We start from the raw sequence: 137,686 nt of genomic DNA, 5'->3' as shown, positions 1-137,686 counted from the left end.
CTGTCCTGGGAGGGGGTGTGGATTTTTTCCCGGTCCCCACCGCTGGGAGAAAACAGCTGTTTTCCCCATGCATGTAAGTCTCTCCTATTAAAGCTCTTAGGAATTTAAATAAGGCTGCATGTCAGTTCTTCAGAATTGATCCTGAATTTAGAATTTTGAAGCTTTCCCCCAACAGGAGGACCCTTCTTGTCACTGTCTTTAAAATAGCAGCTTCACCCTGGCTGGTGTGGCTCACTGGGTTGGATGGCATCCTGCAAGCCAAAAGGTTATCAGTTCAATTCCTGGTGGGGTCACATGCCTGGATTGTGGGCCAGCACTCTGGGTTGGGGGGCATGCGAGAGGCAACCAATCAACATTTCTCTCCCTCTCTTTCTATCTCCCTCCTCTCTATCTAAAAGTAAATTAAATATTTTTTAAAAAAGACATTTTTAAAAAATGGCAGCTTCCAGGCAAGATCAAAAGTGGAGGCAAGGGATGGGGAGGAGAGGGTTCACCCCCTCCCCAAGGATTATGCCCATTGGCACATGACAGGTTCAAGGACAAGTATATGACCTAAGACGATCCAGTCAGAGTCAAGTTCAGGTTGGTTGTATAATGACAGTGGAAGAAGCAAGTATCCAGTCTTGTTGCTGCTGGATGCCATTTGGCTTCCATAAAGAGCAAACCAGCCCAAGGACAAGACAAGGACAAGGCCAACGTACGGAGGAGGGCAGAGCTCAGAGCATCCTGGAGAAACGGAGCCAGGAGTCCTGAATGACAGTCATCTTCCCTCTGAGCCTTTCAGTCATGTGAGACAATAAACTCTCTTTACTGCTAAGACCTCTTCCAGTAAAGTTTTCTGTTACCCACAACCAAGACTGTGCCCAGCTGAGAGAGTTCTAGAAACAAAAAGTGATCTAGGATGAGAGGAGAGGGGAGGAATGCCAGTGCGTCCCAGGACCCAGACTGTGACGGTCCGTATAGTGGCACCACCCACCAGAGGCAGACCTCCCAGCCCTGACCGCCTCACTCCAGTGGAAGGCAGAGAGGAGCTGAGAAAGGCAAGTGCAGGAGGACCCACCTCAGGACACTCTCCTGGAGGAATTCAGAAATGTGCATGAGGGATCTAGAAACCCCTGTTTTAGAGTGACACAGACCGTATTCAAACACTGACCCTCCTTTATTAGTTTATGATCCCGGTCAAGTTTGTTAATGTGTATCAAAATGTTCTTATTCATGGAGATGGGGTTAATACAACTTGCCTCATGGAGCTGTGCAAATCCCAGCTTGGTTCCAAGGCCAGAATGCCCATGGGAGGCTTAGATACTTCCTGTGGGCCTCAGTTTCCTCATCTGTAAGATAAGAATGAAAGTAGCACCTAGCTTATAGGATTAGTATGAGGATCAATGAGTTAATACACATAAAGTGCTTAGCACAGTGTCTCACTGATGTTAAATGTCTGATCACTTTTTAGCTGTCTTTATAACACAACCCCCGTGGTCCTCTCAGGGAAATACCTACCAAACACACTAAACAATGCAGACCCTGACCCTGCACTCCCACCTAATGTGAGGGAAGGAAGAAACATAGGAAGGAAGAGAGGAAGAACAAAGCTTGTTACATGATTGTTTATAACAGTAAAAATGGGTAATAATTTCAATGCCCTTCAAAAAACTTTTATACAAATTATAGTAAAGCTACACGATGAAACACTAAGCTGTATTGATCACCATATCCCAAGTGCCTAGGAGGCATCTTAGTAACTAGGGTCCAATAAAAAGCTGTTGAAAGAAAAGCGAAGGAAAGAAAGATGCATTCTATTTCTAGAGACTGGGAGACCCCCGGTGACTTGCCTTCTGTTTATTTCAGCTCCACCCTCTGGAAAATAACAGTGGAGGGAAAGTAGACTCCCTGATGGCTGTAAAAAAAAATGACTTAACAGAACATAAAACCTCTGGCTGTACTGGAAAACAACTGAGACAAAGCAAAAGAAAAGGAGAATCTAGTCCTGGTGGCCAGGGTCTGTAGTTACAAGGTCAATCCAGTAGAGAGCAGCATTATCTTTGCATCAAACCAGACAACTGGGCAGGGCAGTGAAGTAATCCAGGTGAAAATACCCTGTCCCTATGGAAGCTGGATTAGGCAGCCAACATCTTGCACCTAACACCACCCTTGAAAGTTTGCAAACCTTTTGCCCTCCCCACTTAAAATCCTTCCAGGTGAGACTTCAGCAAGTGCCAGAGTGCGAGTGCAGTTTGAGAGGAAAAGTTGAAGTTTGTCACCCCCATTTATCACTCAACCAATCCCTGGCTTCAAGCACTTAATAGTCTCGTCCCTGTGGTCATTCCCCATCCCAGCCCACAGACCCTTCCTCCAGACCAGTGTGAACCCACCCTTTTCGGTCCTCCAGCCCTCAGTCGGCTCGGGCTGCCATCACAGAACACCGTGGACTCGGTGGCTCCAACGACAGGAATCTATTCCTCGCAGTTCTGGAGGCTGACATCATGGTGTCCGGGGCCGGCCGGCGAGGCTGGGTTCTTGGCGAGGGCTCCCTGGGCTCCCAGACGGCTGCCTTCTGTGCGGCTGTGTCCTCACGTGAGTCCGAGAGAGGGACCCCGGTCTCTTCCTCTTCTCACAAGGACCACAATGCCCTCCTGCGGCTCCACCCTCCCCCCTTCATCCAAACCCAGCTGCCTCCCAGAGGCTCCACGTCCACACACCGTCCACACACAGCGTTGGGGGTCAGGGCTTCAACGCACGGATTTTGGGGAGACACGAACAGTCAGCCCGTAACGAGAGCCACATCACAGTTTGAGTGGAATCCTTCCCTTCCCATATAGCGCCCTCTCACACATTCATGAGGCCCGTTATACATTTCTCTTTAAGACTTTATTTATTTCTTAGAGAGAGGGGGAGGGAGGGAGAAAGAGAGGGAGAGAAACATCAATGTGCAAGCGAAACCCCTATTATTGGTTGCCTCTCACATGCCCCCCACTGGGGACCTGGCCCGCCACCCAGGCATGTGCCCTGGCTGGAACTGAACTGGTGACCTTCCAGTTCACAGGCCAGCACTCAACCCACTGAGCCACACCAGCCAGGACCCGTTTGTTATACATTTTAAGTGTAAAATATATATATATTTTTGAGATTTTATTTCTTTATTTTTAAATAGCAGGGAAAGGAGGGAGAAAGAGAGAGAGAGATACAGCGATGTGTGGTTGCCTCTCACATGCCCCCCACTGGGGACCTGGCCCACAACCCAGGCATATGCCCTGCCTGGGAATTGAACCAGTGACACCTTGGTTCGCAGGCCAGCACTTAATCCACTGAGCCACACCACCCAGGGCCTGTTATATGTTTTAAGTGTAAAATATAACCTTAAAATGTTAAAACCTAATAGCTTAACATGGGGTAGGAAAAACGTGGGGCTGCCAAGCACCTTCCTGGAGCTCTGGTGTCTGCAAGTAACTGCATGTCTTCTGGCTGCTCCGCGTCACCTGTCACCCAGGGAGCCAGAGGCCTGCAGCCAGCTCCAGGGAGCCTCTGGCTGGGCCCGGGGTCAGAGATCTGTCGCTCCTCTTCACTCGCTCCCCTCCAGACCTGTGGCTCCAAATCAGCTCAGCCTGGACCCCACTGGTCCTTGTCTCTTTCCTGTCACTGGTCTGTCCAGCTGCCTGCACTCAGTCCCTGCACTGCAACCCGGGGCATCCTGGCACCTCCTCGCCTCCCATGTGCTCCTCTGCCGGTATTATTTTCTACATGCAATTCCAAACAGCTCCTCAAATGTGCTCCCCCACTCTCCTAGACACCAAAGCAACATCACGCCCCGGGTTTTCACCCAGCCCTGGCAGTGAACTCCCATTGACTTGCAGTGACTATTGAAACCTGCCCTGGGAACAACCCATTTTCTTTCATTTAAAATAAAGCCCTCAATTGATACTTGACTGTATGTAGATCTAGTTTCCCGCAGAAATCACCTCTCCTCATCTCAATGCCACGATGCAATCAGACGGCAGGTAAGTTTGGCTGCACAAGACAGGTATCTTTGCTTGTTAATTTAAATTAAAATTGGTTCTCAACTTTAAAAAAAAACTTGGGTTTCTATGCCCTCTTCTAAAATTTAGAAGATCTGGCAATACTGAGCCCATGGCAAAAATCACCTAAAGTTGGTACAGAGATGAGATCCCAGAGTTAGAGCCACACTCACACCATCATTTGACTTAAAACAAAAGTGCCAAAGCAACTAAATGGGCCGGCGGGGGGGGGGGGGGAGTTTTATCAACAAAATGGTGCTAGAATAACTAAGTATGGGAAACAGACACACTTTGACACCGATAGGGTTCACATACATTATGTTGAGATGAATCATAGGCCTAAATGTAAAAGCTAAAACTGCAGCCCTGGCTGCAAAGCTCAGTTGGTTGGAGCGTTGTCCTGACACACCGAGGTGATGAGTTCGATCCCTGGTCAGGGCACGTACAGGAGTCCAGCAATGAATGCACACAAATGGCTGAAGCAACAAGCTGATGTTTCTCTCCTTTCCTCTCTCTCTAAAAAAAAAAACAAAAAAAAATTAATAAAAGCTAAAACTGTAAAGCCCTTAGAGGAAAACACGAATGAGTACCCTCATAACTTAGGGTTCAGCTAACGGTTTCTTAAGCAAATCAAAGAATGCAACAACCGTTAAAATTGTCTTTGATCAATTAGACTTCATCAAAATCAACAATTTCTGCTCATCAGAAAGACACCATTTAGGAAGGGAACAGACAGTCCTCTGCCTGGGAGCCAGCACTGACTCGTGGTGGGAAAAGCCGGGGCTGGCGAGGTCTTCCCAGGAGGGACCCTGGCGTGCGAAGGGAGGAGGCCATCGCTCCCAAACGCACTGATTGTCTCTGGTGCTTCTCACACAGATCTGCGACTTGAAGGCCTCACAGCTTCCAGCCATGTTAAATTGTAATCAAGACAATAAATTACACACATAAAGTCGGGAAGAAGACAAGCAGAAAACTAAACATTCCCTGGGTCTCTGAAACCCAGATGCATGGCCGAGCCAAGCCGCCTCCCATCTTCTGCCGTGACCCAGGGACCCAGCCGATGGGTGACATTGACAAGCCCCAGAGGAAACTCCGTCTCTTCTTGTGTTTGTTCCTTTTGTCCTCTCGCTGCTATTTAGGGAGTAAACATTTCCCCTTTAAAGAGGGGCCTCCTAAAAATACAGAGATGGCATAAGGAACGCACTCGTTGTCAGAAAAACTGGCTTTAGAGTCACGTGAAGTTGGGCAACTTAACCACTCAGCCCTTCTTTTTCCTCTTGTGCAAAGTAAAGATAATAACTGCTGTAAAGAACAGACGGGAAAACCCTCTTTAAAATGTGCCCAGAACTCTGCTCAGAGCTATAAAAAACAGAACCTCACCCGCACTAGCCCAAGTCAAAGGGGAGTCTGTGCAAATGGCACAACAGAGGATCTCGCCCGCTCCCAGGAACAGGACTTGAAGCACAGTGTGTCACGGAGGGGTTGACGCTGACAGCCCTCTGCAGTGTTCTCTGGGTCTGCCATCTCAACTTCTCCCTGCAGGCTCGCACATTCCCACGCGGCAGACACGGCTGTGGTCTGTCCACCACCCATTCCCCTTCCTTCCTCACTAAGATGGCCTGTTTAATGAGGATGGTCTAAGACAATGATGGCCATCTGTTGCCCACTCTTGTCCCCTCCGTTACACCGAGCAGTGGCCATGTATATGGTCCTGGCAAATGAAGCTTCAGAAAAAGGCTGCTGGGAACTCTGAGACAGCTCTCGCTTTTCCTGACAAAAAGCAAAGACGCTGCTTGGTGCCACCTCTTCCTTTGGTTGTGATAACCAGAGCTGCAGCAGCCCCCATGAGACCATGAGGAAAAGGCCAGAAGAATCACGGAGAGGACTCTCACCCTCGGGTGTCCTTGAGCCCTCGAACCATCATTAGTAAATATTATGTGTAAAATGACAAAGCCAAAACACCAAACAGAACAAAACCTAACCCCCATGCTTTTAGGTCACTATGACTTAGGCTTTTAAGTCACTATGACTTTGGCTTTTAGTACTTGCAGCTAGGGGCACTCTTCACTAGTAATACTATCATCTAGCTTGGGATTTTCCAAACTTCAATGATCCTCAAACCATCCGTAACATGTTTGCCATGTCTATGTAAGTTCAATGTTCTTCTTTAAATTGACTGATTTTTGTTACCTTAAATACCTCCCTTAGCCTTGTGGCTCCCATGTGTGAGGGTTTTTTTCTAATACCCATAAACATAAATATGTAACAATTAAACTTAAAACAGGTTTCCACCTTCCACCTGCCGGGAGGGCGGTGCACCCTGACTCCATCTGGAAGCCCCTGCACGCGGGGCCCTTCCAGACCTTGCCTGTGCATCTGGTTGTTATTTGTCTCCTTTATAATAAACTGATAAAGGTAAATAAAATTATAATAATAGTTTTAAATTAAATGAAAGCAGATTTACCACATGCCAACCCAGATCTTCTCGCTTTTACCTGTGGAGCACTTCGAGCAGCAAAACCAGCTCTGTCTCCATCTCCGCTTCTGTCCCCATCTCTGTCACCCGTTTTGTGTGCCCGGGGAGGGAATGTTGCTGGTCGGGGTCTTTCCCTGAGCCACATGGCACACCACGCCACACACACCTTAAGGAATGCAGGGGAGACGAAGACAGTGGGCAGGGCTACCTCCACAGCCATGCACAGAGCGATGAAGGCGGAGAAGATGATGATGCTAAAGAAAAAGGAGAACAAGAGAAAGAAATGATCTCCCGTCAAAACTAAGATTTCTGTGTACTGAGGAATTTAAAAAAAAAACAGCAACAAGGGACTATAAGTCAGTCCTTCACGCAGAGCAGACTGCAAAGCCAGGAAAGCCAACAGAATGCCAGACCAGCGAGGGCTGCAGGCGCGGCAGCAGCAGGGCGTCCCTTCGTGCGCTCCTGAGCGCTTCGCCGCGCCCACCCCCCAACACTGTCCACCTAGTGTCCGTTCAGCGGGAAGGTGACCCGCCCAATCAGGAAGGGAAAAGTGCGTGACTCAACACACAGTGTTAAGAGAGTTGGAAAACAATTGGGGGAAAATTAAATTATGCCCCTAACTCACTGTGCGTGCACACACACAGTCGGGCGGATTGAAGACTGAAGTATAGAAGGAGCAAACCGCCTTCCTGTCAAGATGGCGGCGTAGGCAGGCCTGGCTCGCCTCTTTGCACAACCACATCAAAATGACAACTGAAATACAGAACAACCGTCACTCAGAAACGTCAGAAACCCAGTTGAAGGGAAGTCTGACAACTATGGAACTCAAGAAACTGCATCCATCGAGACTGGTAGGAGGGGAGGAGACGCACAATGGGCTGGTTTCTCACCCATGTGTGTTGGATAAAAACTCAGCAGGAATATCTCAGGAGCGGGCAGACCAAGCCCCATACCAGGCCCCCCAGCCCAGGGTTCCAGTGCCAGGAAGATAAGTCCTCACAACTTCTGGCTGCAAAAACCAGTGGGGATTGAATTGGTGGAAGAAACTGCTGGAGCCACAAGCAGCTCCTCTTAAAGAACCCACACAGAGAGACTCACCTACTAAGACTCTTTACCTCTGAGCTCCAGCACCGAGGTGACAGCTCGAAGGGCACCAGTGGCCGGGAGAAGCTGACATGTCTGGCATCGGGGTGAGCAGAGGCCATTGACCCTTTTCGAGCCCTCCCTCCACAGAGCCATGGAGCTGACAGTCTGGTGCCATATTTGAGACTCCATCAACCTGGCTAACAGTTTGGCCCACCTTGGAGATCCTCAGAGACTCCGCCCCACCCAATTTATAGGCCCACCCAGGATACTTTTCCATATGAATGGCTGCTTCACAACTTCCTAAATCCTATCAAACAAGAAACAGTTGGCCTCGGTGAGGTCCAGGCCTGCACTAGCAGCAGCCCGTTTAGTTTCACAGCCTGGCTATGCCTGGGAATCTCCCAACCCGGCACAAGTAGCAGCCTTCTCAGATTGCTTTACAGCTCAGGAATGGCGGCCCTGGGCAATACACCGGAGGAAGCTGACTTCGTCCTGCACCACTGGGAAACCCAAGGGCCAGTGTACCCAGCAGACAGTTACAGACCCCTTTTGAGCACCACCACCCTGCCCCTGCACAGCTGATCCTCCAAGGAGGGTGGAGGTTAGTGGTCAGTGGTCACAGCCAGTCCTTGCAGATGACTGACCTGGGTATATCCCACCCATTGATCTGCCAACAGCAACCAAGTTTCAACTACAAGAGGAGGGTGTACTCAGCCCACACGAAGGGCACACCTCAGGTACCCAACACAGGTGATAGGGGAGGCTGTGCCACTGGACCCTACAGGACACCTACTACATTAGGCCACACTACCAAGACACAGAGTCAAAGCAGCTCTACCTCATACAAAGAAACACAGGGAGGCTGCCAAAATGAGGAGACAAAGAAACATGGTCCAAATGAAAAAACAGATCAAAACTCCAGAAACAGAGCTAGACAAAATGGAGGTAAGCAATTAATCAAATGCTGAATTCAAAACACTGGTTATAAGGATGCTCAAGGAACTTAATGAGGACCTCAACAGCATCAAAACGATCCAGTCAGAAATGAAGGATTCACTAATTAAAATAAAGAACAATTTACAGGGAAACAACAATAGAGTGGATAAAGCCCAGAATCACATCAATGATTTGGAACACAAGGAAGCAGAAAACAATAAGAACAACAGGAAGAAAAAAGAATCCCCAAAAATGAGGGTAGTATAAGTATCACATCATAGGGTGCCAGAAGGAGAAGAGAAAGAGCAAGAAATTGAAAATCTATTTGAAAAAATAGTGAAAGAAAACTTCCCTACTTTGGTGAAGGAAATAGACATACAAGTCCAGGAAGCATGGAGAGTCCCAATCAACTTGGACCCAAAGAAGACCACACTAAGACACACCGTAATTAAAATGTCAAGGATCAAAGATAAAGAGAGAATCTGTCCTGGCTGGTGTGGCTCAATGGATTCGCCAGCCTGCAAATCAAAGAGTTGCCAGTTCAATTCCCAGTCAGGATACATGCCTAGGTTTCAGGCCAGGTCCCCAGTTGGGGGTGCATGAGAGGCAACCACACATTGATGTTTCTCTCCCTCTCTTTCTCCTTCCCTTCCTCTCTGTCTAAAAATAAATAAATAAAATATTTTTTTAAAAAGATAAAGAGAGTCTTAACAGAAGCAAGAGAAAAGTGGAGAGTTACCTACAAAGGAGTTTCCATAAGACCATCAGCTGATTTCTCAAAAGAAACTTTGCAGGCAAGAAAGGACTGGCAAGAAGTATTCACAGTGATGAAAAGCAAGGACCTACAACCAAGATTATTCTGTCCAGCAAAGCTATCATTTAGAATGAGAGAGCAGATAAAGCGCTTCCCAGACAAGGTAAAGCTAAAGGAATTCATCATCACCAAGCCATTATTGCATGAAATATTAAAGGGACTTCTTTAAGAAAAAGAAGATCATAACTATGAACATTAAAATGACAACAAACTCACAACTATCAACAACTGAATCTAAAAAATAAAAACAAACTAAGCAAACAACAACAGGAACAGAATCATAGGTATGAGAATCATTGGAAGGTTATCAGCTGGGAGGGGGAAGGGGGAGAAAAGGGGAAATGGTACAGGGATCAAGAAGCATAATTGGTAGGAACAAAATAGACAGAGGGAGGTTAAGAATAGTACAGGAAATGGAGGAGCCAAAGAACTTACATGCATGACCTGTGGACATGAACTAAGGGGGGCGATTACTGGAGAGAAGGGGGACACTGGGCTGAGGGGGACAAAGGAAAAAAATTGGGACAACTGTAATAACATAATCAATAAAATATACTTAAAAATAAGAGAAACAAACCATAAATTATGGTAGACTTATATAACAAACAACAATGCAGAAGTTACAAAGAGCAGAGGTCCGTCTATAGGTACTGGGAAGGAAATATTTCACCACTGTTCAGTGACAATTCAGGTCATAAATAGCATGTATAGAATGATACCATTTGTGTTAACTAAGTATCTCCATGTGAATATATAAATGTAAATACATTAAACGAGTCCAAAAGTACAGACCTTAATCAGATAACGGTGATTACTTATAAGGAAGTGACCATAAAGTAAGCATATATTACCCATCTAATTAAAAACAGGCAGCCCTGACTGGTGTAGTTCAGTGGATTTAGCGCAGGCCTACCAAAGGCCCTGGTTGGATTCCCAGGGTCACTGGTTGGATTCCCAGTGAGGGCACATGGCTGGGTTGTAGGCCAGGTCCCCAGTAGGGGGCGTTTGAGAGGCAACCACACATTGATGTTTCTCTCCCTCTCTTTCTCCTTCCCTTCCCCTCCTCTAATAAATAAATAAATAAATAAGTAGGCAGAAAAGGGTAAAGTTTTAATGAAATATTGTTAAGCTACAAAGTAGTAGAGATAACATAGAAGAATTTTTAAAGAATTTTGGTGACCATCAGCTTTCTTAGTGCTCTTTCAAGGATAAAAACTACAAAGGAAAGGATTAAGAACTTTGACATGGAAATGTAAAATCTCCACATGGAAAAAAAAAAACCAACAGCATACCTATAAGACAAGTAACAAAATAGAAAATACATTTGCAACATGATAAAGAGTAATATTATCAAACTGTGGGTTATTTGGGAATAAATAAGGTACTTACAAGCCAAGCTCTGACCCACAACATCCCGCAAAGTGAAAGGTCACCAGTCTTATCCCTGGTCAGGGCAGGTGCCAGGGCTGCGGGCTCTGTCCCCGGTCAGGCCGATGTTTCTCTCCCTTTCTCTCTCCTTCCCTTTCCTTATAAACAAACAAACAAACAAACAAACAAATTTTTAAAAGAAAATTACAAGCCAAATAGAAAATGAGTAAAAGGCATAAAGAAACACTCTATAAAAGAAGACCTGCCAATGACCAAAATTCATATTCAAAATGTTCCACCTCAGTAATAAATACAGAGAAGCAAATTAAAACAAGATGTCGTTTTTCACTTAGATTGATGGAATTTTAAAAGTTTGCAATAGCCAGTTGTTGGCAAGAGTGTGGGGAAACAGGCACCCCTGCATTCGGTGGAGGGAAGCCGAAATTGGCACAGCCTTCTGGAGGGCAATTCAGAAATAGGTATCAGAACTTGAAGTGTGCATACATGTTGCCCTCCTCTAAGAATTTATTTTGAGAAAATAACGGCACAGGTGTGCAAAATTTTACAAGAATGGTGACTGTATTGAGAAATTAGAAACAACCCAAATGCTCATCAAAGGATCCTTTTAAAATAAATGTGTGGGATTCAGAGGGGTTATGGAGACCAGACAGGTGTTATGAAAGGTAAGAAAGATTTTTATACATTGGCGCAAAGGATATGTAGTTAAAATGAGAAAAACAGCTCACACAATTCCAGGAACAAGGTGATCCTCTTTTTTAGTATGCAACCTACTGGCAAGGTAGACACTCATCTTTACCAACTGTTATCTCTGTGGGTAGAATTCTAAGGAAGTTTTTCTACATTATTTAAATTTTTTATAAGGAGCATGTGTTACTTGTATAATAACTAAAGTCCATAAGGATATCATTTTGAAAATTAAGGAAGAAATATGCTATTTATGCTGTGCTTTAAGGACTTCTGCCCACATCCTCTATTTGACAGATATTAACGGTTTATTACGTGGAAGGTGTCTCAGGGACAGGGCTAGGCACAAAAGACCATCGGACCTGAGCTATGGGAACCTCCCTCCACTTCCTGACAACCAGCCAAGACCGCTGCTGGACCCACCCCATGCCTTCCCCCTTTGCTCCTGCCATGGTAGAGTTGCTGTCCCCTGACCGCCCCTAGAGTCCATCTCTCGATTTCTCAGAAGCCTCACACTATTAATTATCATCTTTGCTTTATCTTCAGCTTCTTGTCTCCTGCAGCCCACTTGTGGACAATGAAAACTGCTCAACTCTCTTCCATGCCAATGGGAGGAAGGAAGGGAATAAGTTCTAGACAGAATTACCTGGGAGGAGGGAGAAGGGAAGGGTCAGGAGGAGAGAAGAGAGGAGGAAAGAGACCCCTTGAACATATTAACCCATTCTTAACGTTTCAACAAGTATGGTAGCTTGACTATAATAAAACACAATAAAGAAAGCAGTGTAAAAGCAGCACCATAAGATAGGCAGAGAAGGTGCTCTCGGTCCCTCTGACCAAAAGGGCTGACTCAGTCCTGTGTGCCCCAGCGCCTGCCCTGGACGGCTCTCTCCTGATGTTCAAACCTGGATAGTGCCAATGGTGGGTGAACCATTTCTCTCCAGTTATCACCCGATCCCTCCTCCCTGACAGCCAGACTTCCACAAAGGATTGTCAGCGTGCCCTCCTTTTTCTCGCCTCCTTCTACTTCTCAGCCCATGGAGTTGGCCACTGAGCCCCACCTCTCCACCAAAACCATTCTCCCCATGGACACCCCTCAGTCCTGTCTCGGCTTCTCAACAGCATTTAGCACCACACTCTTGTGCCTGCCCTTTCACGGTATCCTTTACCAGTGTTTCCTTTCCAGCCTGACCTCTTGGTGTTGGGGCTCCCAGCACACCATCCTGAGACCCTTCTTTTCCTTCTGGTGCCCTCTTCCCTAGGACAGAGTGTTAATCACTGTACAGACACCACTGACCTTCAGGAGATATTTGCTTCATCACTATACACATGTGGGTGTGTCATAGATCTCATTCATTCATTCATTTTATTGACCACCTAAATGTGTCAGGAGATAACACCAGGTACCAGATAAAAAATGAAGAACTACAGCCCTGACTGGTGTGCCTCAGTGGGTTGGGCATTGTCTCACATACCGAACGGTTGCTAGTTCAATTTCCAGTCAAGGCCACATGCCTGGGTTGAGAGCCAGGTCCCCCGTTGGGGTTTGGGGGCATGTGAGAGGCAACCAATCAAGGTTTCTCTCACATGTCAATGTCTCTCTTCCTCTCTTTCTCCCTCCCTTCCCCCTCTCTAAAAATAAATACATAAAATATTTTTAAAAATAAAAAATGAAGAACTACACATCTGTCCGAATGAGTGTCAAAAATAAACCAGTGAAAAGCGCTGGTGAGAACGTGAAGAAAAGGGAACCCTTGTGCACTGTTGGTAGGAATGCAAATTGGTGCAGCCACTGTGGAAAGCAGTGGATGGAACTGATTTAGGACCCAGCAGTTCCACTTCTGGGTGTATAACCAAAGAAACCTGAAACGCTAATTCAAAAAAATAAATGGAGCCAAGATATGGAAGCAACCCAAGTGCCCATCAATAGAAAAGTGGATTAAAAAGTTGTGGGATACACACAAACACACACACACACACACACACACACACACACACAGGAATATTACTCAGCCATTAAAAAGAATGAAATCTTACCATTTGCAACAACAAGGATGGACCTAGAGAGTATTACACTAAGTGAAATAAGTCAGACAGAGAAAAACAAATACCATATGATTTCATTTACATGTGGAACCCAAAGAATGGAATAAACGAAGAAACAAAACAGAAACAGACTCATAGATGCAGAGAACAAACTGATGGTTGCCAGAGAGATTGGAGGCTGGGTGAAAAAACTGAAGGGGTTAAGAAGTACAAATTGGTAGTTGTGAAATACTCATGGGGATATAAAATTCAGCTTAAGGAATATAGTCGGTAATGTTATATAACTACATGTGGTGCCAGGCGGGTACTTGAAGTATTGGAGGAATCACTTTGTAAATTACGTAATTGTCTAACCAGTGTGCCATACAACTGAAACTAAGATAAATTAACATTGAATGTCAACTGTAATTAAAAATAAAGTTTTAAACAATGAAGAACCAGAACAGGCATGCTTCATGGCCTTGAGCAGCTTAACTTGAATTGTCAACTGAGTTCAAGATCTTCCCCTAATTAACATGCTCCTTCATGTTTTCCTGTCTCAGTAAAGGGCACGATGACCAGCCATTCTGCTCAAGCCAGAAATCTGAACCTTACAGCTGGCACTCTTATCCTACCTGCGGGGCCCAAGCTCTAAAGCGATTCCCCCACTTCCAATGACTCATTCCTTTGTGAAATCCCTTTCCCTTGAGGATGAACCTATGCCTGGCTTCTAATCAGAAAATGGCCAAAAAATAAATAAATAGAGAGATTATATGGCCAAAATGACAGATGTGAGTTCCTTGCTTAGGTCTTATTATAGTGCGAGGACGACTGGATGTCATCCCCTTGATTATATTATGTTATATAAAACCCTATCTTCCAGGTTGAAGTGAGAGAGACTCCTTTGCTGGCTTTAAAGAAGTGGTCATATTTGTCCAGGAACTGTGGGGGCGACAGCCAAAAAAGAGGGGTCCTCAGTGCTACAACTACAAGGAGCTGAAATCTGCCAACAACTTGAGGGACCCTGGAAGTGGACCCTTCCCCAGTCGAGCCTCTGATGAAACCACAGCTCAGCCAACATCTAGACGGAAGTCTGGGGAGACCTTGAGCAGACAACCCGGTCAAGCTATAACCCAGACTCCTGACCCACGGACACTGAGAGGTAATACGTGGGTGATATTTGAGGATGCTAAGCTAGTAGCAACCTAAAGTTCCTCAAACTCCTGAGGAATCTGTTCCTCAGTGTAAAGAACTAATACGGTACCTATTCAATCCATCACCAGGCCTTTTTTATTTCTTCACTAAATAATAATAATTTTGAAAATATCTTAAGTCTTTCTATCCCCACTACTCCACCCAAAGCAAACTGTCATCGTCTCCTACACAGGCAAATAGAATAGCCTCCTGGTCTGCCCTGCACACTTGCCCCTCCTATCAGAAATAGGCCGAGGAATGAAAGCATCCCTAGCAAGCAAATAATTTGGCATCCCTCCAAATCAATATTCATTCAGCAGAGATGAGGAGGAAGTGTCTATAATAAAAGTGGTGCCCCCCGCTCCTTTTGTGCCAAAATGAGAGGTTCAATGCATGCGATCTTCCAAATCAGTCAGACTTTTGGGACGCACATTAAACTATGCAAAATCCAAATAACAAAATCAATCACTAATTTCCTATAAGTAGCACAACCCATTGCATTAGTCATATCAGACTTTGAGCTGATCGCTGAAATGACAGCTCTTGGTTGACTCATCTCAGGATTAGAGGTACAGCTTGTGTCTATCACAAGTTTTTAATTTTTTTTTTACATATTGTTGTTCAGTTACAGTTGTCCCACCTTTTCCCCCACCTCTACCTCATCGCCCCACCCCCTCCCACAGTCAATCCCCTCCATTGTCCGTGCTCGTGAGTCCTCTACGCATGTTCCTTTGCTTGCCGCTACCCCTTCTTACCTCCCTTATCCCCTCCCCCGCCCCTCTGGTCACTGTCTGTTTGTTCTTTATTTCCATGTCTATGGTTCTATTTTGCTCCTTTGTTTTGTTGATTAGGTTCCACTTACAGGTGAGATCATATGGTATTTGTCTTTTTCCTCCTGGCTTATTTCACTTAGCACAATGCTGTCCAGGTCTGCCCATGCTATTGCAAAGGATAAGATTTCTTTCCTTTTTATGGCCAAGTAATATTTCATTGTGTAATTGTACCACAGCTTAAGGCCAGTGGAATTTTGATAAAGTGTGCATTGAATCTGTAAATGCTTTGGGGAAGATTGTCATCTTAACAATATCTGGTCTTCAAATTCATGACCATGGAATGTCTTTCCATTAATTTAGGTCTTCTTTCATTTCTTTTAGCAATCAATGTTTTGTGGGTTTTAGTGTATGAATTTTTCACCTCCTTGGTTATACTTATTCCTAGGTAATTTATTCTTTTAGATGCTATTATCAATAGAATTGTTTGCTTCATTCCTTTTCAGATTCCTAAAACTTTGCTGAATTCATTTCTTAGCTCTAACAGTTTTTTGTGAATTCTATGGGATTTTCTTTACACTGAATTATGTCATCTGGAAATAGAGATACAGGAGTTGAATTCTTGTTTTCCAATTTGGATACCTCTTATTTATTTTTATTGCCTAATTGCTCTGGCTAGGACTTCCAGCATAAGGACAAATCTGTGAAAGCAAACATCTTTGTCTTTCTGATCTGAGAAGGAAAGCTTTCAGTCCTTCACCATGGAGTATGATGTTAGTTGTGAGAGTTTTTTAAAATAAATGTGCACTACCACGTTAAGGAAATTCCCTTTTATTTCTAATTTTCTGAGTATTTTTATCATAAAAGTGTGCTGAATTTTGTCAAATGCCTTTCCACATCTACTGAGATAGGTTTTTTTCCTTCATTCAATTAATGTGACACATTACATTTATTGATTTTCTTATGTTGAACACACCTGCGTTCCTGGGATAAATCTCACTTGGTCATGGTATATAATCTTTTTTTTTTTTTTAAGAGAGAGGGGAGAGAAGGAGGGAGAAAGAGGACAGAAAGATCAATGCGAAAGAGATAGATACATCGATCTGTTGGCTCTCACACGCCCCCAGCTGGAGACCTGGCCTGCAACCCAGGCATGTGCCCTGCGTGGGAATTGAACCAGCAGCTTTTTAGTTCACAGGCCAGCACTCAATCCACTGAGGCATACCAGCCAGGGCAAATCTTTTGAATGTGCTGTTGAGTTTTGTTTGCTAATATTTTGTTGATGATTTTTGTACCTATATTCATAAAAATAAGTAATGATCTGTAGTTCACTTGCCTTGTGGTATCTTTGTCTGGCTTTGGTATCGGGATAACACTGGCTGCACAGAGAGTGTCAGGAAGCTTTCCTTCCTCTTCTGTTTCCTGGGAGAGTTTGAGTAGGGTTGGTATTACTTCTTTAAATGGTGGGTAGACTTTACCAATGAAGCCATCTGGTCCTAAGCTTTTCTTTCTTGAGAGGTTGTTGATTACTGATTCAATATCTTTATTTGTTACAGGTCTGTTGATATTTTCTACTCCTGAGTGAGTTTTGATAATGTATGTGTTTCTAGAATTCGTCACTTCAACTACATTATTTAATTTGTTGGCATACACTTGTTCGTAGTATTCTCTTATCATTCTTTTAATTTCTGTGAGGTCCCCATTTTCATTTCTGATTTTAGTTATTTGCATCTTCTCTCTCTCTTTTTTTTTTGTCTCAATCAAGCTGAAAGCTTGTCGATTTTGTAATCTCTTCAATGAAAAAAAACTTTCTTTTTATTTCATTGGTTGCCTTTATTGATTTTCCATTCTCTGTTTTATTTATCTGTGCTCTAATGTTTATAATTTCCTTCCTTTTTCCAGCTTTGGATTTAGTTTGTTCTTCTGTTTCTAGTTCATTAAAGTGTAAAGTTAGAGTTTTGACTTGAGATCTTTCTTCTTTTTAACATAGACATTTACAACTATAAATTTTCCTCTGAGCACTGCTTTCACTGCGTCCCATAAGTTCTGGTATATTGTATTTTCATTTTTATTTATCTCCAAGGACTTTCTAATTTATCTTTTTGGATGTGTTGGTTGTTTAAAAGTATGTTGTTCAATATCCATGCATTTGTAAATTTTCCAGTTTTCCTTCTGTTTTTAATCTCTAGCTTCATTCTGTAATGGTTGAAGAAAATGTTTTGTATGATTTCAATATTTTTAAATTTACTGAGTTATTTTAATGACCTGACACATGGTCTGTCATGGAGGAAGTTTCATGCACACTTGAGGAGAATGTATACCCTGCTGTGACTGGGTGTGGTGTTCTAAATATGTATGTTAGTCTTCACCAGTCTATAGTGATCTTCCAGTCTTATTTTTTCCTTATTAATTTTCTGTTTAGATGCTTAATCCATTAGTGAAAGTGGGATAGTGAAATCCAACTCCAACTATTATTATAGAACTGTGTACTTCTCCCTCTAATTCTACCAATATTTGCCCCATGCAGTCAGGGGCTCTGTTGTTTGCTTCGCATATGTTTACAATGATTACATCTTATTGATAAATTAGCCTTTTATCAGGAGATAATGGGAATGAAAAATAAGAAGACTGAAACCTAAAGTGGTTGAAAATAATGACAAGGAAATATCTCAGAAAACAAATGGAACAAAAGCAAACAGACAATGGGTACAGAATTTCAGTTTTTCAGGATAGAGAGTGCTTGAGCTTGGTTGTACAATAATGCGAATATACTTAACACTACTGAACTTTACACTTACCAATGGTTAATATCAATTTTATGTTATGTATATTTTATCACTATTAAAAATAAAAATAAAACAAACAAAAACCACCCAAAGAAACAGTAAATAGAAAATTAAAGGATCAATCCAGAAATCTAACTTCAAAATACAGATGCTCCTCAATTTACAATAGGGTTAAACCCAATCAATCCGTTGTATTGAAAATGCATGCAGCCCTGGCCAGGTGGCTAAGTTGGTTGGAGCGTCATCCCGTGCACCAAAAGGCTGTGGGTTTAATTGCCAGGAAGGGCACAGACTTAGGTCCAGGTTCAATCCCTGGTTGGGGTATATAAGGGAAGCAGCCAATCAATGTTTCTCCCTCACATCGATGTTTCTCTCTCTCTCTCTCCCTGTCTCTCTCTCTAAAATCTATATTAAAATAATATCCTCAGGTGAGGATTAAAAATAATAGAAAATTAAAAATTGCATTCAATACCACACTGTAGAGTGGTATCAGTTATTTACCCTTCGATCAGGTGGCTGACTGGGAGCTTTAGCTTGCTGCCTCTGCCAAGCATCACGAGAGAGTATCTTACTGCGTATCAATAGTCCAGGAAAAGATTAAAATCCAAAATTTGCAGTGTAATTCCTACTAAATGTGAATTGCTTTCACACCATCACGAAGGCGAAGAATTGTAAGTCGAACCATCATAAGTCAGGAACCATCTATAATAGGAATTCTGGGAAAAGAACAAAGAAAATAGAGGAGAAAAAATTATCAAGGAAATAATCAAAGAACATTTCCCCCAAAACTGAAGTACATGAGTCTCCATTTTGAATGAGTGCTCAGCACAAAAAAATTGAGAGTCACTGCAAAGTACGTCACTATCAAATCTCCAACCAATAGCCTAGAGAGAAAATCCTAATGCATCCAGACACAGAGAAGATACCACATACAAAGGAGCAAGGATATGAATAGAATTCAGACTTTTTAAGTCACAACCCTGAAAGGTAGAAGAAAATGGAATAACACTTTCAGAATTATAAGAGAAAATTTTTATTTTTCAAACTTGAATCCAGTAACCAGCCCAACTAACCAATCAAATGTTAGAATTGAATTAAGATATTATAAAATAGGCAAAGATTCTAGCAACATATCCCCTATCTCTCATCCCTAGGAAGCTACTAGAGGAGGTGCTCTAGCAAAACAAGGAAGTAAACCAAGAAAGAGAAAGACCTGGAAGGTAGGAAATGGGAAAACCCAGTCCAGAACAGTAATAAAGGAAAATCCCAGAATGACAACGATATCACAAGTCTAGAGAGCAGTCCGTCCAGACTGAAACAAGAGGAAGAAAGTTCCTGGGATGAAGGCCCTACAGGAAAGTGGAACTTGCATATTTGATTATATGGAAAATGTTACTAGACTACAGAGTCTTAGAGCACTCCTGGTGGCTGGGAGGCAGCCAACTGTAGATGTATTGAAAATTGACAAGTGAAAGAAAAAAAAAGCAATAATTAACACTAAGAAAAATGAAGGGTTGCGTAAGCAAGAAGGCATGGTTGTAGTCCACTTCTTGGCTCATTGGTAAACAATATTTGCACACATAATAATTTAAATTCTGATTATTGATTTAACCAAAAACTGTTACATAACTATGCAGGGGTTGGGGGCCAAAGTGATAGAGTTGTGCTCTTATCTGTCATGTCAGGAAGTCAACAGACAGATAATCCTTAAAACTAACAAATCAAGAATTTAGTCATCTAAGTATTTATTTAGATATGTGGATCTAATCCGAATAAATATGCATAAGAGTTGAGGATATTGTTTCTAAAGAGTTGGTCAGGGAATTGCTTTCCTCATTACAAGGCTTTAGTATATGTATATATTTTAAAAATATGTATATGCATTGTTTTAGTTGAATAAACAAGTCAAAACGTTAGCATATAGTTTGGGGGAATCTGCAACGTCTTGAAGTATACCATGGCTGTTAAGCAAGAGAATCTGTTTTAAAGGGCTGTATGGGCCTGAGGATGAGGGATAGCTTTGTTGTTGTACTTGTTGATTATTTGGATCCAAATCCCCCTTCCCACCCAACAGCATTTAGCAGAAAATAAAACAACTCAGTTCATTAAATTCTCCCTGGAGAAGGCACACAGGCAGAAGGTGCAGATGAATCAGAAAACTGAGTTCAGATTCCACCCGCAGGTGAGTCAAGAGCATGTGTGGCAGAAGTACTGGAAGGTGAGTGTTTCCAAGGCGAACATAAGCCTGTTCGAGTCCGCGGAGGCAGCTTCCCAGGCTCGGAATTGGAGGCATGACAGGAACCCAAGGAAGCCCATCCAAGTTGCCTTTTCACCAAGATGACTTCTCATTCCTTTCCTTCATTGTCCTTTAAACAATTTGTAGTTATATAATTGAGGGTTTATTTATTGTCTGTTTCCTTTACCAGACTATAAGCTAGCTCCTCTAGGGGAGGACCTTGTCTAGTTCATTCACCAGTGTATCCCCGGCAAAAGCAGGAGCCCACTAAAATAATCATTGGAGAAATATACGATGGTGACACTGGACAATCATTAGGGACCTAAAGAACACACAGACACAAGGAACACACAAAACCAAGCTGAGAGCAAAGAAGCCGGCTGGTAGATGACAAGCACAAGCTATTTGCGAGGTCTCTGAAATGACAAGACCGGAAGGGTGGAGCTGGACCTCTGAGACCAGCGGGCGGGAGGGAGAGGTGGGACAGGGTGGCGGTCCTCGGAAAACCACAGCAGGTTGCGGGACTGACAGGGGTAGAACTGGAGGGGATCTGTAGGAAACGGGAGGTGGGTGGGCGGCATCGCGCATGCGTAAGCAGAGCCTCCGTCCCCCCCCACCACACACACACACCGTGCGCGCACCTGCGCGCGCGCACAAGGGGTCGGAGCGGAAATGGCGCTGCGTGGCCGCGCGTCCGGGAGGCGAGCGGAAGTGGGTGTGAGAGCGGAAGTGGCCGGCTGGAGCCGGGGGCTGGGCGGGGACCGGTCTTGTGGGTGAGGCGGCAGCAGCGGCAGAGGCGGCGGCGGCTCGGCAGGCGGGTTCAGGCTTCTGGGGCCAGGTCGGTCTAGTGGGTGGGTGTCTCCGCAGTCAGTCCGTGCGCAAGCCACTGCGTGCGTTTTCCCCTTCCCCCCTCCCCGATCCCTCTTCCCTTCTTCCCTAACCTCTTACCCCACCCAGCCCCCCTCCTTAGGGGGCAGCAGGGCCGCTCCCTGTGTCCTTCCCTCTCTTGCCCACCCTCACCCGCCCTTGTTTCTCCTTTCCCTGCCCGGGGCAGCCGCCGCCATGATCCTGCTGGAGGTGAACAACCGCATCATCGAGGAGACGCTCGCGCTCAAGTTCGAGAACGCGGCCGCCGGGTGAGCTCGTGCCCGGGGCCGGAGGGTTGTAGAGGAGGTGGGGTTGACCCTTCCTAATCCAGAGTGTTCAGCCCCCCCACACGTGGAGGAGAGAGATGGGGGACCTGGCCGGGTGTGGGGACTGCCCCGGAGGAGTAGACGTGGGAGGCGACTGGGTGCGGTGGGGTGAGGGGCAGAGATGCGCGGGGAGAGGCTCAGAGGAGGGATGCGGAAGCAGTGAGTGGACAGGAGTGCGCGTGCTAAAGGGCAGGAGACCTGTGGAGCGTGAGCGCAGCTCGGGCCGAACTCGCACAGGAGGATCTCGTTGCCCTCTGTAGCAAGCATGGGACCACTTCCGTCCGTGTTCCGCGTCACCGTGGTGAACCCAAAGACAGCCCGTTTGGATTAGGTTGGACGGAGTTTTCAGGGATTCCCAGGGCTGGAGGGAGGAAGAAGACGCAGGCCCAGATCTCCACCAGCCTTCTCGTTCACTACCCCCAGCTCCTCATCCAAAGGAGCAGGAGGCAAGACTGAAAGCAGACCCAGTCTTGCTGCCCGAAAAACGCGATCTCTCTGGTTTCCCTTCCCTGAACCCTACTGAGGGAGATTTCTCAAGCAGAGCTAATAGCCTCCCCATCCACACCCCTTCCTTATCTCCCTTCTGAGGTTCTCCTCTTTTCCCCACCCAAAGGCTTTATCTGATTATCCTTTACGTTCCGGTACCAGCCCCCTGGTCTGTGATTTTTTTTTCCTTTGGTCTTCCTGGCACAGGTACAACTTGAAAGACACCAGAGTCTATAAAGGTCTTAGATAACCTTTTCTACCATGGGGCCTTTTCATAGGTGGGTCTAGGACAAATTTCCAAGGCTGTCGTCTTTGTCAGACACGGGAATCTGCAGAAGGCAGCCTCCTCTCCTGAAGCTGCTTTGCCTTTAAAACATGAGCCAGGGAATTTTAGCTTCTTATTTTTGGTACCCTGCGGTTAGTCCCTTTGCCTCGTTTCCCCATCTGTGAGGATGGGGTTTTACATTTTGGTTGCACAGTTGAGGAAATAAGTGCACGCTGTTTCTGGTGAGCTGGGAACTGAGTCATGGGAAAGTAGGCTCTTGGAGGTCCACAGATGGGAGAGGATTAGTGGAAGGGAAATTCTAAGTGATCGTATGAACTTGTGGCTTGGAGACATTAAAAAAAAATTCTGACCGCTGCTTAAATTGGCTATATTGTATCTCCTATCTCTTGTAAGGCCACAGATTTTATCTGTAAAACAAAGCATGACTTTCCTTAAAGTAATGCCCGCTGTAAGCCGCAGCAATTGTTTCCTGCCAGGGTGCAGTGCTTATGTTGTAGCTAACTTGCTTCTTGTCTTAAGCCTCCACTTACCAGTTCTTTTGCATTTTAAATGTTCAAATGAATCAGCTCAGTCTTATTGGGAGATTGATGTCTACTTTGTGAGTGGGTATAGCACATAAGAGGAAGTTAATTGACTTCTGCATTTTCACAGCTGATCTTAAGTGCATTGTCAAGTCCAGACTAGTAAAGAAACTAGACCTGGGTGGTTATAAGCTGATCTACAAGATAAATGCCTGTGCATTTTCGAGTAGAAGCATGCCTTGTGGTGTGGGAGTCCGTTCACATCTATTTGTGTGTTACTAACTTGTGATTACAACATGTAGCCCATTATCCAGAACTTCAGCTCAATTCTTTTTAGAGGAATTAAAGTAGTCACTCAAGCCTGAAAGGCATAAGTTGGAACTTCTAGGGCGTTTCTTACAAAGTCTGCGTTGTAGCAGTGTCAGATATTGGGGCAGGGCAGCAAGGTTTGGCTTTTATTCTAGCCCATCATCCCTTTAGAATGTGACTTCAAATAAGTGGCCTCAAAATACATTCTGCTGAAAAGCACTTTGAAATTTTTTGAAAAAGAGACCATGATAGCCAGCCTGTGAGGTAGGGCTTTCCTGGGCTTGCACATGCAACACCCAGCAGAATCCTGCTTCTAAACCCTAGTGTGAAATTCCAGTAAGTGTGGATTCCAGTAAGGTGAGGCAGCAGTGAAGTACTGGTCAAGGCTCACGCCTAGGGCAGAACTTCCAGCAAAGGATAGCTAGTGGGGTCATCATAGGAACATTTGTGGGATTCTGCCAGTGCCCGGCGCTAACAAGAACAGAAAAGGGGGGCCTTTCTGAGAGCCTTTTGGCAAAGATAGCTGAGGGGTGAGACATGCTGGGGTGAAGATCAGAGAAAGACATTAAGGAAAGGGAGCCGTAACCTGGAAGAAAAACCCTGGAGGTTTGAAAGGCTTTGCCTGTGGACCCTGCTGCAGAGGTCAGCTCCACAATGCTGTCCCCTTCTCAGAGCAGACCAATTGGGGAAATTATGGTTCAGAGCCACCCTTGCCGGAGTGAGCCTTCCAACTCTGCAGTGTCCTATGTGAGAGCCAGTAGCTACATGTGGCTAGTCAAGTTTAAATAAAAGAATTAAACTGAAGTAAAATTAAACTAAGTTCTTCACACTAGTCACAGTTCTAGTGCTCCGCTGCCCCACGTGGCGGGTAGCTGCTGTATTTGGACAGCACACATGACACGTTTCCATTATTGCAGAGTGTTCTAGTGGACGGCACTCCCGCAGCCACTGAAAATGTGAGCGTGGGATAGTCTTAAAACACTCCCGTGGCACAGACTGCAGAACACAGTTGCAGTGGCTTCCCTTTTAAGTTTGATCTTTTTTAAAATGCTGCATCTCTGATCATCCTGTTGGATCTTCTAGCCTGTGGCATCCTACTGAAAGTCTAAACTTCCTTTGGGTAAAGCAGTTTTGTCTCTCATCTCAACTGCTGAGGAATAAATACGTTTGGTCATGATAATATTTTAATTTGGAGGCAGTTCCGACAAAGCCTAAAGCTTTAAGAATCATTCCAAATTGCTTTTTGTTTTTTCCTACCACACTCCTAGGAGAGTGGCTTTGGAATGATTCATGTATCGTCACAAAATCATAATTATTGGTAAATTGTTTTCCCAGTAGCCTACAAACTAAGAAAATGTGGCTAATTAAAAAGCTACACTCAACACTGCAAATAACCTCATATGCAGGTCTTGTCAACGGCATTGCCTTTTCATTTAGGAATTCTTGCCCAGACCCCCCAGTTAAAGCCAAAGTAATCTAATTTAATTCTTTTGTTACTGTGCCAATTAATTTAGTTCTTTTGTTACTGTGTACATACCAAGAACCTTTTCAGCCTTTGTCGACTTAGCTAAGGAAGAGTCCAGAGTCCAAGATTGACAAAATGCTGTCAGATACAAATTGCTGTTGATTTGAAGTGCACGCTCACTCCTTGCCACAGCTGTGCATGTCGTGGGGCGCTTTGGTTCTGTGAGGGGGAGTGAAGCTCAGTAAGCAAGCAGTGCCATTTGGGGTGGGTGAGGACTGTGGGAGGAGAAATTTGAGAAAGGAATAAATTAAACCTTGCTGATACCTCGTTCTCATTGCCAAATATGCTGCATACGTCCTCAGAGAGACAGACTGGTTTGAAGTGACTTGGAATTAGGACATTATTTAAGCATTTAGAAGAACTGGGATGTAGTGGCTGACCGGCTAAGACAGTCTGTTTGGCCTTTCGCAGGTCATCATAGTTACACACTTTGCTGCCTGCCCTCTGGCCTCCTTGAGACTGCTCTGTGCGGGAAGCCCCAGAGCTACACTCCGCCGACTGATGACTCCTTCAGGGCAGGGTGTATCGTTTCTAGTCATCTCCCCCACGCCCCCATCCTCACTGTGTGTGTTGGGGGCGGGTGTGGATAGACAGACAGACAGATGGTCGATTCAGTAAATGTTTTCTTGAAGGAGTGGATGAAGCCAGCTAGAATGGCTCTTAGTTTATTTAGGACTTTATTGCTTTTCTAACATGAATTGCCTTTTAGCTCCTCTTCTCCATAGTTTGAATATGGCTTTAGCAGAGAGTAAGACCGCCTCTTATCTAATATGATCCATTTTTGTAGGCTTTACTCAAAAAGCATGATGGGAGCCTTATAGAGGACTTACAGAGGAAAATGATCAAAAACTTACAGTAAGACAAAGGTCTTCAGTAATTCCTCTAATTCATCTTAGGGAAAGGATAACCAGAAGAGGGACTTAAGTGCCCAAGGGGAATTGGATACATTTGGGGGTAAAAACTCAAAGGATTAGATAATACTGCTTGCCAGGGTTTTCTTAATTGACTTAGTAATGACATTCTAGAATCCTCCTTAGAAAAACAATAGAAGGAATTTTTTTCTAAAAAAAAATTCTAAGAATGGGTCTTGAAACCCAACTGAATGCATTTAATATGTTTTAGCATCCTGTGCCGTCCAGTCAGTAACCCTGAGGACTTCTCCAGCTGGCTGTTCTAGGGCTCCAGACGTGGGAAAGTCCGACACCAGTGGGGGCTCTCCTTGCATTGGGGAGCCATTGCTGATTCCGGGAATTACCACAGTCCCAAAACCTCTCCCTGCTGTGGCTTCAGAGTCTGGTCTCCTCAGACATCATCACCTTGAGGAAAAACTAATGTATGGACCACCTTCTGTGAACCAGGCACTTTGCTATAAGCTTGAACGTGGCATCATTTGATGTCAGATGTGCACTTGTGACAGATAGCAGTGTCATTTACAGTGGAGAAAACTGGAGCTCGTGGGAGGTGCGGAGAGTAGGCATATGTCCTAAGCACTGTGCAGGTGCACCCCACACTAGAGATTCCTGACCTTCTTTATGATATGTCACACGCAGAAGGGTACATTTAGGTAAGTGGCCTAGCCTTAAGGTCCTGCAGCTGGCCTGCCCTGAGGACTGTGGGGACTGCTATCTCAGCATATCTATTAACTTAGACATAAAACTGATTGGGAAACTTTGCTCTCTGCATACTATCTCGGTTAGTCTTCACAACAGCCTTGTGAATCTCCATTTTCTAGAAAAGGAGCCTGGGCTCAGCGATATTTGAGTAGCATTGCCTGCGGTGACACAGCCAGTGGGTGATAGAACTTGCATTGAACAGTCAACTCTAAGGAACTTGCTTTTTCTGTGATTAAACCCACCCCCACTATGAAACTTCAGCAGATGGTAAAACAGAAAATAACCATTAATTTTTTTCTGCCTGTTAAGGGGCACACTTTTCCCCAGACCAATTTTATACCCCTCTGCTCCACGATTTTTTAAGTCACGCAAGTAAGCAACAAACACCTGGTCTTGAATTGAGACACGACCCTGTTATGGGGTGTTTCACACTCGGTGTGGCCTCCTTGTTGGAACACAGTTCTCCGATCTCTGACTCCCAGGCGACTTCTCAGGAAGACTCTTTTGGCCTAATGCTCTCTCTGTAGCCTGTCTCCTCTGCAACCTTTTCTGCAGCCATAAATAGTGAACTAAAATATTAATGGTGGTGATCTGACAAATCCTCTCAAGTCAGGCAGCAAATCATTTAGCGCGGATCTTCTTCTCCCCCTGGAGATCTGTGCTCAGGGAACTTCGCGGACTCGGCAAACAGTAATACACCATGTTACATATTCTGTTATTTCCCAGCAACCCTGGAGGGCATCTCTGTCTTGGGTCCTTTTACAGGTGAGGGAGCAGTGAGGTCTTGAACAAGTTAGGCGAGAACAAATGTGAAAATGTGTCTATCTTGCCTACTGGCCCATAAAACAAGGTGGAATTATTTTGAGTTAATAGTAGCTAGCTGATGAAACAGTTTTCATTTTCCTACCATTGGGCTTTGAGAAGTGGGGAGAACATGTAAAGTAGCTTTTCTCTGGGGGCTATTTGACCATTATTTTTTATAACTAGGGTGTTTGTCATCCTTCTAGATAGTAACTCTGCATTGTCCAATAGAAGTCCATGTACCAGGCCAAACTGGGGAATGCACAGCAAGTGTGAGGCTGTCATTGCCTTCTGTGATAGGTTCTTGTGTGTGTGTGTGTGTGTCTTTTTTAAAAAAAATATTTTATTTCTTTTTAGAGAGAGGGGAAGGGAGGAGAAAGACAGGGAGAGAAACATCAATGTGTGGTTGACTCTAACATGCCCCCTGCTGGGGACCTGGCCCACAACCCAGGCATGTTTCTTGACTGGGAATCGAACCAGTGACCCTTCTGTTTGCTAGCTGGCACTCAGTCCGCTGAGCCACACCAGCCAGGGCTCATATCTCTTCTATTGTTTTTCTTGAGCAGTTCTGAGGTAAGTAGCAGCACTTGTGTTCTCCCATTTTACTGATGAGTAGGTCAGAAAATAAAGATGTATGGGTATTAATTTGTCTGAAAACATGGTCCTGATGAAAAAGCTGGAAAACAGGTGTTTTGATTGTTCTTAGTGGTTTTGCAACGTTGTTTTGTGCTACACTTTCTGTGGAAGTTCAGCACTGGAATTACAACACAATACTAGGATAGAACTGGTCAGAGATGGCTTCATGGAGAGCAGTGAGTACTTTGGTGATGTAAAGGGAAAGGAAAGATGTTTAAGAAGACCTACAGGTTGTCTTTGAAGTGGAATAGAACCTTCTGCTTTGTTCTATGGCCTGAAATCATCCTTTTACTTTAAATAAATTAAAAGCATTGTATATTCTGTTCAGCAATTTTCCTGCTGAATGTACTACCTCTGTCTCTACAGTCCTTTCAGGGGGACGTTGACCAAAGGATGGTATCTTGTGGTTCACATAAACAAACGTGTGTGTCCTGGTCTTAGTGAATCCTAAGTTGACGGGGAGCACCCACCACAACAGAGATTCCACATCAGCTGGAGAACAAAAGCTGTATCTGTCCTGCTTCCTTTTCTTATCCTCCACCTTAAGTAAATCCAGCAGTTCAGGTTCATGAGAACATGGGTTGTGTATTCGGATGGTCAGTAAGCGGGATACAGAGTGATCTGATCTTGAGTAAAGCTCAGGAGCCTTTGCGAGTCCCCTTGAAGGCAAGCATCAATGCAGTTATCTTAACTAAGGGACTTTTGTTTTGCAGAAACAAACCAGAAGCAGTAGAAGTAACATTTGCAGGTAAGTGTTTTTATCTCAATCCTGTAAAGCAGCAATCTTCAACCAGTGTGCCACAGGAAATTTTAAAACATGCAGTACCTGACTGTTTAGTCAGGACACTGGCCTCTTTTCCCTTAATTAGATTGTCAATTTAAAAAAAAAAAAAAAAGACAATACAATAGTAGCTGTCCAGTGTGAATGAATCAAAATTACACTTAAGTCTTCTTTATATTCTAGAGATACATTCTAAAATATTTTTGGTGCGATGTCTGGGGTTTGGTTTAGAATAAATCATCGTGGGGGGGTGTCTAAATGACACAAGATTGGCCATGTGTTGATAATTGTGGAGGCCATATCATAGGGACAGGGCTTCATTATACTGCTCTTTCTACTTTTATGCATATTTAAAGTATGTCACAATAAAAGTTTTAAAAAATTTTTCCAGCACTTAGCTGTGATTAAGGTAAGACTAGCTTTGTAATTTTAGAAAAAAGCAGAGGGGCAGGTACTTAACAGTTCTGTCCCAGTGTTTCTGCTGACTGCCCACATGGATTTAAAATAAATGCCATCTTATTTGTATGTCCCCTTTATATGGGGGACTTTCTTGTGACCTGCAGCAGATAGATGCTTTGAGATTTTATTCCCCTTAGTTAAGCAATCTTTCTTACTTTACTCACAGATTTCGATGGAGTCCTCTATCATATTTCAAACCCTAATGGAGACAAAACTAAAGTGATGGTCAGTATTTCTTTGAAATTCTACAAGGAACTTCAGGCACATGGTGCTGACGAGGTAAGTTCCACATCATTTTTCGCTGGGACTCTTGTTTCCTCCTCAGCTTTTAGCGACAGCTTCCCACTCAGAGAAGGTCCGTGGCACTGAGCCCCTGCCCCTAGACGGCTTGCTCACCCAGCCAAGGGGTCTTGACTCCCGTTTCCCAGAACGATGTAAAAAGAGTGTTTCCCAGAAAAGGTTTTTAAAGGTCTTCAAATAATTTTTCATTCTGAAAATTTAGGCACAGATCTTTCCTTTAAATTTTTAAATGTTCTTTAGAGTTGGCCTCTTTAAGTATATCTCTTCTCCCTTATGTCTGCCTTAGGAGAAATAAGAAAGGATGTCCATGCGTTGTGAAACTCTTGGTGGCCATGCCTTATGTGCTGGCTTTTTTCGATAGTTAAAGTAGCAGGTTTGGTTCCTGTTGAACTATATTTGCTCTGGGGAGAGCCATTTATGGAAGAAAGAAAATGCTATTACACCAGTGCGCGCACATTGTGGTTGGGTCTCAAAGCAGGAAGTATGACTCAGTTCCTGAATCAGTTTTCAAATATCTTTTCATTTAACAAGCTAGGTTCTCCTTAATCTGGTGAATGAAGATACTGCCATTTCTATTTTCTTTCTGATTAAGAGTAGTAGCTTTTGATTATTTAAAATTTATGTAGTGAAAAAGCTGTTTGCAAAAAACGTGATCAGAATCTGAGTAATTTGGGGGTTTAAAAACTAAAATTGGCCCTGGCTGGTGTGGTTCAGTGGATTGAGCACCAACCTGCAAACTGAAGGGTCACCAGTTTGATTCCCAGTCAGGGCACATGCCTGGGTTGCACGCCAGGTTCTCAGTTGGGGGCATGTGAGGGGCAACCAGTAGATGTTTCTCTTGCACATCAACATTTCTCTCCCTCTCTCTCTCCCTCCCTTCCCTTCTCCCTACAAATAAATAAAACCTTTACAAAAAAAAACCCAAAATTGTATGTTAACCAAACAGAATACCACGAGCCATAGGCAGTCACTTCCCTTGGTTATTCATATGCATTTGATTTGCCCCTTAAGTTCAAAGGAAGAAGAAATGTTTAGAGAATTTGTATTCACAGTTATTTTACCTAGAAAACAGAAGCTTCAGGAGAAAGATCTTCTCATATAAAGCATGTAGAGGATTATATCATATGAAAGATAGTAGCTAATTTTTCTCTTTATCAGATAAAGAGCAAGAAGAAATAGGTGGCTGTTAAGGTGGCCCTGCTTTAGATTAACTATAAAATAACTACCTGAAAAGAATTGTCAAACAATTGAACAGACAACCCAACTGTGTGATAAATCTCTGAAGGCAAACCTCTCTGTAAAGATCTAGGTGCAATACTAATTTTGGAAAGAAAAGAAAATGTTCATTGGGTTGGATTTCTTAACTTTCCTCTGCAGTCTGCTCTCCTTACAATGGAACTCCAGAACACATTGCTATTCTTACAGCTACCACAAGGGTCAAAGAACCAGCCCCACCCACTCAAGTGGGTGGAGTAAATAACACTCAGTGTTGGAGCAGGGTGCATGGTAAATGGCTCCCTGGGTTGGTTAAACAGTGACCAGCCTGTGATAACCACAGGAATCTTGTTACTTTGTCACAGGCCCTTTTCAAGGCAGAAAACCTCAGCCAGCAGGGTGGGAAGGTCTGATACGGATGATTGACAGGTTGCCTACACCCATCTCCCGGTGTCAGGTTGGAAGAGTGGGCACAAATTGAAAAGTGAATCATGGTTAAAAGTGCAAGTGAAGTAAGCAGGGGAGCGTTGGCTGGTTTGGCCAAAGGGAGAGAGCAGAGGAGTTGAACATGGTATAAATTTGGCTCTGAGAGCTGCTTAGATCTCAGAATATTAACTTAGTAACCTTGGGTTTAAACTAAATCTTAGGAGCTACAGTTTCTCCCATGTCCGATCTCCCCTTCCTCCAAACACCAGTAGTGCACACAGAACAGAATTGGTCTTCAGAAGCAGGGTGCTAGTTCAGAGTCGTAAAGGGTGTGCATGTTACTCTCCGCCCCCAGCTCTTTAGGAGAAGTGGTGTATAAGATACCTGGAGGTCAGCACTCTCTGCCACCAGTAAACTCTGACCATGAACCTCTCCCCTTCGGTTCCTCTTCCGTGCAAAAGACACCTCACAGTGGCTCAATGGTCACCAGATAGGAACTATGTGGCATTCATCTTTTGCCTCTATACAGACAGATGTGATCGCTGATTCATGTTTGGAGGTCCACTCTATTATCTGAGTTTTGCAGATTGAGAATTTCTTCTAGCCAAAGGGAAATGGTTAAATAGGTGGAATATTAAAGATACTTCAGAATGGGGGCATGGGGAACCTAACCATGTGATAATTTTCTCAAATGGGACATAAAATACATGGTTTGCTGCTGATTTTTTTTTTAGTTCCTGGAGACTATGTTGAAAACAAGGTTAGAAGGAAAACGCTGATATGCACTCCCAGCTGTGACTGTCCCGGTGTGCAGCGTGCGGCACGGAGACCGCAGCAGTGCCCGGGACGGAGTGCCCGCTCGCAGGGGGCGCCCCTCTGTGGCTGCCTGTGGTTTGCACTGGCTAATGGAATTCTTTAAAACGTGCACGTATAATTTCTGTAATTAAAACAAAACTGTGCTTTTGTTCACTTTTCATCTGTTGGGTTGCCATGGATTGAGTGCCCTTTTTTGGTGTCCCATAAAATGTGAGAGGGTCATTAGTGTGTTTGTGGTGAGACTGGAATTCAAAATCGGATGCCTAGGAACCGAAGTCTGCAGATGAAACCCCGCTGTTCTACTGAGGGGGCGGGGGTGTGGGCGGCGGCTTCACCTTCTTGTGCAGTAGTGATGGCACCTGTCCTCCCTGAGGAGGGTTCATAAGAAGCCATTTCTGTGTTTTATCTGTTCATGTACAAAAACTACAAAATACCAAAAAGGTTATTAAATTCCATTTACTTTTTTCCTGTCTCCAAATAACAGCCATTCTAGTGCTTCATGTGTCCCATAGAAATCAGAACTGTCACTTCCAAATTAAAAAACCCCATATGGTTTGTTTCTTAAACCATATCAACCTAGGAGCGGTTTCCACCAGGTGCAGCAGTCACGCCAGCACTGCCGGTGTGGTAGGAAGGAGTAAGGTTTTATCATTTACTCCAAAACTGGAAGTATTGGTTTGAGGAAAAAGACATTTTTAAGGAGTGCAGTCTTCTGTGGACCTACCAGTATAAATAGCTGGCTAGGATTCAATTATCCATGGTCTTTGCCTTTAAAAAGCTGGTGATGAGCTAAATAACTTGTAAAGCATGCACAATAAGCAGGCTGACTGGAATCAGTTCCCATTCTGGTTTTCTCTCTTCATTTACCTGGGTTAGTGGTTTGACCTGTGCTTATTTGATGACTAACATCAATACCCGCTTGGCAAGCGCCCTGCTGTGCTGAAAAGAGGCGGTGACGTGCAGCCTGCGCTCCGGAGGGGAACGGGGAGCATACGAAGAGGGTGACCAAGTCCTAAGAGAGTAAAGGTTGAGCCTTGATTGAAAAACAGGTCCTAGCCTAACCTTTTGGATTTCATCTCGGTGCTGTGCGTGACTTGCTTGGAAATTCAGGTTAATCTGCCTCCTCCTCTGTATCCAGTTTCCCATCCACTAAATGCAAGGAAGAAGGCTGGCTCGGGAGAAGCTTGGCAAGGACAGTGCTTTAAAAATAATGACATTACCATAGCCTCTGGATTAACATCCTTGTTCTTGTGTTTTCTAGTTACTAAAGAGAGTGTACGGGAGTTACATGGTAAATCCAGAATCAGGTATGTACTGATGTGCGTGACTGGAGTGACGTGGAAATAGACCTGTCCTGTTTGTACTGTGCTTTTTTTTTAGGCAGAGGATTTCATTTAACTGTTGTCTCACAAATATTTCTGCATTATCCCAGTTCCCGCTCCAACTCTATCCATAAAAATAGCTTTTAAGGCCTTTGCATTGTCCAATAATGATACATAGTATGGTGTACAGAATTGATAATGTGTTGTTAATATTTGTTTAAAGGAGCCGGTTGACTCTTCCCTAACCTCTTAGCCAGAGAGCCACCTTTGTTTGTGGTGATTAAGATGCCTTTTGAGAAGACTAAGCAATTATTGATTCCAACCCCAACCCCTAATACAGCTTTTTCTATACACTGGACATTTGAAGGAGAAAAAAAGAATATTCAAAATTGTTCTCACATTTTCAAATAACAAAAATGTCGAGAGGAATTAAAAAGCACTATGGTCATCCCTGATTAGAATGGCTGTGTTATAGTGCTTTAAAGGAAGTTTAAAGTGGGGGGAAAAAAAAAAACAATATTTTCATCCCTGTGGTTAAATGAATCTCAAATTCTGAGGCATTCAACTGGGCCCCACAGTCAGGACCAAGTAATAAGACCGTAAAAGCATGATGCTTGTTAAATATCATTGCCTAGGTGCCTTGATTAACACATTGTTTTAAGAAGGAAGATGTGTCTGTCATTTTCTTTTAATAGCGGTTACTTTTGCTTCCTTATTTCCTCCTCATTTGCAACAGTTACCTCATCACTCCCATTACAATACTTTCTCTGTCTCCTCCATGCTGCTCTGGAAACAAAATGTCAAATACAGAAAGGTGTCTTTGGAATGTAACTTGTTACTAGGAGAATTTGTGGCTGGGAGCTTGGACTATAGTCCATAAGTACTGAAATGTGTTAATCACCAAATTGATGGTATCAGTGCCTAGTAGAAGTAAAAGCCAAAAGGTAATTAACAATGTAAGAGGAATACGGAAAATTTCAGAAAGAAACAACTAACAAAAATGATGTAGGAATTCTTGGGCATGCCTGTCACTGCTCAGGTCCTGAAGTCGGTCGGAATAACCAGAGTGAGCTTACGCTTCGGTCCCTGGGCCTTTCGCCCACCTCCCACTAAAGCACACAGAGACGCTGCCAATTGCAGACCTGTGTCCACACAAGTGGAAAACGGATGGAAATACTCCCGTTCCTTCTCTTTCTGTGGGTCTGCCTGGGCAAGTTTGGGGGGCTTAGCAGGCCATACTAGATTTTTTTTACTTTTCTCTGTCCTCAGTATGTTCTTTTCATATCAGGAGCCTTACTTAAAGTCTGACTTTAGCAATAGTTTTATTTGGTTTGTTTTATTTGTCTTCTTAAAACTAGCAGACCTCGACTTTAAATTTTTTTAATCTAATCTTGTAGTCTGTTTGCTTCTTTGGTTTTTGGGTCCCTAAAATGGAATGATGCTTGATATGATTTAATATTGGAGGGCCAAAAATGTGCTGAGTACTACCTAGAACAGAGATTTAGATAGCTTGTGCCCTCAAAGAGGATAAACTCAGGAAAAAACCGCAGACCTCAGGAATGCTCTTGAGAAATAATTAAATAGTAACAACGTACTATATAAAGGTTTAAGATGTTTAGCATTGTGAAATCCATGCAGTTCTGGTAAAAGTACTCCCTTCAGTTGCCTAGAATTAATGAAATTATCCTTGATGATATACAGATATTCTTACAAAATCATCTATAGGCCTTTTGGCATGTGTTGATCATTTCATTCTATTATCAGGTGTGCCAGCCTTGTGTACTAGAATTTGTATCCACCGTGCTGTAAGGAGTCAGGGTAGTGCAGTGGTCAGCAGACTCGGAGTTTAGTCCTGTCCTGTCCCATTTGTTGGTGACTCACTGTTCTAGACGCTTTGTTTCCAAACACTTTTTAAATACTGAACTTTCTCTTAAGTCTCCCAGTACTCTTCCTCATCTCACCACCCTTTTTTTAAAAACAAGTGCAGGGCCCTGACTGGTGTGGCTCAGTGGATTGAGTGCTGGCCTATGAACCAAAGGGTCACTGGTTCGATTCCCAGTCAGGGCACATGCCTGGGTTGTGGGCCAGGTGCCCTGGTGCGGGGGTGTGCGAGAGGCAACCACACATTAATGTTTCTCTCCCTTCCCCTCTATCTAAATATATTTAGATATTTTTTAAAGATTTAATATCTAAATCTTTAAAAAATATTTTTAATTAATAAGAGAAAACAGATACAGGAATTATAGAGGTTACAGTTGTAGAGGAATTGTAGAGAATTGTCAAGGTCCCTAAAGTGGCAAGGCCGGGAGTGGGGCCCACGTCTGCTCAGTGGCCTCCGCCTCTCTGTCGGACTGCACTTATCGTGGCACGCTGCCTGCTTCCATCTCTTTCCCCCGGAGATGAGAATAAACTGTTTCTGACCTGCCTGCTTCAAAGAATTCTTATGGAAATCAAATGAAATAAAACATTTTAAAACACTGAGAATTTTACAAGTGCATATAAAGTTGCTGAGTTATATGTATAGATATATTTCTAGATTCTTCCGTATCCTGCCTCCTCCCACAAAGGATTTGTAATGGCACAGAATAGGGTATGTTTTATTATCAGAAAGCTATGCGGCTTGTTGGCACGGGGCACATTAAACCCCAGAGGAAAATGCAACTCATCACAGCTTGACAGCATGCATATGCAGCCCCCCTCATAGCTGTGTCTGGAACGCTACATATCTCATCAAAGTTCCCAGAGTGCGACTTCCTCCCATTTGATTCCATTTTTTGCATAGCATTTGCTAACAAGTGAGGTTTTATTTTATCTCATTTGTCCTAGGAGGTAGATGGGAATGGAACCACTCCGCTGGAGTTAAAAGTATGACCACTGAGACAAAATAAAAGGTCATTAGAACTTGGAAAGTTTTTTTTTAATTATATAACTTCTGTGTGTTTTTCCCTTCCAGGATACAATGTCTCTTTGCTATACGACCTTGAAGATCTGCCTGCATCCAAGGATTCCATTGTGCATCAGGCCGGCATGTTGAAACGAAATTGTTTTGCCTCTGTCTTTGAGAAATACTTCCAGTTCCAAGAAGAGGGCAAGGAAGGCGAGAACAGGGCGGTCATCCATTATAGAGATGATGAGACCATGTGAGTGTAGAATGTGGTCCTGAAGCCCGGGTGTGGCTATCATGTGCACTCAGGAAAACACATACAGCCGGGTCAAACCTTAGAGTCTGTGGTGTGAGGGCCCCCCCCCCCCCAGTGTCTTTCTCGTAACCTCTGTAAGTCAGGATGTATGATTGGGCGGGGGTGGGGGGGGCACTTGCCCTAGTCTCCAGATACTGCAAGTCGGCGAAAGATGAAGAGAATCCAGTGCTTTCCTGTGAGGCACCACTGTTCTGAGTCCCCTTCAGTAACATATAGCTTGGGTACTCGGCAGGCAGAGGTTCTGTGTTACTTGCAACTCTTGGATCATCTATGTGCTGTGAACCTCACAGTGTGTAAGGAGAGAAATTTCCAGAGTGGAGTGCAGACAGCCACTGACTCTACACCCGTTTCATACCACACAGACAAAGAGAATAACATCTACTTTTGTGGTTTTCATCTCCTGCCACTGTTAGGCCATGTGTTGGTACACAGACTTTGTCAGCCATGTCTACTTCGTCTGCCTGGCCACGCCTCATTTTATGGTTGAAGAGAGCTCACCCCCCTGCTTCACTTGCAGATCGAGTTCTTAACAAAACCCGCTCTGATTCTGTGCTCACTCTCACGGGTTGGTTCCCCTCAGGTACGTGGAGTCTAAAAAGGACAGAGTCACGGTAGTCTTCAGCACAGTGTTCAAGGACGACGACGACGTGGTCATCGGGAAGGTGTTCATGCAGGTACGGAGCAGGCGTCTCGGGGGGACCATGGCATGGAGATCCACACCTGCACCAAAGCCCACCGTAAGCATAGGAAAGAGAGCTGGTGGGAAAACAGAAGCATTGAAATAAAGAACTGACAGTAACCACAGGGGGACGGGGAGAGGGATATTGGGGGAGAGAAGGGGGGGTCCGTCAAGAACACGTATAAAGGACACGTGGACAGAGCTAAAGGGGGTAGGGTCCGAGGGTGGGAGGCCGTGCTGGGGTGAAAGCGGAGACAACTGTACTGGAACAACAATAGAGGGAGAGAGAAAGCTGGCCGTTTTGTTGATGAAGGTTTAATTAAACGGCCCCCACCAAACTCACTAAATATTTTCTTTTTCTCTGGTTTTAGCCTTTGCAGTACTGGACTAGATAGTGATTTGAGTATTAAACTTACTAACAACATGACTAAAATATTAAGCATCCTTCTTGCAATGGGGATCTTTGATTTGAAGTTTTGTTAGTGGGGTCAGGCGTCGGTATAAGGGGAGTACATGGTCATGGAAAAAATACAATAAAAAATAATGGGGTAAAGTTTGGTCACGTTTTCTGTTCTCCTGTGCTCCTCCGATTTTTGGCAAGGTCTGTTCTTGGTTTAGTCCTAAAGTCTTTTCAGAACGGAGCCTGCAGAAAATTCTGTAGTAGATAGCACGTTGGTAGGGAAGAGTTGCTGAAATGATAGTGAAGAGAATCGGCCTGGGTGGGACCCAAGTCAGCGCGGCGAGCCTGCTTCCCGGGAAGCTCGTCCACTAGGAGGGAGAAGGAGCGGTGGGGGTGCGGTGCCCCCGCTGCAGCCTTGCCATGCCGCCTGCTCACCGGGCGCGGGCTCGTGAAGTGGTGTCCAGGCTGGTTGCTGAGACAGCTCCGCATTCAAGATCTAGTACAGTGGTTAAATTTTCAAAAAAAAAAAAAAAAAACTTTTGTGTGTTCATCCTGTTCCTTGGCAGGGTGACGAGATTTAAGAATTCTGGGGCAAAGTTGTTTTTGCCAGATAGAGGTGGAAAATGGTTGTGCTTAAGAAAGGGAGGGAGGGTACTTCGTTCAGTGGCTAGGGAAGTCTTCAGAAGTGGTCTCCTCGATTTGGTCCCTCTGTCGTGGCTTTTTGTGTTTAGGCTAATGAATCAGAAACTAATTTGGGACTTCCTATGCAGAAGAATTAAACTGTTGCTACTCTCGGCCCTTCAGAGTACTGAACTTTATGACAGGGAGAGAGAGTGTGCGTGTGTGTGTGTGCGTGTGCGTGTGCATACATACCTTGGATCCAAAGTGTCAGCCTCCAGACAGGCACTTCGTGTGTTTTCGGGCAGACCTGACAGGGGAATTAAATGCAGTAGCTCACAAATTGGGGTAACTCCAATCTGAGGAACTAATTTTAAAAGCTGTGAGCTATATATTTAGGTTTGGCTGGATTTTTACCAGTCTTCCATTTTCTGCCAGGCGACATCTTAGCTTATTTTTGTACCTTAAACAGACCTTATCTTCAAGCGCGTACTGGAGATTTGTTCCCTGGGAGAAATCTGTGTGCTCTGTTTCTGTGTGTGAGTGTACACCTCCTTCAGCGCGCATGTGATGGGGGCCTTGTCCACAGGGAAGACAAGTTTCTGTGCTCTTGCGCTGGCAGGATCCCCATCAGTGACGGGCCTGGCACCGTGCGGGCACGTGATGTCTGGAATGCAACCAGGCCGTGTGCTCAGGAAGCTCAGGAAGCCGTCCTCCTGCCTCCCTCCCTCCCTCCCTCCCTCCCTCCCTCCCCGACTTCACAGACTGGGGGGAACTTTCTCGAAACGACCGTAAAAACCTAGACTGACTCTGCGTGAGTTTTTCCCAAAATAAATCATCTTGGCATTTTCCTGGGCCCAGTTATTTTATTTCTAGAAGAATGAAAAACAGTGGATGCCTAGCATAGAATGTTGTGACCTGGGACACTGTTTAAAGTCCCTCGTGGTCACTAGTCTGCTTGCTGTGGGCTTTTGTGGGCTTTCCCATGCCGGCATGCAGTTGCGGCCTGGGCAGAACGCAATTCCTGCATCTCTCATTGAGCAGACAGGCTCTGAGGGATGCTCGCGGCCTGTAGAAAAAAGACGGGGTGGGGGGGGTTTCTTTTTCCCGTCACTCAGATGGCCTGATGCTTGGCCCGGCACGTCGTCTCTGTGGGCACAGAAGCTGATGTGTGTGCCTGCAGTGAGAGTCTGGCGGATGTCATCGTTTCAGCGCTGCTTCCGTGGGAGGCAGTGGACGCAACACTTAGAGGCTGGACTAGGGTGAACCAGAATTTTCCCACATTATTCGATCTCAAAGTCTGTAACTAAGAAAAGTTAAGTGGAAACCACTGGTTTTTATATGTTCAGGGACAAGACACAGGCCGTCTGCCTCTTCAGGCAGTTGTGAAGACGTTATTTGAAGGACCCTTGCCACCTGTGTACATACGTGGTTATATCTGTAGGGTATTTCCTGACCTGGGAACAGGTCGAGGTCCGTAATTTTGGTAAATATCGCCAGGCTCTCCTGCAGAGCTTACAGCACCTTCCTCCCACGGAGAATGTGTTAACATGCCCGTTGCCCCAGAGTGTGTGGTCAAGCTTGTGGATTTCTGCCGGTCTGAGAGGTTAAAAATGGCGTCTCTGTTGTCTTATGATCAAGGTCAGAACATCTTGTCTTGTGAGATATCTATCTCTTTATGCACTTGACCCATTTTTCTATTGGGTTATTGATCTCAGTTTCTTTATATACTAGGAAAATTAGCCATTTGTCTGTGATAAGAGTTTTTTACAGTTTCGTTTTACACATAAGTCTTTTACTGTCTGTAGTTTTTCGTGTTTTATGGCATGAAAAATGGACCATCCACAGCCAGCCATAGTAGCAGTTATGTAAAAGGCCGAGTTTACACTGCTGGTTCAAGATGCTGCCTGTGTCGACATTCGAATGTATTCTGAACTTCTGTAATGAATTGTGCTGTGGTAGGAGGGAGAGATAGTGTCGTGCTGCTCAAGGCCGCACAGCCAGAGGGAGAAAACAGAGGCAGTATTGCTGGTGCATGTGTAACAGACACTAATGGGGATATTTGGGTGGGTGGGTGGGTTTGTAAATGTTGTCTAAGAGAGAACCACAGAGAAAGACATGAGACTTGCCAAAAGATAGTCCCAAATCAGAAGCGTGTAACCAAGTCTTAAAGGTATTATTTTCTGTATACAGAACTGATGAAATGGTAGTAAGTCACCTCGGATTTATAATGCCCTGTCGGGATTTGAATACCACGTGTATAAGTGAATTGCAGCCTTCTGGAAGCTTACTAAACCAGAAGATGGCTGGCGTTGTTGTCTGGTCTGTTTTCTCCCCTGGGGCTGAGGAGCAGAGTCAGTAGATGTTAGAAAACCTCCCAGCCCCTCTGCAGAATGAAAGGTGTTATCTAGAGATGGGCAGTCTCAGGAGTTTTGCTTTAGAAGTTTCCATTTTGAATGATCTTGACTTTTTCCCTGCCTCTCCAAATATTTTTCCTCTGGGGAACAAAATTCAAAAGGGAGCTAACCTAACACAGCTATGTTGGTTTGTTTTCCACCAGTCGAGGCCCCAGGCCAGGAATCAGAATTCCTCAGGTGTTATCCTTCCTTCGTGTGCCCTCGTTCACTGGGGGCTTGCTACTCAGGGTGCAGTATTCTTCCCTACACATGCAAGCGGTTGAGTAGTATTCTTACCTACAAACGGAAACAGCTTCTGCTCCTTCCTTTACAATGTAGACACCAAGTCAGTTAGGGTGGGAGTGCTTTCTTTTATTCTGCAATCCATGTGCTAGACAGCCTCTTTGAAGGACAGAGGAATAGCTAGAGAGGAATAAAGCAGAATCCTTGGCTTGAGGAACTCACAGCCTGGTAGGGAAGCCAGCTGCATTCATGAACAGTGCAGCATCAAGTAGAGGTTTGTAGAAGAGACATGGGAATTCCACAGAGAAAGCAGCCAGCTGCCCCGGGCTGCTGGAGATGGCAATATAAAAGAGGTCATATCTGAGAGCAGTAGAAGAGCGATTGTTTAAACATCCTTTTAGTGCTCATAAAACTCGGAGGCTGCCCTAGCCAGTGTGGCTCAGTGGTTTGGACGTCATCACGCAAAGCTAGGTGTTGCTTATTTTTCCTCTGTGTTGGCAGGAGTTCAAAGAAGGACGCAGAGCCAGCCACACAGCCCCACAGGTCCTCTTCAGCCACAGGGAGCCTCCTCTGGAGCTGAAAGACACCGACGCTGCCGTGGGCGACAACATTGGCTACATCACCTTCGGTAAGCAGGTGGGGCTGCCGGGCTCGTGTCCTTCGGCGTGCTCGTGTCGGAGATACTGCAGACCCCCCCCGGCGGGCAGACCTTCCTCAGAACGGGGCGGGGTGGGGTGCGGAGGCAGGCATGCCAGACTGTCCTGTTGCCGCTGCTGGGGCTGCAGGAGGGGTGTGGCAAGACACTAATTACAGGTCAGGTACAGTAGCCATCGCCCCTTTTTCCTGTTTTTCTTCAACCCTGAGGGAAAAAGGGGAGCCTCTGGTGTCAAGTGTTGGCAGTTACGCATCGCCAAGCAGCTGGGTGGCAGTTCTCTGTCATTGGGCATTTCTCGGTTTTTTGGTATTAAGCTGGGACTCCAGCTACAATTCACGTATTCCACTTTTCCACCAAAGAAGTGCCCGTCTTGTAGCTGCTTCAGCCTAGTGAGCTGGTGTGGCTCTTTGGCAGAGCTGACAGTGTGGAATAACCATGTGTGTGCACACCGTACCTGATGCCACTGACACGTCTCCTTTCGTGGAGTTTTCCTTAATTCACCTCGGTGTTAAAGGTATACCAGTTTGTTAGTGACAGATGGAGGTACCCTATTTCTTTACATCAAAGCTACACTTTTTTCCCCCACATCACTGTCTTTGAGGACGGATGCAGCTTATGGTTCATGGCCTGTCGTAGTTCCGTTGGCAGCATGTCCCCCCGTGGGGCATAGACTGCGGTAAACTCAGTGTGGTTGGCACCTTCGGTTCTTCTGGACAGTGTGGTCCCTCCTGTCCTGGTGGTCCCTGCTCCCCAGGGCACACTGGCGGCAGGCCCCCTTCTTAGGAGGCGTTCCTCTTCGTTCCAGCAACACGTCATTCCCAGCGGGTTTCACTGGTGGGGAGGCCACTGAGTCGAGTAGGCGAAGGGAATGGGATTCAAGAAGCCACAGTTGTGGGGGGGCGGGTACTGCAGGAGGGGCTTTTCTCAGCCCCCATCCAAAGCAGCTTCTGCTGCCTGTTCTCATGAAGAGAGTCCCGCTTGTATTCTGCCTGGTGTGTGGTTTTCACCACGAGAACACAGGGTCTTGTCTGGAATCTAGTTTCTCTGAAGGCCTGCTCCACTTCAGCACCAAGGACATGGGACAGGCGGGCCTAGTTTCCTAGTCCTGATTTCCGAAAGTAAAGTGTTTTCTCCAAAGCTACCAGATAGTAGTACCGCCTTTTGGAGAGATTGGTAAGCTACGGAGGCAGGAGCTAGTGGGCATGCGGCCAGCCAGGCTTTCGTGTTTTGGGAGTGCGCCGTCGCAGAATCCAGACCTGGGGTGAATGCCCAGGACCACGCCCTTCCCTTGGGGAGCTCAGTTTCCTGCCTCGACCTCCTCCTCTCCCTCAGTGCTCCTCGGTCCTCCGCCCGCACCCACTGGCACCTGCCCCGGTCGTGGTATTTATCCCTCCCTCGTCTCACGGGGGGAACCCTGACGGCCGGGGCCTGGGGAGCACGTGGGTTGTGTTGAGGCAGGAGGTGGGAGCTGACTGCGGGCTGCCGGTCCTCCTGCCCCCTGGCGTTGGCGTTGCACGCTGACTCCTTGCTTGTGCCCCCGCCCTCAGTGCTGTTCCCTCGCCACACCAACGCCAGTGCTCGGGACAACACCATCAACCTGATCCACACGTTCCGGGACTACCTGCACTACCACATCAAGTGCTCCAAGGTGAGAGGGCGCGCGGCACCCCCGCTCCACACGGCTTCCCTGCACGTCCCTGGGCCGGTCCCGGGATGCGTGTTTCCAGACGTTCCTGCAGACTTCTGATGCGAGTAAAGCTGTCTCGCTGGAGCATGGCTCTGCTTCAATACCTGTTGTGTTCGCCCTCAGGCCTATATTCACACACGGATGCGGGCAAAAACGTCTGACTTCCTCAAGGTGCTGAACCGCGCACGCCCAGATGCCGAGAAGAAGGAAATGAAAACAATCACGTGAGTAGGGCAGGCCCCCGCAAGACCACCTTCCTCCCCTGCGCTCACCGAGCAGGAAACAGTGGGTGTCGCAGCCCGGCCCTCGGCTAACTGTGCGCGAGGCCGCAGGCAGGGCCGGGCACGAGCAGGTTTTCACTTGTCAGTGGGCGGGGCCAGGCTTCCTCCTTTCCACGTGTCTGTGAGCACTAGGAATGGCAGCTAGAAAAAAACCCAGAGAGACCTTTTCACACCCAGATAAGCTGTGTTCTCTTTGGGCCTGAGTTGAGAGGTCAGTCTGGTCCTTCTCAAGGTCTTCCTGCTGGAGAAACAGAGTAAATTGCTTAAGAACATTCAGTTGAGCGAATAGCCCTGGAAGCACACACCTAGTGTTCTCGTGCCTGGTCTGCTGCTTAGCAGGCATTTTGCGTGAGGAGTCGCTGTCTCGATCGCGGCTGGAAACGGTGGGTGCAGGAGGGGCCTCCTGATCGAAAGCCTGGGGCTTAGGTCTTTGGGCAAGGGGCCAGGCCTTGGCTCCCCTCTGGTGAAGTTTTGGCAGTGCTGTTCTTGAGATAAGGTAATAGATGCTTATTTGCCATCTTTTGTGCCCATTAAATTAAAGTCTCGAGGGGAACTGAGCTCCCTGTCCCCCTCACAGCCGTGTATTTGCCAGCACCCATACCAGGTGACCAGGTAACCTTTGGCAGGTGTGGTGTGCATGAGGCTCTAAAGTCCCTCCTCTGGCGTGGGAGACCCCTTCCACCAAGTTAGTTCCTGCTGCCACTCGACAGGGTGAGAGGGGTCGTTGACTCTTACATGCCTGAGCAGAGAGTTTTCACCCTCTGAAACATCAGCGGTTAAAGTCACCCCCGACTTCTCTAAGCAGAGGCCTTAGAGACTGCCCATCCCATCAGGAAACTGATACTAAAGGCCCTTCCTACAGTAGCGCTCTGCCTATTGCCCGGAGCCTAAGGAGCAGTGTTCAGCCTGGAACTAGATCCTGTGCTTCGACAGCTGCCTGGGTACCATGGCAACAGAATGACAGCTCCATTCCTTCTGCGGCCTCATGGCCTATCCTAAAATTGGGGTGAGGGAGGGATGGTGGCGAAGCAGAAGGGGGTGTATGTGCTGAGACGCATGTCCAGAACCAGAACCTCGCCTCCACTCTGGAGTTCGCAACCTCCCCTTCCTTTCCCTGCTTGCATTCCACGAGTGCTTTCCTCACCAAGTCCCACTTTGGTGACCTTGAGTGTGAGGCAGCCGCTTTGTGCCACTTCCGGGGCGCAGTGGAGGGAAGGCAGGTAGGAGAGCCCAAGAGGTGAACAGGCAGCTCAGGGCAGCAGAAGGAAACCCGACCTGGCCAGCCTGCCACGCCCCAAATACTGGGCATCATAGATGGGTGCTCGAGGGGCCGCCTGTGTGACCTTCAGACCCATAACTGCTTGTCCATTCAGGAGACCAGCCCACTAGGCAGCCACTGCCCAGTAGCTCCCCACAGGCCTTTCCCCCCACCCTGTTACACAGCCACGGGTGTTCTCGGGGCACGGGGGCCCTGCAAAGTGAGTACGCTTGCCTGAGAGTCAGGGACAACTCCCTGTCCTGGTGGGGAGAGGGAGGGAATGGGTCCTTGAAGTGAATACAGTGCCCATCCATACCCTCCTTGGCAGGTAGAGAGGGCAGCTCTGCCTTTCTCCTTCCCATAACCTCTCTTTGGCGGAGGTGGGCCCCAGAAAGAAGGGAGAGGTAGACAACTACATCCACCCTGTAACCAGATCGTGTTATAAGGGTGGGTAGGAGTGAACTGGTTCAGCTGGGCAGGAGAAGCCAGGACACGTGCACGCCCTTGCACACACACACACACACCCCCCACACACGCGCGGCACAGCAGAGCAGGAGCAGTCTGCAGAACCATGAACGGCATGGGAGAGGGGACGGGCCTGCTGCCAGAAATGGCCCTGGGTCAGAAGCCAGCCATCAGTCAGCACCCCACAGCGCTCTGCCAGGCGTGAATGCTCAGGAACTCGTTGAGGGTGGGGGTAAAAAATATGGTCTCATTTTAGGTGGGTGAGACATTCAGGGCAGAAAACATTTAGCCTCCATATATTTGCCCCAGTTTCCTGTAGTTCTCAGCTCTTGCTTGCAGGCTGCTTTACCAAATACTCTGTCGTTGAGAACCAGCGTGCTCCCAAAGATAGACCTTCTGGGGAAGTCCTGGGTGGAACAGGACACCACAAGTCAGAAGCCTGATGTCAGGCAGTTGCTCTATAAGCCAGAGGTAGTGGAGGGCTGCTGCTTTGAGCATTCCGTTCCCGTGGCGAAAGGCTTAAAGTGGGACCTCTCTGCTGCCCAGAAAGCTGTGTGCTGTGTAGAAGGGGCCTGGAGAGTCTTCTGGGAAAAGATGTGAGCCCAGTCTGAAATGCAAGGAGACCCGGGCCGCCCAGATGATCTTCCTTCTGCTTGGTACATTTAATGCTCTCGTGTGCTTAGCACAGACATTTCCTGGTACCCAGAGTAATCCGTAGGACAAGAGGTGATAGCACCTTTCCTCCTCATGCTTGGTGTCTTTAGGGGTCTGTCTCATCCCTGATCCAGGGGTGTGGGGTGGAAGGAAAAGCGATCCCAAAACTAGCCTTCATGCTCACTCTGCTTTTGTAGGGGGAAGACGTTTTCATCCCGCTAACCCTTGGGAACCGGAGGAGGAAGCAGCTGGCAGCTGAAGGCTGGAACACTTGCTACTGGATAATCGTAGCTTGAATGTTGCACCTCTTCAGGTTCTTAAGGGAGTCTCCATTTTGGTTCCATTTTGTACACGTTTGGAAAATAATCTGCAGAAACGAGCTGTGCTTGCAAAGACTTCATAGTTCCCAAGAATTAAAAAAGAGAAAAAGAAAAATCCACTTGATCAACTTAATTCCTTTTCTTTATCGCCCCTCCCTCACTCCCCTTCCCTCCCAGCCTCCTTCCCAGCTGTTTGCTTTGCGGTATGTTACTGGTAATGAGTTGCAGGAAAATGCAGTCCTAACTTGTTTTCTCCTGATGTTTGAGTTCAAAACTCCTGTATCTAAAATACGGTTGGGGTCATTAATAAAGAGAATCTTTCTATCTTACATGAGAATTTGCTGGGTTTCTGGACTGTGAGTCTGAAAGAGACAGAAGGAGGGAAGAAGGGGAACCCGCAGGCCTAGACTGGAAAAACTTCGATTCTGGAGCCCCTCGGCCTTCCCTAGGGAGAACGGCCAGCTGGTGAGTTCTTGGTTCACACTTCTGAGTAAACTTGAGTAAGTTTGCTTCAAAGCCGGGTTACTAAGTCTGCCCGGCTGTGGCCAGGAAGCCCCAGGACGGTGACAGGAGGCCCATCAGTCAGGAGGACCCTGGCGAGTGTGGCTCGGCTGGCTGGAGTGCTGGCCCTCCACCGAAGGGCCGTGGGTTTGATCCCTGGCCCAGTCGCATACAGGAGGCAGCCAGTCGGAGCTTCTGTGTTTGCATCACTGTTTCTTTCTCTCCCTTCTCACCCTCTCTCTCTCAAAGCAATGAAAAAATGTCCTCTGGTGAGGATCTAAAACAAAAAGCTGTCAAGAATTTTAGGGGCATCTGAAGTGGTCTGAGGGCCATTCCATGGTCTCCGCCTCCTGCCCCCTTTAGTTTGTCTCCATCTGATGCTCCCACTGGTCGGAGGCTCATCAGTGAGTTGCGGCAGTTCCCAGCTGGGTTACAGCCAGCATTTGCATTTCCTGTACTATCCTGACATAGTTACAGGCTCTCACAGCCGTGAGAGGGATACAGCCAGCCTGCACACCCTTCCCCCGGTCCCCCCGGTGGTGGCGTTTTGCATAGCTCTCACAGTCAGGGCGAGGAACCGACGGGTAAAACAGGACTGGTCTCAGCCCTGGCCTTCCTGGGGTTTTACCAGGTTGTGCATGCATCCATTCGTGTGCCATGTGTTTCTGTACATTTTATCACATGTATAGCTCTGTTGCCACCTTTAAAAACAAGAGCACAGACTAGATCAGAGTAAGTACATCACACCTGTTAAGGGAAGGATTGATTCTGAAATGTGCTTTAGTTATACATGCATATGTGGGCTGGAATGTAAAAATATCTTTCCTGTGGGTCGTACACAAGAAGTTTGAAAGCCACAGGGTCACTCAGTCGTCCGGGCTTCACTTCGCTTCACTGAAAGGGCCCTTAGAAAGCTCGAGGTGTAGTTACCGAGCATCATGCTCATCCAGTCCCCTCGCCAGGCATTCCCCCGTGGAGTGCTGACCCTGCGGCCTCCAGTGAACCCGGGCAGAGGGCCCCCGCAGGGTCTTCCCGGGTTCTGGGCAGCCCCTCGCCACCTGCTTTTGTCGGGTGGCAAACCCCGCAGAGGAGACACCTTGGGTGTTGGTGACGTGTATGTACTCCGTCCCCCAGCAGCTGATAGGGGTTTTCAAGGGCAGTCTTGACTAGTCGCAGTTTTTGTTTTCCTGCTGATTTTAGAATAGAACTCAGTAAGTTGGAATCCACTGGACTCTTTTTGCCAGTAGTGGGGATCAGATTTCTGAGAATCGGAAATCTAGAGTCTGTATATAGTTAAAAAAAAAAAAACCCACCCCAGGTTGCATAGAAAATACAGAATTAGGGGGAAAAAACAAGGCATTACATATTTTTTACAGCAGTATGTCCCAGGGCATTGTCTTAATTCCAAGACTATTGTCGTTTTGAAAAAAACGTTGATAAAGGGCTCTCTCCAGACTTGTGCCTTTGTCTTCACCTGTGTCCGGGACACACTTGGTGTTACTGTGGCTCTCGGCTCAAAGGCCCACTGACTTCAGCCAAGTCCCATAGGACTGTGGGAGGAGGAGGGAGTTCTCGGGACGATCAGCACATGGAGGGTGTGGGCTGGGGAAAGTGATCTTGTCTCGGTCGCTACTAATTGGCTCACCTGCCCCAGGTCTGCATCTGGGAGGCGCAGGTGACCTTGGATATAACTGTAGAGGTGGAAAGTGAAGTTCTGAAGGCAAGTACGATGCCTGTAATTATATACCTGGTAATGTCAATAAATCTTAGTTCCATTCGTATACAGCCAAGGACTATATATATAAGCCAAGGTCATTCAGTATAAACCAAGGTCATTCATTCTGGCAGGAGTGTCCACCCTTTTGGCATCTCTGGGCCACACATTAAATACATTGCAACACACAGTAATAAAAAAAATCTCAGTATTTTAAGTAAAATTCACAGTTTTGTGTTGGGCTGCATTCACAACCATCCTGGGCTGCGTGTGGCCCATGGGTTGCAGGTGGGGCACCCCTGGCTGGGGTTTCCGTGCTCCTTTGCAAGAGAGTGGGTATTTCTCCCCATTTGGGTGGCCCGTAACCTGCAACCAGGCGTGAGGATTGTGTTGGTGGGATGCTATCTCCACCCCTGGATTAAGTGGGACCTGGGCATACTTGGCAGGAAAGGAAGTCAGACTAACAGGAAGTGGAAGGGTGGGATCAGAGAACAGGAAGTGGGAGCCAGGAAAAGGAAGTGATGCTAGCCCTGCATCTGCTGTCTCACGGGGAGGTGGTACTTAGAGTTGCAATTTCATCTTCAGTCTCATTTGAAGTTGGAATGAGGACCATTCGTCCCAGAAGCTACAGGGACCTAAGACCCAAGCCTGGGTGTACTGGGGGGTCAAGGGGGGACGCTATTTGAGTTCAAGCAATACCTGCCCCTTTGGGAATCAGTGAAAGCACTGCAGTTTCCACAGCTCCCGGGAGACCTGGAGAATCTGGCTGTTTAACCCTAACAGGACCAAGGTTTCTTCTGCCCCATCACAGTTCCCTGAAGGCAGAATCCTGGCCGGTCTCAGTCACAGGATGGTGCCCAGAACTCTTCAGAGACTCCCAACAGTGAGTGAAGAGTTGAACAGCGGCTCAGGAGGCCCACCAGGGTCCAGGAAGTCCCAGTGTCCCATTGCCTCCACTCATCCAGTTAGTATCTCCAGCCCTCGCATACCACACCCAGACCCTGAGAGTCGGGGGGGCGGGGGCGGGGGGAACATTCATCCATCCAAGAGAGTGGAATGGACAGAGGAGGCCCCGAAGGGTTCCCCACCAGACTCTGGTCTGGGTACCATGACTGGATGACTGGACCCAAGGACAGGAGAGCAGGGTGGGGCTGGGGCGCCAGAGCCTGCAGAGTTAGCTGGATGGAGCACCTGCAAGCTGCCTGCACCGGGGTCCTCCTGTGGACCAAGGACAAAAGGCAGATGAGCCGATCCCCAAAACTGATGGAGGAGCGGACAGGACCTGGATGATCCGGGAAGGAAGAAACGGCTGAGCAAGCACGGGACAGGACCCAGGCTTCCCCGCTCCCGCCGCCCCAACTGTCCCCTCTCACGTCATCCCACACACAGTGTTTAGACAGAGCAGTGGAGAAGAAACACAGACATCCTGGATTCCTCGGGGAGGAGGCCAGGGCTGGGAACAGAAGGAGATCTGTTTATTCCTGGCAGTCCAGTGTCGAGGGGCCCCACACCCACTTCTGTCCAGACTCCAGGATGAACTCTCCCAGAGCCTCTGACTTCTGCCCGACTGTGGGGCTGAGGAGCATCTGGAACCCAGCGTCCTCCACCCATCAGCTCCCTTGAGGGGAGGTCTGAGGCCGAATGCTGTCCTCTTGCCACGTTTTGGCCCAACAGAAGTCCTGCCTCTCCAGCACCCCTGGCTGCTGCACCTCCAGCCCTCCAACCCTGGCCTCGCCCAGAGGCCCCGAAGTCCCCATGCTCTGTCCACTTGTATTCTTGAGTGCAGTTTTCCCTAACGTCTCACCTCCAGCTTTCTCTCTGCAGCTTCAGTCTAGTTCCTCCCATTTCAAGTCAAGGGAGTATAACTGGCCTCTCCCTCACCTTAAAGCCCAACTTGATACAATGTAAAAATGGGAGCATACCTCTTGGCGTCCCAGCCCTGAACTTGCCCTTCTTCTCGCTGTACAGTCAGGTACTGCATAGGGACGTTCTGGTGAGTGAAGGACTGCGTGTAGAGCGGCGGTCGGTCCCATACGATTATGGAGATGTCAAATTCCTACCACCCAGTGTTGTAGCAGAACGCATTGCACAGATACTTAGCATTGTGTTACAGTTGCCTACATCTCCAGAACAGTAACATGCTGTACTGGTAGCCTAGGAGCCGTGAGGGAACACGATTTGCCACCCCAAATATGTCTCATTAGCATAAGGATTATTTTTTTTTAGGCTGGTGGATTTTAAGCAACCCTCAGACTTGGAAAACCAAGTAGAAAGGGAAATCATTTGCAAGGGTGTCTCCCTCCGTGTAGCAGGAAGAGGGGGATGACCATATCTCCAGAAAGTCTTATCAGTGTAGATGACCACACTCAAATTTGCATAACGACCTTACCCTGGTTTAAGGTGCTTTTCCTCCCACCCCCAACATCTTTTGTCTCAAGCTGCAGACGGCATTAAAGGGGATGGCTTCCCACACCGTGGCGCGTCATTCATTTTCCTGGGTCGCTCCCATGTATACATGTTACCAATTTGTTTTTCTCCTGTTCATCTGTCTCTTATTATAGACATGTCTCAGCCAAGGACCTAGAAGGTTACAGGGAAAATTATTTTTCCTCCCCTGTGGAGCTATAGGCTGCCCTAACCCTAGGTGAGGAGCAGGCTGCACCATCTGAGTTTGCATAAGTGCCTTCCCTGGCGTCCCCACAATGACGACATCGGCCAAGGACGCATTTCTCAGAAAGCACCCCTGTCGTTAAGCAGCACGTGACTGTACGTAGTTTCCTCAGTTTCCCTGTGGAGTAAAAGTGTCATTGGTCTCTTGCTTTTCATAGGCTGCTGGCCTTTCTCAAGGGGACTCTTTCTTGGAGTGGAGGGTTGGCTGGAGGGAAGGGACAAGCAGAGAAGGGCAGAAGTCCTAATAATGTTAATAACAGCTACCTTTCATCGAGTGCTTTTGTGCCGAGCACTGATCGAAGTTTTGATCACATATTACCTCATTTAGTCTCACGACAGGTGAGGACAAGAGCAGCCCCATTTTACAGGTGAGGAAACTAAGGCCAGAGAACTTGGGTTACTTGCCCAACTTCACACAGCTAAAAACAGTAGGATCTCAGCTGGAATTCTGAGATTCACACCAGGCTTTCTGACTGTAGCACTGGCTTATGCCTGTTCATCATCATGGAAGAGGAAGGAGAGGAGGCTTGTGCTGAGACGCCCCTCCCCCTGTTAAGTGTTCAGGCGCTGGGATCTGATCAGTTACATCTGTTATCCCACAGACAGGGCCTCGAACTCATTTTCACCGGGGGCCACGTCAGCCTCGCGGCTGCCTGCAAAGGGCCAAATATAACTTTAGGACTGTATAAATGGAACTACTCCTTAACAGGTAAGCGAAAGCTTGGCACTACCACCAAGTAGAAACCAGGTGCCGAGCCCGATAAAACAAGGTGGAGGGCCAGTTCCGGCTCGTGGGCCTTGTGTTTGCCGCCTGTGTCACAGCAGTTTCCACAACAGCCCTGAGAGAGTGGCCTGCTTTCTTCCCATTTTAAAGGTGGGAAAACTGAGGCCCAGAGGTAGCTAGCTTGCCCAGGGACACATCCCCAGAGCTATTTGTACCTCATAGCCCAGAACTTGACTCACAAAGTAGGGGAGAAAAATGCAGAATGATTCTAGAAGGCAAGACTGGCTTTATAAGCTGAAACGCCCATCAGGCAGTAGGATGGGGGAGGTGAAGATCCTCAGGCCGCAAAGATCCCCCCCTGCTGCCACCGCTGCGCACACACCCCTCTTCTGCAGACAGGCAGAAACAGTAGCTCTCATGTGGGGCCAAGGGAGCTCAGCATGCTGTCAACTTGCTGGCCACTCTGGAATAAGGCTCATAAAATGTAAATGTATTAGCTGGGGCGGAGAGTGGAGAAGGGCAAAAGAAATCACTCTTCATTAACTCGGATGCATTTCTCAGATGAGCTAGGCAATCGCAGGGGAGAGGTCTCCAAACTGGGTGACCTGAGAGAGAGGATCTGCCACCTAAGTGACCATCTATCGCCAGGGTCTGGAAAGGGAAGCTGGTACAGCAGGAGAGGGAGAAAGGCCTCCCAGTGGCTACAGCCAGGGTGTGCCAGGTCCCACCCTCAGAGGCGGGGCCAGGCTGAGACCGGCCGGCCGAAGGCCTCAGCTCCACCCACCCCAGAACCTAGGCAAGGGCAGAGCCTGGGCTGCCAAGAGCCCTGGGTGCTGCTGTCCTGCAAAGCGGAGGCACCATGCTGTCCCAGGCCAGGACATCGGGCATCCCCGGAAGCCCTGTGAGGCTGGCTGCGGAAGCTCCCTGACACTCAGAGGAAAGCCCAGGCTGGGTGAGCAACACCTGTCTTCCACTGCCATGTGAGTAGCTGTGCCCCTCTCCCCTCCTTGGCTACACCTGGAAACCTCAGCCCCAGACCCTGAAGGGACCGTTGCACCCAGGCCGAGCCACCAGAGCCACTGGGTGTGCCGTGTGCAGGTCACACTACCCTCGCACCACTGGGAAGTCACCGTGGGGGCTGGCTGACCCTGCCTTTCTTGCGGCTCCGGTGGAGGTGGAATAGGGAACTCACTCCAGGGAGGGCTGGAGCTCCAGCCCAGGATCCAGAGGCCAGGTCTGAAGTGAGGAACCCTGAGGTCTTGCAGGGTTTCATAGAGTTGACCACGCAGGGACCAAGGGGAACAGAACTGGAGGGGTGCTCCAGTCCTGAGAAGGAACGCTGTCCTGAGGTGGGGCAGGGCGCTGGGGAAGGTTTAGGGAGAGAAAACGAGAAGGGGAACGGGGGCAGCAGCTTGGAAGCCCCACTCGAGGGTCTTGGGAGGAATTGACTAGAAGGGGCAGCTTCTCCTGAGCTCAGGGTGGCTGTGGGCCCCCATGATCCTCCTGGGGGGCAGGGGGGTGGCGGTAGTAGGACTCCTTTCCTTTCCTTATCGGCTTTGGTCCTGGCAGTAGCAGCTGCTCCCCCCGCTGACAGAAGCAGGGGGTCCAGCAGGGCTCAGGACCCTCCCCATTGCCTGCTGTAGCAGTGGGACCAAGGGGCTGGACAACGGAGAACCCAGAGCCAAGTGAAGGGAAAGACAGGGACAGACCAGAGCCCCGAAGGGGCCAGGCCCTGTCCAGCAGCTCCTCTGCCCTCCCCTCCGGGGTTAGCTTCAGCCCTGAGTGTGTGTGTGAGCGCGTGGGGGGTGGGGGGCGGGGGAGGGGATCCACCTTGAGGCTGGCATCTCTGCATTCACTGCCTGTCCTCCCCTGCCCCACCCCGCCCCCAGCAACTCCTCTCCCTCCTCCAGTGCCCAGGAAGGGACCCGTTGCTAGTGCCGTGCGGATGAGTCAAGTTTATGGGCCGGAGGCTGCTCACTGATCTGTAACCAAACGGCTTCAAGGGCAGATGGGGGGGTGGGGTGCAAGGGGCAGGGCACCCCACTTACTGCTGCCCTTGCCCTGGACTCGTCACTCACTAATGTTCAGTGAGCCCTGTCTCTGCCTCACTCCTGCCCCCCCCACCCCACTCCACCAATCCTTAACGCTCTGGTGCCGACTGGGCCGCGGGCATCTGAAGAGAGGGACCCTCCTCCATCTCGCCACCCACTCCCAGCACCTGGCCCCAGCCCGAAGGAGGCTCTGGACCCTGGATGGCCAGAGGACCACCACACACCGGCCACACCCTATTTCCCCCCTCGGCCAATTCAGAGGCCTTACCAGGCGGAGGCAGGGATGGACAAGATGCTTTGTTGCTGGGTAGGTCCACCTTTTCATCTAAACAGGCATGCCCAGAGGTGCTCAGAGGGGACCCAGCAGGTGACACACATGGGTGAAGGGGACTGCGGGGACCTGTCTGAAGGCAGCCACCGCCACACTCCAGCTGGTTGCTACCATACAGGACATCTGTTGCCACAACTGAGTTCTTAAGAGAAGCCCAAAATAGCAAATTTTATGTAAAATGTAATTGGCCATTCATTGAAAAGAAGGTCTATATGGCAGTCCAGCGGTCAACCACCTCTAGGTCAACGCGCGTCCCCCAGGAGGACAGTGTCCTGCAGCCCCGCCTGACTTGGGCCACCCCGTTTCCCATGCAGGCATGCCGGCAGCTGCTGCAGCACTCCCCCGCCCCCAGGCCCAAGATGACACCCAACAGCACCAGGGAGGTGCCCAGCGCCGCTCCCATGGGGGCCTTTGGACTCTCCCTGGTCCTGGCTAGCCTCATCGTCCTGGCCAACCTGCTCCTGGCCCTGGGCATCGCTGGGGACCGCCGCCTGCGCAGCCGGCCCGCCGGCTGCTTCTTCCTGAGCCTGCTGCTCGCTGGGCTGCTCACGGGGCTGGCGCTGCCCGCACTGCCGGGCCTGTGGAGCCAGGGCCGCCGAGGCTACTGGTCCTGTCTCTTCCTCCACTTGGCTCCCAACTTCTCCTTCCTCTCCCTGCTCGCCAACCTGCTGCTGGTGCACGGGGAGCGCTACGTGGCCGTGCTGCGGCCCCTCCGGGCCCCCGGGAGCACTCGGCTGGCCCTGCTCCTCACCTGGGCCGGCCCCCTGCTCTTCGCCAGCCTGCCCGCTCTGGGGTGGAACCACTGGGCCCCCGGTGCCAACTGCAGCTCCCAAGCCGTCTTCCCAGCCCCCTACCTCTACCTCGAAGTCTACGGGCTGTTGCTGCCTGCCGTGGGTGCCTCGGCCTTTCTCTCCGCCCGCGTGCTGGCCACCGCCCACCGCCAGCTACGGGACATCCGCCGGCTGGAGCGGGCCGTGTGCCGTGGGGCGCCCTCGGCCCTGGCCAGGGCCCTTAGCTGGAGGCAGGCGAGGGCGCAGGCTGGAGCCACCCTGCTCTTCGGGCTCTGCTGGGGGCCCTACGTGGCCACCCTGCTCCTCTCGGTGCTGGCCTATGAGCAGCGCCCGCCGCTGGGGCCCGGAACTCTGCTGTCCCTCATTTCGCTGGGCAGTGCCAGCGCAGCGGCTGTGCCTGTGGCCATGGGACTGGGCGACCAGCGCTACACGGCTCCCTGGAGGGCGGCCGCCCAAAGGTGGCTGCGGGTGCTACGGGGAAGAGCCTCCCGGGGCAGTCCCGGCCCCAGCACTGCCTACTGCACCAGCAGCCAAAGCAGCATGGACCTGGACTTGAACTAGGGGGGGTGGGGCTCTGCTCACTCCTGCTAGCAGCATCCATCCATCTCAGCCACCAAGCCCGTCCCCACTGTCCACACACCTCTGGATCGGAGAGCCTGCTGCTCCTAGTTTCCCACACCCTGGTCAAATAAAACTCCTCTGGCCCAGTTTATTGGTAACTTATTCCATAGCGCAGAAGGGAAGAGACAGGTGGAACAGCGGCGGAAAGAACCTAGAGCCAGGCGGGCATCAAGGGAGATTCCAGCTCCACGCAGGCCAGCAACTGCAGGTGAGGCCGCACCCGCGGCGGAGAGGGTGAGCTGAGGGCCGGAGCTGCGGCCGACTGGCCGCGGGGGGAGGGGGGCCTCACCCTGACTTGCCCCCCATGGCTCTTCCTCAGGTCCGGCCACCACAAAACCAACACAGACATCGTCTCTGGGAAGTACGTTTTATTTACATTTTTAAAATCTGTAACTAATCTCTCTTCCTCCTTTCCACCCCCCGAGACTTGGGAAGGGAAAGAATGGGAACCTCAAAGACCTACTTACTCCCCACATACAAATACACACCCATGACTCACACCCACAAATGAAAAGTAAGGGAAAGAGGTCTGAACCTCCCTCTGAGGGGTCCCCCAGGTCTGGGTGAGGGGGCGAGGGGGCGAGGGACCCGAGGGGTGGGTCTTAGGAGAAGAAAGGGACGGAGGGGCAGTCAGCGCGGAGGGGTTGGAAAGCAGTCCGAGGCCCCTCTGATCCCCTTCCCTCGCACCCTCCCGCCTCTGCTGGTGAGGGGTCTCCCTTCACCTCCTCAGCGCCAGACACAAAGCAGAGGCGGCAGCCACTAGCGGTCAGGTCTCTGGACACAAAATACTTTTGCTTTGTGGTCTCCCGACGTGGTCACCACCAGGGAGGCATCTCTGCGGACAAATGCATGGGTCCGTGGAGGGGGCCTCGGGGCCAGCTCTGAGCCCACTGCCCAGGGGCCCCCGGGGGGCCTCCCCAGCACGTAATTCCAGACCCCTGGTCCCTAGCACTGGCCGCCAGACACCCACACGGAGTGCAGCCCGCACCCGGGAGGGGAGGGCGAGAGGACGCCGCGGGCAGGGGCGGCGTCCTGGCTCCACAGCCCCGGGGCTGACGGGAGACCCGGTCAGTCGCTGCCGCCCAGTGCGACTCCCTCGGGCTTCTCAGCACTCCTGCCTCCCAAGCCGGGACCGACCAGGCCTCGGGGCCCATCTTCCCTCAGGAACGCACCACCCCCCGGTCCCTGTGGCCTGGCGCCTGCTGTTCCCACCTTCCAGACACAGGCACCCTAGCCCTCGCCCAGTCCGCTTACTTGCTGAGGGCAAAGTCCAGGATCTCTGCCGTGTGGCCCCGGTAGTCAGTCAGCAGGCGGCCGGTCCGAGCGTCCCAGAGGCGCACGATGCCATCCAGGCTGCAGGTGTAAACCACAGCGGTGCCCACCTCCCACAGCAGCTGCACGATGCCCGACTGCACCAGGGTGCAACAGAGGAAAGGTGGGGCTCAGGGCAGGACAGGTGAGAGGCCCCCGCTCCCACCTCTCATGGAGGGAGGCAGGGAGGGCACATGGGCCACAGAAGGACCGAGCAGGAGCCAAGTCCAGGGCAGATGCTCCCAGGGCCCTGGGCTTCCCTATGGCCATGACCACGGCTCCAGGCTGCCTTTACCTGGTGCTGACACTGGTGCCTGAGGGTCTGTGTAGACAGGTCATAGATGGCCAAGGTCCCGTCCAGGTAGCCGACAGCCGCCAGAGGCATCCTGGGCAGAAGCAAGCACCACAAAGCTCACGGAGGGACCGGGCCCTCGTGCCCTTCACTCCTTCCTGGACCCCCGCCCCGGCCCCTCCCCACGCTCGTCCCTCTCGTCTTCCGGCTGTCTCCAGGCCAAGGTCCCGGTCCACACTCACACACTGCAGAAGCCCAAGGACTCCACGGAGTTGGACTCACTCTCCTCCCCTTCTCCCAGGTTGGGCTGGGAGGCCACAGTCTCGGGCCTGAAGACACCCACCACCTATGAGCCAGAGGAGAGGATCAGAGAAGGAAGGCGGTGGGGCAGGGAGGTCGAGTGAAGAATAAGAAAGGAAGGGAGGGGGGACGACACGGAAAGCGGAGGGCCCCACTCACCTTGCCAGTGGTGGCACTGACCAACTTGGCCTGACAGTCCACGGAGCCAGTCAGGACCAGGCTGCCATCCTGGTTGGTGGCGACACAGGTCAGAGGGCCCTGATGACCCTCAGTCCCTAGGATGGAGCAAGGGGATAAGTCACATTCACCCTGTCCCCTCTGAGTCCTGTCCCAGGTCTTAGTCGTCCCCCCCCACAAAGGCCCAGGGTGACACTCCCCCCACTTTTGACACCTTTTAGTACGTGGATGGGGTTTCCCTGCTTCAGGTCCCAAATCCTGATGGTGCCATCTTCATAGCCGACCACAGCTCTCTTCCCTAGAGGGCCGGAGGCACAGACGGAGAGAGAAAGGCAGCACACTCAGACACACCCACCAAGGGAATCCGGCGGGGGGTGCACGAGAGGGACACAAGTGAGGGGAGAGACTCTGCCCCAGGGACAAGCAGAGGGGACCCAGTGCAGGGTGGAAAAAGGGGAGCTGTCTCTCTGGGGCCTGGGAGGTCAGTGCTCCTGAGAACAGGCCTGGAGTTTGCAGGCTGGGGTCCCAGAGGGAGCCTAGGAAGCACGAGACTCCACACCCACCCTCTCGGAACTCCAGGAAGGACCCTCAAGGGAGCGTCTCTCACCATCGGGGAGGACTCGGCCACACGTGGCTGGGCAGTTGGGACCCTGGAAGGTCTTGCAGTCACCATTTGGGACCTTCCACATCCAGGTGTTGCCATCAGCCGTGCCCGCCAGGAGGACAGGTGCCCGGGGGTGCCACTCCATCCACTGGACAGAGAGGAGGGGTCAGCAGGGTGGCCTGTCACCCCACCCCAGCTAGGAACCTGCCTAATGAACCCTACCCAGCTTCTCCTGCTTTGAGCCAGCGGGGACACTCCAGGTAACAGGCATAGACGTTCCGGCTGTACCTCAAGAGTGCACTGGCTCAGAGACAGCTCGGTCTGGGAGAGGCAAGGCTGAGCCCCAAGCTCTCGCCCACTCCCCAAGGCCCCCCAGAAGTGAATCCCACTCCCATGACCTCACCTCCAGATCGCCTGCTTCAAAGGACCAGACCTCCTCCTTGGTGTCCACCTGCCACACTTTCAGGAGGCCACTCATGTCCCCTGTGGCCACTAGGGTGGAGTCATGGCTGAAACCAGCACAAGTTACAGAGTCTTTATGACCTTCAAGAAAAATGCAGAAAGAGAACATCAGGGCACCAGGAAGTGGGACATATGACCCCGGTACCTGACCTCCTAAAGGACCAGCTGGGAGAAGAAGGGCAGATCCCAGCAGAACAGGCAACCGAACTCATCGTCTGTGCAGAAATGGACACACCCAGGTCCCCCAGGGGAGGCACTGCTGGCCCCCAACTCAACCACACCGCCCAGGCCTATGTCTTACCCTCAGTCCACTCCACACCTCTGCCCGGAACCCTGACATCTGTCCCTCCTCCCACATACTCCTGTTCAGCCTGTGTCTCCTCCGCTCAAGCCTTTCCCAGACTCCCTTGCCCAGTTACTGCCTCCCTGCCCTATGTCCATGTCGGACTATGCTGCTCTTCTTTGGAGTCCCCCGGCCCATAGAGCAGGCAAAATGGGGGCAGCAAATGACTGCTGGATGCACAACCGCTGCAGGTGAGCCCCCCAAGACCTTCAAAGGGACACGACCTCGCTTGGGCACCCTCACCTGCACACTCAAAGAGCAGCTCCCCGTCGCTGAGCCTCCACACGAAGGCTTTGTCATCTTCGCCCCCTGTCACCGCCAAGGTGTTGGTCTTGGGATCCAGGCTCACACAAAACACAGATGCTGTCCCAAGAGACGTTTCACAGGTAAGGGGACGGGGCCCCCACCTGGGGTTCTCTCCCCCGGGATCTGCAGGAAGCCCACCCCTTCCACCCAAAGCAACAGGTCTTTCCTCCTGGGAAAGAAGGATGCACCCGAACTCTTCTAGGTTCCAAGCATCAGAGCACTGGAGAAATCCCTCCCCGAGCTTGCCAAGCCCCAAGCACTTCTCCAGGGCAGATGCCCCTGCGGTACTGCAGCCTTCACCACCCCACGCTGATGCCAGGGCAACGAGGAGGGTGCGTGCGCAAGGCTTTCGGTTCTCGGCATGGGGTGCCACCAGGCTGGGCACAAACGGAGGGAGGAGAACATTGTGCTACTGGTTCCTTATTAAAAGCCAGTAATTGAAGATTATATAAAATATGCTAAAAAAGGTACTATGACATCTAATTTACACTAAGGTAACTTTAAAAAAATTTTTTATTGATTCCAGAGAGAGGTGAAGGGAGGAAGAAAGAGAGAGAAATATCAATGTGAGAGAGACATCCATCAGTTGCCCCTTGCATGGGCCCCAACTGGGACTGAACCCACAGCCCAGACATGTGCCCTGACCAGGAACCGAACTCTTCACCTTCCAGTCTGGGGGCTGATGCCCAACCAACTGAGCTACACCGACCAGGGCAAAGCAACTTAATAAAAACTTTCACCACAGGTGGCTTTTAAAAAGGAAATTAAGACCCAGAGAGATTTAAAGATTATAAATTGGTAAGTAGCAGAGGTAGGATTTGAACGCAAGTTCCTCAACGGACTCCGGGAGCCAAGCTCTCCTGGGTCCCTCCTACTGCCCCCTACCTGTGAGTTCCTCCAGGGCAAGGCCTGTATTTGCCCATCTCTGCATCCCTCGTAACGCCCGGTCCACAGCGGATGTGCGAGGCTCAAATGCCTGCCGGGCCGGAGAGTACGATGGATGATGCCCAGAGACCTACCTGAGTGCAGTGCAAAGGTGACCTCGCTATCGTCTGGGCCCTCCATGCTGCCGACCACCCCTTCCTGGGGTTCCAAAACCCAGCCCTCCTCGTTGCCCTCCTCCTCCTCCTCTTCTTCTTCTTCAAAGTCCACGTCTTCCATCTCCTGGGCTAGATCATCTGCTTTGGGGAGAGGAAAACGGGCCTCAGCAGCGATCGGAGGGATGGAGACCCAAGCGAGGGGAGGCCTAGGGCTGGGGTGGGTCATGTGGCAAGAGGGTGAGGTCAGACGAACGGGATTCTGCCGGGCGGGGCGGGGAGAGGGAGAAGTGGCCGGGAGGCGGAGACGTGTGGGACGGAGGACAGGAGAGGTCCGAGCACCTGGGGTTGGCCAGAGGCTGTGTGGAGAGGGAGGACCGAGGGGATGATGGGAAGGGGGTGTGTGAGGGGAAGGGCCAGAGGAGGCATCAGGGGAACCCCCACCCCGGCCAGGCCTGAGAAGTGTGGGGGTGGGAGGGGAGGGGAAGGGCAAAGGAAGTCGGTAGGAATGACCGGTAGGGTGTAGAGGGGAGGGGGGAGAAACAGGGGTCATAGGCCAGAGGTGAGCGCCTCCTGTCCCGTGGCCTGAGGACCGGCAATTCTCACCCGGGTCCGGCGGACCGGGATCCAGCTCTACCACCTCGATAATTTCTTCATCACCATGGAAGCTTAAGGTCTCCAGCGGGGGGGTGTCAGCGGCAGCCCCGCTTTCCGATTCGGACTCCATGCGGCGCAAGCAGCCGATCCACTTCTCTGGGCCCAAACGCCTCCCAGAGTCAGCTCTCCGCGACGACGCGGAACCAGGGCCCCTCCTCCCGGGGAGGAAATAGGCATAGGCAACTCCCCGGGCTGGAAGAGCGACGGCAGCTTGGCCAATAGGGAAAGGGGTTGACTAACTTAATGACCAGTCACAGAGCAGAGTTGGTAGAAGGGGACGGGGCGTGGCAGGGAGAACCCAAACTCCGCCCAGCCTGACTCCGCCCCCGACAGGAGGGAAACAAGCGAGCGTGCGCGCCTCCGGGTCTCCTGGGAAGAGTAGTTCGGTCCCGTCCGCTCTAAGCGCTTTTGGGAGCTGTAGTTTCTGGTCCGTAGGCGGGACGGAAGGAGCGGGGGAGGCCCCTTACGCAAACTACAATTCCCGAAGGGGACCGCGGTGAAGGGGGGTGGGATCTGAACATGGCGGCGGTGGTAGCTGCTACGGCGCTGAAGGGCCGGGGGGCGAGAAATGCCCGCGTCCTCCGGGGTAAGGAGAGGGACCCCGGGGAGGGCAGAACTGCAGGAGACCCCCTTTTTTCCGCATCCCTCCCAGCGACAGCAGGAGGTCAGGGCTGTCGATTCCTGCTCGCACCCCTCTGCAAGGTCTTAAAGAGTCTGGGGGCTATAAGGTGGTCTCTAAAGGTCACCCAGCCCATCCCTCTGCCTCCGGGTTACACAACACCTTTGGGGTCTTGCTGCGCGAGGGAGTCCGAAGAAAGCCTTTTAGACTCCCGCGCTCCAGGTGGTTCACACTCACCGCAGTGCAGAGGAAAGAGCCCTGCGCTTCTGGAAGCTTGGGTTCTAGCCCCGGATAATTAGCAGTTTGACCTTGGGAGAAGAAGTTCGTCTCTTTGGGCTTCAGTTTCCTCTTCTATAAAACGAGGGGACGGAGTAGACAACCTTTAAGCTCCCTTCCAGTGCTAACATTCTGTGGTTTGCAAACATTTTCGCGGATTTCCTTCCTACGTTTCATGTGAGTCCCACTGCAGTCCTTCCCATCCTGTCTTGTGAGGAGATAAAGGACAGCCAAACTCCCTCTCCTGGCACCACGGTGATGAGCCCACAGTGACGTGGAAGTGGCTTCCAAAGGTGTCACCTCGATGGCGATTTTCCCATTTGCCTTTGGATTATCCCTGGCACTTGTTACACCATACTGCAGTCACTTCCCTTCCTCAGATACCAACCACTCCTCCTCAGACTGTCTCCTCACCCTTTTACTGACCTTCATTATCTCTATCCACAGGGATTCTCTCAGGAGCCACAGCTAACAAAGCTTCCCAGAACAGGACCCGGGCACTGCAAAGCCATGGCTCCCCAGAGGGCAAGGAGGAGCCTGAGCCCCTATCTCCTGAGCTGGAATACATTCCCAGAAAGAGGGCCAAGAACCCCATGAAAGCTGTGGGACTAGCCTGGTGAGTTTTAAACCTTTGCCCACCAATAGGGAATGGCACCAGGGGAGGGTGGGACCTAGAAACTTATCTAAGTCTTTGGTGGGAAGATGAATCTGAGATTGTGGAGCCCGACGCGCTGGGTGCAAGGACTGGGGATCTTGGAGGAATGGGGCGGGGAGGTTGCAAAGTGTGTGCAATTGGAAAGACAGCAGGTTTTCTGTGGAGTAAGCTGAGCTAATCGGATTTGAATTTGGTTCCCTGGCCTCATCATTTTGGGGAAGCTTGGGTGAGACTCAATTGAGGTTTTACCTAGAAGGTGTTCAGTACATTGTTATTCAGATTCGACTCTGACTTTAATACATGTTATTGATTGATATTAAAGGGGAGGGGAAATTAACCTTTTCTTCAGCTACTTAGGTGTTCCAGCCCTTTACAGTGTAATGTTTTAGTCTTTCTGGTAAAAATTACATCCCCATTTCACAGATGAGAGAACTGAGGCTCAGAGCTGGGATTCTTATCAGGTCTTGCGACTCCATGCCCTTTCCCCCACACCAAGGTGCTCCCAAGTAGCAGTTACTCAGAATTAGAAGGGGAGTCTGGGAAAGGGTGTGGGGCAGTTTAGGCAGAGGGAAACTTTGCCAAGACTTGAAGAGAGAAAGAGGATGGGCTGTCAGGAGGATCATGCACTGGCCATACAGCAGGACTGCAGGGTTCAGCGTTGAGAAGTGTCACTCTGGCTACAGAGTAGGCAGAGGCCCGACTACACTAGGCCTATTGTGCCATTCGTAGGCGTCTGGACTCAGCTGAGAAGTGATGGAGAGCTGTGAAGGGAGTTTATGCAGGGCAGTGGCAGGATCTGATTTGTGTGGGGCCCTCCAGCGGCCAGTGCGGAGGCCGAATAGACAAGAGATGTTGCAGTTCTCACGAAATCAGTGAAGCTGGAATGAGATTTCTCCCCAGCTCCTCTGGCTCAGGCATGGCCCCTCCCCAAACCCCATGCACGTCTCCCCACCCCTAGGGCCATCGGCTTCCCCTGTGGTATCCTCCTCTTCATCCTCACCAAGCGGGAAGTGGACAAGAACCGTTTGAAGCAGATGAAGGCTCGGCAGAACATGCGGGCATCCAACACGGGCGAGTATGAGAGGCAGAGGTTCAGGGCCTCCTCCCAACACTCCCTGTCTCCAGAAGCTGGGTCTGGGGCGCAGACCTGAGGAGCATGGCAGCCCTCCCCTAGACTGTACTGACTGTGGCCTCCAAACTGCGAAGTCCTTTGGGTTTGGCTGCAAATCTGGTCTTTGCCTCAAAGGTCCACCAGAGGGCACACGAAGCCCAGGCTGCTGTCAGCCCCCATCCTTCCTCCCTCCCCCTCACCTCCCCGAAACCAGCCAAAGGCTAATAAAGTTATTGAGTGTTAGAGTGGAAAGGAACTGGGACTGGATTTTTGAGTCCCTCGGGACGGGAGGGACCGAGGGTGGGGCTAGTTACTTCTGTGTGCTGTCTCACAAAAGCATTCAGTGTTCCCCTTAATGGTTCGGGAAACCACAGAGAATTCAGCAACAAGCCTAGGCTCAGGCCCTGGGGACCAAGCCCACAGAGCTGCTGGCCAGGAGGGTGGGGTCTCTCTCAGCTTTGAACAAATAAAAACAAAAAGTCAAAAAGGGCATTGAGGGTGTGAAAGGGAAAAAAAAACACTACTTGTGGCTGAGTCCAAATGACTGGACCTCTCTGGGCTTCAGTTTCGCTGTTTTAAGAGGTTTTGGACTAATGATCTCTAAGGCAGGTGACCTGAACCTGTGCCCGTCTCCCCCACCCCAACTGCGAAACTGTCTGCACACACACAGCTTTGTGGGAGGGAGCGCATGAGCTTTTGTGGAGGGTCCGTGATGTGAGAGGTCACAGGCTGAGCGGTGCCCCCAGCAAACAGGTGGAGCTCTCACCAGCCTTGCACGTCCATCCCCAGGAAGCACTGGGGCAAAGTGTGCTTGGCTATCTTAGAAAAGGTAGAAGATAGCAAGTGGCTCCTTTGGGCAGAGCCAGGCCGGAGGTGAAAAAAAACCAGAGTCGAGTGGGGTTTTAACTTCTAAACATAAAACTTTATTACATTTCTAGTTATGTCCTTTTACATGATACACTTAGGACCAAGGACTTAATAGAGTCCTAAGTATACCCTTGGGCTGATTTGCTTTCCACCCCACCCCATAGAGTGACCCTTGTCCTCCTCCCCCCTTCCAGCTTGAGGCACTTGGTGTCACGAAGGAAGCAGTAGCTGGCTGGGGAGATGGGGTCCAAGTGTCAAATCCCCCGTGAGAGTCAAGAACAGAGGGGAAGTGTCCTTTCCCTCAGGGCCCTCCCCAGGTTAGCAGAAGGAAAGACATCAAGCTTCCACAGGCCCCACTGCAGGCTTCCCGAGCTCTCAGACGGGCGGGGTGCCCCCAAGGCATTTTCCCTGCCCCCAGCCCCACCTCTTCATCCTGGCCACACTCACCCCTACAAACCACCCCATCTCCTGACCTTTGCCCCTCACGCCTCAGCAACAGGAAGCAAGAGATCCCTCTCACCAGAGATCTTGGAAGCACCAAGGAGCACCCTCCACCCTGCCCTGACCCCAGGCAGCTTCAGAGAATGGGGACCAGATGGCCGCAAGTGGGCCTGCGTTCTCTGCCCCCGCCGCCACGAGGAAGCCCAGGGCTGATACTGCTCTGTGTTGGCCCCTGTGCTTGACATTGCTCGCTCTCACCTTCCTCCCCTGCCCCAGCCAGGACACACAGTATGTACATGCCATCAGAAGGGGAGCTGAAGCAGGAGGACCCACAGGCACAGGTCTCGTGTACCTCCCCGAGTGGGGAAGTGCCACGGTTTGCCAGAGGAGCACAGCGTAATGGTGTAAGAGTCCCAGAGGCGGAGGACAAAGCTCTTTGTTAGGGGATGAGGGAGGAAACAGCCCCAGCTACTTAGCCCGGAAGCCTGTGGCAACGGTGGGAGGGGAAACCTCACCACCTTGAAGTCACTTCCATCTCCACATTCCCTTTTAGTTATGAAATAGGCTCTTGCCATCCCTCCCCCTCCAGCCCAGCAGTTAAGAAGAAGCTGGTGCCACACAGCGGGTACATCTTCAGCCTAGTCCCTGCCCAGAGTTAGTTCCAGTTCCTCCGGCCCCACCAGGTGGTACCCACACATCTGCAGCCAGAGAGGCCACCCACTCAGGACAGAAAGGAAACTGGGCATATTACTTGAGGGGAAGGAAAGGGGTCTGTGGCCCAGCCCCAGTCACAAGGCCCAGCCCTCTGGGGATGGGAGAGCCTTGGGTGGCGTGGAACTGGGGGTGCTCTTTAATCGCGACTCCCCACCAGCTGCAGCACGAAGGTGAAGATGTAGATGATGTCCGTGTAGATCTGCAGGGCGCCGGTGATGTAGTCCTCTGGGCTGATGGTGTGCTTCCGGTTCCCCAGGACCAGTTGCGTGTCATAAGCCAGGAACTACGGGGAGAGGCACAAGTGAGGACCCAGGGGCACAGTGCCCGAACTTGTTTCCGGTCGGCAGGTCTGTCGTCTCTGGAGCCTCTGTGCCATGCAGCAGTGTGCTTAGGGGACACATCAGTGAACGGCACAACACGCGGCCTCTACCCTCAGAGTCTGCAGGGGCAGGGAGGCGCCCTGTCTCTGCAGTGCGGCCTGCTGAGTGCCCCACAGCGGGCAGTGGGGATGAAAGCAGGCGGGAATGCCCAGAAAGTCGGTGGAACCTCTTCGAGGTGGGAGAGGGAAGGGCAAAGTCATGCTCCGTCCGCTCAGTTCCTCCACTCCCTCCCCTCAGCTCCTTGCCAGGGGACAGGTCCCTACTCACCAGGGTGAAGCAAATGGCCCCCAGAGCAGCATAGACCATATGGAGCCAGTAAACCTGGGGAGAGGGGACAGGTGGTGTCAGAAATCTTAGCAAAGTGTGGACCGGGGTGGGGGGCGCTCTCAGGACCAGCTTCCCCTGGGGTTCTGGCATCCAGGTGGGTCGGTCCAGGAAGCTACTACAGGAAAGGGCTATCTCTGCCTTCCAGATCCTGGAAGGAATTAAGAATGGTAACACATGTAGCAGGGAACACACAGCCCATCCTCCCACAGCCATGTAAAAACCAGTCTCCGAAGTGAGTTAAGGTACACAGGTGTCCGTATGTATCTGGGGAAAAGGTGGCTGATGTACAGCTCTGGGAGGGGTGGGCTCAGGCAGGCACTGGTTGGAGAGCCCTACCACACACACACACACACACACACACACACACAACCAGTCACTGTCAGCCTTCAGGAGAGCGGTTCTCGCAGTGCGGCCTAGGAGGGACAGACTAAAGAGAGAGCTGGGAGGGAAGCCCCCCACCCACCATGATGAACATCAGAATCAGAGAGTGCCCCCAGGGCGGCCCTGCCGCACAGCCCTCCAGTGCCCGTGCACAGAAGGGCAGGGCCAGCCCACGGCCAAGTGCGCAGGCAGCCCTCCTGCCCATGCGCTTCCCCTCCCAGCACTGTTCTGCCCGCTCTGCCACGAGGCTCCCCTCAGCCTCGGGTCCCCAGGCTCTCCCCTAGCGGACTGGGATCCCTAAGGTTCCCTCCACCCCGGCCCTCCCAGCCTGCCTCCTAGACCCTGGCCTCGCCGGCAGACAGCTCTCGCCCACTACTCCCCACAGGAGCTCCGTGCTGCTGTCCGAGCCGCAGGTGCTATGGCTCCCAGGGCCGTCGGTCCCTAAGGAGGGAGGAACTGTGCCCCAACCCAGAGGACGGGCCTCGGCACTGGGGCCTCTGCTAGTGGTGGAGCGGCCCGAAGCCAGAACCCACCCGGGGGCCTGCGGCACTCGTTACACAGAAAGTCCTCCCCGGGCCCTGGGCTCGCTGACCCCAGCTCTCCCAAGACACTCACATATTTGAAGGCCAGCACAATGGCAGTGACAATCCCTGTCACCATCATCACTATTCCCAGGACACAGAAGAGGCCTGTGCACGAGGTGAAGTCCACCTGCCAGGGAGGAGGAATGAGGCTCCTGTCAGACGAGTTCCACCACTAGCAGCCCAGCCAGACTGGCCCTGCCTCCCCCGACCAGGGAGTCCCAGTGCTGCCCCCTGGGGGCGTGGGACTGACCCCCACCCTCAGACAGACAGGAAGCAGCTCAAGGAAGGGGACTAGGGTCTCCAAGGGAAATCCCCAGTGTAGGGGTCTGGGCCCTCCCAGGTTTGCTCAAGTGCCATCCTCAAGGGCCAGCTCTGTACAAGAAAGGGGGCAGAGTGGCCAGCCAAGGGTCCTCCGAACCCTCACCTTGGTCTGGAAGCAGAAGATGGTGACCGAAATGGACACCACGGCAGTGATGATCATCGCAATGATGACGGCCTTGGTCTGATACATGCTGGAGGGAGGGCGGGGAGAGAGGCCAGAGGCACATGTGACTGACTTCCAAACCCCCACTTCCGGGAGGGCCCTTCCCAGGATCCCCTGTGCAGAAGACGGCCAGCCCAGGGTGCCCCACTCGCCCAGAACACACCCCTCCTCCCGGGAGCATGGTGCGCTATCCCCGACTGTACCTGGCAATGGTGCCGGTCATGAAGCCCAGGGCGAGAGTCTGAGCGGGGGAAAGAGACCAGAGTGAAACAAAGAAGAGGGGAGGCACGGCCATGGTGGGGTGTCAGTCAGAGCTGGGGGTAAATGTGACTGGAGACCCAGGCAGGGGTCAGGATATGGTGACACGGAGAACCAGAGGCATCTCCCACAGTGGCATCGCCAGCCCTTCCCGGGGACTGGCTCCCCCTCAGCCCATCTGCACCCCGCCCCTGCCCTCCCGGACTCACAAAGAGGGTCAGCAGGATGATGTTCCATGGGAAGCGGCGTCTGCAGGGAAAGAGACCGTGACTGAGTGACTTGGGGCCAGCCAGTGACCAGAGTCTTTTGGCGCAAGGAAGTTCTTGGCTCAGGGGAAGGGAGGCTGGCTCAGCCTCCGGTACCTGCTCAGGTGCTCTATGCTGGGACGACAGAGGGTGATAAGGCAGCCCTGGGCTATGGGGCCACAGAGACCTGGATTCGTTTGTAGCTCTTACACTATCTGTGCGACTGAGAAAGTTACTCAGCTTCTCTGAGCCTTCCCTTCCTTCTACTTGTTAAATGGTTAGAATGTTACAAATCTTGCAGTGTTGTTGTAAGAATGATGGCTAAGGTACTTTATTTGTTTCCCTTCCTCCCACCTCCCAAATTATAAGAGAAAGTTTAACCAGCTGCACTGCGTAGGCTCAGGGAAAAAGTTACAGAAGCAAGAGACAGGCCCTTGGACCTTAGGAGGGAGAGGCCTGGGGGGAAGACCAAGGGGGAGTTAGGGAGCTCGAAGAGCCAGGTACTTTGTACACACCAGAAAGAAGCTGCTGTCATCCTCACTGTTGCTTCTAAGTCTCCGTTCCACTGCTATAAGGATACCCCTTTCTTCCCAAAAGATTTGGTCCCACTCCTGCCCCCGCGCCATCCCTTGTCCTTGTCTAAGTCTTGGGGACTCACCTGGGTCCCTGGCAGCAGGCCAGGGTCAGGTAGGTCGCCAGGAAGACAGCACTGGGGGGAAAGAGACAGGGAGTAGTAGTGCACAGGCCTGATGGATCCGCTCCTCAGCCCTCGCAGCCCGCAGGCAGGCCAGCAGGTGGGAGCCCACCGAGCGGTTGGGAAGTCTGAGGGGAAGCTGCCCGGTCGGGGAGATGACCCGAGCCAAGGGCACCGAGAACCTCCGCAGTGGGGGCCGGGGCAGCCAGAGGAGGGCGAGGGCGGCCTCAGCAGACGGGCCGGCAGAACGTGAGGAGCACCGTGCGGGCACGTGCCGCCTCGGGCCCCAGCCCTGCTCCTGCTCCCCGGGCGGCACCCCACCCCACTGCCCAGCTCAGACGGCAGCCTGGGAGCCCCCCTCAAAAGCACCGGACCCCTGCCCTGAGAGCAGCCGGGCAGCTGCCACCCCCCTCCCCTTGCTCCGAGCACCAGGAGCGCAGACTCACTAGGACACGTAGTAGACGGCCGTGTTTCTCCTCACAAAGTCGCCGACTGGCTGCCTGTGGAGCAGGATGGGAGTCACAGTCACTTCCTCTCATCGCCCGCAGCCACTCTCCTTCCACCAGACCTGAGCGGGGGAGGGGAGGGGGGGCCCACCCCAGCCCAGCCCAGCCCAGCCCAGCCCAGCCCCTGGCGGGTGCCCCAGGGCAGGCCCCGGGCCCCAGGGCTGCTCAGAGAGGGGCGGAGGGGCCTGGAGACTCACACAAAGGTGAAGATGGCGATGATGGCCACCGTGATGAGCAGCTGGATGGAGATGATGCTGTAAACCTGGAACACAGGCGGGGTCACCTTCCACACCCTGGCCTCTCCCCAACACCAAGGTGCTCCAAAGACTCCTCCCCATCTGTTAGTGGCAGGGAGGGCCTCGCTAACCGTGAAGGATGCACTCCTTGTTTCCACTCGGGAGCCCCCCCAGCCCCCGCCCCGGCTGCAGCTAGGCGGAGAGGCCAGCTCAGTACTGCTCACACCTCAGACTGCCCCCCACCTCCAGCTGCCCCCCCGATGCTCCCCACCGCATCCGACTCCAGCCTCAGTGCACTGCGCACCTCCCCTGCCTCCCTGCACGACCGGGGCGGGGGGTCCCCACATGCACAGCAGTCCAGGCCGGCCTTCGCCAGGCACTGTCTACTCTGAGGGGTGCAGTGCCGACATGAGGAAGCGGGGAAGCGAGGGGCGGGCTGTGGTCCTTTCTGGCATCGAGTTGCTTGCAGTCCAGCAAAAGAAAGGAGTGTGGGGAGGGCAGGGCACTTTGCAGAGCCCGCTGAGATCTTCCCAGACCGAATCTGCCCCGACCCCAAAGCAAGGTCACGGAAAGAGGAGCAAAGGGTCGGGGAATAGGGGTCAGGAGAGTGCGGGGCTGGAGAGGACCAGGAAGGCAGCAGCCCTTCCCATGGGAATGACTGCCCCGGGGCTGATAGGGTGCACCCCCCCCAACTCCTCCACCACCCCCCCACCCCCACCCCCCAAGCCCCGCCACAGCCCAGGGCCCCGCCCACATCTCACCTTTCGAATGAAGGTGTGTCGGACTTTCATGTCTTCCCATTCTCCAGTCCCAAAGCTGTCACTCGCTGCTCTCTCGCCATCATAGCCTGGGCCTGGGGACAGACCACAAGTGACCAACTGGGAGCATGTGGCCTCAGTCCCAAAGCCTCCAGGACATGACCTCAAACTGAGACTCAGGTATCCCTAGCCAAAAAACAGGTGTTACAACTTGAACTCCTCGCCCAAACCAGGCACCCACTGTAGATGCCCGCAGAGAGACCCAGAGCTGGCCTGGGCACCCCACGGAGCCACGTGCCCCTGTCGCGAAGGGGCTCAGGCCAGAACCGTTCCCATGGGCATGCGTTCACCGAGGGCTCCTGGGGGCGGGTGCCCAGCCCACACCTGGGTGCTCTGGTGTATGAACGCACGCGGTCTCTGCGGCAAGAGCTCCCGAACCAGCGAGGAAGCCAGGCAGGTGCACGGCTTGGAGCGCCAGCCTGGAGAGCTGTGGGGTCAGAGCAGGGGACTCTGGGACAGGAGGAGGAGAAGGAAGGTAGGAACTCGGCACACGTGTGTGGAGGGTGGAGCAGTCCAGACTCAGAGGAAACGGACAGGTCAGAGGTGCATGGTCCCAGGATGAGGCAGGACGGGAAGCGTGCGGAGGCTGTGGTGCTGCACCAGAGCCCACAAGACAGGCCTCCGGCTGGGCTCCAGGCCTCCAGAGATGCTGAGGCCTCAAAGCATTCCTCAAATGCCGCAGATGCCTCCTCTGACCGCTTTCAAAATCCAATTCGGGTGGGGGGGCTGCTCGGAGAAGTCTCACTGCCTTCTAATCTTATCTCATTTCTGACCAACCAGAAGATTACTTGCCACGGCTGTTACCAAACATCCAAGTGACTTCTGGGTGTTTGCAAAATTCAGATGTTACCTTAAAGGGCGAAGATTTGTCATCACCAAATTAAAAAAAAAAAAAAGTGCCTCAGGTTCCACAGGGAGAGAGGAATCTGGGTGGGGTGGCAGCTGCCTAGTTGGGAATGGTGTCCCAAGGCCCTGAAGCAGTTAAGCGCTTCCCCCTGCCACTGCCTCACGTGATGCGGCTTTTGGCCCACCCGGTGGACTCAGCCGCCCCCATGAACACGGGCCAGCTGGTGGTCCGGAGGGCCAGGTGCCGAGGGAGAAGTAGAGAGGTAACAAAGACGGAAGCGGAAAGCTGAACGTCAGATTACCAGGGACCTGAAAAGGCAGGAAAGGACGGGGCCTCCCGTGCTGCGCCCCTCCTCCCACTGCCCCACCCCCACCCGCAGGGACTCACCGTAGTGCATGGGCATCGGGTGGACCGGGGGCATAGGCTGTGGGTAGCCTGCAGGGTGACCGTAGCCCGGCTGTGGGTAGGCAGGGTAGGCAGGATACCCGCCGGGCAGGACCGACGGCTGCCCGTAGCCCCCCTGGGGTGGAGGGTACAGGGGGTTTCGGTCCTCGTACGGAGGTGGGGCGCTGGGGTTGGACATGGCCGCTCAAGGGCTGAGGGGAGACCCCAGCTGCCGGGACCTGAAACGGGAGGAGAGAAGAGCGGTCACAAGCGCCCGGGCCCAGCTCACTCGGCCCAGTCCGGGGCCTCCCCGGGAGGAGACCCCGCGTTTCCCCTCCCTCCGTCATGGTGTGTCACTCTGCCCGCAGGCCATCCTCCCCTCTGCACACAGTGCCCCCGCCCCCCAGCTCAGCCCCTGCCCCTCACCCCCACACCACCTTTCCATCCACAGCCCTCCGCGCTGTGCAGCGGTCCTGCCAACAGCAGGTGGGGCTACAGAAGCCCAGAGGGGTCACTGGGCATCAGTGGGGTGAGCAAAGAGGAGCAGGGGCCTGGGACCTCCCTGTGGTCATTTAAGAAAAGCTTCTAATGACCAGGGAAGAAGCTGATGGCCCAGCAAAGCCTGGTGAATCACAGGGCCAGCTGGGACCCGCCAAAGGGGTCAGCCCAGCCCCCGCGGCAGCTGGCCGGAGTGCGGCCTGAAAGGCAGAGCTGGGAAGGAGCCAAGGCCCAGAGCTCGGGGTGGGGGAGGAGGCGGAGAACAAGCCAGCCCCAGTGCTGCAGCTACCAGGCCCAGGGCGGGAGGGCAGAGCGCCGGTGGACAGTGGCAGACTGAGTCAGGGGACGCCTGAGCCTGGGGGAGGGGGAGCACCCGAGCTGGGAGGCGGCACGAAAAGGCAGGCCTGGGACAGGACTTTCTGGTTCCTTCAACAGCAGCCTCGGTGTGTCGGGCGTGTGGCGGCCTATCTCCCGGTCTCTCCGCAGGCTTCCCAGGGAATGGGCTGTGCCGGCGGGGCCTCCAGGGCCCCTGGGAGGGCGGGACGTGCGCCTTGAACCCCGGGGTCTCTGGTGTCCGTGTGATTCCTGCGTGTCTCCCCCCCGCTCCCCCGCCCCCCGGGTACAGTGGCTAGCAGGGGAGAGGGCACTGAGCATTCGGGCCTGGGGCCGAGGCACTCCGTCAGGTGAGGGAACCATGACCCAGAACAGCGAACTAGCAGGTCAGCGGCGCCGCCAGAATCGAGGCCTCCAGGGTCCTGGGTTTCTGTCCTCTCTGTTATGCTGCGTGATTTGTGCCTCTTAAGCCAAATGAATCCCTGCTGGCCTGGTGTTCCCCTCTGAAGGGACAGAGATGGGAACTAGGGAAGAGCGAAGAAGGGGGTCCCAGGAAGGCCCCTTTGGGAACAAGCCCCGAGAGTCTGGGCCCCTTGTCAGGGCCACCACCGCCCCACAGAGCAGCTCCCAAGGGGCAGACCTTTCGGACCCCACAGGGAAGCAGCACGCAGACAGCCCCCCATCCAGGTCAGCAGACAGCCTCAGAGCCTCTGCTGGAAGGAAGGGGGAAGCAGCTTTTGAGGGCACCTGCACAGCCCGGGGCGGGGGGGCAGACAGAGGGCTGTCTCCTCTCTCCTCTCTCCTCTCTCTCGACCAGTGGGAGGGGACCAAGGGGAGGGGCAGGGCGGGGCGGGCAGAAGGGATTGCGCAACAGGCCAGTCTCTAGATGGGTTGTTTTCAGGAAAGCTGTGCTCCGTCTCCCCAGAGCACACGGGCCAGCACAGCAAGGCTGTGTCCGTGTCAGGTCAGCAGTAAGGAGGCCGTCCTTGCCAGTGAGGCTGTGACAGGGCAGCACCAGGGCACCAAGCTGGGGTTGTGGTGGCAGCCTGCACTGGGCAGGGGAGGCCCCTGAGGACAGTGGGCAGGAAGGGACAACGGGGGCTGACCACTGGAGTGTTGTGAGCTTAAGAAACTGAGATACTAGCTTTTGAAATGTTCTGTGTTTATAGAAAAGTGGGAAAATATTCATAAGTATTTATAATATGTGACTCTCCTTAACAGACTTTTTAAAAACAAAGAAAAACTGGGGTCCCCTTCCATGAGGCAAGAGGCTCCTTCTCCCCATACCCCTCTACCCACTCCCTCCAAAGACCCCCTTCTGACTCCACCAAGAGGGCAGGATGGCAGCCTGTTTGCAAGAAGAGGGACAGGCAGAGCCGGGTTATCTGCCACAACCTTTAGAGTCGGGTTATCTGCCACGATTGCCGTCATCTCGGTGGCACCCCGAACCCACCTGACGGTCACCTTCCAGGTGGTGGCACCCTGGCGAACAGGCTGGACACAGCCCGAGAGGCACTGGCAGGAAGGGCCAGAAGGGTCAGAAGCTCCAGCTGAGTCACAGGCCGTGTCGCCAGTGCCCAGTTCTGCCACCTCCTTGGGGTGCCCCTCTGTGAAAAGAGCTGAGCGGGCCAGGGGATCTCTGAGCTCGTTTCCAGCTCCCACAGACAGGCATCCTGTGACCTCCCTGAGAAGCCAGGCCGTGTGGCACCGGCCAGCTGCCCGCCCCTCCCTCCTTCCTCCTTCCTCGAAGCAAAGCCGGACAGACAGGTCCCTCCCCGGACTGAGCGGTGAGTCAGGGAGAGCAAGGCCAGCCTCAGACGGGCCACCGGGACTCCAGGGTTCGCGCAGCGGGCTGCTGACTCACAAGGACTCCCTCTATGCTCCCACCCCCCTCCGATTCTTCTGGCCTCAGAGGAATCCACCGCGGGTCTGCCAGCCGGGAACACAGCAGGTCACAGTCCAGGTCCCCGGGCCTCAGCCACCAGCCCGAGCTCACCAGAGGCCGGCACTGCCCACCTCGCCTCCCCGCGCCCCCGTTTCCCCGCCTGGGGACTGGGTCTCACACTACGAGAGTGCCCTCCATGGGGTCGTAAGAATCAAATGAGAGAGCACTCACAGGACACTGAGAATGGTGCCTGACCCCTGATCAGCAGTGAACGTTGGCTGTTAGTTATTGTTTCATTAAATCCTCAAAATAGCCCAACCCGGTAGATAATGCCGTGGCCCCTACTCACAGGCGAAGGCACAGAGACTCAGAGCACGCAGTCGGCTGCGAGGTCGCTCAGCCAGGGTGTGAGGGCGTCAGGGCTGCACACCCAGATGGGCTCTAGAGCCCATTCTCCCAGAGCCCGCGCCCCCAGAGTCTGCTCACGTCCCCCTCCGCACACCTGTCTGTCCAGACTTCTCATGGCCTCCTGCTTAAGACCCTCGCATGGGAGCGGAGGCTGACACAGCCGGTGGGCTCAGAGCCATTGAGCCCTTTCCCTGACCCCGAGTTCGCCAGCCCTGTGCCACGGCCAGGAGGAAAAGAGGCTGGTCAGAGATGGAGACTGGTACACCTAAGAGCTGAAATGAAACTCGCTCAGTTAGGGCAAGCCCGACCCTCGCTTGACCAAGCAGACAGCCGTAGTGCAGGGAGAACAGTGACCCGCTCTTGGTCAGGAAGCGGGGCCTGGGGTCGAGACTACGTCTCAGGTCTCTGGTGTAGAAGCCGGGGCACAGGGGAGGAAGAGAGGGTCCAGACCCATCAGGGGAGCGGCTGAGCTCAGCCGCACTCACCTCTGAGCAATGCCAGGTGAGCAGGAGCATTGGCAGCTTCTGACCCTGCTCCCCGGCTGCTGCCCGACCCACAGGACAGCCCGGGCCGCCTCCTCATCGAGACCTCAGCTAGGGATGAGGTCTGGGGCTGGCACTGGCCCAGGTAGTAGGGAAAGGGGGAAATGCTCAGTGTTCACTTTCACAGCTATGACTAAAGGTGGGGGCCGGAGAAGAACGCAGAGCGGGAAGAGAAGGAGGGGGAAGACGAGGGAAACAACCCAGAGACAGTGAGGATGATTCATGCCCAAAGCCCAGAAACCAGGAATCAGGTCATCTGCGCAGCCACTGAGGGGCTCGCAGTCTCCAGGGGCTTAAGAGGACTGTGGAGGTTCCCCATGGGAAGCCAGAATTTTCCTAAAACACAGTGAGCATTCAGCTTCTACTGGACACACTCCAGGGGCAGAGAGCAAGACTGTTCCACTGGCGGGAGCTTGAATCACTGGAACATTCCTCCTCACAATGCCTGTTACCAAGACATTCGGACTCTGCCCTGCCCTTGCCATGTCACAGACCTAAGTTTGCTCCCCTCTCGGGGCCCCGATCCCTCGTCAGGAAGGAGCCAGACCCTCTCCTTCCTCCTGCAGGAGCCCCGGACCTGGCCGGTCCCAGTAGCAGTAGCAGTAGCAGGTGGGTGCGAATGCAGGAAGTGCTGGCTGTCAGGGTTTCCAGGTGCAGCCTTGGGGAAGCACCTCCTCCCCGCCAGGAAGTGCGGCCACCATGCTCCTAGCCAGGTGAGGCCCAGCCCAGCCCAGCCCAGGCCCCGGCTGCCCTGGGGGGGCAGCTGAAGGGTTAAGGCTCTGGAATCTGCAGAGGCCTGTGCTACTGGGGTTACAGCAAAAGGGTGTGTATGTTTGAGGGAGGGGCCAGAAGGGAGCAGCTGACTGGTCCAGGCAGCGTGCCCTCCTCCCTGCCAGGAACGGGTGCCAGAGCCGAATGGAAAGAATAGCTCAGCATGCACATCTCAGGAAACCCCACCCAGCAGGCCCAGGAGGGCAGCCCCTGGCCCACTGTGGCCTGGTCTCTGGTAACAGTCTCCTTACTTCCCTCTTCCTTTACCTATTCCAACTCGCCCAGCTCTCCCCCCACCAAAAACAACACTTCACACTCCTCCCCCGGCACACAGCCGCCAGGGCAGACGACTACAAAGATACACCCGGTGTCTGGGCACGTCACCAGGCCCAATGCACACGGACCAAGGGGCCCGGAACCAGCTTATCCTTTTGTCCACCTGGCCCCTGGGATTAATAATAAGATGACGCCAAGCGGATCTGAAAACCTGAAACGTCAGAGCTGGACAGGACTTTAGAAATCATCTAGTCATTTGACAAAGAAACCCCAGAGCCAAGACAGTTCCTGCCTCAGCTCGTGACGAGCCCTCTGGGTCATGGGTTTTAAACTTCATTCCCAGCCCTGCCCACTGAGAACAGTCCACCCATTTCCCCAGTTCTCTGCGTCCTCCTGCACAGAAATAGACTAAGAAGTCATGATTTCCTCCCCAGCCCCCGTCTCTAGCCAGGGCAGCCTCTCTCCAGTCGGAGACGGAGAGGGGTGGCTCCAGGCGCCCACAGCTCCCCCACCGCCCTTCTCTGAGGGCCGAACTGTGCCATCAGTGTGGTCATCTCGAAGACCAGTCCGTGTCAGACCGGCCTGGGAGTGCAGATCAGGAATGAGGAAGCCATTAAGCAGGCGGGGAGGGAAGAGAATCACTTACAGCGAGCAGTAAGCACGGGGTACTTAGGCACACAGGAGCCTCGCAGTGGCCCTACGGCAGGCACACCCTTATCTCCACTCTACAGATGACCAAACTGAAATCCAGAGGAAACGGATCTAAGGTCCAGAGCAGGCGAGCAGCAGAGACGGGTCTGAACCCAGATCTGACGTCTGACTTTGCACCTGCCTGCAGCAGAGGCCTCTGAGACACCCCCACCAGCCACCTGTGTGATGAGGTCAGCACCCAGGGCGGGCAGAGGTAGAAAATGCCTTTGCTTTTGATAACGAGTCCCTTTCCCTCCGTAGGAAATCGATCCAGGCCAGAGCCCTGGCCATGACGCCACTGTGAGTCAGGACAGGCCACTTCCCACCTCTGGACTCAGTTGTCTCATCTGACAACGAGCACACTGAGAGCACCACTGAACCAAAATATCGAAGTCCATGCCAGCTCCAACAGTCTCTGATTCTGAGCAAAGAGCCTAACAAACCAGAACATGAGGCTTCAGGGCAGAATGACCTACTTCCTGAAGAATTTAGGCTAAGGTCACAACTCACGTTAGCTGGTCTGGAGGACCGTCCACAGAGGCAGAAGCATGCGGCGTGTTCTGGGTGTGGGGGTGGCCATACCCCTGTCCTCCCAGACTGCCCCTATACTGCCCCGTGGACCCTACGGCCAGCGTTTCCTAGGGGCTCACTCGCCCCAGAACCTGCCGAGAAACATAGTAGTGCTAGAAGAGAGAGGACAAGACAGAAAGCCAAGAGCCCTAGCTTCTCACTCCACCACTGACTGGCCTCCCTTTCCCCCAAACCAGCCCACACGAGGGGAAGGTGGAGAGGCCCGTCCCCCAGAGCCAGAGAGTGGAGAGCTCGAGTCACCAAGCCTGGTGTTTCCCAGCCTGCTCTACAGAGCACTGCCCCGGGGGACAGCAGTGACGAGCTCCGAAAACAGATCAGGCTGAAGAGCCACCCACACCCCCGCCCCCCCGAAGTTCCCACGGCACAAGCCCTGCACTGAGCACAGCTGTCCAACTTGGATGAACCCACTGAACCTCAAGCTTTCTCAAGCTCGAAACATTTTCACCAAAACACACCTAATTAATAATATCCTGTGGAATGCTGACCAGGCCACCTTTGATCTACAGACAGACCCAACCCTGAGAATGAGTCCTGTCCTAACTCCTATCTTTCTTTAAGCTGAGGTAGAAATGACATAACACTGTATTAAGTGTCAGGTGTACGACACAATAATTCAGTATTTGTATACACTGCAAGATGATCACCACAGGAAGTCCAGTTACCATCCGTCACCACACAGACTTACAAAATTTTTTTTCTTGTGACAAGAACTTTCAACATTTACTCAGTAACTTTCAAACATGCACATGCGCTACAGTGTTACTGACTCTCTGACTCCTCGTATCTTAAAACCCCTGTCCTTACACACAGCCCCCAACGACAGTCACACGAGGCACCAGGCAGGCCCCTCGCTCGCGCTCTGAGTCAGCTCAGTGCCTGGACCCTCTGCAGGAGTCCTTCCTCCCCCTCCCCCGCAGCAGAGCGCTCCCATGATGGCCACAGTGGGGTCTAGTGCCAAGGGCTGGGCGACATCCCTAACTAGCATCGAACCAGGAGGCTGGCACCCCCTGACATCACCTTAACATAACAGGAACAAAAGTACAACCCGTCCCACCCAAGAGGAAGGATGCACTCTTATCTTCCTCCTGGACCACTGCACTGAGTGCCCGCTAGGCACCCAGCACTGTGGCCCGTGGACTTCTGGATATCGGTTCTACTGCAAAACAAAACCCAGGTTTCGGCCTAGAATTCTTACAGGTGGAAGATTCTGTCAGGGCCGTCCCCTTCAGAGCGTTCCCAACAGAACACTCCAGAAACCCCGCATCACATGGCTGGCAGAGGGAGGCCTTCTTCCCAGAGAGCTGCACAGGTCTCCGCCCCCAGGCCCTCCCCGTGCAGCCCCCTGAAGTCACACAGGTGTGTGTCCCTTCCCCGGGGGCTTCTGCCCGGGGGTGGGGGGAGGTCGGTGGGATCCAAGTGCTCTGAGGTGGCCAGCTCCCAGCCGAGGCCCCCATGCCCGCAGCAGGAGACCGAGCCAGGCGGCTGTCAGCTCAGCCCGTGTCCTCACACTCACGGTGCAACCCATCATTACCTCTCTGACGCACCCACTTGGACAGTGAGGTCCTGAGATCATGGCGCAAGGACACAGAGGAAACCAGGCCCTTGGCGCTGCGGTCCCACCACTTTTTTCTAGGTTACACACTGGGACCCTGGGTCCTCGCGACTGGAGAGACAGGGAGGGCAAGCAGGTGAGAAGTCTGGCTGCCCGTCTGTCCAGATGCAGCAGCAGCCCCAAGGAAGCACCTAGCTCCTGCCGCCACCACCGACTGGCCGGGCCAAAGGCGCTGGCTTTGAAACCAAAGCTCACCGGTGAGATGAATATTTCAGAGCCCCAGAAAACTGGACACCCGAGGGACCTTCCACGACAGGCGGCTCTGACCCTGGTTCCCAGGCCTGCCCCCACTTAGCCCATGCCCAGGTTCCTCAGGTAGAACCCCACAGAGCTCCACAGTGGGCTGGGAGGGGGTGGGGACCCCCAGGGGGCAGGGCTGAGGCAGGGCCCACAGGCTGCGGAGCCCCCAGCCTTCTTCCTCCACTTGCCCTCGCGCTGCTGCCTGGCTGTTTCCCCGTCTGCGCTTGTTTACCCCTTTCCCGTCCTCCTGCTGGCTTTCTACTCTGACCCAGAGAGGCCAGGCAGAGAACAATACTCCCGCTGTCGTCTTCTGAGCCCAGGCTGGAGGAAGTGGCAAGAGCAGGCAAAGTAAGGCAAAGCCGCGGAGACCGAGGTGGCCGCTCCCCCACCCGAACCAAGGGCGGGGGCCGCTCACGGCTTCCACCCGGTCTCTCCCCGCACTCAGGGGAACGCTCCTTCGCCCGTCTACACCGGGGCCGGCAGCAGGCGCAACCTGAGGCCAGGGTGACGGCTGCGCCGCCTCCCGCTTCCACCAGGTGAAAGCAACGAGGGCCCACACACGGCTGCCTCCTGTGGGGCTGGCGCGGGGGACACGCCCTGCAGTGGGCACGAGCCAGAAAGGCGCGCGCGTGACGGCCTCAGACCCCGGCCCGCTCGCCGGGCTCCCAAAAGTAAACAGGCGACACTCGCCTGCCCCAGCGCAACTCCAGTGGGGAGCGACAGATCCTCGTGCGGGCGCCGGCTCCCCGCGCACTCCGACGAAGTTTGGGCACGCGGCCCAGCCCCGGCCCAGTCCCCGCCGGCCCGCGGCCCCCAGCTCCCGCCGGCCGCGACCCTCGGGCTTGCCTGGTCGACTCGGGCGGTGTGTTCGCAGCCTCGAGGCGTTGCCGAGTCCCGCACCGTCCGCTCCGGCCGGGGCTCGGATGGGCCGGGCCGGGCCGGGCAGCCCCGCCCCGCGGCGTCCGCCCGGCGGGGCGGGGTCAGTCGGCGCCGCCGAGGGGGCGCTGGGGTCCGCCCCGGGCCCGCCCGCTTCCGGCCTGGGGCCGTGACGCACGCGCCAGTATTTTCTAATTTAAAGGCGGTGAGTGCGCAATTACTGACGGAAACTTGGGAAACGCAAACATACAGGACGAAACGCGCTTCGTTCCACCCTTTCCCGACTGCCAGCCGGGAGCGCTTGCTTTTGGTGCGTTTTTTTGCCTTCAGGTATTATTATGCCCGTTTTCCTCGAGTGAGGTCATCTTGCGTAAATTTTATTTATTGTTTTTCTTTTACTTAGTATTTTATCACAAGCATGTCCTCGTCACAAAATATTATTCAAAAGCACACTTTAAGTGCCCCCAAAGTCTTCTACCACACAGCTACGCTGATTTATTAAATCGGTTTCCTACTGGACAACAAACGGTTTCCCATTTTTTCATTATTAGAGGTAGTCCGTGACGAACATCTCTGACAACTCTTTAGGCCGGATGGATGCACGGTTTAGGCTTCGAACTTCGAACATCCCAACAGAGAGGTGGCACTTAGGATCCCTGACCCCGGGGGCCAACACTGTCCCAGTTCGGAGCTGCGCCGACCGCGTCCGAGGCCCGGGCTGAGCTGTGAATGACGGACTGCTGTCGGGGCGCGACCTTGGGCGGGGGGCTTGGCACCCCGCTCTCAACCCTCGCAGGTGGAAGAAGGCACAGCAGTCCCACCTGATAGATGAGGGAATGGTGCTGGGGAGTTTTGAAACCTTGCCTGTATTTGTGTGGTTCCGAAGTCCATGTTTTTTCCATTACGCCAAGTCTGCCGCTGCTGGTAGCTGAACAGCTCTATTGAAGGTGCTTATCTCGGGCTAACAGCCGCAGATCAACACTACCACTCACTGCCTTTCACCGCCTGTTGACCCTTTTGCTTTCTGAATGGGTAAGGGTTGGCTGGACAAAACGCATCTAGAAATGAACCCAGCTAGGCGACCAAGACAGCCCGAGCGATTCCTGATTCCGAACCCATCAGTAAGCACTTTTCCTGATGCTATTATCCCCTGCGGCCAGTCCAGCTCTTCCAAGGCTTAGCGAGGAAGGGCCCAGGACTTACTGGGAGCTCATTTTCCTCGTCAGCATTAGTGGAAGCCATGTGTCCACTACCAAGCATAATAAGCAAAGTTGCCACTTAGACGGTACATTTCAGACCAATCAAAATAAAAATGTTTTTTAAATTGCCTTCTGCCCCCTCTAACGCACTGTATATTTATTTGTATAGATGGATATAACTTAATTAGGAGTTACTTAAGGGGATTGACTGGTAGATGTCATTCATGGTGGGCAAATCCCCCAGCCACCCCCACCCTCCCATGTAAATCCAGTTCTGTCAGTGTCAGAAACACGAGAATCTGTACGAACTCTTATGAGTTTATTTGGGCAAAACTGATGACTGTTGCCCGGAAGCAAAATCTCCACAGATTGAGAAAGTGCTCCAGAAAGTAGCAGTTTTGCCACTTATTTTATACATTATAATCAAAGGGGAAGATATAAGGGGGTTACAGGAAATTGATTGGTAATAGATTATGAAGGTGGGAGAAAGCAAAGCAGGGAAACCTCTGGGATTGGATACAAAGTAAAATGAATAGACACATACTTCTGTTACATAGGTGGGTACGGGACAGTTAAGTCAACAATCAACCCGATAACAAAAACAATGAGGGAATTTGTGGTCTCGTCTCTGGTGGTCACGCTTTGGGGTGGGGGAGCACTTTGTTATTCCAAAGGCATGCTATCAGGCATGTTGTTAGTTATTCCAGAAGCAAAAAGAGACAGGCTCAGTTAAGGTGAAGATTGACCTTCGTGAGGGAAAAACTCCCGTCCTGGGACAGGACTACCTGCCGTGAATCACTTTCCGCTACAAAGTTTTAATTTCAGACCGTCCTATTCAGCTTCTCTGTCTCTCTCTCTCTCTCTCTCTCTCTCTCTCCCTCTCTCTCTCTGAGTTTGTAAGGCACCCCTGCACGGTTTAGCATGTGCCCCCCGCCCCCCCGCCCCAAGCGTGCGATCACCAGCAAGAGCTCCCGGAGCTCCGCTCAGTTTCAGGCTCTGAGTTGACCGCAGCGCAGAGTCCTCGGGGAGCCGCAGAGCCCTGCGGAACCTGGCCCGGTCTCCTGATGCCCCTTCACGCTCTCTGCGCTTGGCACCTTCTCCAGAAAGCACCCTCCACTTCCTGGAGCTCCCAGCATGGAGACGTCTCCAGGGAGATTTGTTCTCCGCCAGCAATCACGCCGGCCCTGTGGGGGGGCAGGGTGTGGGGACGCACAGGGACAAGGCTCGCTGCTCGTCCGCTCTCCTGAGCCCATTTTCCGGTCACGGGATCAAGATCACAGTTCTATAAGAATGTCTGAAGCACCAGGCCCAGGGTGACAGTTTACAATAAACATTTGCTAAATGGCCTCCTTCTCTGGACCCCTGGTTCGTCCTGTGTCATCATAAGAAGCGTCCAAACCTGTAGCAAATTTTTATGAATTGGTTTGGGCCAAACTGATGACGACTGACAGGAAGCCAGATCTCTGCGGACTGAGAAAAATGCTCCGGAGAACGGCAGTTTTGCAGCTTATTTTATACGTTAGAATCCAAGGAGATGCATAAGGAGGTTCCGTGAAATCTACTGACGGTAGATTGAGAGGGAGGGAGAAAGCCAAGTGGGGAAAATGCTGGGACTGGATGGAAGGTAAAACTGAAAGGGGAGCTGCAGAGACACGTGCTTCCTTTGCGCTGGCGTGCAGACAATCGGCAGTGACCCCGCACAGCACAGACGGACGGACGGACAGAGGATGGACGGCATGCGGGAGCGAGGTGGCGGAAGCGGCTCTGTGGCCTCCGGCCCTGGCGGGAGGCAGTGCCCTGCGGGGTCTGACAAAGGACATTATCACCCTGACATTCCAAAGGTCTGTTATCATAGGTGCACGGAGACAACAGGCAGGCTTGTCTAAGACAAAAACTGACCTTTGTCAGAGAAGCCACAGGCCCAGAACACGACTGCCCTCCACGAGCCTTGCTGCGTCCCAAGCACTTGAAAACCGTGGTGCTAACACTCACTTGTTCTGTGGTCCGTCTATTCATTTCAGCTGAGCGTTGATTTATGTACTCGTTTCGTACCACTGACTCCGATTCAGGGGTTTCCTCAGAGCAAGGGCAGTGAGAGGTCAGAGGTGAGGGCTGACCCCCAGAGCCAGGGGTTCCTCCATGACTTGCTTTTGGTCACGTGTGGTCTCTGGGTCTGTAAGGCCGCCGTCCAGGCCTCCCCTGAGCGCGTCAGGTTGAGTGTGGGGCCCCTTCTTCATTCACACCTGGTATGAAAGGGGCAAAGGCCTTGCCTGTAAGACCCTGGCAGATGATTAACTGAGGCTCTGCTTCCTACCAAGCAGACAGGAGTTTCCCGTTCTGGAGATGTCTAAGGGGAAAGAGCACAGCCCCCGTCCTCAAGAAATGCACAGTCTAAGGGCATGGCGACAGGCCAGATCGTCACAGTGCTTGGGGTGTGACGAGCGTTCATTTGGTTCTGCAGGACCCCAGAGGGCAGAGCTCCTGACCCAGCGTGGGGTGGGGGTGGGGTGTTTCAGGAAAGCCTTCTTAGGGGCGGTAATACCTGATTCCAGTGCTGGTGGGTGTGTAAGAATCAACCTAGCCACTGAAGGGGCAGGGAAGAACGTTTTCCCCGGGTAGAGGCAACAGCATCTGAAGCAAAGGGCTTAGGGCCCGCGGTCCCGGCAGTCTAGGACTGGGCGGGCGGCGGAGTTGGGTGGGAGTGGGAAGAAACAGGACTGGGCAAGGAAGCAGGGGGCCGGGGATTGAGATTTTTGCCCAGAGGGCAATGAGGAGCCATGCGTCTGTCCACATCCGTCTAGAGGGAGGTTGGAAAGGTGGCGGGAGGAGTGGGACACGGCTCCCAGCTTCAGCAAATAAAGGCGAGGACGACCGTGTTGACGTAAGAAACATCCAGACCAGCAGGGAATTTTTATGACAGTCTGTTTGAGCCACACTGACGGATATGCTGAGGAACGGGATCTCAGATGCCCCAGAGAAGAAGTTTGCAGCTTCTTCTATGCATTTAAAGTTACGGTGGGGGGACGAGTGGAGAAAGCCAGGTGGGGACTGGGGTTGGACTGCAGGACAGTTAACGAGATCATGCTCTCTGGAGGGTTCGTACACACTCCGATGGGCATTCTGGCGTGTCCAAGGGGTGTTGACCTTCGCGCCGGAACAATGGGCAAGCTGGCTCGCAACCCGCCGCTGAAGCAGCTACAGGCCTGCGTCACGACTACCCACCCACCATGACCTGCCCCGCTAGGAATTTAGGATTAGATCACCCCATGAGGTTACTTTCCTTTTCCCCTCTTTACGTCCACAACCAGTTAAATTTGAACTTCAAAGAAATATATTTTTTTTTTACAAGATCGTTCCGTTGTCCCGCGCAACGCACCTGGGTGTCTCATATTTTCCTGGCCACACTGACCGGGGAGGCCAGTCAGGAAAGGGGTTGGGGGAATGAAAGGAATCAGGCTGGTGTTTATTTTAGGGATGGAGTAGGCAAAGTCCAGTGATTAATGAGCGGAGGTGGGGCGGTGGAAAGGGTGGGCCCCTGGAATGCTTCCCCAGGGCCCAGGTGGAGCTGGAGGGAGTGAGTGAGGAAACCTAGCTGGACTGGTGGGTCCAGAGAGCGTTCTCGGAGCCCAGCCCCAGGCAGCCCAGCCCCAGGGCTCCGCTAATCGGTCCACAAATTCCTCCTGCAGAGAGCCCAAGGTTACTCCACCCAGGAGAGGTCGTTTCCTTATCACTAACATTCTCAGAGAAGATGCCTCTTTTCCGAGCACTTTGTTTCTACTGAATTGAAGCATTTAACCCAGCCTGGGGTAAATATGGCTCTTTCTCCCGCTAGAGGGCAAGGACAAGGTCCCATTCATCTCCAGGCCTCAGCACAGCCCTGCTCCATCATCTGTTGAATTGAGAGAACTCCTTTTTTTTTCTTCTTTAAAGATTCTATTTATTTATTTTCAGAAAGAGGGAATGGGAAGGAGAGAGGGGGAGAAACATCTATTGGTCACCTGTCGCACGCCCCCAACCAGGGAGGTACAAATAGGACATTAGGGCTTTCCCCCCTAAAAATAAGCCTTATTATCATCCATCACCATTAGTTAGCACGTTCATAAACAAATAGAGAGGAGAAAGAACGGTGCATTGGAATGTTCCCAGGAGAGAGGACTTGTCATAGCTTTTCCGCTGAATGGCCAGAGGCCTGGGGCCCATCCCTCTGCAGCCGCGCGCTCCAGGACGCTGTTCTGGTCAAGGACCCACCACACGTACTCTGGGCCAGTAAGATTAAAATAGGGCTAAAAACTTCCCGTTGCCTAGTAACGGCGTAGCTCGCGAACACTCCCGCGTGGGCGGTGGTGCTGGCATGAGCGAACCTGTTGCGCTGCCCGCTGTGTAGACGTGTAGCACATGCACTTCCGCACAGTACACAGTGCTTGACAATGATAACAACTGACTGTGTTCCTGGTTCATGTATTTACTACACTGTTCATCGTCATTTTGGAGGGTTCTGTAAAACAGAAGGTGCTGTGACTCTGGCAGCCTCGCCCACCTCCTGCTTACTCATTTTCTCTTGTGTGTGATTTAATCTCCTGTTGTTTTGGACAGTAACAAGCTGTACAGATTTGCAGCCTGGGAGCGCTGGGCTGTACCGTGTAGCCCAGGTGAGTGAGAGGCTGCACCGTCTGGGTACACGTGAGCGCGCTCTGGGGTGTTCTCACAATGACAGAGGCACTCCACACACTTCTCAGCGCGTAGCCTGTCTTCAAGCAGCTACATGACTGTAAGTGAGCCTAATCATACTGCTCTGTCCTTTCTCCTACGCCTTGTGAAGCCTTGAATGAGATCATCTCTGTGAAAGGCTTAAAAATGGCTTGCGGGATGTTAGGGACTCTACGGGGCTGGGGAAACCTGGACGCAGGTTGGGCAGGAGCTCCTCCTACCTGAGAGAGAGCACTGCCCCCTGAGGAAGGCTGGGCCGGGAGCCAGCCTGCCCCTGGGGCTCAGGGCGATGCCTCCCCATCTCCCCTAACCATCGGAATCACCCGAAGGGCTTTCGGAAGCAGTCCCCTGGGGATTCTTTTTTTTAGACCGCAGTACTGGAGTCCTCAGGGGAGGTGAACACACATGCGCCCAGGGGAATCTGGTTATCAGCCCCCTTGGGTGCTCTGGAGACCTGGATTCTGTTGGAATCACTTTAGTGGCTGTGGGCCGTTGGGATTATTATTTACCTTCTCTGAGTCTTGGTAGCTTTGTCAGAGGGAAGGTAACAATGTAGGGTGGTGAGGATTACAAACAGCGGTTTTCAAATGCTCGGGACACGGCAAAAAGTGTCCGTAATGGTCATTGTTGGTCAGGCCTGGTGACTCAGTGATTTAACACAACCTCGGTTTGGGCAGTGCTGCTATTGCGTTTGGAGGACTAAACAGGACCTGGTTAGATGAGTTTACTGCAGCTCGGGGGGCCAGGTTCCAGCCGTGTGCCCTCACGCCCTGCCCACTGCCACCACGGGCCTTGGCCTCCCAGGTCATCTCCACCTGCTGGGGGACTCGTCCTGGGCAAGAAGCCCTTCCTCATATTTCAGATTGCACTTGTCTGAACCACTCCACTCTTTGAACAAAAAGCCAGCATCTATTTCCTCTTATCTTATTGCCCTATTGCCCAACCCAAGATAATAGCCTCCGTAGAACTTCTCCTTACCAGTAACCGCACCCCTTCCAAAATCTCGGCTTCAAGCCCCCGTCGCCCTGACTGCCACCTACCCCTCCCTCGCTGTGGCCCTCGCTCCAACAACTGCGCAACGTTCCACACCAAGACTGACGGTCTGTGCATCTTACCCCCTCTTCCTCTCCCCTGTCCCTCACTTCCCTCCTTAACCAGCTTAGACCCATCATTACAATCACTCCTCACTCCTTCGCCCCCCTCTGCCTGGGGCACGCAGCGGGCGAAACCCCAGCTCTGCACCCACTCAGCAGAAAGGGAGGAGAAAAACGTACAAGGTGCTGACTGATCTCCCTTCCGGCTCATGCAGACAGATTTTTCTCATACGTTCTATTAGCATTCCCATCCTAGGTCATTATTCCGCGCTTTTCCCAATCTCTTCCAAACTCCAGCCCCTTCTCTGCAGCCTCCCTCTCAGCCTTGACCCGCTTCCTGCCTCACTGAGCAAGGGAAAGCAAGCAGAGAACTGCCACCTGTTTCTCCACTTGGCCACCCAGTGGGAGACTGCTTCTCAAACTTTAAGGTCCAAAGAAATCACATGGGGATCTTGTTACAATGCAAATTCTGCTTTTAAATGCAGAATTAGGAAGCAGAACTCTGGTGGCATGGGGCTGAGAGTCTGCATTGCTTCAAGGTCCTGGTAATGCTGCTGCCCCGCCGCCGCTGCTGCTGCTGCTGCTGCTGCTGCTGCTGCTGCTGCTGCGTGGACCACACTCGGAGTAGTAAAGTCAAAGGCATCTCAACCTCAATGTGTCCAACACTTAACTTCTAATCCACATCACCACCCTCGCCCTGGTCTGAGTGAGGGTTCTAGCATACTCCTCCATCTCCTTCAAAGATGCGAGATGCACAGGAGGGGCAGGAAGGAGGGATATCAGAAGAACCTCCAGCCCTGTGAGTGCAGCCCAGTGGAAATACGATGCGATACATCTTTTCCCCTCTTCTTCTCTAACCAGAATACTGAAAGAACACAAGGGGAAACCCCCCAAAGATTCACTGTACTTAATAACATTGTCAAGAAATGCTTGTGAGCCACCTAAGTCATTTCAGTTTTCCAGTAGCCACATTTAAAAAGTAAAAAGGGCCCTGGCTGGTGTGGCTCAGTGGATCAAGTGTGGGCTGTGAACCAAAGTGTTGCTGGTTCAGTTCCCCGTCAGGGCACATGCCTGGGTTGTAGGCCAGGTCCCCTGTAGGGGGCACATGCAAGAGGCAGCCACACAGTGATGTTTCCCTCTCTTTCTCCCTCCCTTCCTCTCTCTCTAAAAATAAATAAATAAAATACTTTAAAAAAAATATTTTAAAGGAACAGGTGAAAATAATTTTAATAATATATTTATTCAATCCAACATATTTTAAAATGTTATTTTAAACATTGAATTAGTATAAAAATTATTAATGGGATTTTTTCATGCTAAGTCTTTAAAATGTGGTATGTAACTTAAAATTACAGCACATCATGATTTGAGTATTAGGCTTTCATCAGAAATATTGAATATTATTTATTTAAATTTTTTGTATTTTATCTCTTTTGAATGTTTAGATTCAAGATTTAGATTATTTAGATCTTATAAAATGTGTAGTTGAAAAAGGAGATTCATCTACCCAGGTTCTGTATGTGAATCAAACATATTTCAATTACTTTCCAGTAACTGAAACAAGTTTCATTCTTTTTAGTTTTAGAATATTGTTTGAATTATATTTTATTGATTATGCTATTACAGTTGTCCCAATTTTTCCCCCTTTGCCCCCTCCACCCAGCACTCCCCACTCCCCACACCGTGGGTCGTGTCCATGGGTCATGTCTATATAGGTTCTTTGGCCACTATGTTTCCTGTGCTGTACTTGACATCCCCATGGCTATTCTGTAACGACCTATTTGTACTTCTTAATCCCCTCACTTCTTCTCCCATTCCTCCACACACCCCTCCCATCTGGCAACAATCAAAATGCTCTCCAAATCCATGATTCTGTCTCTGTTCTTCTCATTTGCTTAGTTTGATTTTTAGATTCAATTGTTGATAGGTATGTATTTTTGCCATTTTATTGTTCACAGTCTTGATCTTCTTTTTCTTAAATAGGTCCCTTTAACATTTCATATAATAATGGTTTGGTGATGATGAACTCCTTTATTTTATTTTTTCTTGTCTGGGAAACTCTTTATCTGCCCTTAGATTCTAAATGATAGCTTTGCTGGATAGAGTAATCTTGGCTGTAGATCCCTGCTTTTCATGACTTTGAGTATTTCTTACCAATCCCTTCTAGGCCTGCAAAGTTTCTTTTGAGAAATCAGTTGATGGTCTTATGGGAACTACCCTGTAGGTAACTAACTCCTTTTCTTTAAACAAGTTTCATTTTTTTTAAGATTTTATTTATTTACTTTTAGAGAGGGGGGAAGAGAGGGAGAGAGAGAGGGAGAGAAACATCAATGTGTGGTTGCCTCTTGCATGCCCCCTACTGGGGACCTGGCCTGCAACCCAGGCATGTGCCCTGACTGGGAATCAAACCAGCGATTCTTTGGTTCACAAGCCAGCACTCAATCCACTGAGCCACACCAGGCAGGGCGAGTTTAAATTTTTATATTTAAATTTAAATGAATTCAAGTTAAATAATTTTAAAATTCAATTTCTCAGTCGTACTAGCTATATTGCAAGTACTACTCAATATCCATGTATGGCTAGTGGCTACCATATTGGGCAATACAGACTGTATGCCGTGCTCATCAATTCAGGGAAGACTATAGGGGCCAGAGTCCATGTCATAATTCATCTCGGACTCACCCCCCAGATGCCTGCCCTAGGCCCGCACTCAGTACTTTCTACTGAAATGTATTTATTCCCAAGTGAAAAATTATTTCCATGATGACACAATCAGTTCCCAAACATGACCACTAGAGGGCAGGGTCTGGCTATCATCACTTGGCAAGAAAAGGGGAAACCCTGACCATATTCTGGACAGGTGGAAGGGAAGGTCTTTCAGTGCAGTGTTTTTCACACTAAGTGGGTCATAGGAACATTTATAAAAATAGACTAGAAAAAATCAGAATAGAAGTGAAAGGTTTTCTTAGGCTCCGCTAGGGAATAAATACTAATCAGCCACAAAGTTATGCAGCGTAGAGCTTTATTGGGGTTTGCAAACCTGGGAAAGGTTCCCCAGTCCCCTGGGTGGGGCCGAGCAGGGATTGTGGCGGGGTTTTATCTTGGTTGGCTGTCTTCGTGGGAGCTGGGGATTGGCCCCTCCGAACAAAGCGGCAACATATCATTGGTGGTTCCCCTCGCGCCCTGGTTTGACGTCAGCCGTCTTTTCCGGGTTGTAGTTCAGCCATTATGTTTGTAGTTCAGCTGCCATTTTGTCCTACCCCGCCCATCCTGACAATAAGCACTACAGTCAGCCTTCCGTAGCCTCAGTTTCCGAAGCATTAGGGGATTCTGCCAACCCAGGCTGGAAATACACAGAAACGAAAATGTTACACTGTTGCTGATGTACACTGTGTGCAGACCTTTTCCTTGCCATTGTTCTCTAAACAACACAGTATAACAACGATTGACATTGTATTAGGTGTTACAGGTGATCTAGAGATAATTAGAGTGTATGGGAGGGTTGCACAGGTTATGTGCAAACACCACCCCTTTTTATGTAAGGGACCTGAGCATCTGCAGACCCGGGCGTTCCAGGGGGTCCTGGACCCCATCCCCCGCAGATGCCAAAGAATTCCTGCATTATTATTTCATGTGACCTTGTTTTAGTTTTATTTATATACGTATTTGGTGTGGGTCTGGATGTAAAATGCCTTTCTCATTGTGAGTCATGGTGAAAACACATGAAAGTCATCCTAATCTTCCTTATCTACAGATGAAGAAACCTAGTCTGCCAGTCGACCAGTGTTGAAGCTAGGAAATGTGTGCATGAGACACACTTCATTATCCTGTTTTCTTCTCTTTGTTTAGGTGTTTTAAATTCTCCGTGCTTCATTTAAAAAAAAGCCGAGCTCAGAGCACTAAAGGGCCAGACTCATGGGCTCACAGCAGAGGCATAGCCAGGATTCAAACCCTATCACTTATTACTAATTCAGCAAGTGTTTTGTTTTTTTTTTTTTACAATTATTTGTTTATTTTTAGAGAGAGGGGAGGGAAGGAGAAAGAGAAGGAGAGAAACATCGATGTGTGAGAGGAGAGAAACATCCACTGACTGGCTCCTGCACACCCCCAGTGGGGGACCTGGCCTGCAACCCAGGCGTGTGCCCTGACTGGGAATTGAACCAGCAACCTTTTGGTTCATAGGCTGATGCTCAATCTACTGAGCTACACCAGTCAGGGCTCAGCAAGCATTTCTGAAGGGCCGGCTCAACAATGTGCTGGGCACTGTGCTAAGCACTGGGGAGACAGGAGTGAATGAAATAAATATAGCTCTTGCCTCTCAGAGCTTGAAGTACAGGGCTCAGGGGTGGGGGGCAGCAGATACTAATGCAGGTAAGTTGCCACCGTTTTCCACTGAAGGAGCATGCTACGTGAAGGTGGTGGAGGAGGTCACTGGGAGGATTAAAGAGCTTGGGGTGTTCTGGAAACTTCAAGAAGACTCATGTGGCTGGGGACTGGACACCAGTGAATGCGGGGGTGTGGCCTAAGAGGAGATTGGGGAGGTGGGCAGGGGCCAGATCAGCAGGACTTTTGGGGGTCATTAAAAATTTTAGATGTTAGTTTTCCTATAGGGAAGCAATGAACGGTTTTGAGCAGCAGAAGGACACGATTTGGGCCATATTTTAAGAAGACCCCCGGCTCTGAGTGGAGGGCGGGCTGGTGGGGGCGTGCGCCTGAGAGCAGGGAGGGCATTTCCAGGCTGTCTGGGCTACCAGGTGAAAGGTGACGGCCGGCTCCACCTCTGAAGGGTCGGCGGCCCTGCCCACAGCCACCCAGACCCACGTATCTTCTCTAGCCTGTTTGCTGGCGGTCTGCCGTTTGCCCCCATGCCCTTCTCCGTCTTCCTCCGCTGTGCTCGGAGCTGGCCAGTGCGGACACGACAGCGGGCTCCTTGCCCACTGTCCAGCCTCAGTTGGGTTGGGCCCGGGGAGAGCTAGCTCCTCAGGAGAGAGGGGGAGGCGAGGAGCCATGGGGTCTGGGTACTTGTTCTTCGCCCTCCCTGGAGGGTCACCAAGACTGCCTCGCCCCTCAACCAGAGGCAGCAGCCGGGAGTCAGGGGCCCTGGCCACACAGCTCTGCCCTTCCAGGTTCCATCGCTGCTCCCTCCCTTCAGCTGTCAGGCTCAGAGGTGCTGGCAGAGCCCCAGTGTCACTAGCCCTGGGGAACTGCGCTGTCCCCCAGTCACCTATGCCCTGCCCAACCCTAGTAGAGTAGTCAGCCCTCACACAAAACTCTCTCCCAATTACCAGCGTGAGCTGCTATCTGTTTCCCGGCAGACTCCCTGCCCTGCCGACAGCACAGTATCAGCCGAAACAGCCCGGACTTTGGGGGCAGATAAAACCAGGACTGAGTTCTGGCTCTGTCACTTGTTAGCCCTGGTTCGGGCACAGCGGTTAGTCTCTCTGAGCCCCAGCTGTCCCTCCCTGACCTGAGGATAGCACTGCCGTCCTTGCAGAGCTGTGGGGATGGCGACACAACACTGGCCAGGGCCCGGTGCAGGCCTGGGGCACCGCGGGCCGCCGCGCACTCATGTTCCATCCTTCCTTCCCCCTCGACCCAGCACACCTGGTTCCCTCGCAAGCAGGGCACCCGGCACTGGGGTGGGCAGGCCAGGAGGCCCAGGGCCCTGCTTCCGCCCACTCTCGGGGAAGCCGCAGTCCTGTAAAGCAGATAGAGCGCCCCCCCACTCCTGCCTGGGTTCCTCCATCATTCACAGGAGAACGGAATGAGGGTTCCTTTCCAAGCCAGTTATTTCTTTTTGACAACTAAGTGGCAGACATGTTTCCAGGGTCTGGAGGTAGAGTCGTGGCCAGCATGGCAAGAGCTGCAGTGATCAAAAAGGGCTTGAAAGAGGAGATTGGACTTATTCTTAGCTTTAAAGAGGTGTCTGCGTTGGAAGGTAGGGCAGGTTAATCTCCCTGGGGACCGAACTCGCCTCCTCCCATCCTCCCCTGGGAGAGCCTGTAGAATTCCCCGGACTGGGAATCCAAGCCTTAATGAGTTCCAGCCACTCCTGGGAGTGATTTAGAGCACCTCAGGGGTGCTGGGGCAGAAGGTACCTTGAGAAATAGGCCTTAAATGATTTCCCCACGTGCAGCAGGGCAGGTGTGGCGGACAGCGACCAGTGCGGGGTGACGGGGGGGGGGGGGGGGGGGGGGGGCGCGGCCGGCAGTGGGAGCATGTGACAGAAGTGAGAGTACCGAACATTGCAAAACTGGGTTGCGGCCGCAGCGCTAAACGCAGCGCTACATCGAGCAATGAGGACTGAGCTGCGGAAACACGGGTTTTGAGGCCGGGGCTGATGTGATAAAATCCCAGGCTTTCAGAGGCTCTCACAACCCTGTGACGACATGCTCAGGGGCTGGAGGCGGCTGTAATGGACCAGGTATCAGGGCTCAAGGACCCAAATTTAAGTGATGGCACCAAGAAGGGAAAGATCACACCCTTGGCATTCACCCATAAACCGTCTGAGCATATACAAGGACCAGACGGATGGCACAAAATGCGCTCACACGGATGCACATTTAATACCTGTGATGAAGTTATTGGGCACTGCGTCCTTTCCTCGAGCAATCACAGTTAGTCCTCAACATAGCCTCGTGCAGACGATCAGCCCCTTCTGCAGAGAGACTGGGACTCTGCTACACCTGCCCCGCCACTGGAGAAAGCCAGGAAGAAGATGGGCATTGAGATTTGGGACTCAAGAGGGAAGTGAGGGCGGACGTTGGTCGCTGAAGTCAGGGGGAGCAGTGCATGTGGACCGAGAGAGGAAAGGCCAAGCCCTGAACGCCGGGGAGCTGGGCACGCGGCTGATGCAGCAGCAGGGGAAGCTGGTCGGGGCCGTGAGGAGGGAGCCAGAGAGGACTGTGACCGGGGAGGCGAAGAGAGAGGAAGGCTCTGCCCGGAGGGTACGTGACAGACGGGCTCCAGGCTGAAGGCGAGGGAGCCAGATTAGGGTGAAACGGTGGGCGCAGAAGCTCAGGTGCATGGCGTGCAGTGGGTGGGAAGTGAGACGTAGAGGCAGCAAGGAGGAATGCTTTCACTGTTCTATAAAATTATACTTTTTTATTAAAATAGTGATACATTGTTATTATAGGCCAGAACATATGTTTGAGTGAAAAAAAAAAAAGTGATGCCCCAGGAGCCCATCAAAGGTCACTTAAAATTTTTTTCTATGCATTTTTATCTTAGCAATCATATCAATTATACAAAATTTATACAAAATTTGAATCCTGTTTCCCCCCACACACACACACTTTATGTTAAAGTGTAAAATTTACCCAAGTACTAGCTTGAGTGTTTTTGGCTGCAAGTATCAAAAAAAAGAAAATCAACAACTATAAGTGGCCTACACAATAAGGACAAATTTTAAAAATGATTTTATGTATTTATTTTTAGAGAGAGGGGAAGGGGTGGAGAAGGAGAGGGAGAGGAACACCCGTCGGTTGCCCCTTGTACGCGCCCTGACCAGGGACTGAACCTGCAACCCGGGCATGTGCCCTGACCAGGAATCGAAATGGCATCCTTCCGCTTTGCAGGATGATACCCAGCCAACTGCGCCACACTGGTCAGGGCAATAGGAACAGTTTTTATCTCATGCAGTAAGAAATCCAGGGGCAGGGTAACCCAGGCTGGTTAGTGCAGGGGCTCGGTCATGTCTTCAGGGACATGGGTTCTCTGCCATTTTTGCTCTGCCTTCTTCAGTGTACTGGATTATCCTCTTATTTTTTTTTTCTTTTTTTAGAGAGGGAGAGGAAGTGAAAGGGAAACATCAATTTGTTGTTCCACTTATTTATGCATTCGTTGGTTGCTTCTTGTATGTGCCCTGACCCGGGGACCAAACCCACCACCTTTGGTGTATTGAATGATGCTCAAACTGCATTACCCAGCCAGGGCTTGCATATCCTCTTAAACTGCTCCCTCATAGACCTAAGACAGGCATGTGACGGCATTCTGGAGCAAGAAAAGAACACAATTCTATTACATCCCTTTTCAACAACCAGGAAAGCCTCCCCAGACGGCCTCCAACCTGGTTCACTCCTCATCTCCCAGCTGTGCAGCCCGGAGTAATTGTCTTGATTTCTCGGAGCCTTCATGTTGTCATCTGTGCAAAGGGAATTATAACTGTGTTTGCTTCACAGGGCTCTTGGGAGAGATGAGACTTAACCTGTGTAAAGCACTTAGAACTGCGCCTGGCACATGATTTGTTGTATATAAATATCAGCATTTGCTCTTATGATCTGGTGGCAAGAATTGGGTCACAACTAACTACCTGGCCAGGCGATGAGTGTGCCAACCGGCTGGGGACATCAGGACCACCCACCGGGGCTGGAGTGGGTCTAACCTGGAAACTATTGCAGTTCATAGGAGAGCTGGCAAAGTGGGGGGTCATCAAGGGAAAACGGGGAGTGGAGAATGTAATAAACCAGCAGGACCTGCTACACTTGTATTAAAAAATCTTTACAAACACGTAAACACAATTCTATTTGTGTGAATTCTAGGGTTTTTTAAAGATTGTATTTATTTATTTTTAGAGCGGGGGGAAGGGAAGGAGAAAGAGAGGGAGAGAAACATCAGTGTGTAGTTGCCTCTTACACACCCCCCACTGGGGACCTGGCCTGCAACCCAGGCATGTGCCCTGACTGGGAATCGAACTGGTGACCTTTCAGTTCACAGGCCAGTGCTCAGTCCACTGAACCACACCAGCCAAGGCTAAGCTCTTTTTATATTGAGCAGATTAACTCTTTTACAAATTTGAGGCAAATATTTTCCACAATTTTTTTTTTTTTTTGCTTTTCCGTGTGTGCATGTTCTAACGTATAGAACTGGGGTCCCCAACCCCCCAGGCCACAATCGGTACCAGTCCGTAGCCTGTTAGGAACCGGCCTTGAGGAATGCGGCCTGAGCTCAGCCTCCTGACCGCCCATCACCCCCAACCCCAGCCTGTGGAAAAACGTCGCTGGTGCCAAAAAGGTTGGGGACCTCTGATATAGAAGGTTTACATTTTTTAAAAATAGCCAAAAGAGTAATTCCTTTTTTTTTTTTTTAGATTTTTTGTTTATTTATTTTTAGAGAGGGAAGGGAGGGAGAAAGAGAGAAAGAGAAACATCAATGTGTGGTTGCTGGGGACCTGGCCTGCAACCCAGGCATGTACCCTGACTGGGAATCGAACCTGCGACACTTTGGTTTGCAGCCCACGCTCAATCCACTGAGCTACGCCAGCCAGGGCGAGTAATTCCTTTTTAGATCAGTTGCCTTTTGTCTGAGTTTAAGAGTAATACATGCCTATTAAAGAAAATTAGAAAAATGTTTTTATTGCTTTTAGCCAGAGAAAGCCTCCCACTGTCAGAAGGTGGACATGTATTTAATGTCCCTCTGACATCGTAAGGTTTAATTGTATGCCCTCAGCACCTGGATCCACCTGGAACTCATTCTGATGCACTCTGTGAGGCGCAGGCCCAGACTGCTCTTCTCCAAACACCGAGTCAGCTCTCCAGTCACATGTCTTCCCACCACCACTGTCTTCATAACCAACCAGTCTGCCTCCCACTGTCTTTGTCAGCTACTGTTGCAATAGCACTGTGTTACAAGCAAATGCCAAACTGGGACGCATAGAGCAATGAGCATGTATCTCTCTCTCGTGCATCTGTGGGTAGGCTGGGTTTCCGCAGATCCAGGCTGGGCTCTGCTAGGTCGGGCAGGCTTCCAAGCCGTGGGTGGGGCCCAGCCAGCTCCATGTGTCTTTCATCCTCCCTAGACTGGCAGCTACCCCAGGGATATTCTCATGGTGAAAGGTACAGGTGCAGAGGCCAAGTAACCCACAGTCACATAATCAAGACTTCTGCTTGTGTCATGTCTGCTAGCATTCCGTTGGCCAAAGCCCAGTTATGGAACCAAGCCCACCCCAGTGACGTGGGGACATTTATGTCACCTTCATGGAAATGGTGCACAGTCGCATGGTAGAGGGTATGTTTACAGGGACAGACTAAGACCTGAGAGCCGAAGTACCATCTACCACGCCCGGGGAGGCAGACTTTTAGGAAACTAGGTTATGTTGAGATAAAGGCAGAAGAGAATCTATAAAGGGACTCAAGGTCAAGGGGAGTTTTTAAGGCAGGGAGATACTCCCTCTTCACCCACAGGATGAGGAAACGTGGCCTCCAGGGGAAACACTGCTTAAAGATATGAGCAAGAGGGGCCCATGGTACTTCCTCTAAAAATTCCAATGTAAGTAGCAAAGTTTAGCGAGGGGGTGGGTGGGCATTGATATTACTTCCTCTGAGAAGGATATTGGCTGAATAGGAGCTGGGCCTGAGGTTTCCAAAAATGACCGTGGACCGTGAGAGGAGCCCTCAGTCAAGTGAGAGCACTGGCCAGCACCGGCGTGGATGGCCACAGGAAGGCCCGATCTGTAGAGGCCCTGACCCGCAGGGCACAGTGGTTTCCCGCAGCCTGTCAGTGGGGCTGGAGGAGAAACAGTGGGGTGTCGGGTTGGCACAGGCAGGTCTGGAGGCTACGGTTGGAGGGACAGGGGGCGAGGAAGCTGACAGCCGGTGAGGGTCCAAGAGATGAACCCAAGGTCTCGAGGAGACGGAAGACACGTAGGCCGCAGGGGCTGCAGGGCTGGAAGGCAACACACGGTGCGAGGGGCTAGAGGCGGAGGCCTGGGTGTGGTGGGGGGAAGGGGTCAGGGCAGGGACCCTGGGGCGTAGGGTCTCAGAGGTAGAAAGTTCCAGGGACATCCAGGGTGTGACCACGTGAGTAGGTTGTTGAATTGCACTGTGAAGGCCTTGGTGTTGAGCCCAGGAACTGAGGCCAAGGCAAAATGAGGACTCCTGGGCCCCAGCCAGACCTACCGAGTCTGACTCTCTGGGACAGGGGCCCAGGATCCTGCGCTGTACCGCGCTCCCTGTGTGGTCCCTGGACTCCCCAAAGCTGAGAACCGCTGAGCTAAATCGTTGAAGGAGCTGAGCTTGTTGGGATTACTTGGTGGCAGGAATCGGGCAGGAAGACTAAAGCCAGCGTCTAACTCCACAGAGCCTGGGCCGGGTCCATGGCTGCACTGATGCAGGGGGGTGGAGGGAAGTTTGCCAGTGAGGCAGGAGGAGCCGTGGTCCTGACCCGGACCAGCGCCTGACCAAGGCAGGATGCTGACGGTGTAAAGAGGCAGAGGGTGTCAGGGGCATTTGTTCCCAAACAAACCAGGCTTCTGGGGTGTGCAGCACAGCAGCTCGGAGGGAAGCCCACCAAGAGACGGGGAGCTCAGGGTAGGGGCAGCAGAGGAGGGGATGGGCCGATGTGCGCGGGGCTGGGCCGAGCGGAGGCCAGGTTATCCCAGCCACCACGTCTGCACTTGGCTGACCTTCCTAAACTGAACTTCTCCACCCTGGTCCAACACGATGTCTCTTGTCTCTAACATTCAACCAGTTCCAGTCATCTCATCTCCTTCATGACTGTGTCATTGCTGTCGTCATCATCGTCATCATCATCATCATCATCATCATCATCACCACCACCACGGTTTTCTGAATGCCTGCCAAGCGCCAGTCATCGAGCTGGAGCTGTGATGCAAAGATGAAGGCAGGCTCTGGAGCCTAAGGGGGGCTCCCAGGCCAGTCGGGAAGGCAGGATTCAGACTCCAGGGACGGACGAGCTGATATGGCAAGGGGATGCAGAGCAGGCTCAAGAATTCCCACCCCCATCCCAGGGACCTGGAAGGAGGCTTGTTCTCTGTGAGTTAAGCTCTAATACCACCACATCATCAGAGGCCGGAAATGCAGGACTGCCAGTCACCTGACCCAGGTTATCAGTGGGTCTCTCCCTAGGAGAGTCACAGAAGCAAGCCTTATTAGCCTTGGCAGTACCCCCTAAGCCACTCACGGGAGGAGGTCATGGGCAAAGACCTGGAGTGTATGGGTCCCCAGACGTGGCCCTCCCACACCCTTCCCCAGTGTTACGAAATGTGGGCAGCCACCAGCCTTGCTCTGACTCGCTGTTCATAAACCACCACACTGAGTCAAAGAACTGGGGGGAAAGTGCTTCAAGTGGAGGGCACGTGAGCAAAGGCCCCGAGGCAGGAATGGGTTGGCCAGCTGAGGAGTAATGGGGCTGGTTCGTGGTGACAAAGGGAAGAAAGGCGCCTGATGAGGTGGGGAAATGGACTCGGTCCCATCGGGCAGGGGCCTCAGAGTGTTTGTGAGTATTTAGTATGTGTCTGGCTTCACACCAGGCACTGGAGATTCGAAGAGGAAAGGCATTAAATCATAGCTCCTACTCTTTTTTTTTATTATTATTTTTAAAGAGAGGGGAAGGGAGGGAGAAAGAGAGGGAGAGAAACACCAGTGTGTGAGAGATACACTAATCAGTTGCCTCTCGTGCGCCCCCAGCTGGGCACCTGGCCCCACAACCCAGGCCTGTTCCCTGACTGGGAATCGAACCAGTGACCTTTCAGCTCTCATGCTGGCACTCAATCTACTGCGCCACACCAGCCAGGGCTCACAGTCCCTATTCTTAATGAAGATGATAAAATCTCCAAAACTCTAGACTCTGAGATAAACATGTAAACAAAAAAAATATATAGCATGGGGGTGTTGCATGAGTGACAGAAGCACTACTCTGTCTGTGCAGGTCCTGGACTTGGCACAGGGGCGGGGCATGCTTGCAGCGTGTCCAACCTTTTGGCACCTCCAGGTCACATGGAAGAAGAGTTGTCTCGGGCCACACATTAACTACACAAACACTAACGAAAACTGATGAGCAAAAAAAGAAGGTTTAAAGTAAATTTACAATTTTGTGTTGGGCCATAGTCACAGCCATCCTGGGCCGCATGCGGCCCGTGTACCTCAAGCTGGGCATCCCAGTTAAGCCTGTGCTGGGTGGGAATGTCAGAGAAAAGCTTTCCCGAAGAGAGCACACCTGACCTGAGTTTTGGGGAATGAAAAAGGAACAGTACTCCAGGCAGAAGGCACAGCAAGTGCAAAGTCAGGAGGGTGTGAAATGATGTAATGGGTCCAAGCAAAATACAAATCTTCAGGTGCAGCGTGCAGGAGGGACCGAATAATAAGGCATCAGTCTGGCCGGCTCGGGGAAATTCCCACGGGCGGGAGGGAGGTGAAACAAGAGCAGATTTGCAGCAGCTGTTGTCAGTCTGTCGGAACCATCCAGAGGAGGGGAGGGCTGGATTCCTGAGCCTGCAGGAGCGCCCTAACACATCCGCCCTGACCCCTTACCCCCAGCCCTGTCCCGGCTGCACGTGTTTTACAAAACGGGTCTCAGATTGTTATCTATAATCTTGTTAATGTGTGTGTGGCTTGAGATTAGAATTCAGTCTGTCTGTGGTCTCTGCTGGCTAATGCCCGAGCCTGCGTTTCCTGTTTCAGATGACACGGACTGTGTTTTAATTTCTCAATATAATGCTTGACACAGCTTTATCTGCAAAAGGGGTTCAATTCAATTCCATTTTGTTTATTGAGAGCCCTTTATGTGTCAGGCACTGGGAGGAAGGAAGCTGAATTGTAGGCAAGGAGACAGGGAGGGAGCAGGCGGGGGGCTCATGCCTCAAGATGTATCCACGTAAGAGAAACTTCACCTCTGGGGTTTGTGAATAAAACCCAGGATTATGTGTTGGGATTACAATTCAGTTTGCAGGTGATTTAACACATCTGTTGGGTTTTGGGGTCGAGGTGGGGAATGAGGCCCTCAGTTCATTGTGCATGAGGATTCTATCTTTCTATACTCTCCACACTGGAGACTCGGCCTTTAGATCCAACTGTCTAATCAGAGTCCAGAAGAGGGAGAGAGAGCATGTGTGACTTGGGGTTAGGTTATCCAGCCTCCCTCAGGCCAGAGCACAGGTCACAGGGAAGAAAACAAAAGCACCATCTCACCTGCTTCCCTCTCACCGTCTCCCCGTGGGAGAGAGAGCTAGCTTGAGTGTTTGCAGCATTTCCTTCCCTTCCCGTGCTGGCTCAGGGCTAAGGCTGGAGCCAGAGCTGGGCCACAGCTCCGGTGTGCCCAAATTTGTAGATGCCGCCACGCCTGCCTTGCATCTACTTCCACCCCACAGACCTTAACCATGGGGGTTGGGTGGGGCTAGAGATGTGAAAGTCCTACAAGGGTTAGGAGTCGGAATATTTTGGTCCTAGACCTGTCTCTGCCACCCATTGCTGCATAACCTCGGTCATGTCCCCTGAGCCTCTGTGGCCTTTTATCCTTCAGGGGATGGTTTACATGTCACCTGTTCATGTAAAGCCTTCATGGAAGGCCTCCCCCATTTAAGCCGGTCTTCCATCCTCCATATCATTGTCCCCTAATCACACACACGTATACGCATATGTATATATAACAGGTACATATACGGCTATGTGTATATAAATGTAAATGCATAAAACACATAATTATGTTTGTCAGCTTATTTGGTTTGTTTCTCTATCAGATTCTTGACTGTTGATTCCAAGAATGCAGAGACTGTGTGTCTTTGACCCGCGAATCCTCAGAGCCTAGCACAGTGCCTGGCACGTAGGAGGACGTAGAAAAGTAACTCGGTGAATGAATAAATGACTAAATGAGCGCTGACCCACATGATCTCTCAAGTTCCGTCCAGCCGAAAAAGTTCGAGTCTAAGGTTTCCAGTCAAGAGGCTTATTCCAGGAACTCCCCCAGAGTTCCTCTAGCGGGAAGGTGCAAGTCGTGCGGAGAGCTGGCTGGAAGCCTAGGCCCCCTCGCCGGACTCGGGCGGGCGAAAGAGGACTGCGGTTAGCGCAGGTCCAGGGCCCGCTCGGGCCCCGCCTCCTAGCCGGCCGGCGGGGGCGGGGCCAGGCCACCTTCGCCCGGCGGCTTTCAAGCTGTTCGCCGGACGGAGCGAGGGTGGCTTAAAGGCGCGTTCAAACTCGAATCAATGGGGGGGCGGGGCCAGAAAGCTCTCCACAACCCCCAGCCTGCGGGCGCAGGGGGCGGGGCCCCAACCCCCTAGGTTTCCCGTATGGGGGCTTGAGCCCTGCCGTTGCCTAGCAACGCCCCGCCCCGCCCCGCCCCCCGCCCCCCCCGCGGCGGGCGCCTGCCCCCAGCATGGCCTGGCAAGCCTGGCCTGCGCCGTGTCTGTGGCTCGCCAGCTGCGGACTGCTGCTGCTCGTCCTCGCTCTGCTCCTGAGCCCCCGCAGCTGCCGAGCGCGGCGGACTCTCCGCGGCCTGTTCATGGCGCGCAGCAAGCGGCTGCTCTTCCGTATCGGGTTAGTGCAGGGCTTCGGGCGGGATGCGGAGCTCGGGCAAGCGGCGTCGCTGGGAAAGGGGGCTGACTGGCGGCGGGTGCGGGGCGGGGGGGTGGGGGGGCTTGGGGTGAGTACGGGGCAAGGGCTGGGGGGTCCGGGTTCAGAGAGGAGCGATCGGAGAGGCGGGCTAGAGAAAGCATTGATATGGGGGGGAAGAGAAGTTAGGGGTTTGGAAGACTGGTATGGGTTGGGAAAGGAGGAGTGGAGGGGCAGGCCAGGGTGGCCAGAAATGGGGTGTGAGGGGACATCTGGAGGAAAGAGACAGGTGAGGAGCCGGAGACAAGGGAGTTGGAAAAGGACGGTGGGTGCTGTATCCCGCGACGGGAAGGCCCCGGTGGGCGGCAGGTGCAGGGTAGATGGAATGCTGCGAACCATCCAAGTGTCATTTGAAACCGCCAGCTCCTTCCACGTGTCTCTGTCCCTCTCCCAATCACCCAACTGCCCACCGCACAATATAAGTAAGCCCTTCTGTCCCAAGCGAGAGTCACAGTTCTGTAGGTCTGTCCCATCCCCCTACCCACGTGGGAAGCCCCAGGCTGTGAAATTCGACCCTACTTACTCTGCCTAAGGTTTACTGACCTCCAGTGACTTTTTACTGTACGACCCCTCCCCCAAGTCTCCCCTCTTTCCCACCCCCCTACTTCCACCTCCCACCCCGTTTTCACTCTTCCCTCCCTCCTACTTCTGCCCCTTCCTGGGCCAGTCAAGGGTGGCTAACCAGCTCTGTTACCCACAGAGTCACGGAGAGGCAGGGAAGGAACCCCAAGAAGAAGGCTTCCTAGGGTCCCGTCCCCTTCCCGCTACTCGCAGGGCCAGGGGGCAGGGCCTCAGGCCCCAGTTTAAGGACAGTGATGTTGGGGGTGGGACATGTGGGAGCATTGCCACATGCCAGTTTCAGGGGAGGACGGGTGCTTGGGAAATTCCTGAGCTTGGAGAAGACATTGCACAATTCTCTCCTCCTCCCGAGACCACCCCAGACATCCCAAAAACTTCAGCCCGAGGATTCTCCTCACACTTGGTCTAAGAAATAGGTGGAAGGGCCTGGTTGGGGGAAACTGGAAAAATATGGCGGGGTCGGGTTGGCACGGGTGGGGGGGGAGGGGCGGTGCGCGGAGTTTTGTGTGCGCCTTCTGGGGCATTCATGTTTCCAGTATCCCAGACGTTGGTCGCATTCTCCGACCAAGTCACCATTGCTCTGCTAATAGCATTCAATTCATGAGATTTATAAATATTTAAATGTTTTTGTATGTGGAGTTAAAAAAAAAAACCAACACATTTCTCCCCACAAGATTTTTTGGAAATTGTACAATTCCATTTGGGGAGGGATTTTTTAAACTACTTCTGACTTTCAGAATCGGTGATGCTGAAGTCACTGTTCAGACGGCCAGAGGAAGTAGAAAATAGAAGTTTCCACAAGGAACTGGAATCAGAAATACTGAGTTGAGAACTTCCCAAGGTCGCCTTACTCAGAGTCCTGGGTATTCCAAGAATTTTGGATCTGGGAGTTTCCCAGTCCCCATACTCAGGACTCTGTGGAGAGGTTCTTTGGTAGTCAGTGTTCCTGGGGGTTTCCCGTACTTGCACTTCAAGGTAGCCTTGGAGTGCTCTCCCTGAATTTGCAGAGCAGAAGGGCGTGCCTGGAGTCCGAGTTCCAGATCCTGCCCCTCCGGGGTCTGGGAAACAATCGGGCCAGTCCCCTGGGGGAGAGGCAGCCCGCTGCTGGGAGGGGCAGGGGGTGTGGGCAGGAAACAGGCTGAGGGAAAAGAGCAGGTGTTGCTCTGTGGGGGCGCTTCCAGGAAGGATGGAGAGGGAGGGGTGGGAAGGGACAGGACGTGATGGGAAGGGGCAGAGCGCACGGGCCCACTGCGCCCTGAGCTAGTGACTGAGAGGACCACAAACAGAGGAGTCTGCTGGGGGCTTGCTGGAGGCTGGAACGCAGCAATGGAAATGCTAAGTTATGCCTGGAGGAGGAAAGATGGTTCATGTTGTCATAACCGACAATAATCGCTGGCGTTTGACAATCTTATCAAGGGCTTTCCTCAGACACAACCACGGCTGTGTTGGGATGGAGATAACCGGGCACAGTGGAGGGCGCAGCTGGGCTGCCCTGTGGGGGGCACCCGCGTCCGGGATTCTGCAGGGTCTGGGAGACGGGCGTGTGGAGTAATTAGGCGCATAGCATGTGGGGTTGGGCAAATCTGCTTTTGAATCCTAGCTTTGTGGCTTAGTAACCAGGTGACCTTGGACAAAGCCTCAGCCCAGTGACCTTAGCCTCACTGTGCCTCAGTTGTTTGCCTCTGTAAAAGGAGCACAGTGATAGCACCTACCTCCCGGAGCTCCCGTGAGGATCAAATGAAACTGCGCATACATGCACAGGGCCTGACTCGTGGCACTCACTCAGGAAGTGTTAGCAATTGCTCTTTCTGTAGCAGGGGGGGCAGGTGGGGTGGGAGGGCACCTGGTGCTAGGCAGGCTCCTCGTAGCTTCCTTCATAGTTCTGCTCCTGTCTTCCAAGCCTGTCCTGCCATCTACCAATCAGGAAACCCCTCGTCCCTTCCGCCCTGAGTGGGGATTGTGGGATCACAGATGTGAGCAATCTGGGAGTTGCTCTCAAGGAGTAGGGGGAGGAGCCTGTGAACAGAGACCCAAACTGTGGCAGGAATCAGGGCCTGACAAGTTCCCCAGGAGTGGCAGGGTATGCTTAAAGAGGTTGGGGTTAAGAGTGTGGGCTCTCGCCCTGGCTGATGTGGCTCAGTTGGTTGGAGCATCGACCCCTAGCCAAAGGGTTGCCGGTTGGGCTGCTGGTTTGATTCCCGGTCAGGGCGCATACCTGGGTGAGGGGTCCAATCCCTGGCCCGGGTGTGTGCAGAAGGCAACCGATTGATATAAGTGTCCTCGGGTGTGGATAAAAAAGAGTGTGCACTCTCCCGTGTGTGTTCCCCGCTTCATGCCCCAGCTTCCTTCTTGCCCCTTGGCCTTCTCAGTGTTGTGGTGGGAGGTGGGGATCGTCCCCATCCAAAGGCTGGATGGGGAACAAGTTTCAAAGGGCGACAGAATTCTTTGCAGCACATCGTCCTGAGCAGAGCCTCTGCCTGCAGAGCAGGGCTGGATGGGGAACAAGTCTCGGCCTGCGCAGGGCTGGAATGTCTGCAGAGCTGAGGGAGCGGATGGGGGCCAGCTGTCCAGCCTTCGGAGCTGGGCAGTCCTAGCCGACAGAGCCCTTGCTCCCTCCCTGACCAAGCCCCCTTTTCACACCTGGGTGAAGATCTTTTCTTTTCTTTTCTTTTCTTTCTTTCTTTCCACCTTTCTACCTTTCTATTTTATATATTTATTTTTAGAGAGCGGGGGAAGGGAGGGAGAACAAGAAACATCAACTGGCTGCCTCCCATACACGCCCCAACCAGGACCAAACCCACAACTCAGACATGAGCCTTGACTAGGGATCGAACTGGTGACCTTCTGCTTTTGCGGGACGCCCAGCTGACTGAGCCACACCAGTCAGGGCGAACATCTCTCTCGACCTTCCTCATCCAAGTAAAACCAGGTGTCCCAGGACAAACCTTGCTTGCTCCGGTTCTATGAGAGGAAGCCCCTTCTCTGAGGCTTGGGAGGCCCACTGGCCTGGTTTCAAAGGGCGACAAGAATCCCACCGAGCTGAGGGCCTTGGGTGAACGGCCCACGGCTGAGTTAAGGCCTGGTAGAGGCAGCGGGCTGGGCATCCACAGCACAGTCTGCAGAAGGGGAGCAGCGGCCTTTTCCTTCCTGTGGCCCTTTGGGGCCTTGGTGAGCTGCGGCCCCAGCATCCGTGGCAGCCCCTTGGGCCCCCCTACCCAGCTTCCCCTCTGCTGCTGCGTCAGTCTGCAAACCCCGGCTCTGAGCTCGTGGCCCGTTCCCCAAGTCACACTGCCCGCAAGATGGGGTCCACACCCTCACTCAGGTCTCTGGGGCTCTCTGACGCCCCCTCCAAATCCGCCCAATTCCACCCTCCGCAGGCCATGACCTCTCACCTCACTTCCATCCGAGGGCCTGTCAGACCTCCCTTCCTCCCTACGCCTCTACCCGTCAAATTCTGTCGCATCCTCAAAACTCACCTTCAAAATATATCCAAACTCTGAGCACTGATCCCTACCTCCACTGCTCCTGCCCTGGGCTGACCCCTGGTTCGTCCTCCCCTGGCCTCCTAAATGGACCACTTCCTTCCGCCTTTGTACCTCCCACCAGAATGAAGCAGTTCACATTTAATTTAGAAACAAGTTGCTTCTCTGCCCAGATGGTGTCAGAATGGCCCCAAGGCCCCGTGTGGCCTTCCCGTCTACCATCTCACCTTTCCTGCTCTGCTCTGTGCTCATCCCGCCTGGGTCACCCAGGGCTCTTCGCTGCCCCTCCACCATTCCCAGGTCGTCTCAGCTTGGAGCCCTGTCGTGGCTCCCCCGAGATGGCCAGGTGGCCACATGGCTTGCTGCCCCACCCCTCCTTCAGGCCTCTGCTCAACTTTCATCCAATTACAGAGGGTCCCCTAAGCGCTCCACACAAAAGTAGCAGCACCCCCACTCCTGCACCCTCTAATACCTCCATCTGACTATGCTGTTTTCTCTGACATCCTTGACTAATTGCCTTGTCTGCTGGTTTATTGATTTCCTCCCCCAACCAGAACATGAGCCACGTGAGGGAAGACACTGTTCACTACAGTGTCCCAGCTTCAGAAAGAACGGTTCTTGGCTAAGAGTGGGCCCTCGCTAGATGTCTCTTCAATGAGTAAGTGAAAAGCTTGGCCCAGGGGACAGGACTAGATGGAGAGGGCCCGAGCCCTGACCCGGGTGGCTCTGTTGGGCGTTGTCCCTGAAAGCGAAGGGTCCCCAGTTCAGTTCCCAGTCAGAGCACACGCCTGGGTTTCAGGTTCAGTCATCAGACAGGGTAACCTCTCACATTGTTTCTCTCTCACATTAATCTTTCTCTTTCTCTTTCTCCCTCCTTCTCCTCACTCTAAAAGTAAATAGGATCTTAAAGATGAAAGAAAGAGAAAGAAAGAGGAAAGAGGGACTGAGGTTGGTGGGGAAGGAGCCAAAACAAACAGACCAAAATAAAAACCAAACAAAACCAAGGGGCCTCGGCGGGCAGGAGGCCTGGAATTGTGGGCAAGGAGACAGAATTAGCCCAGGCCTCCCAGCCAGGACCGGGGCAGCACTCACAGGTGGCTAGCAACGTCTGTGCGTCCGATCCTCCCCGAGAGCCTCAGCAACAGCCCCTCCTCCCTCTGGGGCAGACGGGTGAGGTCTGGAGAGGGCGTGGGAATCTGTGGAAGACCGTTCCCGGGGTGGGCATGGAGACGGCGGACACGGGCCCTGTGATCTCCTGGGCAGGCCTGTGTTCTGGCCGCTCGCCAGCACTGCCCATCTCCTGGGTGTGGGGAAGTCGCCTCCTCCCCGCCAGGCCCGCTGGTGCCCTTGGGAAACTCTCACCCTAGTCTAGGGCCCTCCAGCTGTCTCATTATCTTCACTAGTTGCCCCGGGTTTGAGAGCGTGCCCAGCATTGGGCTGCTCTGTTTGCCCCTCCCAGGCCCTTGCTCCCGCAGAACTGTGTGTCCTCGTGGCCTTGCAAGCCCCTCGGCCCTCAGATAGCCATTTCTGGGTTCGGTTTCATAAAGAACACCCTGTGGCCAGTCAGATGCAACGCCCTCATTGTGCATTCTTGGTTCTTCCTGCATTAGGTTTTCGAAGGCCTGAAACCCCCCCCCCCACTGGCCCCCACAGGCCTAGCCCAGGAAGCAGGACTGGAGCAAGATGGCCTGGGATTGGAACAAAGGGGAGTAGTGGGGGAGTGGGGAGGGGTGGGAAGCTGAAAGAAACAAACCAAAACCAAACAAAACCCAGGGCCTGGGGTCGGGGGGGCCCTGAGAGGAGAATGCCAGATATGCCCCCCGGCCAGAGGCCTCACCACCCTGGCTTGCCCGTTGGGTCCTGATGTTCTCTGGGGCCTCACCAGGACTGGGGGGGGGTATGTAGGGAGTACCAGAGGGAGGGAGGGGTCAAAATAGGTGACCCTGGCAATAGGGGCTTTCCAGGTCATTCTGTTGGATGCAGAACCCCCCTTTATGCTGCTTCCCTCCTGCGCTGGGCCGTCCTGAGGCTGGAGCCCGGGGTCCAGCTGGGGCAGACACTTGAACGCTCTCAGGCCTGCCTCGGGGCTGCCCGGGATGGGGAGACTGCCCTTTAGGGAGGGAGGAGGGGAAGAAGAAGAGCTTCACTGTGTGTGCGCCACTCTGAGCCACAGGGAGGAGGTTAGGGGGCAGGGCTGCGTCTCACTGTCCTTGGCTGTCCCACCAGCCTCCCATGGGGCTGGAGGCTCAGACTCAGATACCCGAGGGGCCGCGGGGCCGCAGAGCTGCAGTCCGTCCAGATCAGTGGGCCTGTGACCCTGCTCTGGGGTGGCTGGTGCCGCATCCGCAGCCCTAACCCCGGGTGCGGGGGCCCTAGGACAGCTGCAGGGCTCGCCCCAGACGGTTGCCCCCACCCCCAGCCCTGCTCTGCAGAGTGGTTTTTCTGTCTCCCACCTGGGTCCCAGGGGACCAATTAGGAGACTTGATTTTCTTTCTGGTGAGCTGACCATGGGTAGTTCCGGGCCCCAAAAATGCTGAAACAGAATCTAGGAAGGGGGCCAGCGGAGGAGAAGATCAAAACCTTTCTGTTTAACCAGCCCCCGGGTCATTCTAGATCCCAGCTTTCCGACCGTGCCTGGGGACCCCATGGCAGGGAGTTTGAATCCCACACCATCTGGCTCTGGGATGTCAGTGTCATTGTGCAAGTCGCGGTGAGCGTGCTGGGCTCTGCGTCTTGCCTCCAGCTCCAGCAGCAGAAAGGAAGCTGTAGGGCCCGTTCGGTGGGCAGTGACGTCCCAGTCAGGCGGCAGGCCGGGAGACGGAAGGACGGGTCCTTCCCAGTGTCTCCTTCATCTTTCACATTCTCCCATGTCCATCGGGCTCACGGCGGTCCCCAAGGAGCCACCAGCCCAGCCCTCAGTCTGGGACCAGGAACCACCGAGCGCAGATTTGAACGGGCTTCTTTGATTCTGGGTGTCTTCCCCTGAGGTTCAAGGGGTCTCTGACCCCCTGCACTTGTGGCAAAGTGCTGCACGTGTGAGGACTTGGTCCCGGGATGTGCTTCACAGTGTCACAGGGGTCTGTACCTCGAAGAGCCCGAGCTGGGGTCCCAGGCGCCCCAGAGGGCCAGCTTGTGCTCTGCATGTCTGGCCACGTGCCTGGTCAGTGTAACCGCCCCGCTGTACCCTTCCTCTCGGCAAAGGTTCTCAAAGGAGCTGGGCGCCCCAAATAGTCCGGACCCACTCATCTCCTCCTAGCCCCTCACTGGGGGCTCGGGAGGGTTTCAGCAGTTAGGAGTGTGGACTCCAGGGTCAGGCTGCGGCAGTGAGTCTCTGCCCACGGCCCTGTGCCCCTAAGCAGATTTCTCCCCACCTCTGTGGGCTTCACTGTCCTCACCTGGGAGGTGGAGGGAACGACAGGACCTGCTCGGGTGGTTCGGAGGTTGACAGGAGATGACAGGAGGCCCAGAGCTCAGGGCTGTGGCAGGAGGGGTCAAGGAAAGCTGTGGGAAAGGTCCCTGTTACTAGGGACGAGTCAGTGAGCGCGAGAGCAGCGCCCTAACCTGGGCGGGCAGGGCCAGGACTGTGGGCCTGTCTGCAGACCCCCTTCTGGTACCCCTCTAGCTCCCCCACCCAGGGACCTGTGTCCAGACCCCAGGGCAGGGGAAGTTGGCGTTGTATGCTCCAGTGACAGAGCCGCACCCATGCCCTTGGGTCTAGGTGACCTGCTTCGCAGAGCACCCTGCTTGACCAGTTGTGTGAGTGTGGCAGGGAGAGGGGTGGGACTTGGAAGCAGGAGGGTGGGGAGGGGAGGGGAGAGCAGCGGCAGAGGTGGCTCTACCTTGGGCCCCAGACACCCCTCTGGGCTTCACAGGGGCCACGGCCCGGCATGGGGCCAGCTGCACAGGGCGCCGAGGAGACCGTCGATTTTAGTGCCTGGTCACTTGGATAGTGAGTGTGTGCCCAGCCCTCCCTGACTTTTGGGTCACTAAGCATTTTGTGAGTGCTAGTTCTGGGCTGTGCTCATGCTGGGGGTGCCCGGGGGGGCAGGAACAGGAGCCACGAGGAGCAGGCTGGGTCTCCCGTTATGTCTGCCTGCCCACCGCGTGGTCCCGATTAGGGTGCTGGTAGAAGCTGATAAGGCCCTGGGGTCCCACTCCTCCTCGTGGAGGGTCGGGGGGAGGGTGGGTGCTGCAGGTGGAGCTGGGGGGGAAGGCTTCCCACTGGGGTAGTCAGGAGCTGCAGGGTCTGGGCTGGTCCCTGAAGAAAGCCGAGGAGTCTAGTAAAGAGAGAAGGGCGTGGGAAGGGTGTTCCAGGCCAGAGACCTGCAGGAGGATGGGAGGTTTGACATTTTAATGAGTTATTTCAGGAATTCAAAGGAAGATAGATTAGAGTCTGTCCACCACCCAGCTCAAGAAAAGATTGCAGGCCCCATGATGCCCCTGTGCCCACCCCCTCCCTGCCCCCCGGGGGGAGGGGCCTGCATGGGGCCCCTTCCCTCGGCTGCTTGATTCTTTGCTGAGTGCGTCAGTATCCCTGACTGAGGTAGGTGATGGTTCTGTGTGCTTTGACGTTTTTATTTATTTATTTATTTTAAAGATGTATTTAATTTATTTATTTTTAGACAGAGGGGAAAGGAGGGAGAAAGAGAAACATCAATGTGTGGCTGCCTCTCACTCGCCCACCCCCCACAATGGGAACCTGGCCCACACCCCAGGCACATGCCCTGACTGGGAATCGAACCAGCGACTCTTTGGTTTGCAGGCCGGGGCTCAATTCACTGAGCCACGCCAGCCAGGGCTGCTTTGGCATTTTTAATCAATATTGTCAGGTGGTTTTCTCTGCAGTATGCCTCTCAGCACAACATTACGTTGCGTTGACCTTAGTGCGTGCCGAGACCTGGTGTTCTCTCGATCCTCTGTTGTCCTGGCTGTGCGTCTCTCAGGGTCTGGCGGCGTCACCACTTACTTATCCACGTGCTGCCCGTGGATGTGTGCAGGTTTCTGCTTGTTCACTCTTGAGCACAGGGTCTTCCCTGGGCCGCACGGCGGTGGGGGGGGGGGGCGGCTGGAGGCAGCGAGTCGTTTCCCTGCCGATCCAAAGGGCCTGCCTGACGGGGGGCGGAGCACTGTCCCGTCAGCAGTGGGGAGCCACTGAAGGCATTTGAGCAGGAGCAAGACTCAGTCAGTGACGGTGCTTTTTTTTTTTTTTTTTTTTTGCCAGTGCCTAGCAGTTTGGACTGCAGGCAGAGCTGTGTAAAGGAAGCTTTCATAAGGGTCAAATTAAGAGCTTCTAGGGGCTGCTCCTGGGTGAGCCCATGGGGTGGGGGGTAGAAGGTGAACGTGAGAGAGACTCTGTCTTGGTCACATGTGCCAGGGAGAGGGTTAAGTCAGGGCTGAAGCTGTGCAACTGGGTCAGTGACAGGGCCTTTCCCAGAAAGACAGGCAGCAGGAGGAAGAGCTGACGAGCGTGGTTTTGGACTCTGGCGATGGTGACACAGCCAGTGTGTAGGCAGACGAAGGAGGCGCCAGAGGCACGGGGAGTCATCCTCAGGTCCGGAAGGCTCTAGGCCCAGTGGCTTGGGGTTCTAGGTCCTGGGGTCTCCCCCCCCGCCCGCCCCTGCTCTGCACAGTGACCCAGACTTAAATCCTGCAAGGGCAACCTGTCCCTCCCGCCACAGCTTGTGGGGCACACACCTCAGGCCTGGCATCCATCTCCGCCTTTCCGCACCTCCAGCACCCCTCTAGTCCAGGCCCTCCTCGCATTCTCTCCCAAGTGGTGACTCAGTTTCCCCTCCACTCTCCTCCCTTTCCCTGCGCCCTCCACGCAGCAGCCTGGGGAGCTTTTAGAAAGGGAAGTCAGAGTACATGCTTCCCTGCTTTACAAGCCGCCAGCAGTTTTCCTCCGCTCCTCCACCACCCGGCCCCTGCTCACCTCGCTGACCTCTGCTCTGGGGCGCTCTGCCCCTCTGGCCCTGTCTGGGCCTCCTGGAAACTCCCAGAACTCGCCCCACTCCCGCCTGCCCCGAGACCTTGGCGCTACACTGCCCAGGCTGTGCGTATTGCTGGCGCCCCGTTATCTTTCCATTCCCAGCTCAAAGGTTGCCCTCAGAGGAGAGGCCTTCCCTGACCACCCCGTCCACAGCGCGACCTCTCCCTTCCCTCCCCTCTCCTCCATCGCCAGCTATACTTAACTGCTTCTTTGTTGATTGGTTTTCCGGTCTGGTCTGTGGGCCCCTCCACTCACCCAGCTGCCGAGTTCTCTCTGCCGTTTGTACCCAGCCCAGCATGTGCAGTAAATATTTGCTGAATAAAGCAAATGGAAGAGAGGGGCCTTGTTGACCACAGCTTCTTAATGCACAGCCCCTGCCCTCGTGGACCTTGACCTTCCTTGGGGAACAAAGCACTCATAACGAGCACCCAAAAATGGAAGACAGGCAGCATTCAGCAGCCCCCCAACCCCCACCCTCAGATGTGGGCAGCCAGCGCCAGCAGCTGTGAGGGGCGCCTGGCAGAACGGGGGAAGGAAACAATGGTTGCTCAACACTTTCCACAGCCAGGCCCTAAGTGTTACCATGTGTTACCTTGTTTTATGTCGCTTCATCTTCACAGTCCTGCAGGGTCAGTCCTGCTAGCGCCATTTTTGGGCTGAAGAACTTGAGCTGTGAGACCGAAGAAGACTCAAGACTCGTCAGAGCTCTCAGGGCTGGGGGTGGGGGGCCGAGCCGTGCCTAGAACCCAGCTCTCTCCGTTGCCAGGGGCCCTGGACCTTCCAGGAGCCTGACTGAGCAGGAAGAAGTGAAGCCAGGAGTGGGACTGCAGGCCTGGCTGTGAGGTGGTGTTGGGCCCAGAGCAAACGTATTTATTTACCCTTTTTTAACTCGGTATTTTGAAATGATTTCAGACTTGCAAAATTATCCCACACAATTCCCGTACGCCCCTCCCCCAACTTCCCTGAACTTGACCTCTTTCACAACCTCGGCACTGCTATCAGCACTAAGAAACTAACATCCATACAGACTATTCAGTACGCTCCAGACCTTACTCAGATTTCACCAGCGGGCCCGCTAGTGCTCTTTCTCTGGTCCAGAATCCAGTCCACGATAATTAGCTTATTCCAACCAATGCCCGCAGGTGGGGCATCTCTCTCGGGCCAACTCTTTGTCCTCACTGACACACCCACGAGAATTGGAGGGTCCCCCCAGCTTGTTCCCCCCTCCCTCCCTCGGGGCGTCTGCGCTCTCCCGTCCAGTTCTTTGTGCGTTTTCCCGAGATTCTCACACCACCTGCTCCCTTACTTCTTGGAAAGTTGCCCGCAGAGAGGCCTTCCTTGACTTCAGTACCTAATGTGGCAGCTCCCATCCTCACCCTCCACCCTTTCGCCCCATTTTGTTTCGCCGTCTTCACTTGACAGTGTGTTCATTGTCCGGCCCGCCCCACCGGAACAGAAGCTGCAGGGGGCGCCGGCTCCCCCGCCCACGGTGTGCCCAGAGCAGGCGAATAGCAAGGCCTCAGCAAACACTGCCCGCGTGAGTGAAAGTACAAGAGGCTGACACTGATTTTAACACAGAAGGACAGACTGGTAGTTACAAAATAGCCACGGGGACATAAAGTACAGCCTAGGGAACGTAGCCAATAGTATTCTAGTGACTATGTACGGTGCCAGTTGAGTTCTGGAAATATTGGGGGGAATACTTTGTAAGTTACATAAATGTCTAATCACTATACTGTTCACCTCAAATTAATACAAAGTAATGTTGAATGTAAATTGTAATTGAAAAAAAATTAAAATTATTAAAAACTAAAAAATAAAAGAGAAAGAGGGCCTATGAAAAATGGACACAAAGACACAAAGGCCATGGCTGGTGTGGCTCAGTGGATTGAGTGCCGGCCTGCAAACCAAAGGGTCACTGGTTTGATTCCCAGCCAGGGCACATGCCTGGGTTGTGGGCCAGGTGCCCAGGAGGGAACGTGCGAAAAGCAACCACACATTGATGTTTCTCTCCCTCTCTTTCTCCCTCCCTTCCCCTCTCCCTAGAAATAAATAAATAAATAACATCTTTATTAAAAAAGACACAAAGGGTGATACCCCCCCCCAGTGCATCAGAACCCCATCAACATCAGTGCACGGGTGCACAGACCAGGGCTGCAGTGACCCCTACGTCATTTCTCCCAGGCTGTCATGGAGACCGACCTGGTTTGCATGGAAATCAGCCATGTCTTCAGGAAGGGCCTGAAGAGCAGTGCCCCCCCCACCGCACCCCTCCCCCACACCCCCTCCCCCCCACAACACAGGCACTGTAAATCCCTGTGGACATCTGCGGCCTGTCATCTGCCTTCCACCCAACTTGTCTGTGTCGGGTTTAATCTGCCACAGTCCCTCCCCCTTTCTGACTGACTCGCTGCCTAACCCTAAGCATTGACTGCCCCACCCCCAGCCCAGCCTCAGTTTCCCTTCTGAGATGCCAGGGCCTGAGACGGCTCCTTTCCGTAGCAGCAGGGCTGCCTACGTACTTTGTAGGCTCCGTGTAAAAGGAGATTCTGAGCCTCTTGTTCAAAAAGCAGGAAAAGAGCGCCACACGAGGAACTAAGACACAAAGCTCTTCCTTTCTTCTGCCATCTCTTGACTTGCCACAGTGTTTTTAAGTTGCTATTTAGTGTCATTCTAAGTAAAGGAAAACCAGTCATCTAAATTATCGGCCTGAATTTTTTTCATGTATTTTTGCATTGTACGGGACCAGTCTTAAAAGCAAATGGGAGGACATTTACCTTACACGTGGAATCACTGAGACCACACAATTCACCACATTTCCTAGCTTGTGCGGGGCGTGCGCTTTGTTCTGGCCGGAACGCCGGAAGGCTGCGCCAGACTAACCCAGCCGTTTCCATTTCGCCTCTTGCCACTCTCACGCTCCACCTTCAGCTCGTGGGGTCAGCTCCCTGAGAGCAAGGAAGGCCTGCTGGGAGGAAGATCGCTTCCCCACTTCCCCTTTCCCTCTGAAGCGCCGTTGGCAGCACAGGTGGTTGAATCATACGGGGCCGGGACACAAATGAGCAAGGAAGGATGGGCCAGAGCTCTTTGGTGGTCATTTCTGTCTCTTAGAACTCCACCGCGCTCTTTATGCCCTTGATGCAAATTCTGGCGTGAGCTAGTGTGTTGCCCCTCGGGCCAGTCAGTGCCTCCCTCACCCCGCCGCAGCTGTCCCCCCACCGTGGTTCACTTTGAGTCTCGTTGGATTCCCACCCCCAGTAGGTCCGCCAGAATTCTGACCTCAGGGGGCATGGCAAACATGGTGTGTGTACAGGGCTCCAGGCAACGAGACACACACGTGTTCTGTGTGCCACCACCTCGGCTTGTGCGCAGGTTCCGCTGTCCCACCAGACTCCCGCAAGGTCCCAGGTGAAATCGTGAGGGGTTTCAAGGTGACAGCAGTGGAGCATTAAACCAAGCAGTCACACACCAGGGCAGCTGGCCCTGCCTTAATGCACTCCGGATGGGGAGGACTCTGTCACTCACAAGTCCCCGCATTCTTCCTGCAGCCTTTTCACCGTGCAGCCCGGGATGGCCTGGAGCAGCAGCCAGAGGAGGGAGAAAGTATGGTCAACCCATCCTACCGCACCTCTCCCTGCTTCCTCCACCAAACAGCCAAAGGGAACTTTCTAGCTTCCCCAAATAGGCCTGCTGTCTGCTATTATAGTTTCCTCTACCCCAGTGGTTCTCGAAGTTGTGGTCCCTGGGCCAGCAGCATCGGCCTCACCTGGAGCTGTTAGAAAAATGCCAATTCCGGGCTGCTCCGCAGACCTGCTTCTTCAGGTGGGGCTGGGAGTCGGTGCCTCAGTCCCTGGCGTTGCTGTGATGCACCCGCCGCTCTGGCTGAAATGTTTCTCACCTGTTTCTAACTCCTAACTTCCTAACTCCTCCACCCCCTTCCCTGAAGAAACCCCCTCCTACTCCAGGAGTCTCTCTGAATTCTCCACTTCTCACTGATGTGCTGCAAACTGAGGGCGTGTCTGTCTCGTTCCCCTCTTGCCCTGAGGACTGAGCAGGGCGAGCAGTGGGCGCGCAGTAGGTGACGGCGGAGTTGCACTGACTCAGGGTGGCCGGCAGAGTGGCAGAGTGGAGGCAAGGCACCTGGGCATCGCGGAGGGTGGGGGATGCGGGGGCTGAGCACAGACCTCCTGCCCGCAGGTACAGCCTGTACACCCGCACCTGGCTTGGGTACCTCTTCTACCGACAGCAGCTGCGCAGAGCTCGGAATCGCTACCCCAAAGGCCACTCCAGGACCCAGCCCCGCCTCTTCAACGGTGAGCTCTGGCTGCCCTGGGCCGGCATCGCCCCCAGCTGTGCCCACCCGCCCGCCCTGCCTGCCTGCCTGCCCCCTGCCACATACCCCAGACCACTCCCTGCCCTTCGCCCCACCCTCAGCCCTTCTCTGTCCCCCCAGGAGTGAAGGTGCTTCCCATCCCCGTCCTCTCGGACAACTACAGCTACCTCATCATTGACACCCAGGCCCGGCTGGCTGTGGCTGTGGACCCTTCAGACCCTCAGGCCGTGCAGGTGAGGGGCAGGGGACCTGGGGTACCCTCAGGGACTGGCAGCTTCCCCTCACTAGAGAGGAGCTGATGCTGGTCCCCCTGCCAATGGGAGGTGCCCCCCTGCGCATGCACTCACACACAGAGACCCCCATGACCACAGCCCGGGGGAGGGTCGGTGTCCAGAGTGGCTGGACCAGCGGGGGAGGGCAGCAGTGAGGGCGCCGGAGCCAGAGGGAGAGTGATGCCGACCCGAGACTGTGGGTCTGGTGGGTTTCCTCCATCTCCTACTCTCTTTGGCCCCTTTCTGGCCCTCTCTCTTCTCTCCTCACCGCTGTCGGCGTCTGGGCCTCTCCACCTTTCCCTCCCACTTCTTGTTCCCGTGTGTGCATATATACACCCATGTGCCTGCCCCTCCACGGGTCTCTCTCCCCTCCCCTCTCCCCAACCTCCCCACCCTCTCCCATGAGCCTGTGCTGGGTCTCAGCTGCCTGCCCCCAACCCTGTCCTCCCACCCCTTCCCATTCTTGAGCCTCACCCCCTCCCTCCCCCTTGCCCCTCCCACTGCCCCTCCCCCTCCCTCCCCTGCACCCAGCACTCACTCTCCCATCTCTCTCCACCTCCAGTCTCCCTCTGTGTCCTCTTCCTCAGTCTGAATAACTCTCCTCTCCTCCAGGCTTCCATTGAGAAGGAGGGTGTCACCTTGGTCGCCATTCTCTGCACTCACAAGCACTGGTAAGGGGCTGTCACGGGGGGGCTGGGTGCAGATGATCTCCCCTGGCTGACTCTTGCCCCAGCTGAGCTCGCCAGGTCTGAGCCCCATAAGGTCAGGCTGGGCTGGGGGTCAGGAGGTCAGGGTGGGGGCCGTCCCCACCTTCCTCATGAAGCGCTGGGGCACTAGCAGCGAGGGAGGGGAAGGGGTGGGTCCCCTTATTAGGCTCCACTTATTAGGCTTCTGAAGCCCCAGAGCGGGGCAGGGCGGGCATCTGTCTCAAGTCCCATGGGCATTTGTTAGATGGCTTCTGTCCCTGGACACGGGCAAACCTGTGATCTGCTCTCTCAAGAAGATTATAGTCCAATAGGGGAGAGAGCCCTGCATGGAAATGTACAACAGTGACAAACGATGACAACTGTGGCAGTTGGCTCGGGGCACAGGGGGTGGTGGTCACCAGGTGGGACATCATCAGATCCACTTGGAAGAGTCCGAGGCTGACGACCCTGGAGCTGAGAAAGTTCACGGAGATCAGTTGGCATTGGCCAGGGGAAGGGGGGCTGGTGAGCCGGGGGCACGGCGTCCTGGCCAGGGGAACAGCTTGAACAAAGGCCCAGTGGCGGGGACGGCTTGGCTGGGTCTGGAAGCCAGGGACGTGCGGGTAGGCCTGCAGACGCCACGGGGAAGCGGGAGGCGAGCAGGCCCAGCGCAGTGGCCTCTCTCAAAGCACACCCCTGCCTCCTGCAGGGACCACAGCGGGGGGAACCGCGACCTCAGCCGGCGGCACCACGACTGCAGGGTGTACGGGAGCCCTCAGGACGGCATCCCCTACCTCACCCAGTGAGTCCCCGACCCCAGGGCTGGGGTGGCACTTGCATGGGCTCACCGTGACCCTGACCTCCAGGGGAGTATTTCAGGGTACCAGCAGCTGGATCTTTCCTGACGCCCCTCCTGGCCCTCAGAGAGCAGATCACAGCCCCTGTGATCCAGCCCTCGTCCCCGAAACAGGAAGGAGGGGAGGGTTCGGGTCCGAAGTCCCGGCACTGGGGGGTCCTTCTCTCTCTGGTGTGGAAGCCTCAACTCCTGCAAATCTCCTAGAGCAGGGCAGGGCAGGGCCCGCATGGCATAAGCTCTAGTGCCTCCTCTCCCCTGTTGCCTTGCTCCTCAGTCCCCTCTGTCATCAAGACGTGGTTAGCGTGGGGCGACTTCAGATCCGGGCTCTGGCCACCCCTGGCCACACACAAGGTCATCTGGTCTACCTGCTGGATGGGGAGCCCTACGAGGGTCCTTCCTGCCTCTTCTCAGGGGACCTGCTCTTCCTCTCTGGTTGTGGTGAGTACCCCCAAAGGGAAGAGGGAGGATGAGGGGTGGGTTAGGGGGGCAGCGCAGGGCCCGAGGGCAGCCACGGTGCCGTGAGAGGCATCAAAGCCCTGGTTTCAGCGCAGATATTGCCCCAGCAGTTTCTCTGATTTGGGGTGACTGTTACCTGTGTTGCTTCAATTTTTCTTTAATATCCTCACGACTTCCCACAGGGGCTGGATAGAGTGAGACAGGACCTGTAACCGAGTACAGGGCTTGCAGGGCTTTTGTTTCCATTGCATGGAGCCAGGTTCGCTGATACAGGGACCAGGGGACCAGGTTACAAAAACTTGAGAAGCCCTGAGTGAGAGGAGGATGCTGTGGCTCAGGGGATCACGAGTCCCAGGCTGTACGGGGTCCCCCAGGGCAGCAAACGCAAAGACGGAGGTGCTCCGTGGAAAGGAGCAAGCCGGCGTGGCCGAGCTTGGGGCTGTTAGAGCCCGGCCTGAAGGCACAGCCCCCCTCCACCCACGTGCCGGCATGTGCGGTACAGGCCTTCAGAAGGGTGTGGTTGGGGGTGAACATTTGGGCCCAGCTCCCAGGGCCACCGTTGAGGGTTGGTGGCCCGAGGCGTGCACACTGGTCCCCACCCCCCTCGTGGGCCGTATAACGTACTGTGTTATCCTTGTATTTTATAACGTGCCCCTGGCCCCACCAGGACGGACCTTCGAGGGCACTGCCGAGACCATGCTGAGCTCGCTGGACACTGTGCTGGGGCTGGGGGACGACACTCTGCTGTGGCCTGGTGAGGCGCCCCCCACTCCTCCCAGCCCTTCACCCTCCTAGAGTGCCCCCGGACCCAGTTCCTGTCCCAGAGGTGACACGGCTCCTCCCCTGGTGGTTCCCAGGAGCCCACTGTAGGGGGCGCAGAGCCCCCTTCTTTCTGGAGTACTGGCTCGGTGACACCCCTGCTGAGCCAGAGCCCGGGACAGAAAATAGCCTTTGCTTGTCGGGGAGAACCCAGTCTGCCTGTGTCCATTGTACATACCCATGTCCACACGTTGTATGTCCCGGCATCCATACGGAAGTTTGTATGTACGTCGCGTGCGTGTGTCCCTACAGCCATCGCATGTCCCGTTTCTAAAACACGTTCACTGATACCTTAGTTAATCCTCAGACCAATCAGCTCATCCATTCATTCATACTTTCCTGAGCACCCAGCACGCAGTAGACCCTGTTCCGGGCACCAGAGACACACCCTTGTCCTCGTGGCATTATTTTCTCCACTGGCCAAGGAAACTGTGGCTCAGAGAGGTGACTGAGGTCACGGAGATGGGCAGAGGCAAAGGCAGGCTAGAACGCGGCCGGCCTCCTGGCTGCGGGCCTGGTGGTTTCCCCTGAGTCGCTTCTGCCTCTTCCCACGTGGCGGGCTTGTGCTGTCCCTCGGGGAAGACTGTCTCTGCTCACACACCAACCTCTCTCTGCCCTGCCTCCCGGCCCCTGTGGGCGTCCTTAGGTCACGAGTACGCGGAGGAGAACCTGGGCTTTGCAGGTGTGGTGGAGCCTGAGAACCTGGCCCGGGAGAGGAAGATGCAGTGGGTGCAGAGGCAGCGGATGGAGCGCAAGAGCACGGTGCGGGGCTGGGGGGCCGGGAGGGGCCACAAGGGCACTCCCCAGAGGGAACCCTTCCTCTGTGCTCCCCCCAGAGCTCTGACATGTTTGCCTCAAGGGCGGTCATTGAGTGAGACCTCCTGGACCCCGGGACTGGGCGGGGGCCGGGGGGCACTTCCCTTGTCGGGTTCATTTGCCAGATTCTCCCACCCGAGCCAGGTGCCTCTGGTCCCACAGTGCCCGTCCACGCTGGGAGAGGAGCGCTCCTACAACCCTTTCCTGAGGACCCACTGCCTGGTGCTGCAGGAGACCCTGGGCCCGGGCCTGGGCCCCAGCGAGGACGAGGGCTGCTCCCGGGCCCAGCTCCTGGAGAAGCTCCGCCGGCTGAAGGACCTGCACAAGAGCAAGTGACGCCCCCGGCCCACCCGCGCGGTGGGGAGGCCAGCCATGGCCCACACACCCACACCCCTCATCGCTACCATCGCCGCCTCCATCAGAGCCCAGGGTGGGCGTCATTCTCCAGTACTGGTCGTGGGGGAGGGACAAAGTGGGGGGCTTTGAGGTTAGAGAAAGGGGACTGCTCACAGGCTGGGAGGCTCCCTGGGGTGCGGCTGAGCCATCAGGGGTGACAGGAAACGAGGGCCCTGGGACATGTCCAGACCTAGCTGGGAGGGTCCGCTCCTCCCTTCCCTGTTCCCCAGGTGGGAGCGAGCGGCTCCTAGCCCCTCCCTCAGAAGGCCTCACTCTCGCTGGAGCCACGTAACCCAGGGCACGGGAGCCGCCGACAGGCTGAGTCCCCCTTCCCCTGCCCCCCATTCAGGGTGGGAAGGAAAACTCAGTCCCCCAAAGTGGCCCGAGGTGAGACGCCTTGGAGAAGCAGTCACTCAGAGGGGCGCCTGGGCTCCGGGTCCTGAGACACTGCCCCTCATCCCCCAGCCCCCCCACCCTGCCGCGCCCTGCCCCTGCGAAGGCATTTTTCAAATGAAGCCACTTCCGAGAAAGATGGAAGGGCTGGAAGTCGGGCTTCCTGGCCAGTGCCTGACTCAGTGACTTACCTCGGCCTGGAAGAGGGAGGGCCCTGGTTGCCAAGGAAACCTTGACCTCGGGCTGAGGGGACACCAGAGGCTGCTGGGATTGCAGCCCAACAGTCCTGAGGGTGGCACTGGCTCCCTGCACAGCTGACCTGGTCCTGCCTGCTGGCCTCTGCCCCTGCCCTGGGCCAACAGGGCCGCTCGCTTCCAGGGGAGAGAGAGCCATCGTCCACCACGGCCACTGCCGTTTTCTCATCACAGCCCTTATTCTTAGAACTTCTGCCTCCCTCTAACTTCCGCTTTACCCTCAGCCCCTTTCCCCTTTTAGCTATTAACAACAGTCATCTGGCCCCTTGCAGTATGCCGAGAACATGCTGTGTCATTTCTCACTCGATCCTTGGCCCCATCCTGTCTGGGGGTACGTCCGAGCGGCAGAGTCAGGCATCAGAAGTCTGGGAGTGGGCGGCAGCTTCCAGGACCCCGGGGCTGGGCTGTCCCATCTGCTCGGCCCTCCCTCAGCTCAGCTTCTCCTCTGGTCTCGGGTCCAGCTCCCTTTGGGTTCCTCCACGGTGAGGAACCCTAGGGTCCTCCAGCAGGCATCCTTTGGGTCAGCCAGGAACCTTCTCCCTTCAAAGAGAAGCCTTTCCTCAGGCTCTGCTCACCTCTGGCGAGCCTCCAAGATGCCCTCTGCCCTCGGTTTCTCCTCATCATCCGGCCTCCGCCCCCTCTCCAGCCACAGCCTCTGATACAACTCTAGCAATACTTCCAGAATAGTTAGAGTCCCTGCACCCAAAGACATGCAATTTCCTGCCTCTGTGCCTTCGCTCATGCTGTTTCTTCAGATTGGAATGCCTTTCCCCTGCTCCTCCTGCCTTGTCTGCCTGGCAAATACCTGTTCGTCATTCCAATCCCCCTCAAAGGCCCCCTCCTCCAGGAAGACAACCCCCATGCCTCTCCCCCTCCAGGCTACCTCTGCTCTTTGTAAATGCTTCTCTCCTGGCACCCACCACTGTATTTCACTTGTTTACATGTGTGTCTCCCCTCCAGACTGTGAACCCTTCAGGGCATGGACTGTATCTTATGCATCTCTATTTCCGCGCCTAGCACGGTGCCTGGCACGCAGTGGGCGCTCAATAAATGTTAAATGAATGAATGATTTAACAGAGGCTTTGTCACTGGGTGGGCTTGTCTTTATTGCTGGCTCCGTTTTTCTGTCTGGGTTACAGGTCCGCGAGCTTGGAGTCACTGTGCTTCAAGAGCTTTGGCCAGAAACAATGCTATGAATACATCCTCCTGGGCTCGTGTGCCTTTGCTCAGGGCTTACACTCACTTATCTCCGTGTTTCCCAGAGCCTGAGAGGCACAGGTGTACCCTGGCCACAAGGGAGGTGGTTCTACGTGGTGGCAGCCGCGCAGTGAAAGGCACCCCGAGCACAAGGCCCTGGCCTCTCTGTAATGTCTAATGAGGAGCCAGACGCCACTGTCTGGAGATGAATTTTAACAACATTGTTTTGTGTTTTGTGTGCATTGTATTGATCTCTCGAGTCCTGGAGTCAATATTTTGGACAAGTGACACTTTTTTTTTTAAAGATTTTATTTATTCATTTTTGGAGAGGGAAGGGAGGGAGAAAGAGAGAGAGAGAGACATCAATGTGCAGTTGCTGGGGGCCGTGGCCTGCAACCCAGGCATGTGCCCTGACTGGGAATCGAACCTGCGATGCTTTGGTTTGCAGCCTACACTCAATCCAGTGAGCTACGCCAGCCAGAGTGACACCACTTTTCAATTCATGACAGTAATTAAAGATATATTTTGAAACAGAAAATCATGAAGCAAGGGTGCCACTTGGCTATGGTAGAATTCTTGTGTTGTTGTTTTTAAATTTTTTATCTTCATCCGAGGATGCTTTTTTTTTTTCACTGCTTTTAGAGAGAGATGAAGGGAGAAACATCAATGCGAGAGAGAAGCATTGATTGGTTGCCTCCCATGTGCACCTGGATTGGGGATCGGTGCCTGGACTGGGGATCAAAAATGCAACCCAGGCGTGTGCCCTGGCTGGGGAGCTAGGCGCTGGCCCAGGCTGTCCTGGACCAGGGCTGTACCTTGGGTGGCTGTGGGAAAAGGGGCCAGGTCCTCACCTTTTTCCTTTAAAAATAAAATATTTTATTTCTTTATTTTTAGAGTAAGGGGAAGGGAGGGAGAAAGAGAGGGAGAGAAACATCAGTGTGTGGTTTACTTTCACATGGCCCCCACTGGGGACCTGGCCCACAACCCAGGCATGTGCCCTGACTGGGAATCAAACTGGTGACACTTTGCTTCACCACCTGCACTCGATCCACTGAGCTACACCAGCCAGGGCTCACCTTCCTGAAGAAGGGCAGCTGACTGTGCTCTCTGACTGTCTCTGTGTCACTGCTGTCTTGAATGGGCGAGCCCCAGGTCCAGGTCACTCTGTGTATGCCTAGCTTCAAGGGGCACTTGGTAATGGTTTTCTGAAGCTGGTGACACATTTTCCCAGGGCCTTGGGCGATCCTCCCACCAGGGCGTCTGTCAGGAATGACGGTGCGTGCTTCTCCCACAGCTGGAACTGGCCAGCAGCTACCAGGCAGCCTGCTCCTTGCTTGCAAGACAGCAGGTGTCGTTGGCTTTAGAGACCTGGGTTCTAATCCCAGCTCTGTCACTGAACATCCAAGTGACCTTGGAAAAATCACTTCTCTGACCTCAGTTTCATCAACTTCCAATGGAGACGACGAGTTTAAGTCAGAACACTTTCAGGTACAAATGACAAATACTCAACAGAAAGGAGCTTAAGCCAAAAGGGAAATTTATCAGCTATGAAATTGAGGAACGTGGGACCATGTCATGGTGAGTTCAGGCATGAAGATGAACAGCAGCAGCATCATTCAGCTCTGCTTTCTACTGTATTGCTTTGGTTCTCTGTCAGTCTTTCTTCCTGCAATAGAAAAATTGTCTCCAGAAGTTCCAGGCTACTAGTTCATCAAACCTAGCAGAACCGCCCATAGTCCTAGGGATTGAGTTTCATTGGTCCAGCTTGGGTCATGTGTCTGACCCTGAACCAATCCTAGGGGTTAGGTGTATGGACCTCTCTGAATGGTCAGATTCGGTCACATGACTATAGGGGAAGGGCAGTGTCAGACCCAGCTGAAACACAGTGCACTGAGAATGGAGAGAGAGTCCCCCAAAGGTTTAGGGGTCTGATACCAGAAAGGATGCAAGGCAGCAAAGTCATAATCCTTCACTAACAAGTCCACCTACTGTTAGGAGAGTCAGAGGAGAAAAGGCACATGAAGTCACTTTGCGAAATGCTAGCTACATCAGGTTTCTGGTGCGATAGTTGATTATAGAAAAGAGATGGAGGTAGACATCTGGCCTTCAAGGTGTTTGAGTAATACATAGTTTAAAAAATAACTAGCAGACAAACTGAACTAACAAGGAAAATGGAGACAGACTCATAGATGGAGAGCGGGATGACAGCTGGTGCGGAGGGGAAGTGAGGGAGGGGGTGGAGGGGCGAGCAAGAAGGAAAAGGTCTCAGGCACAGACGCAGTGCGGTGACTGCTGGGGGAGCGGAGTATAAGGGGACTAAATGGTAATGGGAAAATACAGTGAAAATTAAATTAAAAAACAAAACCTCAAAAAAAAAGTAACTACCAAGTAGTTTATTTTTCTTTTCTTTGGTTTTTCTGACACAAGGCTGTCTCTCTGGGGTACGAAAGGAGAAAGGGCCTGGGGGCTAAGTGGGCAGCCGTAAGCATTCCAGGGCAGAACAAAGAACAGGGGAAGTCGTGGACATGAGCACGTAGATGTCAAGAGGCCTGTGTGTGTGTGTGTGTGTGTGTGTGTTGGGGACTGGTCTTAGCCCTCCAAGGCCCTGGCCACACACGGAGACTTTGAAAGCAGGTGGAAACCTAACCCTGAAGGTCGGTAAACGCTAGGCTCCAGCGAAGCCTGGCCAGGGCGGCAGAAAGAGAAGGGACTTGGCCCTGACTGGTGTGGCTCCGTGGGCTGGGCGTTCTCCTGCAAACCAACAGGTCACGGGTACGAATCCTGGTCAGGACACAGGCCTGGGTTGCAGGCCAGGTCCCCAGCTGGGGGCATGCGAGAGGCAGCCAGTCAGTGTTTCTCTCCCTTTCTCCTTTCTTTTGCCTCTCTCTAAAAACAAATAAAATCTTCTTTAAAAAGAACAGAAAAGAAAAAGGATTTGGAGTTGGACTGGTCCTAATACTAATGCAGCCTCTCCCTCTGGTTGGCTGTGGTAACACCAGGCAGGTGGCTCACATCCCCAAGCTCCTTGTGTGGGGCCTGGGAGAACCCAGTGAGATGCCGGGGGGTGTTCAGTCAACAGCAGCCTCTCTCTCTCTTCTCGTACTGGTATTAGTGAGCGCGGGGCGAGCCCATCAGGGACCGCAGAACAAAGTGGTTGAGAACTCGGGCTCTGGAGCTGGCCCAGCGGGGTTGGAGTCCACACATTCCTGTGCCCCCATTTCTCATGTGTCCGAAGGGGGTGATGCTGCCACCACGTTAGAAGTCATTGTGTGGATTGGGTGCGTTAACACCTGCAGAGTTCGGCACATTCGGGAGCCCCTTTACGTTGGTCGTGTTGTTCAGGAGATGCCCACCCCCGTGGCCGGGAGGGCACAGGCCGTCCATGTCACAGGCTCTGAGAGGCCAACCTGCCCAACACAGCCGCACTGCTGGGATGTCAGTCCACATCAGAGCATCCTTCCACCTGCTGCACAGGCTCGGGGGCGGGGGGCGGGGGAACAGTAACAATAGTCCTTGATAGATATCTTCCAGAGGGTCAAAGAGTAGACAAGATGTCCATCCTCTGTGAGTCACTTTGCCAACTGCTTTCTCCACCAGCAGCTGGCAGGAAAGAGCCAGCACCAGGGCGAGGGTATGGGGGAGGGGGTGCGGGAGTTGAGAATGTGGGCTCCCAGGAGGGGCTAGAGGGGCCTGGAGGGGCCTGGGAGAGGGGAGTGGAGTGGACGGGGGAGAGCTCTAAGGGGAAACAGTAAAGGGAGATAGAGGACACAAGGAGGGGACAGCATGGACCCCCTTAAAGAGCATCTAGACCACAATTTGCTACTGTTGTATGATTTTATTTATTCACCTTTAGAGAGACAGGAAGGGAGGGAGAAGAGAGGGAGAGAAACATCGATGTGTGAGAGATACATCAACCAGTTGGTTGCCTCTTGCACGGAGACCTGGCCCGCAACCCAGACATGTGCCCTGACTGGGAATCAAACCGGTGACCTTTCCGTTCGCAGGCCTGCACTCAGCCCACTGAGCCACACCAGCCAGGGCTGCTCTTGTTGTTTTAAACTTCATCCTAGTAATCCAAAGGATTTTGTCAAAGTTCATGTAATTCACACATGAAAGCAATTGGGTTTGATGTTTCTACATTTTATTGAAATCTATTTTTTTAAATGAACCTTGAAATATAATTTACATAGCACAAAATTCACCCTTTTAATGTATGCGATTCGGTGGTTTTTAGTATGAGCACAGTTTTCCGCTCATCGCTGCCTTCTGACTTGAGAACACCGCCATCATCCCAGACAGACGCGCCCATCCGATGTGGCTCCCTGCCTCCATGCCCCCACCCCAGCCCTCACCAGGCAACCACCAATCTATTTTCTGTCTCCAGATTTGCCTATTCTGAATTTGTCACGTGAATAGAATTGTGCAACATGTGGTCTTGTACGACTGTTTTGTTTTGCTCAACATGTTTTCGGGGTTCATCCATGTTGTTGCGTGTATCAGAACTTTCTTCCTTCTCTGGTTCATATGATGCCACTGCGTCTCCAGCGCCGCATTTTTCTTGTCCAGGCAGCTGGCAGACAGTTGGGCTGTGTTCACTATTTGACCATCATGAATAATGGCTCTGTGAACATCTGTGCACAGTTTTTGCATAGACAGATGTTTTCAAGTCTCGAGTTTGTACCTAGGAGTGGAATTGTTTAGTCATGCAGTAACTGCACGTTTAACTTTTTGAGGAACTAATAAGCTGCTTTCCAAAGCAATTATGAATGTTGTTAATGCCACTGATGGCTCATGTGCAGAGAAAGGCTGGTTCGTAACTCACTCTGGCTTTTCAAACTAATACTCAATTTCTTAAAATCCAAATTTTAAAACAAGCATTTCAAAAACGTTTAAGTTCAACTAACCAGTCATATCATTCTAATCATAAATCTAGTGAATAGTAATAACTTCTAAGACTTTGATTACTAATTGGTCTTTTTAAAATTAAAACTACTTTAGGCAGCTTATATGGCCCTTAATCATGTTATGTATAAGTGTATTATCATATGTATCACAATAAAGCTGGAAAAAATAAAATGAAGTAAAAAGAACTCAGTTTTCTTGAAAGATCTTTTTAAAACAGAGCGATTGACTGACAAACCAACCTCCTGTGTACTTTTATTGTAATATACGAAGAAAACATGTAAAGATAGTAAATTTCAAAATATTCTAAAAAATGGCTTTACAATCCCAATAAGAATTTAACTTCAAAGAACAGGCTATATTCAACTTTCTGACTTAAATTAGAACCCCCAGGCTTACCTCTTAAGCACCCCGCCAGGCCAAATTATTTGAAAGATTTTCAAGTACTTGAAACACAAAATATGCACAATGTAACAAAAGAAACATCAACAGTTAGTTTGATTCTCTTAAGCAGTTCCATACATAATTCTAAATTTTCCTGAAGTTGATAGATAAAGACCCAGTAAAGAGCTACATGAAGATTACTGTATTTGCTGTGTATACTGTGCACCGATGTTTTTGGCCCAGACTTTCAGGAAAAAAATATTCTGTTTTAATTTTTAAATTCAATTAATTATTTATTTATATTTACAAACAAAACTGATTGTCATATTCCAGGGTATTATTTTGCATACAGATATCATCATTGCTTTCTAGAGTTACACTTTCAATGCATCAGCATAAATAAAAGAATTAAAAATAGTTATATAGATATGGAATTAGTACTATCCATGTATAATGTGCACCTTTATTTTTCCCTCAAAAATTTGGGGAAAAAGTGCTCATTATACACAGCAAAATATGGTGCCTTCCCAAGTAATATGGTGGTGGGGGTGGGGTGGGGGAAGTGAGGAAGCGATCCCCTTGTTAAGTTACAGATTTTATGTCAAGGTTTTTCTTTATTTATTTATTTTTAATTTGCAAAAGTATTTTATTTATTCATTGTTAGAGAGAGGAGAAGGGAGGGAGAACGAGAGAAACCTCGGTCAGGCGCCCAGCGGAGGCCCTGGCCTGCAGCCCGGGCGTGCCCCGCCACGAGGAATCCAGCCGCCGACTCTTAGGTTTGCAGGCCGGCGCTCCGTCCCCCTAGCCACACCGGCCAGGGCTTATTTGTTTACTTTAAAATTATAGTTGACATACAATACTAGCTTCAGGTGTACAACATAGCGATGAGGTGCTCATAAACCTGACGAAGTGACCACCACAGTAAATCTGGTAGCTGTTGTGCGGCTGGAGATCTAAGTCCGCGGCTATACCCAGTTACTACGGTATCATTGACTCTGTTCCCCAAGCTGTACGTCACCGCCCGTGGCTTATTTTATAATGGGCAGTTTGGGCTTCTTAATCCTTTCTCTCACCTTTTCCACCCATCTCCCCCTCTTCCCAAGATTTTTGTGGGGCCCTGTCAGGCTGAGCTCCGTTTTCATAGCCACGGACACAGGCTCCAGCTCTTACAAGGCGGGGATCAGCCTGCGGTTTGAGGGTCCATCAGGGTTCAGTTTTCAAGCCTCTGTCGTTAATTTCTACCCATGTTACGGCCCCACTTGCGTAGCTTCAATGCATCATCTATCTGCTGCTTTCTTTCTCTGAATTCGCTCCCACTCTAGAGCCATACTGCCTTGGGTCGAGTCCCAGCCCTGCCTATTACTAGCTGTGTGACCTTGGGACGACACTGAACCTCTTGGTGCCTCAGTTTTCTTAGCCATAAAATGGAGCAGAAAAAGAACCTGCTCGAAGGGTTTCTCTGAGGGTTGAGCCAAGGTGTGTGAGGCCCTGTGGGTCCCTGACCCAGGGCTAGCTCGGTTTATGAGTTTGCTGTGACTGTCACTGATGCACCGTCACCCTTATGTGTCAGGACCACAAAGTGTAGTGCTAGTCACACAGTGTCTAACTGGGCCCTGTGCATGTTAGGGCCTGGACTCGGGGCCACAAGTCTAAAGTCATTCTGATGACCCATGTCATCCCTTTGCCTCTTAAGTATGTCACATGCTCCCTCTGCTGGACAATACCTCAGACTTGGGTGGAGTCCCAGACCCACACGCAGTTCTTGCCTTTTCCTTCAAGGTCTGGGTGTTTATTAAAGTGGGTTGATGGCCCTTTAAGAGGTGGTAGCTAGCTCCTAGTTGCCATGGAGACAGCTGGATACACACCGGGTTAGCAAGCAGCAGGCAGCAGGCAGCATGGCCTCTAAAGTTCAGTCCAAAGGTAGGAAGAAGGGTGCTGAGGCTGGACAGGGGAGGGCCATCTTCTCCCTCACAACCTGCCTGGAGGTAGCCTTGGAGGACTCTGCTCTAGGGACCACTGCCCCGCCCCTGTTCTCTCCGAGGTCTACCACCATCTCCCCCTCTTTCCCCTCCATAGGCTCCAGAGCCAAGGAGCAGCAGCAGGCCTCAGCCCCAGAGAGTCTGCCACTCCCAAAGGCCAATGCTGAAGCCATTCACTTCCTCTCTTCCCTCGGTGAGCCTGGGCAGCGGGTGAGGGAGAGGGGGGCGCGAGTGTGGCGAGGAGGGAGCAGAGACGCCCAGACCTGGGCCCGCCTCTCTCAGCATTGATCCTCCTGAGACTCTGAAAGGGTTGATACTTGTTGAAATTTTTTAAGGGATGACCTTAGGACATGGGGGTGGCTGGGGTGTCTCTTCAGCTGCTGGCTGCTGTAGAGGTCAGAGGAGGGGAGGCAGGGGTGGATGAGGAGGGCGTGGGTGGGGACTGTGGGACACTGGTGGCCAGGGGGTCGGAGAGTTGAGGCCTAGGAGCTGGGGCTTCATCTGTCCCCACGGGACCCTCACCACGCAGGGGAGGAGGAGCTGCAGAAGCTGTTCTTCTCGGAGACCCTGGCCATGGTCTCGAACACGGGGGAGCCTCAGGGAGAGCTGACCGTCGAGGTGCAGAGAGGGAAGTTCGAAGGCAGCTTCGGCAGACTGTCTCACTGTCCCCTCGTGCACGCCGCCACCCGTGGCTTCCTGGACAAGACGCTCTGCGGGAACTCCCTCCTGGGTAGAGCCCCTGCTTCCTAATGCCCTTCAACCCCATCCTTCCTCCGCCCGCCCTCCCCGGTTCCCAGAGCCTTACTCGGGGCCCACCCTTGGACTGCACCTCAGCACGGGAATGAGGCGCAGTGGGTGTGTGGGAGGCGGGGACGTCAGGGAGGTTAGTCACAGCCACACACTCAAGACAAGAGCAACCCCTTTTGTCTAGTTTCTCCCTAAGTCTTCCAGCCCGGGGCCCCTCCTGCGATCTCCAACCTGCCTCTTGCGATGGCACTGTTCCCCGCCCTCCACCCCAGGCTATCTTTCGTGGAACTTGGAGACCCTGGAACAACACAGTCAGGAGTTCATCAAGGTACCTCCTGGGGCCCCCAACCTCGATCCCAATCCAGGCTGAGAGAGTACAGACCCTGAGAGAGGGGGGTGGAGGGGAAGGGAGCGGGGGCTCAATAGAATGTCAGCTTGCCCCAGGTGGTGTGGCTCAGTGCACTGAGTGCCAGCCTGTAAACTAAAAGGTCACTGGTTCGATTCCCAGTCTGGGCACGTGCCCAGGTTATGGACCAGCTCCTCAGTTGGGGGTGTGGGAGAGGCAGCGGATCCACACTTCTCTCCCTCCCTTCCACTCTCTCTGAAAATAAATAAAAAAAATCTTTAAAAAAAATAGAATCTCAGCCTAACTCCGCAGTTACCCCTGCAATCCCTACCACAGAAATGGGAAACAAGCCGTCCAGGGCACTGGGGTCAGCAGCGGGGTGCCCCTGATGACCTTCTAACGCACAAACACTGGCTCCAGCCCATCCTGGACCCCTCCAGCCCGAGAGCCTAGCATCTCCTAGGGCCACACGGGCTGACCTTTCCCAGAGTCTGGCCTCTCCCAAGGGCCTGTCACCACATCATCACCTCCAAATTCTCCTGCTCTGTGCCCCTCACAACCAGCGGTCGCCACTTCATTAACTTCTGGAATGTGTAACATCTGGAACGCGACCCGTTTCCACCTCGGACGCCACTCTCGCCTAAGAGCCTTCCTGCAGACACCATTCCCATCTTTTAAAACCTGCATTTGAGGCGATTTGCTTTGTAACGACCTAGTGCACCATAATATGACTCCTCTTCTTGAGCTTTCCTACGTATGGAAGGTTCTCTCTCCAAACCTCTCCCTTGGTTCTCTGGTTTATCAAGGAGAATGGACAAGAAGACGGCTGGAAGGGGCGGGGGTGGTCCCGTCTGTAGGCAATCCGGTGAGCCCCAACTCTCCCTTCCACGCTCTGGCCCGTAGTTCCACGTCCTCCCCGTGGAAAGGAGGATGAGTTTGCTGAAGCAGGAGGATCAGCTGGCCATGACCAGAAGTGTCAAGGAGGGCGAGGTGAGGTGGGAGCCATATTCCATATCCTCGGGAAACCAGAAGCCAGGCCGTGCCGGGCCAGAAGCCTGCGGGAGGGGCTCGGCGAGGACCCTATACCCGGCACCTGGCTTGCCCACCCTCCCTGTTCCCTTCTGTCTCCACATTCCTGAACCAGATTTGTCCTGAATAGGAAGTGAAGACCGAAGTGACATTTTTCCCCTGGCACTCAACGGCGGGTTTCATCTCTGAGGCTGCCAACCTGCTGCTGCTGAGGGTGATGGCCTGGAGGCAGATGGTGCCCAGTAAAGCCCGCTTCCTGGCCCTGGACACGGAGGGCAAGCTCTGCTCTTCCACTTACGTGAGGGGTCTCCCTGGTGGGGAACTTGGCCTCGGGGCAGACCAGAAGGGGCGGGAGAGTGCTGAAGGGGGAGAGAGAACCATGGAGCAGAAGAGGGGGTGGGGTGGGGATAAATCCAGGGCCAGGGGTTGGGACTTCCAAAGGCAGGAAGAAGTAAGACCGCATTTGTGAGTTCAAGTGGGGGCAGGTGGAGTGCGCAGCTGGGGTGGGGAGCGACACGTTCTCGTACAAAAGCCAGTCCAGGAAAAATAAACGTAGTGGAGGGCTGCTTTTAAAGACGTATTTTTAAAAATATTTTATCTACTTATTTTTACAGAGGGGAAGGGAGAGAGAAAGAGAGGGAGAGAAACATCAGTGTGTGGTTGCCTCTCATGTGCCCTCTACTGGGGACCTGGCCCGCGACCCAGGCATGTGCCCTGACTGGGAATCAAACCTGCAACCCTTTGGTTTGCAGGCTAGCGCTCAGTTCACTGAGCCACCCCAGCCAGGGCTAAAGACATTTTATTAACACCAGGAAATGCAATGTCTCCAAGGACACTTCAAATTCCTTATTGTGTCTCAACCCTGAAGGTCTTCCTTTTTGTTTTCGTTTCGGCTAAAATTTCATAATCAACATATCTCAGACTGACTGTAGTATGTGATCTTTAGAGCCATGCCTCTGAGCACACACTTTGGGGGCTGATCTGACCAGCTTTGTGAATGACACTCTAGTCTTCTCTATCCCGCGTGACAAACAGCAGCGTGTTTGACATGAACGGGCACGTGTCATTCACCCCCATTGTCTTGGGAACACGTGGTAGCACTTTTCCCTAAGTGCTAGCATAGACATTTACAGGGTTTGAGTCTGAGTTCTAACAGAGCACCCTGCCTGCAGCAGCGCGGGCCTGAGGGGGCCACAGGTGTCAGTCTAGTCGCACCCCCAGAGCCTCACTGCCCTCCAGTCCCCAAACAGTGCCCCCCACACACACACACTCATACCTGATTGGTTGACCTTCATCCCTGCAACAGAATCTGCCAACTAGAAACACTTGGTCACAGAGAGAGGGTGAGGAGTGGTTGGGGTGGGAGCAGGCTGAAGCTGGCTATGAGGGGACCCCCAACTTATTTCTGGGGGTACAACTCAGATCTCATGGTGCCTGAGCGTCTGGACAGCCAAGAGCTGCTTATCAGTGTTGAACAAAGAATGCAGCTGTAAGATGAAGAAAAGGGACAGGGAAAGATGTGGGGGGAGACCCAGGTAGACATCCACCTCACCTTCCCTCATTCCCGCTGCCGCCAGGAAGCTCTGGGCTCCCAGACCATCCAGGTGGACGGTCAGTCGGCGGAAGTGTTCATCGTGGAGCAGGCTGTGCACTCGGATGAGGGCATCCCCATGTCCTGCCAGTACTACATGATGTCCGACGGGTGAGCTGCCGGCGGCGGGGCCCAGGGGGCAGTGTTGAGCACGGCCTGGGTGCTCAGCCTCTACGGAGGGTGAAGGGGAGCCGGAAGACTGCTGTTTCTGGGGACACCGCCGGTAAAAGCTGCTGTTGAGATCGGAGTGTCCCTCCTTTATCCACATCGTTCGCCCTTCCTTCATTTATTCACTCACTCTCCCGATCCGCACCGTGCCTCCCAAAGCTCACGGAAGGGCTCTAGGTGGCCAAGGGCATTCACGCCGACTCCCCAGGGCCTAAGGCCTAGTTAACACGGGCGTCACAGGTGGTAGGGGTACCACGGAAAAAGCGCCAAGGTTCGAACACCACAGCCCTGGATGAGGTGCTGGGAGAAGCATTCCGGCACACGGCCAAGCCGTCGTCAGCAAAGCACAGGCTCCAGACGATGAAGAAGTCCGAGAGGGGAAGAAGAGTTTGTATCTTGAAATTTACAAAGAGGTGTTGACATAATCACTACACAAACAAACAAACAAACAGTAATCAGAACACCCTTGGCCTTCCGTAGTTCACAACTTAGCGTGTTGTTCTGGTTTTCACGCCACCTACCAGGAGGCTCATGATTCTTCCAGTGCTTACACCTCTCCAAGCCTCCAGCCCTGGCGCACCAGCACACGCCTCCAGGGGCAGGAACAGCACCCGGTTGGAAAAGCCGGGGCCGTTATCCGGGGAACTAGAAATGGAACTGGACCTGGGAACTGGAAGATAAGAGTGGGGGGCGGGGGAGGCAGCCGCGAGGGGAAGCCCCAGGGACTGCTGCCTCTGCAGGGAGCAAGCTGCTCTCGCGAGATGCCCACCTTCTCCCGTGCTGCATTCCAGGCACCTGGCCAAGAGAATCCAGGTGGGCTCCCCCGGCTGCTGTGTGGTCACCAAGATGCCCATCTTGAGGGAGGAGGGTGAGCGAAGCTTCTAGCTGGTGGGATTGTGCAGGGGAGGTGGGAAAACCCGGGGCCTTCCCCGGTGCGGGGCTGGATTGGGTGTGCCGTGGGTGGGATCAGAGCCCAGATCAGATCAGGGGAACGTTTGCCCTCCAGCCCTCGACCCCAAGGCAGTGAGGGGAGGATCATTTCGCAGGGAACCACTTCCAGCAACTCTGCCCACGTGGACAGAACCCTGGGTTTCACCTGAGCCTGCAGTTCGGGTGTTCTTGGGCATCCGTGTGCATCCGAGGAGGGTTCTGGGGTCGGGATACGCAGACTCCCCCCCCCCCCGCCCCTCCGCACCCAGATGAGACGGAGCCCCCCCTCGTGTTTGAGAAGAAGCCCCTGCCGTGGGAGGAGGACATGGCGCTCCACTCGAAGTTCCTGGAACGGAAGGTGAGCAGAGGCTGCAGCGGGCCTGGGGTCCCCTTGTCCCTCCCCCCACCTTCACACCCCCTCCCCGCATAAACTCCACCATCGCCGATCTCCCTTCGCGGCTGGTGGCCTTGCACACCCCGGGGGAAGGGGGGGCGGGAGGCCCCGGCGTCCCCAAGTCCTCCTCGGAGGGAAGTAGGGAGCGCGCGGCCCTGGCTCCGGCTCAGGCTCGGCCCCCGCCAGGAGCAGCTGCGCCTCAGCCACACCAGGTACCTGCAGCAGCACCCGGACGCCGAAGCGCTCGTCTCCGACTTCCTGCTCTTCCTGCTGCTGCGCCAGCCCGACGACGCGGTCACCTTCGCCGCCGAGTTCTTCGGTCCCTTCGCGGCGCGCTACCCGCGCATCTCCCCCTTGCGCTCCTCCAACCGGCCCAGCCCCTTCCGCTCGCTGGAGCCCTAGCTCCGCGGGGCCGCCAGCGGCCCCTGGGCTGGAAGCCCGGACTCCCGGCCGCGGCGCGCGCGGGCAGCACGCACCCCGGAGACGCGCTTCAGCGGCTGCGGCTTTGATGGAAATCCACGGGGCGCTCCCGCCCGTGCGACCCGACCCGGCACCTTTCGCGGCCAGTCTTGGGTCTTGGAACCATTAACACCGTTTACCGAGCGAATTTCAGCCTTTCTTCCTAAATGGTGTTTTCATCATTATCCTCATTTTACAGATGAGAGATTAGAGGCACAGAGGGGTTAAGTAACTCTTGTCAGAGTTAACGCGCGGGAAGCAGCATTCAGACCTGGAGGTTAAATTCCTAAAACCCACACTCCTCTTCATTAGGTTAGCAGGGGTGGAGGGGCGGGGCTTCTCGGCCTCAGAAACCGCCCGCTGCCTGACCGCCGCCCGAAGAAAAGAGCAGATGACGTGGGCCGTGGGCGGAGGGGCGGGAAGGGCTGCGGACCGCCACTGGCCTTGCTCGTCTCCTCCGACGCCTCCCAAACACCCGAGGCCAGGCCGGCGCTCTCCCTTCTCCCACACACGCGGGAACCCCGAAACCGCGTGCCCGCGGCCCCCATTCACCTGCTCCCGGATAAGAATGCATGGACAGGTGGTCATCTTGCTTCATGTCAGTCTGCCCAGGGGTTTGTTTCCGTCCAGGGCTGGTGCTGCTCAGTAACACGTATTAGGCAAGCTCCCCCAAGGCGGCGGACACAGGGGGTGCCCTCCACCAGCTCATTCATGGAAGGACTTTTGCAGGGGGAGGGACTCTGAGCAGTTTGCTGTCTAGGGAACAGAACAAGCCAGTTATCTGCAAGGCGGGGGGGGTGGCGGCTCGTTGGTGACCCAGGAATCAGGGAAGGAAGGCTTCGTGGAGAACTGTCACCTGAGCCTTAAAGAAATCTTAGTATTTTATCGTCCCCTTCCCCTACTGTGGAAGAAACACGTGTTCGTTAGCCGGGGGACTTCATTTTAACAGAAGGTGAAATCGTGCAGTCACTGATGCTCAGCAACTGATAACTGCATACTTACTGCATTCCTGAAAAGTTTCAAATGTTAGAAAACTCGCAGATAAAGCTGGAATCTCCCTAGATTCCCGCCCCGATCTCCTCGTGTTTTGTGACTTGTTTCACATGTCGCAAAGGCTCTGTTTCATCGAACAACACATGCACGTTCTGCAACTCTTTCCCTGTCACTGCACGGCCTTCTATTTCTGGTGGCTCTACCACCACGCGGCCAATCTCTGCCCCCCAAGCCTTTTTGTTTTTATTTTTATTTTTTTTATTTTTGCTATCATAAGCAGTGCTGCATTGAACACTCTTGTGGCTAAACCTTTGCCTATATAAACAATTATTTCCTTAAGGATACATTCCGAGAAGTGTAATTGTTGCACTGATATTAATAATGCTTTTGTGTATTTTAACATATTGCCAAATTTTTGGATTTTTTAAGGGTCTGATAAAGTATTCCCCCGGAGAAAATGACACGTGTAAACGTAAGAAAGTGTCATCTACGAGCATGGCCCA

General features: G+C 52.7%; 6 protein-coding genes across 15 annotated transcripts; 4 read left to right on the top strand and 2 right to left on the bottom strand.

The window, feature by feature from the left end:
- The first annotated feature begins 21,094 nt into the window (after positions 1 to 21,094).
- ARPC2 (actin related protein 2/3 complex subunit 2) lies at positions 21,095 to 46,280 on the top strand. Of its 2 annotated transcripts, none has more exons than XM_045853935.1 (11): positions 21,095 to 21,244; positions 21,461 to 21,542; positions 28,490 to 28,524; positions 29,183 to 29,295; positions 33,035 to 33,080; positions 36,049 to 36,235; positions 36,876 to 36,969; positions 41,133 to 41,259; positions 42,834 to 42,934; positions 43,097 to 43,197; positions 45,829 to 46,280. In XM_045853935.1, exons 2-11 carry the CDS (start codon positions 21,469 to 21,471, stop codon positions 45,851 to 45,853), a joined length of 903 nt encoding a protein of 300 aa, XP_045709891.1. In that variant the 5' UTR covers positions 21,095 to 21,244; positions 21,461 to 21,468; the 3' UTR covers positions 45,854 to 46,280. The 2 variants fall into 2 exon arrangements, with proteins under 2 accessions (XP_045709891.1, XP_045709901.1); XM_045853945.1 differs by having other exon boundaries at positions 21,156 to 21,257.
- Positions 46,281 to 52,382: 6,102 nt separating this feature from the next.
- Positions 52,383 to 55,432, top strand: GPBAR1 (G protein-coupled bile acid receptor 1). 3 transcript variants are annotated; one of them, XM_045853569.1, is made up of 3 exons: positions 52,383 to 52,540; positions 53,776 to 53,918; positions 54,257 to 55,432. In XM_045853569.1, the coding sequence occupies exons 2-3, from the start codon at positions 53,895 to 53,897 to the stop codon at positions 55,292 to 55,294; spliced, it is 1,062 nt and encodes a 353-aa protein (XP_045709525.1). In that variant the 5' UTR covers positions 52,383 to 52,540; positions 53,776 to 53,894; the 3' UTR covers positions 55,295 to 55,432. The 3 variants fall into 3 exon arrangements, with proteins under 3 accessions (XP_045709525.1, XP_045709532.1, XP_045709538.1); XM_045853576.1 differs by having other exon boundaries at positions 53,740 to 53,918; XM_045853582.1 differs by lacking the exon at positions 53,776 to 53,918.
- Positions 55,433 to 55,707: 275 nt separating this feature from the next.
- On the bottom strand, positions 55,708 to 60,998 carry LOC123828487 (angio associated migratory cell protein). 2 transcript variants are annotated; one of them, XM_045853520.1, is made up of 11 exons: positions 60,793 to 60,998; positions 60,169 to 60,330; positions 59,087 to 59,206; positions 58,442 to 58,581; positions 58,042 to 58,186; positions 57,649 to 57,732; positions 57,417 to 57,532; positions 57,200 to 57,303; positions 56,961 to 57,051; positions 56,609 to 56,763; positions 55,708 to 56,189 (listed from the first exon to the last, which is right to left on the bottom strand). In XM_045853520.1, exons 1-11 carry the CDS (start codon positions 60,911 to 60,913, stop codon positions 56,114 to 56,116), a joined length of 1,314 nt encoding a protein of 437 aa, XP_045709476.1. In that variant the 5' UTR covers positions 60,914 to 60,998; the 3' UTR covers positions 55,708 to 56,113. The 2 variants fall into 2 exon arrangements, with proteins under 2 accessions (XP_045709476.1, XP_045709484.1); XM_045853528.1 differs by having other exon boundaries at positions 60,169 to 60,327; positions 60,793 to 60,997.
- A 277-nt stretch (positions 60,999 to 61,275) lies between these two features.
- On the top strand, positions 61,276 to 123,143 carry PNKD (PNKD metallo-beta-lactamase domain containing). 3 transcript variants are annotated; one of them, XM_045853540.1, is made up of 10 exons: positions 61,276 to 61,429; positions 62,186 to 62,354; positions 116,981 to 117,096; positions 117,237 to 117,349; positions 118,001 to 118,059; positions 118,784 to 118,876; positions 119,205 to 119,368; positions 120,054 to 120,140; positions 120,852 to 120,967; positions 121,184 to 123,143. In XM_045853540.1, exons 1-10 carry the CDS (start codon positions 61,363 to 61,365, stop codon positions 121,355 to 121,357), a joined length of 1,158 nt encoding a protein of 385 aa, XP_045709496.1. In that variant the 5' UTR covers positions 61,276 to 61,362; the 3' UTR covers positions 121,358 to 123,143. The 3 variants fall into 3 exon arrangements, with proteins under 3 accessions (XP_045709496.1, XP_045709512.1, XP_045709505.1); XM_045853549.1 differs by lacking the exons at positions 61,276 to 61,429; positions 62,186 to 62,354 and adding an exon at positions 102,482 to 102,658; XM_045853556.1 differs by lacking the exons at positions 116,981 to 117,096; positions 117,237 to 117,349; positions 118,001 to 118,059; ... (3 more) ...; positions 120,852 to 120,967; positions 121,184 to 123,143 and adding an exon at positions 63,352 to 63,760.
- TMBIM1 (transmembrane BAX inhibitor motif containing 1) lies at positions 64,405 to 80,512 on the bottom strand. Of its 3 annotated transcripts, none has more exons than XM_045853587.1 (12): positions 80,363 to 80,512; positions 71,674 to 71,909; positions 70,383 to 70,474; positions 69,583 to 69,647; positions 69,326 to 69,379; positions 68,844 to 68,894; positions 68,150 to 68,189; positions 67,886 to 67,923; positions 67,623 to 67,710; positions 67,230 to 67,325; positions 66,174 to 66,227; positions 64,405 to 65,809 (listed from the first exon to the last, which is right to left on the bottom strand). In XM_045853587.1, exons 2-12 carry the CDS (start codon positions 71,867 to 71,869, stop codon positions 65,663 to 65,665), a joined length of 921 nt encoding a protein of 306 aa, XP_045709543.1. In that variant the 5' UTR covers positions 71,870 to 71,909; positions 80,363 to 80,512; the 3' UTR covers positions 64,405 to 65,662. The 3 variants fall into 3 exon arrangements, with proteins under 3 accessions (XP_045709543.1, XP_045709549.1, XP_045709556.1); XM_045853593.1 differs by lacking the exon at positions 80,363 to 80,512 and adding an exon at positions 80,207 to 80,356; XM_045853600.1 differs by lacking the exon at positions 80,363 to 80,512 and adding an exon at positions 79,749 to 79,831.
- Positions 123,144 to 129,104: 5,961 nt separating the features above from the next.
- LOC123829774 (ciliogenesis associated TTC17 interacting protein) lies at positions 129,105 to 137,391 on the top strand. 2 transcript variants are annotated; one of them, XM_045855692.1, is made up of 10 exons: positions 129,105 to 130,467; positions 130,624 to 130,719; positions 131,056 to 131,256; positions 131,546 to 131,601; positions 132,523 to 132,609; positions 132,779 to 132,946; positions 134,226 to 134,350; positions 135,199 to 135,275; positions 135,607 to 135,695; positions 135,918 to 137,391. In XM_045855692.1, exons 1-10 carry the CDS (start codon positions 130,443 to 130,445, stop codon positions 136,131 to 136,133), a joined length of 1,140 nt encoding a protein of 379 aa, XP_045711648.1. In that variant the 5' UTR covers positions 129,105 to 130,442; the 3' UTR covers positions 136,134 to 137,391. The 2 variants fall into 2 exon arrangements, with proteins under 2 accessions (XP_045711648.1, XP_045711641.1); XM_045855685.1 differs by having other exon boundaries at positions 129,105 to 130,719.
- Positions 137,392 to 137,686: the final 295 nt, after the last annotated feature.

Source organism: Phyllostomus hastatus, unplaced genomic scaffold, assembly GCF_019186645.2.
Source record: "Phyllostomus hastatus isolate PE091 unplaced genomic scaffold, TTU_PhHast_1.1 phas_contig_137, whole genome shotgun sequence".
Taxonomy (NCBI): Eukaryota; Metazoa; Chordata; class Mammalia; order Chiroptera; family Phyllostomidae; genus Phyllostomus; species Phyllostomus hastatus.
Note: the sequence above shows the minus strand (reverse complement) of the source record. Positions and strands in the feature narration are given on the sequence as shown.

Coding starts and splice junctions, on each gene's coding strand:
- ARPC2 (XM_045853935.1), top strand. CDS start 21,469: ATGATCCTGCTGGAGGTGAACAACCGCATCATCGAGGAGACGCTCGCG. Junction 29,296..33,034: donor AGGCACATGGTGCTGACGAG/GTAAGTTCCACA, acceptor TGTGTTTTCTAG/TTACTAAAGAGAGTGTACGG. Junction 41,260..42,833: donor CATTGGCTACATCACCTTCG/GTAAGCAGGTGG, acceptor CCCCGCCCTCAG/TGCTGTTCCCTCGCCACACC.
- GPBAR1 (XM_045853569.1), top strand. CDS start 53,895: ATGGACAAGATGCTTTGTTGCTGG. Junction 53,919..54,256: donor ACAAGATGCTTTGTTGCTGG/GTAGGTCCACCT, acceptor TTTCCCATGCAG/GCATGCCGGCAGCTGCTGCA.
- LOC123828487 (XM_045853520.1), bottom strand. CDS start 60,913: ATGGAGTCCGAATCGGAAAGCGGGGCTGCCGCTGACACCCCCCCGCTG. Junction 59,207..60,168: donor CACCTTTGCACTGCACTCAG/GTAGGTCTCTGG, acceptor CTCTTGGGACAG/CATCTGTGTTTTGTGTGAGC. Junction 56,190..56,608: donor CTGGACTTTGCCCTCAGCAA/GTAAGCGGACTG, acceptor ATTTGTCCGCAG/AGATGCCTCCCTGGTGGTGA.
- PNKD (XM_045853540.1), top strand. CDS start 61,363: ATGGCGGCGGTGGTAGCTGCTACGGCGCTGAAGGGCCGGGGGGCGAGA. Junction 117,350..118,000: donor CAGACCCTCAGGCCGTGCAG/GTGAGGGGCAGG, acceptor CCTCTCCTCCAG/GCTTCCATTGAGAAGGAGGG. Junction 118,060..118,783: donor CTCTGCACTCACAAGCACTG/GTAAGGGGCTGT, acceptor TGCCTCCTGCAG/GGACCACAGCGGGGGGAACC.
- TMBIM1 (XM_045853587.1), bottom strand. CDS start 71,869: ATGTCCAACCCCAGCGCCCCACCTCCGTACGAGGACCGAAACCCCCTG. Junction 69,380..69,582: donor ATCGCCATCTTCACCTTTGT/GTGAGTCTCCAG, acceptor CCTGCTCCACAG/GCAGCCAGTCGGCGACTTTG. Junction 65,810..66,173: donor GGGCCATTTGCTTCACCCTG/GTGAGTAGGGAC, acceptor CTCTCCCCGTAG/TTCCTGGCTTATGACACGCA.
- LOC123829774 (XM_045855685.1), top strand. CDS start 130,443: ATGGCCTCTAAAGTTCAGTCCAAAGGTAGGAAGAAGGGTGCTGAGGCT. Junction 131,257..131,545: donor CTGCGGGAACTCCCTCCTGG/GTAGAGCCCCTG, acceptor CCTCCACCCCAG/GCTATCTTTCGTGGAACTTG. Junction 131,602..132,522: donor ACAGTCAGGAGTTCATCAAG/GTACCTCCTGGG, acceptor TCTGGCCCGTAG/TTCCACGTCCTCCCCGTGGA.